Source organism: Scyliorhinus canicula, chromosome 13 (genome assembly GCF_902713615.1).
Source record: "Scyliorhinus canicula chromosome 13, sScyCan1.1, whole genome shotgun sequence".
Lineage (NCBI taxonomy): Eukaryota > Metazoa > Chordata > Chondrichthyes > Carcharhiniformes > Scyliorhinidae > Scyliorhinus > Scyliorhinus canicula.
Genome location: NC_052158.1, coordinates 51,070,966 through 51,215,144, shown reverse-complemented (window position 1 = coordinate 51,215,144; position 144,179 = coordinate 51,070,966). Strand labels below are relative to the sequence as shown.

The window sequence follows — 144,179 nt, the reverse complement described above, 5'->3', positions numbered from 1 at the left end:
GACAAATGTGAGGTTATCCATTTTGGTAGGAATAACAGCAAAATGGATTATTATTGAAATTATAAAATATTAAAACATGCTGCTGTGCAGAGAGACCTGCGTGTGCTAGTCCATGAGTCGCAAAAAGTTGGTTCACAGGTGCAACAGGTGATTAAGAAGGCGAATAGAATTGTGTCCTTCATTGCTAGAGGGATGGAGTTTAAGACTAGGGAGGTTATGCTGCAATTGTATCAGATGTTAGTGAGGCCACACCTGAAGTATTGTGTTCAGTTTTGGTCTCCTTACCTGAGTAAGGACGTACTGGCGCTGGAGGGTGTGCAGAGGAGATTCACTAGGTTAACCCCAGAGCTGAAGGGTTTGGATTACGAGGAGAGGTTGAGTAGACTGGGACTGTACTCATTGGAATTTAGAAGGATGAGGGCGGATCTTATAGAAACATATACAATTATGAAGGGAATAGATAAGATAGATGCGGGCAGGTTGTTTCCACTGATGGGTGAAAGCAGAACTACGGGGCATAGCCTCAAAATAAAGGGAAGTAGATTTAGGATTGAGTTCAGGAGGAACTTCTTCACCCAAAGGGTTGTGAATTGAACGCGCAATCAAGAGGGCTAAAAGGGGTCATGAAATATCTTTGGCTAACAGGGTTAAGGGAAATCCCAACACCTTTTATTCGTATGTAAGGAGCAAGAGGGTAACTAGAGAAAGGATTGGCCCACTCCAAGACAAAAGAGGGAATTTATGCGTGGACTCAGAGGAATTGGCTGAGATTCTTAATGAGTACTTTGCATCGGTATTCAGAAAGGAGAGGGACAAGACGGATGTTGAGGCTAGGGATGGATGTTTAAATACTCTAGGTCAAGTTGTCATACGGAAGGGGGAAATTTTGGATATTCTAAAAGACATTAAGGTGGACATGTCCCCAGGACCGGAATGGATCTATCCCAGGTTACGGAGGGAAGCGAGGGTCGAAATAGCTGGGGCCTTAACAGAGATCTTTGTAGCAACCTTGAGCATGGGTGAGGTCCCGGAGGACTGGAGAATTGCCAATGTTGTCCATTTGTTTAAGAAAGATAGCAGGGAAAATCCAGGGAATTATAGACCTGTGAGCTTGACGTCAGTGGCAGGCAAACTGTTGGAGAAGATACTGAGGGATAGGATCTAGTCACATATGGAAGAAAATAGACTTATCAGTGATAGGCAACATGGTTTTATGCAGGGAAGGTCATGCCTTACAAATCTAATAGAATTCGTTGAGGAAGTGACAAAGTTAATTGATGAGGGAAGGGCTGTAGATGTCATATGCATGGACTTTAGTAAGACTTATGATAAAGTTTCCCATGTCAGTTTGATGGAAAAAGTGAATTCGTATGCGGTTCAGGGTGTACTAGATGGATAAAGATCTGGCTGGGTAACAGGAGACAGAGAATAGTGCTGGAAGGGAAGGTCTCAAAATGGAGAAGGGTGACTAGTGGTGTTCCACGGGGATCCGTGCTCGGACCACTGTTGTTTGTGATCTACATAAATGACCGGGAGGAAGGTATAGGTAGTCTGATTAGCAAGTTTGAAGATGGTACAAAGATTTGTGGAGTTGCAGATAGCGAGGATGACTGTCGGAGAATACAACAAAATATAGATAGATTGGAGAGTTGGGCAGAGAAATGGAAGATGGAGTTCAATCCATGCAAATGCGAGGTGATGCATTTTGAAATATCAAATTCAAGAGCGGACTATATGGTCAATGGAAGGGTCCTGGGGAAAATTGCTGTACAGAGAGATCTGGGAGTTCAGGTCCATTGTACCCTGAAGGTGGCAAGGCAGCTGGATACGGTGGTCAAGAATGCATACAGCATGCTTGCCTTCATCGGACAGGGTATTGAGTACAAGCGTCGGCAATCATGTTGCAGTTGTATATGACTTTGGTTCGGTCACATTTAGAATACTGCGTGCAGTTCTTGTCTCCACATTACCAGAAGGATGTGGATGCTTTGGAGAGGGTGCAGAGGAGGTTCACCAGGATGTTGCCTGGCATGGAGGGCGCTAGCTATGAAGAAAGGTTGAGTAGATTAGGATTGTTTTCGTTGGAAAGACGGAGGTTGAGGGGGGAACCTGATTGAGGTCTACAACATTATGAGAGTTATGGACAGGGTGGACAGCAACAAGCTATTCCCAAGAGTGATTGTGTCAGTTACAAGGGGTCACTATTTCAAGGTGAGAGGGGGAAAGTTTAAGGGAGATGTTCGTGGAAAGTTTTTTACGCAGAGGGTGATAGGTGCCTGGAACGCTTTATCAGCGGAGGTGGTAGAGGCGGGCACGATAGCATCATTTAAGGTGCATCTGGACAGGTATATGAACGGGCGGGAACAGAGGGAAGTAGACCTTGGAAAATAGGAGACAGGTTTAGATAAAGGATCTGGATCGGCGCACGCTGGGAGGGCCGAATGGCCTGTTCCTGTGCTGTAATGTTCTTTGTTATTTGTTCTTGTTCAGTGAGGCAGTTGAGGCTCCTTCATTAAATGTTTTAAAGATAAAGACAGATAGTTTTTTTGAAGAATAAAGGGATTAAGTTGTTCGGGCCGGAAAGTGGAGATGAGTCTACAAAAGATCAGCCAAAATCTCATTGAATGGAGCAGGCTCGAGGGGCCAGATGACCTACTTCTGCTCGTAGCTCTGATGTTCTTATGTCCCTTGGAGCTAAACCACCTGATACCCCAATCATGAGAAACATCCTTCTTCAATCTACCCTGTCGCAGTCTCTGTGAATTTTACATTGTTGAATGAACTCACGGCGCGAATACTCCCGTCGTATAGACTGATTGTCCCGCGAGCAGCACACCCCCATCTGCAGGTTGTGCGAGGGTGTGTAGGGGCTGAGGGTCAATGGGCATTCCAATGGACAGGCGACGGGAGGATATAAACCCGCTGCCAGCGCACGGCACAGGTGGCTGGGGGACAAGAGACCCCCGATCCACGTCTAATTTGTTCATGCAGCTAGAATGAAATGAGTGATTATTGATGACAGTTTGTCCCAGAAGGGGAGTTGGATGAAGGTGTGGAAGAGAGATTACTTTTGAAAGCGGCCATCTCACTGGAGAGGAGATAAAATTAGGCATTGTGCGGCGCTGATGGACGGAAGGGTGGCAAGAGTTCATATCGGGGAGAAGGCTATATTTCTGATTGAGTTCAGACATATGTCGGTGAGATAATTATGTTCCTGCAACCAGTGACTGATACACTAACTCTAAAAATGACTGTTTCCATGACCCTGCTCAGAGACCAATGAATTGCACCCGGTATATTCTACATGCGACTAATTACGAACACATTTTGAAGCAATGTTGGAAATAATTTGTTTAGTTGATAGTAAGCACGGAACGGCTGGTTCATTAATGTCACTTGGGAGAGGATACCTCTTGCCTTTATATGGGCATGACACAAGACAGTTAACGTGTTAGACTCTGAACTGACCCTCAAAATGCCCTGCCATCAATGTTGTTCGGCACCCACCTGCAAGGATTGGACAGAAACGTATAATTCCCACGAAGGTCAGATAATTTGTGTGTGTTTACTTGGCTGTGAATATCTGTTCTTCTCATTAAACAACAGCAGACAGAGGCATCATTATCTATCGAAGTAATCTGATGATCTTTGCACATTAAGATTCAAGAGTTTGCCACAGACAATGAGCTGTTAGCTCATAGCTTACACTTGGCGAACACCAAAACGACCACAGCTCTGATGGCCAGGTTGACAGCTGCAGGGTGTGGAGGTATAAACAAGTTTAGGGAGTTAGGCTGGAAGTTAAAGGCCAGGATATACAGAGTTGACATCTCTGGTTTGTTGCCGGTGCCGTGATAGCGAGGCTAGGAATATGGAGAGAGTGCAGCTGAACACGTGGCTGCAGGAATGGTGTAAGAGGGAGGGCTTCAGGTATTTGGATACTTGGAGCGCATTCTGGGGAAGGTGGGACCTGTACAAGCAGGACGGGTTGCATCTGAACCAGAGGGGCACCAATATCCTGGCTGGGAGGTTTTCTAGTACTCTTCGGGAGGGTTTAAACTAATTTGGCAGGGAAATTGGAACTGGATTTGTAGTCCAGCAATTAAGGACACCGATATTCAGGACGCCAAAGCGTGTAGTGACGCAGTGGGGAATGTAACACTGAAAAAGGAGAGTAGTTGCAGGCAAGGAGATGGATTGAAGTGTGTATACTTCAACGCAAGAAGCATCAGGAATAGGATGGGTGAACTTAAGGCATGGATCGGTACTTGAGACTACGATGTGGTGGCCATTAAGGAAACTCGGATAGAAGAGGGGCAGAAATGGTTGTTGGAGGTCCCTGGTTATCGATGTTTCAACAAGATTAGGGAGGATGGTAAAACAGGTGGGGGTGGCATTGTTAAGTAGATATAGTATAAGAGCTGCAGAAAGGCAGTTCGAGGAGGATCTGCCTCCTGAGGTAGTATGGGTTGAAGTCACAAATAGGAAAGGAGCAGTCACCTTGTTGGGAGTTTTCCATAGGTCCCCCAATAGCAGCAGAGATGGGGAGGAACAGATTGGGAAACAGATTTTGGAAAGGTGCAGAAGTCACAGGGTAGTAGTCATGGGTGACTTCAACTTCCCAAACATTGAGTGGAAACTCTTCAGATCAAATTATTTGGATGGGGTGGTGTTTGTGCAATGTATCCAGGAAGCTTTTCTAACAGTATGTAGATTGTCCGACCAAAGGGGAGGCCATATTGGATTTGGTACTTGGTAATGAACGAGGGCAGGTGATAGCTTTGTTAGTGGGGGAGCATTTTGGAGCTAGTGACCACAATTCTGTGACTTCCACTTTAGTAATGGAGAGGGATAGGTGCGTGCAACAGGGTAAGGTTTAAAATTGGGGGAAGGGTAAATACATTGCTGTCAGAGAGGGATTGAATTGCATAAGCTGGGAACATAGGCTGCCAGAGAAGGACAGAAGTGAAATGTGGGGCAGCACGGTGGCCTAGTGGTTAGCACAACCGCCTCACGGCTTTGAGGTCCCAGGTTCGATCCCGGCTCTGGGTCACTGTCCGTGTGGAGTTTGCATGTTCTCCCCGTGTCTGCGTGGGTTTCGCCCCCACAACCCAAAAATGTGCAGAGTAGGTGGATTGGCCACGCTAAATTGCCCCTTAATTGGAAAAAATAATTGGCTAATCTAAATTAAAAAAAAAAAGAAGTGAAATGTGGAACTTGTTCAAGGAACAGGTACTACGTGTCTTTGATATGTATGTCCCTGTCAGGCAGAAAAGTGATGGTTAAGTGAGCGAACCATGGTTGACAAGAGAGGTTGACTGTCCTGTTAAGAGGAAGAAGGAGACTTATGTAAGGCTGAGGAAAAAAGGACCAGACAGGGCGCGGGAGGGATACAAGATAGCCAGGAGAGAACTGAAGAAATGGATTAGGAGAGCTAAGAGAGGGCATGAAAAATCTTTGGCAGGTAGGATCAAGGAAAACTCCAAGGCTTTTTACACATATGTGAGAAATATGAGAATGACTGGAGCGAGGGTAGGTCCGATCAAGGACAGTAGCGGGAGATTCTGTATTGAGTCTGAAGAGATAGGAGAGGTCTTTAACGAGTACGTTTCTTCAGTATTTACAAACGAGAGGGGCCATATATTTGGAGTGGACAGTGTGAAACAGACTGGTAAGCTCGACGAGATACTTATTGGGACGGAAGATGTGTTGGGCATTTTGAAAACCTTGAGGATAGACAAGTCCCCCGGGCCTGACGGGATATATCCAAGGATTTTATGGGAAGCAAGAGATGAAATTGCAGAACCATTGGCAATTATCTTTTCGTCCTCACTGACAACAGGGGTGGTACCAGGGGGTTGGAGAGTGGCGAATGTCGTGCCCCTGTTCAAAAAAGGGAATAGGGATAACTCTGGGAATTACAAGCCAGTTAGTCTTACTTCGGTGTCAGGCAAAGTAATGGAAAGGGTACTGAGGGATAGGATTTCTTGAGCATCTGGAAAGACATTGCTTGATTGGGGATAGTCAGCACGGATTTGTGAGGGATAGGCCTTTGCTTAGAAGTCTTATTGAATTCTTTGAGTAGGTGACCAAGCATGTGGATGAAGGGAAAGCAGTGGATGTAGTGTACATGGATTTAAGTAAGGCATTTGATACGATTGCCCATGGTTGGATCATGCAGAAAGTAAGGAGGCATGGGATAGGGGAAATTTGGCCACGGATAACGATCTGGCTAACCAATAGAAGTCAGAGAGTGGTGGTGGAAGGCAAATATTCAGCCTGGCGCCCAGTTACCAATGGTGTACCGCAGGGATCAGTTCTGGGTCTTCTGCTGTTTGTGATTTTCATTAATGACTTGGATGATTGAGTTGAAGGGTGGGTCAGTACATTTGCAGACGATACGAAGATTAGTGGAGTTCTGGAGAGTGAGGAGGGCTGGTGTCGGCTGCAGGGAGACATAGATAGGATGCAGAGCTGGGCTGAGAATTGACAGATGGAGTTTAACCCTGAAAAGTGTGAGGTTGTCCATTTTGGAAGGGCAAATATGAATGCGGAATACAGGGTTAACGGTAGTGTCCTTGGCAATGTGGAGGAGCAGAGAGATCTTGGGGTCGATGTTCATAGATCTTTGAAAGTTGCCACTCAAGTGGACAGAGCTATGAAGAAGGCCTATGGTGTGCTAGCGTTCATTAGCAGAGGGATTGAATTTATGAGCCGTGAGGTGATGATGCAGCTGTACAAAACCTTGGTTTGGCCACATTTGGAGTACTGTGTGCAGTTCTGGTCGCCTCATTTTAGGAACGATGAGGAAGCTTTGGAAAAGGTGCAAAGGAGATTTACCAGGATGTTGCCTGGAATGGAGAGTAGGTCTTACGAGGAAAGGTTGAGGGTGGTGGGCCTTTTCTCATTAGAATGGAGAAGGATGAGGGGCGACTTGATAGAGATTTATAAGATGATCAGGGAAACAGACAGAGTAGACAGTCACTGGGTGGAACAAACCATTACAAGGGGACATAAATTTAAGGGAAATGGTGGAAGATATAGGAGGGATGTCAGAGGTAGGTTCTTTACCCAGAGAGTAGTGGGGGTATGGAATGCACTGCCTCTGGAAGTAGATGAGTCGGAAATGTTAGGAACCTTCAAGCGGCTATTGGATAGGTACATGGCATATGTTAGAATAATGGAGTGTAGATTAATTTGTTCTTAAGGGCAGCACGGTAGCATTGTGGACAGCACAATTGCTTCCCAGCTCCAGGTTCCCGGGTTCGATTTTGGCTTGGGTCATTGTCTGTGTGGAGTCTGCACATCCTCCCTGTGTGTGCGTTGGTTACCTCCGGGTGCTCCGGTTTCCTTCCAAAGTCCAAAGATGTGCAGGTTGGGTGGATTGGCTATGATTAATTGCCCTCAGTGTCCAAAACTCTATGATCAATGATTAATCTAGGACAAAAGTTCGGCACAACATCGTGGGCCGAAGGGCCTGTTCTGTTCTGTATTTCTCTATAGTATATACTGTATACTGAGTGGGGAGGGTGTATTGTTCCAACGTGCCCAGTGGCTCCGTGACATTGGTCAGCCGTTCCTCCAAGTGTTGCACGTAGACCTTTGAGAGCACATCCGTTATATGGCCGTCTGGCAAGCAACCAGAGGCTTGTTCCTGGTCCATGATAGTTAGACAGATATTCATCCCTCTAACTTGTGCATAGGAATTCATATCATTAACTGTTCTGTCGAAGGGCAATTTAGATCCGAAACGTTAATTCTGTTTCTGTCCGCAGATGTTGCCAAAAGTTCTGAATTTATCAAGCATGTGCAGCTTTTTAACACAGGCTGAAATTAACCAAACCACCCTGCCGCCATTTCCTCTCCATTCTACACCCCAAGCCCCGTCACCTTCACCCCCACAAGGAAGCATATTTCCATAGATATATCTGTAAAATTCCCCAGGTGGTATTATTCGAACTCTACACAATTATGAACTGTGTTATTTCAGTGCCAATGTATCACTCACTGCACCCACTGTGATCTTTATCTGTCGCTGGTTTGATTATCATTCGCAGACATGTTTCTACTTCCTGTTCTTCAACCAGAAGGAGATCATTCTGTTCTCATATCCCCGTTGCTTCCCACTCAGTTGCATCCTGCCTTTTGAATAATTCCTCCAAATGTCTTCCCTCCTCAAAACTGCTCTCAGTTCCCGCATCTCTGGAGTCCCGTCATCAGTATTAACAACGCCCTAAGATCGTAATAACTGGGTGGCCGAAAGGCTTCCAAAGCCACCATGACTTCGGCTATTGCCCCGATGTTTATCATAGATTTATCATAGAATTTAGAGTGCAGAAGGAGGCCATTCAGCCCATCGAGTCTGTACAGGCTCTTGGAAAGAGCCTCCTCCCTATCCCCATAATCCAGTAACCCCACCCAACACTAAGGGCAATTTTGGACGCTAAGGGCAATTTATCACGGCTAATCCACCCAACCTGCACATCTTTGTGATGTGGGAGGAAACCGGAGCACCAGGAGGAAACCCACGCACACACAGGGAGGATGTGCAGACTCCGCACAGACAGTGACACAAGCCGGAATCGAACCTAGGACCCTGGAGCTGTGAAGCCATTGTACTATCCACAATGCTACCGTTTTGGATGCTAAATCGAGTCTTAACTATATCTACCAGTACGGTAGCGGGGAAAATTGTTGGCAACATCCGGAATGCAAGGTGTGTTAAAATCCCTATGCCGGCCATCTGCGTTGGAAGAATTGTGAGCTGTTTCCCAGTCTGTTAAATATTTATCTGATCATCAGTTGCCTGTCCTACGGCCTCAAATAATGTGTGATGATCTTGCAGTGATGAATCATTACAGGACAGGATGTAAACAGTCCCTGACAGTCCCTGCCCACAATACTGAAGCTGCAATTCAAAACACTTGTGCACAGCTGATCTGAATCTAAACACCCATTGTGGCCTTGTAAGTTTACTTGCTTGGCCAATATAAGCATTTCAATTTCAGCGGTAAGTTAACAATTGAACAATCACCAACTATTGTTTTCAGAAAAGAACCCCAAAGATTAACGAACATTTCTCAGCAGAACCCTTTCCAAAATTTACGATTTAAATCTTTCCTGGTATCACTTCTGGTGAATCTGCATCGCAACCCCATCACGACTGATACTTTATTTGAGACAACTTGACGATAATTGGTTAGTTTGTCTCTCTTACCATTCACAAATAGCAGAGGAACGCGGGTATTTCCAACATTTAGAAATGGTTGCTGTATAAAAATAAGTTTATATGTTTATAGTTTCGGCACTTGCCAATTTCTCAGCCAGTGCATTCAATCATTGGAATGGAAACAATCTTGCACTGCGGATTTCAAATTCATACCTCACGTGAAGTTTATGATTGACTATATTTTACTACAGCTGAGAAGTCCTGGGGCACAGAACCTAACCTTTGAAGCAGCAAAGCCTGCAGGTAGCAGACCCTATAACTGCATCCTCACTGTTTCGAGAGCCAGTATACTTTTCCCCAAACCCCGCAAAACACAGGGACGAAAATCCGAATATTCCAGGAGCTCTTTCTCGAGTATAGCTGTCAGCAGCTTGAAATTTAATGACTTTTCTCTTAACCTTAGTTCCTCTAAGGAGAGCAGTCCCCACTTTTCCAATTAATCAACTTTACTGAAGTCCCTCATCTCTGGAACCATTCTCATGAATCATTTCTGGGCCACTTTCATGCTTTTGTACCCTTCGTACAGTGTGAATCCCAGAACTACATGCCATATTTCGGTTCAGACAATACCCGTATTATCCACCACTTACTTCAACTTCCTTTCTTTTCCAACTCCATATCCCTATTGTACATCCCACATATTTCGTACAAAGCTTTTTTCAAACTGTTCTCCCACTTTCAATCCCTTTTGCACATGTAGATACATGACCCCTTCGCCCATTCCTTAACGACCCCACATTGGTCTGTTGCAGTTTTCCTTTTCAGTCTTTGTTTGCACACTACCCTGGTAAGGTCGCATGTCATCCTGTTGCCACTATCCCTCTTCCAATTCCAATTTGTTCCTTCCTGTTCTGCATTAGTACTCGAAACCTTATGAAACTAAAATCACTCCGACCCAAGTATGCCCCACAGATAAATGTACCATTTAAACCTTTAAATTTCTCAGCATCAGAGTATGGAATTCTCCATTACAGTTCGACAAACAACACACGTCAAGGAATATTCCTGATAAGATTTCAAACAATTACCCCCATCCATATCCTGTATTCTAGTATCATCCCACTTTATATTCGACTATTTCAAATTCCCCAATATATCCTAAATCCATGTCATGCTTATCTCTATTATATTCCTGCAGGTTTTCTTCTGTATTGACCACTTATATGTATGCTGAAAGGGGGACAGCACGGTGGTGCAGTGGTGTAGCCCTGCAGCCTCAGTGAGCCGAGTTCCCAGGTTCGATCCCGGATCTGGGTCACTGTCCATGTAGAGTTTGCACATTCTCCCCGTGTTTGCGTGGGTTTCGGCCCCACAGATGTGCAGATTGGCGTGGATTGGCCACGCTAAATTGCGCCTTAATTGGGAGAAATGAATTGGGTACTCTAAATATAAAAACAAAATATGTCTGCCGAAAGGATACCCAGTCACGTGAAAAAATGCACAACTCTTCCCAGACATAACAAAAGTGAATAAATTACGGAGCCTCTAAGGACATTGGCAATGATGCTCACATAAATGAAACCATTTAAAATAGTTAAGCAGATGGATGCGTGACCAGGTATTGGTATTGGTTTGGACAAGAATTCGGTATAATATGTAAATTTCGAATTGGCATCCGGGCTCCACGTTTTGAATACGCATTGATCATTTCTAGTTGGTTTTCAGTCTGTTAAATCTTTTCCACCTCGGCGTTGGTCTGACATCATTTGCCACCCACCAAGGGCCAGATGCGAGAATCTGACATTCATGAATTACCACAGGTTATGATCTGTAATTTCACTGTCGTCTTTATGGAAAATACACAGATTGTCTTCTGTGAAGATAAAACTATAAACATTTTCAATGGATATATACTATGTTCTGCTATTCGCCGAAAGGGAGAAATCGGTCAATAAACTCCTGTTTGCCCTTTAAGAAACGAAGTTTTCGATTTTCGGAATGAACACGCAATACAGCTTAACAGAACAAAGAACAAAGAAAATTACAGCACAGGAAAAGGCCCTTCCGCCCTCCCAGCCTGCGCCGATCCAGATCATTTATCTAATGGTTCTTAATAATTATTCATTTGCTCATCTAACATCCGGAACTGGGAGATCAGTGAATGCTTCCTTTCTCAACGAAGAGTGAAGGCATTGCCTCCACTCCACGCAATCAACGCCCTTCCCTAACTATTGACTGCCATCTTCTACAGTGAGCACAGAGACTAAATTGAATACGGCCCTTGCGCTGAACACAGACACTTTGTTTCACAGAGCCACCAAAAGGAACACTAGACTTAAGTGACTGTCGCCACTGAACACAGACTTCACACTGGTGAAATCTATTGAATTTGCCTTAACCAGAGAACCGTAATACCATAAAATTAGTACAGACCAGAATGAGGCCATGCGGCCCATCAAATATGAACCGGGTCTGAACCCATCAAATCTGAAGGAGCATCCTAACTGGGCTCACTCCTCTGCTCGAAAACCGACCTAACCTACACGTCTTTGATGTCTTCACGAATCATTCATGTGTGCTTATGAATGAGTGGGTGAGTGGGTTTGGATGCATGATAATGCTCAGCTCACACGCAGTTAAAAAGGGACACAGTGTTCCATCCATTGAACTGTTGAAATCTGAACACACCGCAATGCGGTGTGGTGTTCACGCTGACAGGAATTGAACTGTTCGTTCCTATTCTTGAGTTATTCATTTACGACAGGTTATTATCGCTTGTTCCAATTTTCCTGAGAGGATGGAAGGAGGAGGCTGATCTGTTCCGTTTTACGAGCAAATAATATTCTGAAAACTGCGACTGAGGAACAAATTAATCAGCATTCAGAAGCAAACCGATGACATGAAAATTGATTGGCTGCAAACAGAAGGAAATTCAAAACCTTTTCTTCATTGAATTTCTGCAGTGTCAAAGGAGATAATTGGCCCCATCGAGTCTGCACTGGCCCTGTGAAACTCAGAACCATACCCCGCCAGAGCACCAATGCGGCGAACATACAAACTCCACACAGAGACCCAGGACAGGAAATGAACCTGGATCCCTGGCGCTGTGAGAAAACAGTGCTAACCACTGCACCATTGGGCCAGCCAGCATTTTCATGGTAAAAGAGACTGGAAAAACATTTTATTTTCCTTTTCGGGAGGGCTCAGATCTTCGGACTCTCCAGCCCATAGTTTCAGAAAGCATCGAGGCAAGATGGGAAACGGAAGGCAGAAAATCAGCGAATTTGGATGACAGAGGAACTGAAGAATTGAGCATGCATTAAAAATTAATTGCCCAGTGATTGATTTGAGTTTCTTAAATGCAAAGAGTGTGTTGAATAGGTAAGATAAGATCAAGGCACCGAAACATTCTTGGACCGATACGATCACTGTTTTTTGAGTATTAGATTTAATACCGGCAGGATCTTGGGACTGGGGTTCGAATCCCACCACGGCAGGTGGTGGAATTTAAACACAATAAATTACCTGGAATTAAAAGTCAAATGATGACCAACGAACCGTCGTCGATTGTATTAAAATCCCATTCGGTTTGCTAAATACAACGTTCAAGATGGCGCCGGAAGGAGGCGACTCTCTGCAAGCTCTCCCCAATAGATCGACTTTTTACATAACTTACACTCGTTCTAATCTTTTAAAAATTAATTCTAAAGCTAACATTATTACTAACTTCTCTTGTATTTTCTTGAATTTTGCTTCATTCCCTTTTCTTCAAATGTACTTAATGATCTGTTGTGCTGCTTGCAGAAAAATACGTTTCACTGTACCTCGGTACATGTGACAATAAACAAATCCAATCCAATCCAATCCTATTATCCTCTATGAAATGAACTCTACCAACTTTACCTGGTCTGGCAAATGCGTGACTCCAGATCCCCGGCAATGTAGTTGACTCATATGCCCTATTAAATAGCCTCTGAAGGCACTCAGTTGTCTTCCAGTCCGACTCATACACCAAAAGGAATGAAACCAGACCAACCACCCAACATCGAACCGCGCACAAACAACAACTGCAGACCGAGCCCTGTTGACCCTGAAAAGTCCTCCTTACTCAAAACTGGGGGGTTGTGCCAACGTTGGGAGAGCTGTCTCACATACTAGTCAAACAAAAGCCTCACACAGTCATACTCACAGAATCGTATCTTGCAGACTATGTCCCAGGCATCACTATCATCATTCTTGTGTATGTCCTGTCTCACCAGCAAGACAACCCCAGCAAAAGAGGTGGCACAGTGGTATTCTATCGGGAGGGGCCTGGAGTGGGAGTGCGCAACATCATCTCTGAAACCTATGAATTCTCGTGGCTTCAGGTTAAACATGGACAAGTAAACTCCAATTATCACATATTGTCCACCATCGGCTGATTAACCAGTACGCCTTGGCGTTGAACAAAATGTTGATGAAGCACTTAGGGTGGCAAGGGCACATGATATACTCTGGTGGGGAGGTCAATGTCCATCACGAAGAGTGGCAGGATAGTACCACCACATACCGTGTTACTTGTGGAGGAGCAGCACTGTGATGCAGTGAGCACTGCTGCCTCACACCCCAAGATCCGATTTTCCATTCTGTGTGGAGTTTGCACTAATATGTGCGACAGCTCTCCCAACGTTGGCCCAACCCCCCAGGTTTTCGTAAGGAGGACTTTTCAGCGTCAACAGCGCTCGGTCTTCAGTCATCGTTTGTGCCCGGTTCAGTGTTCGGCGGTCAGTCTGATTTTGTTCCTTTTGGTGTATGGTCCTAAAGGACATGGCCGCTAAACGGGGACTGCAGTATGTGGTGAGTTAACCAACACAAGGGGAAAATATACTTAAATTCATCCTCACCAACCTGCCTGCTGATGCATCTATTCATGACTATATCAGTAGAAGTGACCACCACACAGTCCATGAAGACTAAGTCCCGTCTTCATATTGAGGATGCTCGCCATCTTGTTGTGTGGCACTACCACAGTGCTAAATAGGAGAACAGATGTAGCAGCTCAAGACGAGCCATCCAGGAGGCGCTGTTGGTCATCTGCAGCAAATTAATTGGAATTTGCCAAAATATAAAGCCTCATGGCCCAGCATATCTCCCACTTTACCATTAGCACGAAGCCAGGAGACAAACCATGGTTCGTTGAAGAGTTCAGGAGAGCATGCCAGAAGCAGCATAAGGCATAACTAAAGATGATCGGTCAACTGGTAAAGCTATAGCACAAGACGACTTGTGTACCAAACGTCATAAGCAGAAAATAATAGTCACATCAACTTGACTCCACAACAACATCAGCATATCTAAGCTCTGCAGTCCTGCCGCATCCAGCCAGCAATGGTGATGGACAATTAAACAATCATCGAAGTTACAGTGCTAAAGGAGGTCATTCGGCCCATCCAGTCTCCACCCCCGGAACACACACACACAAACACTAGTACAGCTACAAAACTGGCATCTACACAGAATGTCCCCAATATGTCCTGTACAACAGAAACAGGACAAAAGCTACCAGCAAATTATCTCCTTGTCGGTCTACTCTTTTTCATCGGCACAATAACAGATGGAGTCATCAACAGAGCACTGAAGCGGCACTTACTTATGTATAACCGGGCATATATACCGGACAGCACGGTAGCACAAGTGGCTAGCACTGTGGCTTCACAGCGCCAGGGTCCAAGGTTCAATTCCCTGCTGGGTCACTGTCTGTGGGGAGTCTGTCTGTTGTCCCTGTGTCTGCGTGGGTTTCCTCTGGGTGCTCCGGTCTCCTCCCACAGTTCAAGGATGTGCAGGGTAGGTGGATTGGCCATGCTAAATTGCCCTTAGTGTCCAAAAAGATTAGGAGGTGTTGTTGGGTTACGGGGATGGGGTGGAAGTGACGGCTTAAGTGTGTCGGTGCTGACTCGATGGGCCAAATGGCCTCCTTCTGCACTGTCTGTTCTATGTTTTTTGTTTCTATGTTCTATGTTCTATGTTTTTCAACAGTAGTGAACTCGCCAACATTGAGGGCATTTAAAAGTTTATTGGATAAGCATATGGATGATAAGGGCATAGTGTAGGTTAGATGGCCTTTAGTTTTTTTTCCATGTCGGTGCAACATCGAGGGCCGAAGGGCCTGTACTGCGCTGTATCGTTCTATGTTCTATGTTCTATAACCTGCTCGCACAAGCTCAGTTTGGGCTTAATCAGCTGCTGACCTCATTGATACATGGACACAAGAGATGAATGGAAGTGGTGAGTTGAGCGTGTTTTCCCTTGACATCAAGGAAACCTTGACTAGTGAGTCTCATGTCAGTTGTTGAGAAACTACTTCAGACGATTCTGAAGGATAGAATCTATCGCCACTTGGAGAGGTAAGGTATGATCAGGGATAGTGAGCATGGTTTTATCAGAGGGAGGTCATGTCTAACAAATTTGATTGAATTTTTTGAGCATGGAACCAAGTGCATAAATGCAGTTGATGTGCACTGTATGGAGTTTAGCAAAGCCTTTGTCAACTTCCCACATGGGAGACTGATAAAGAAGGAAAATGCACATGGGATGCATGGTGATTTGATAAGGTGAATTCATAACTGACTTACCGGTACGAGGCAGAGGGTGATGTGAGAAGGCTGACAAAGTGTCTGGAAGCCAGTGACTTACCACAGGGACCCGTGCTGGGCCTATTATTGTTTTTCATTTATGTAAATGATATGGATGACTCTGTGGGAGGTAGGATCATAGGTTTGTGGATGACACAAAGATTGGCCTAGGGGTTTACAGTATAGTTGAGTGCCTTGGGTTAAGGAAGATATTGACGGCTTGGTCAAACGGGAGGATAGGTGGCAGATGGAATTTCACCCTGAAAAGCATGAGGTTTTGGAAGGAGTAATTTGACAAGGAAGTATACTATGAAAGGTTGGCACTGGGATGTTCTGAAGAAGAAAGTCACCTTGGCTTGTGTGTCCATCGATCTCTTTAGACAGAAAGGCAGGTTAATAGGGTGGTGAAAAAAAGTTTATGGCTCACTCGTTTTTTTCTATCGAAGCATAGATTACAGAATCAGTGAGGTCATGATGGAACTGTGTAAAACGTTGCTGAGGCCACAGCTGTAATACTGTGTGCAATTCTGTTTGCCACATTATAAGAAGGGTGTAATTGCACTGGAGGAGGTGCAGAGAAGATTCAATAGAATGTTGCCTGTGATGGAACATTTAAGTTACTAACATAGGTTGGATACACTTGGGTTATTTTCTCCGGCGCAGAGAAGACTGAGGGGTGACCTGATTGAGGTGTACAAGATTAGGTGTGACATGAACATGTCGTTAAGGAGCAACTGTTCCCCTTACTTTCAGGGTAATTTCGAAGGAATACACATTTAAAGATAGGACTGGGACGTTTAAGGGGGATTTGAGGAAAACTCCTTTAACCCACAGTGGTGACGGTCTGGAATCATCAAAGAATTTACAGTGCAAAAGCAGGCCATTCGATCATCGAGTCTGCACTGGCTCTTGGTAAGAACACCGTGCCTAAGCCCGCACCTCCACCGTATCCCCGTAACACAGAAACCCCACCTAACCTTTTTGGACACGAAAGGGCAATCCACCTAACCTGTATACCTTTGGACTGTTGGCGCAAACCCACGCACACACGGGGAGAAAGTGCAAACTCCGCACAGATAGATTCCCTGCACTACCTGGGAGGATAGCAGAGGCGGGATGCCTCACACCCTTTTAAAAAATATCTGGATAAATACTTGCACGCCATAACAGTCAAGGTGTTGGGACAAATTCTGCCCCGTGGGATTAAATGGGCAGATCAGGACCTGTCATACGTGGTGCAAATACGATGTGCCGAAGGGCCTCGTCAAAACTGTATTATTTGAGTAATCTGTAATTCTAATTGGATGTTTCGCCTTGTGAAGTGTATAAGACTAGGCGTCAAATCTCTAAATAATGATACGCGATTTTAGGCGGAGATGTGATTATTTATTTCAGACAGAGGGTTGTGAATTACTGTAATTCACTTCTCCAGAAATGCGTGGAGGCAGTGTGAGATATATTATTGATTCATAAGACAGTCAAATTTTATCGTGCGCATGCAGAATGTGGAGCTGAATCACAATCAGATAAATGATAACATTATGTCATGATTAATCAAGCTCGAGATAACTAATGGCCTGTTCCTGCTCCGAAGAACAGTGTTGGTATATTGGTCATGTTCCAGTTGAATCAAAAGATTGGCATACAGAGATCTAAACAATAGATGGAATGGTTGAATTGCAGTTTTTATTTGGCTCTGAGTTTTTGTTATTCAGATAAACAAATACGATTGGGAATTTCGTAATTCAGAAACGTCAGCCATATTCTGGGAGCATTTGCTTAAAACACCCACTGGCAGGTGGGGAATCTTAAACGTAATCTACAAATTGAATTGAGTCTCTTTAAAACCTAATGGAACTAATCAATGTTGCGGAAGTTCTTGTGTTGTGAAGCTTTTCATTCGGACTATCCCCGGGGAACGTCTTACAGTTCGGGGAACAGCACCTTCAAATGCTGGTGCCCACCTTTCTGGCAAGTAAGACGGGTCGAACATGCTCGGGGTTTGATGACAGGTTCCAGAACAGTTCAAGGATCAGACAAAACAGTCATGCTGTAGTCAGTCAGTTTTTACCCACGGACACGTGAGGCGGCTGGAGAAGTTGCAAGCAGTTGCCACAGAAAGGGAGAACCGAAGGGGATAAGGTGAATCGCACATACGTCCCAGAGAGAAAATCAAGGGAGGGGACAGGTGGATACAGGACGACTGTCCCAGAGTGAGGAAGCAGCGAGGGGACAGGCCGGTGTTTCAATTACAGTCACAGGTACGGGAGAGTTAATCCTAGTTCATTTAAGAAGCAGAAGAAACATGGAGTTATCCCAACTGAAGGAATAGTCTTTGACGGATGCCTCGTTGAAACTCAATTAATCCAATCTTGAACTCTGGGTGTTGTGAGTGTAATAGCTACACGTGTGTCTGTAAGGGCTGCCAGGACAAATAGATTATTGTGCGTTTGACTAATTTTCGGTCGTCTATCATCATATGTTGAATTATCTCACAAACCCCTTCTAGCATCTCTATTGGATATACTTCCTCCTGTTTGTAATTGGAGCCGCTCTTCGGATACCCACAGTACAGTCGAGGTGACTGAGTTGATTTCACCCAGAATCATCTTCTGCCGCCTCTACTGGATGAACTTCCACCTTTCTGTAACTGGACGGGTTCTTCGGCTACCCTCAGCACAGGGGAGAGACCGAGTTGACCTCTTCCAGCATCGTCTTCCATTGCCTCGACTGGCTGAATGTCGTCCTGTTTGTCACGGGAGTAGTTTTTCGACTACAAACAGTACATTCGTGGTGAACGAGTGGACGAATCCAAGACTACGCTCCTGCCACCTTCACTGCATGAAGTTTCTCGTATTGTCACTGGAGGGATTCTTCGGTTACCCACAGTACAGTCGAGGTGACTGAGTTGATTCCATCCAGAATTATCTTCTGCGCCTCTACTGGATGAATTTCTACTGTTTGTCACTGGAAGGGTTCTTCGGCTACCCTCAGTTCAGTCGAGGGGACCGAGATGACTTCTCCCAGAATCGTCTGCTGCTGGAATAACTCCTCCTGTTTTGCACTGGAGAAGTTGTTCGGCTGCCCACAGGGCAGGTGAGTTGACAAATATGATTTGTCCCAGAATCCTTTCTGCCGCCTTTGCTGCATGATTTTCCTCTTGTTTGTCAGTGACCCTCAGTACAGTGAGGTGACTGAGCTGACCTCCCAAAATCCTCATTCCCACCTCGGCTGGGAGAGTACTCGCCTGTTTGTCACTGGAGGGATTCTTCGATTGCCCACAGTACCGTCGAGGTGACTTAGTTGACTTCTCCCGGAATTCTCCTCTGCTGTCTCTATTGAATGATTATACTCCTGTTTCCCACTGGCGGGATTTCCTCAGCAACCCACAATAGAGTCGTGGTGACTTCTTCAGAATCCGGCACTGCCGTCTCTACTGGATGAACTTACTCATGTTTGTCACTGGAGAAGTTCTTCGGCTACTCTCAGCGCAGTCGAGGAGACGGCAATTTTTTTTTTCAAAATATACTTTATTCATAAAATTTATAATAAACATTACAGAACATTTCAAGTTGTCTTGACTGTACATTTCCATCAAAGTTACACATTCACTTGTCTTTCTTCAATTCAATTGGGATGACATTACACACATATCCTTCTTTGTGTTACAGTCCTTTCTTAAATATTTACATTGTCATGTTTCTTTTATACATTGGAGTGTTGAAAATCTGGACCGAGGGGTTTTACACTGTTACACACCCCTCTGTATACATTTGCTGGTAAGACCTTACACAGTGGTCTTTCCCCTTTGCGCATGGTGGCAGGAGCCACTAGCTTGAGTGCGTCCCTCAGCACATAGTCCTGGACCTTGCAATGTGCCAGTCTGCAACACTCGGTCGAGGACAATTCTTTGCACTGGAAGATCAGCAAGTTTCGGGCAGAGCAAAGAGCGTCTTTCACCGAGTTGATGACCTTCCAGCAGTAGTTGATGTTTGTCTCGGTGTGTGTCCCTGGAAACAGTCCGCATAGCACAGAGTCCTGTGTCATAGAGCAGCTCGGGATGAGCCTGGACAAATACCACCGCATCTCTCTCCAGACCTTCTTTGCAATGGCACATTCCACAAGGAGGTGGGTGATTGTCTCATTTCCACCACAGCCACTCCAAGGGCAGCATGCAACGGCGCTGAGCCTTCGGGTGTACATGAAGAATCTGACCGGGAGGGCCCTTCTCACCACCAGCTAAGCTAGGTCTTGGTGCTTGTTTGTAAGTTCTGGCGATGAGGCGTTCTGCCAGATGAATCTGACAGTCTGCTCAGGGAACCAACCAACGTCCTCCACAGTCTCCTTTTCGCTGAGGGCCTCGAGGACATTGCGTGCTGACCACTGCTTCATTGCCTTGTGGTCAAAGGTGTTTTTCTTCAAACAATTTTCCACGAGGGACAGGTGCTACGCCACGGTCCAGCTACTTGGAGTGTTCCGTGGCAATGCGGCTGGCCCATCCTTCGTAACACCGGGGACAGGTAGAACCTCAGTATGTAGTGATACTTGGTGTTTGCATACCGGGGGTCCACGCACCGCTTGATGCAGCTGCACACAAAGCTGGCCATCAGGATGAGGGAGACGTTGGGTACGTTCCTCCCTCCTTTATCCAGAGATTTGTACATGGTGTCCCTTCGGACACAGTCCATCTTGGATCACCAGATTAATTTAATGATTGCCCTGGTGACTGCTGCGGCGCAAGGTCTGTTAATGGGCCAGACCTGCGCTACGTGCAGTAACACCAAGATAACCTCACACCTGATGACCAGGGTTTTGCCTGTAATGGAGAGGGAGCGTTTCTCCCACCAGCCCAGTTTTTGTCTTACCTTGACAATGTGCTCCTCCCAGTCTTTGGTGCACGCCCCAGCCGCTCCGAACCATATTCCCAGCATCTTCAGGTGATATGACCTGACAGTGAAGGGGTCAAAGGACCGGTCGGCCCAGTTCCCAAAGAACATGGCCTCGCTCTTGCCGCGGTTTACCTTGGCTCCGGAGGCCAGTTCAAACTGGCCGCAGGCATTCAACAGCCTGCGTTCAGATGCGAGATCCGAGCAGAAAACGGCAACATCGTCCATGTACAGGGAGGCCTTGACTTGCACGCCTCCACTGCCTGGGATCGTCACGCCTCTTATAACCGGATCCTTCCTGATGGACTCGGCAAAGGGTGCAATGCAGCACACAAACAGGGCCGAGGAGAGTGGGCAGCCCTGCCTGACTCCAGATTTGATCTGGAACTTTTCTGATTCCCACCCATTGATTGAGACTGTGCTATAGATGTTTGTGTGGAGCAGTTTGATCCAATTGCGAATTCCCTCCGCAAACCCCATTTTGGAAAGCACATCCATCATGTAGGTGTGCGATATTCTGTCAAAAGTCTTCTCCTGGTCAAGGCTGATGAGTCAGGTGTCCACCTTCCTGTCCTGCACGTAGGCGATCGCATCCCTGAGTAGCTCGAGGCTATCAGAGATATTCCTGCCGGTTACAGCACAAGTCTGGTCAGGGTGGATTACAGACTCCAGAGCAGACCTGACCCGATTGGCGATGACCTTGGCTCGAATTTTATAATTCACATTCAACAGTGAAATGGGTCACCAATTTCGAATTTCATCCCTTTCCCCCTTTTGCTTGTAGATGAGGGCGATGATGCCTTTCGTCATGGATTCTGACATACTGCCGTCCAGAAGCATACTCACGTACACTTCCAGCAGGTCTGGGCCCATCCAGTCCCACAGTGTCGAATACAACGCAGCCGGTAAGCAGTCATTTCCTGGAGTTTTACTCGTCTCAGAGGACCTGACTGCCTCTGTTAGCTCTTCCAGAGTTAGCGGTTTGTCCAGAGTTTCCCGCTCGCTGTTGTCTAAGACCTCCATGACAGACGACAGGAAGGTCTGGGAAACAATGATATCTGTTGGCTTCAGATCATACAGTCCGGCATAAAAGGATTTACTGATCTTCAGAATGTCAGACTGCGATGACTTTACAGAGCCATCTTCTTCCTTCAGGCTGCTGATCACAAAGGTCTCTCTGTTCACCTTTTGGAAGAAGAAGCTTGAGCACTTTTCACCCAGCTCCACGGAGCGGACTCTGGAATGGAAGATAACCTTGCAGGCCTCCGAGGTGAAGAGCGAGACTTGCTGGCTCTTCACCTCTTGGAGATCCTCCTTGACATCAACCTCCATCGACTGCAGCTGGTCAAATTTTCCATACATTCCTGGAGGTTGGACATGGCCCCTCGTCTCTCTCTCATCTTTTGAACGCCTTTGAGGATGAAAAAGCTTTTGATGTTCCCCTTGATCGCTTCCCACCAGATATGTGGAGACTCAAAGAGGGGTTTCACGGTCCTCCAACCTTTGTAATCCCTTTTCAGTTCCTCGAGGTTCTCTGGAGTCAACAATTTTACATTCAGCTTCCTTGTCCCCCTGCCCGCTCCCTGGTTTTCCTGCAGGTGGCAGTCGGCCAGTAGCATGCAGTGGTCAGAGAAGAACACCAGCTTAACGTCAGTGAACTTGACCGTGAATGCACGGGACACAAAGAAGAAGTCTATCCTGGAGCGGACAGCTCCGTCTGGCCGTGACCATGTGTATCTACGCTGCGCCCGTCTGCAGGGTTGCTGAAGACGTCGTGCAGCTTGGCGTCATTTACCATTTCCATCAGGAGTCTGGACGTAGCATCTAGTTTGCTGTCGGCACTGCTATATCGTCCAGCCGCATCGATGATGCAGTTGAAGTCACCGCCAAGAATGACTGACTTGGAGGTGGCCAACAGCAGTGGGTGTTGCTGAAGGACTGCCAGCTGCTCACTCTTCATGGCCAGGGCAGACACATTATTATGTCTGAGAGGGGCGTTTTTGTATTTGACGTCTGCTACGAGGAGGCATCAGCCCGCCACCTCTTTAACGTCGGAGATGGTGAAGTTGCCTCCCCGTAGGAGAATACCCAAGCCAGAGGAACGACAGTCGTTTCCTCCTGACCAGATGGATGGCCCGTGGGACCACCAGCTCGACCAGCGGCTGTAGTTGCTGAAGTGCGGAATTCCGCACTCCTCCAGGAACAGTAGGTCGGCTTTCATGTTTGCTAAGTAGCCGAGTGTGGCTACACACCGCGAAGTATCGTTAATGCTTCCCACATTAATAGAGGCAATTTTTAACCCCATTTTAAAAAAGTAGATTTACCAGTCTCAGAGTCCAGAGTCTATGTAGTTGGGTGTTCCAGCTGTCGAATGTTTCCCAGCATGCTGGTGGTGCTCGCAAACAGTTGCATAGTTGCAGGGCTAGGAAAGCTGTCCTGGTCCGCACTGGGCCCGTGAACTTGTCGGATATGCATTGGGGCGTTAGTGTGGCCCTGGCGTCCGTCGTGGCAGTCAGTGGGTGTTGGGATTGCAGGCCGGTTTTGGCCTGGTTTGTTGCTGCTTCTTAGTTTCTGGGGCTGGTCTGTGATCTTGTTTTCAATTTCCGGCGTTTGGTGGCCGTTGGTCACATTGCTGTTCCCATTGACCAGAGGTTGGTGATCTCGGCTTGTTTTATTTTCGTTCCTGTCTGTGGTCTGGGGGGTCTATGCATCCCGTTCCCCATTGGTACTTTGCATCTTTAATTGAGGCCGATTCTTAGCTTGTTCTTCCTCACCGGAGGAGGTGTAGACACTAAGGCTGGAAATTGCTGCTTTTTGCCATTCACCATCAGGGGTTTCTTCGGTTTATTTTTCTGATTCCTCTTTCGTTTGTCCCTGTTCGGCGTTTCCCAGGACCCTTCATTCTTCGCTCCATCCTCTTCCATTGAATCTTCCTTGTCAGATGAGGTAGGGGTTGAGTTGTCAGGCTGTGCTTGGGCCTCTACTTTCTATTGAGGGCCCTTCTGTTGATTTTCAGCATCCTGTGCCATGGTGTCTTTGTCGATGGAGGGTGCATGAACCTGCTCTTTGGTTCCCTTTATGACTCCGCCGCTGATGGTTTGTGCATACGTTGCCCCACGTTTTGGGCAGGCCCTGTAAAGATGGCAGGCCTCCCCACACAGGTTGCAGCACTTCTCTTCCTTTCAGTTCTTTGTCATGTGTCCCTCCTGCCTGCAGTTTCTGCAAAGGGTGACATTGCAGTTGGCGGCAACATGCCCCATTTTGCCACAGGTGCGACACACTCGTGGCTGCACCACGAAGTAGACATAGCCGCTATTTCCTCCAATGGCAAAACTGGAGGGGGAATGCAGGATGGTTTCGTCACCGTCTGTTCTCAGGGACACCTTGTCCAGATGCCAAAGGCGTCCTTCAGTTGCACTCTGTCACTTTTCAGCTCGACGTACCTGGCGAGGAACATAGGCGCATCAGACACGGGGACGTGGGGGTTGTATGTGTGCCGTGTAACAACCCGGTTTTTCTGCGGCGGCAGTGTGAACAGAGGCTCCGCAGTCAGGATAGACAGGTGGCGCTGGTTGCCTTTTTCCTTAAACACGTTCAAGAACTTGATGTAAGCTGCAGCACTCTTGAAAGTGACGTCTAAATATCCATTGTTGGGGAGGTCTTGCAAGTAGAAGATGTCTGTTGCTTGAAACCCGCAGCACTTGAGCAGCACTCGCTTCACGAAGAAATTGCGATCCACAGGCGACTCCCATTTCGACTTTTTCACTCTCACTCGGACTGTGTTTCGCACTCCCCATCCTAGTGGTCAGGATGCAGCTGCAGCCATAGCTCAAACGTTGAGTCTTAACTGTACCAGCATTAGGCCTAAACCAGAGGCTTAGACCAGCATAAAGATCCACCAACAGCAGCAGAGCTCAACACTTTTCTTCTTCAATGTCTCCAATCCCTCCGTGTTGTCCAATCCACGATTGACATCGTAACCCTCAGCTTCCCTTGATCAAGTGCACGACACGTGATCTTAGCCAAAAGGCTGAGAAGCGAGGTAGCTTCTCCCAGAAACACCTTCTGCAGCCTCGGCTGAATGAAGATCCACCTGTTTGTCACTGCAGACAAAGATTGGCTACTCACAGGCAGGCGAGTTGACTGAGATGATGTCTCCCAGAATACTTTTCTTCCACCTCTGCTGGATGATTTTCCTTTTGCTTGCCACTAGGGAGGTTCTTCGGTAACATTCAGTACAGTGAGGTGACTGAGCTGACCACCCATAATCCTCATTGCCACCTCTGCTGGGGGATTATCCTCCGCCTTGTCACTGGAGGGATTCTTTGGTTACGCACAGTACTGCCAAGGTGATGTTGATAACACCCAGAATCATCCTCTGCCGCCTCTCCTGGATAAAGTTCCCCCTGTTTAGCACTGGAGGGGTACTTCGGCTGCCCAGAGTACAGTTGAGGTGACTGAGTTGACTTCTCGCAGAGTTCTTTCATGCCGCATATATTGTATTGTATGAACCTCCTCCTATTTGTCACAGGAGGGCTTAATCGGCTGCATACACTGCATCGAGGTGACTGAGTTTACATCTCTGAGCATCCTCTTCCACCGCCTCTACTGGATGAACTTCCTCCTGTCTGTCACAGGAGGATTTCTTGAACTACCCACAGTACATTCGAGGTGACGGAGTTGACTTCTCCGAGAATGCTATCCTGCCGCATGAAGTTCCTCCTATTTGTCATCGGACGGATTCTTAGGTTACCCACAGAACAGTCGAGGTGACAGTTAATTGTACCCAGAATCATCTTCTACCGCCTCTACTGGATGAGCATCCTCCTGTTTGTCATTGGAGGGCTTCTTCGACTGCTCTCAGTGCAGACGAGGTGACCGAGATAACTACTCCCAGAATTCTATGCTGCTGTCTTTACTGGAATAACTGCCTTCTGTTTTGCTCTGGAGTTGTTCGGCTGCCCACATTACAGTCCAGTTTAATGAGTTGACTTCACCCATAATTCTCCTTTGTTGCCTCTATTGAATAAATAACCTCCTGTTTCTCACTGCCGGAATTTCTCAGCAACCGTACATTCGAGGTTACTTCTCCAGTATCTGGCTCTGTCCCCTCTACTGGATGAACTTCATTCTGTTTGTCACTGGTGATGGTCTTCGGCTATCCTGTGCAGACGAGGTGACGGATATGGCTTTTCCCAGAATCCCCTGCTGCTGTCTCCAATGGAATAATTTCCTCCCATTCGTCACTGGTGATGTTCTTCGCTTACCCTCAGTACATTAATGGTGACTGTTGACTTATCACAGAATTCTGTTCTTTCGCCTCTGGATAAACTCCCTCCTCTTTGTCATTGGCGGGGTCTTCAGGAGGGGCGGGGGGAATGCTCGGATCCCAAAGAAGGTCCTACAAAAAGCAAAATCCAGGGGGGGGGGAGGCTAGCCCTCCCAAACCTACAATTCTACCACTGGGCGGCAATGGTCGAGCAAATAAGGGGATGGATCAAGGAGCCAGAAGCCGAGTGGGTGCGCACCAAAGAGGCCTCCTGAATGGAGACCTCCCTCCGGGCCCTCGCCATGGCCATCCCCACCCAAAAAACACTCTAGCAGCCCGGTGGTGATCGCCATCCTCCAGTCCTGGAACAAACTGCGGCAACAATTTGGTCTGACCAAAATGTCGGACAAAGCACCCATCTGCAACAACCATTGGTTCACACGAGCACTGACTGACGCCACCTTGAAAAGGGGTGGGTAGGACGGAGGGACACTGACAGTCAGGGACCTATACACGGACGTCAGGATCGCAACACTGGACGAACTGACAGAGAAATTCCAGCTAGCCAGGGAGAACGAGCTCAGGTATCTACAGCCTAGAATCTTCCTACGAAAGGAGACAAGGACGTACCCACAACCGCCACGGCAGACACTACTAGAAGAACTATTGGAAGCAAACATACTAGACAAAGGAAACTGTAGTGACATGTATGACCGACTGGTAGAAAGGGCTGACACCGTACTGGACGCACCAAGAAAGAAATGGGAGGAAGACCTGGGGATTGAGATAGGATGGGGACTCTGGAGTGAAGCACTGCATAGGGTTAACTCCACTGCCACGTGCGCAAGGCTCATCCTGACGCAGTTAAAAGTGGTACATAGAGCCCACTTAACAAGAACCCGTCTGAGTAGATTCTTCCCGGAGGTGGATGATAGATGTGAACGGTGCTAAGGAGGCCTGGCCAACCACGCCCGCATGTTCTGGTCTTGCCCCAGACTTGTGGAGTACTGGACTGCCTTCTTTGAGGCAATGTCCAAAGTGAGGGTGGAGCCATGCCCGAAAGTGGGGGTCTTCGGGGTTTCAGACCAGCCAGATCTATTCCTGGTGAGGAGGGCGGCCGCCCTTGCCTTTGCCTCCCTGTTTGGCTGGAGGTCAGCAGCACCACCCAAAGCTGCAGACTGGCTGTTCAGCCTCGAAGAATCTCTCCAAATGGAGAAAATCAAATTCGCCATCCGCGGGTCAGGCGACAGTACGTGGGAGCCATTGACGCGACTGTTCCGGGACCGGTTTGTGGCCAACGAACAAGAGGAAGAATAGCCAGGTAGCGAAGAATAAGGGGAAAGTAGCCAAAGCATGAAAGGGAGAGATAGACTGGGAGTTGCTCCTGTTTGTCACTGGAGACGAACTTCGGCTAGTCACAGGGCTGTAGAGTTGACTGTGATATCTCCCAGAAGCCTTCTCTACCCACTCTGCTGGATGATATTCCTCTTGTTTCTCACTAGGGAGGTTCTTCGGTTACCTTCAGTACAGTGAGGTGACTGAGCTGACCTCCCAAAATCCTCTTTGCCACCTCTGCTTATGAATTTTCCTCCTGTTTGACACTGGAGGGACTCTTCCGTTACCCATAGTACTGCCGCGGTGACTAAGTTGATTTCACCCAGAATCACCTTCTGTGCTGGATGAACGTACTCCTGTTTTTCACTGGAGTAAATCATCGGCTATCCACAGTACAGTGGAGTTGACTGAGTTGACTTCTCCCAGCATCCTCCTCCATTGCCTCTACTGGATGAATGTCCTCCTGTTTCTCACGTGAGAGTTTCTGCGACTACCCACAGTCTATACGAGGTAACTGTGTGGACGTCTCCCAGAATCCCCTTATGCTGCCGCTACAGGATAAACTTCATCCTGTTTGTCACTGGTGGTGTTCTTTGGCTTCCCTCAGTGCAGGCGAGGTGACGGAGGTAACTTCTCCCAGAATCTGTTGTTGCTGTTTCTATTGGATAGCTTCAATCTGTTTTGCACTAGAGATGTTGTTCGGCTGCTCACAGTACATTCGAGGAAACTGAGTAGAATTCTCTCAGAATTCTCCTCTGCCATCTCTATCGAATAAATAACCTCCTGTTTCTCAGTGGCCGGATTTCTGGGCTACCCACAGTACAGTCGAGGTGACTTCTCCAGAATTCGGTTCTGTCGCCTTTACTGGAGGCAGTGCATTCAGTATGTCACTGGTGGGGTTCTTCTTCTTCCCATAGTTTTTTTGTTTGTTTTTAAAGGAAACAAATTTCGAATACAAAATTCATTTTTTTCAAATTAAGGGGCAATTTAGCGTGGCCAAATCCACCTACCCTGCACATCTTTGGATTGTGGGGACGAAATCCACCCCAACACGGGGAGAATGTGCAAACTCCACACAGACCCAGAATCGAACCTGGTCCTCGGCTCCGTGAGGCAGCAATACTACCACTGCGCCACCGTGCTGCCGTGGCTTCCCACCGTTGAGTTGATGTGACTGAGTTGACTTCTCCCAGAGACATCTGCTGCCGCTGCTCCAGGGTGCACTTACTCCTGTCTGTCACTGGTGCATGTCTTCAGATACCAGCTGTACAGTCGAGGTGACAGAGTTGACTTTTTCCAGAATCCTCTTCTGCAGCTCTAATGGATGAACCTCCCCCTGTTTGTCACTGGAGTGGTTCTTCTGTAACCCACAGTACAGTCGAGGTGATTGAGTAGACTTATTCAAGAATGCTTCGTACTCTGTCTCCTGACTGAATTTCCTCCTGTTTTTAACTTGAGAGGTTCTCCGGCTACAAACGAGACAGTCGAGGTGATTGAGTTGACTTCCCTCAGACTCTTGTTCTTTTGTCTCTACAGGATTAACGTCCTCCTCTTTTTTCATGGGCGGGGTCTTTAGCTTCCCACAGTACAGTAGAACTGACTTAGTTGACTTCTGCCAGAATGATCTTCTGCAGCCTCCACTGGATGAAGTGCCTCCTGTTTGTTACTGGAAAAGACCTTCGAATACTCACTGGGCAGTCGAGTTGTCTGAGATGATTTCTACCAGAATCGATTTCTGTCGCCAGTGCTGAATGAGTTTCCTCTTGTTTGCCACGAGTGATGTTCTTCGGCTACACACAGTACAGTTGAGGTGATAGCGTAGACTTCGCCCACAAACATCTCTTGCCACCTTTGCTGGATGATCTTCCTGCTTGTCATGGGGATGTTCTTCAGCTACCCACAGTGCAGTATCGGTTACTGAGCTGAACTCTGCCAGAAACCTCTTCTGCCGCCTTTGCTGGATAACCTTCTTCCTGTTGCTCATTGGAGTGTTTCTTCGGCTGCCCGCTGTGTAGTCAAGGTGACTGAGTTGACTTCGACCAGAATCCCCTTCTGCCGCCTCTGCTAGATGAATATCCTCCTGCTTGTCACTGGAGTAGTTCTTCGACTGCCCATTGTACAGTCGAGGTGACGGGGATGACTTTCGCAGAACCCTCTTCTGCGCCGCTGCGAGATAATCTTAGTGGAAGATGCAAGGAAACACTAATGGACTGTTTTGGGATAAAGCGCTCCATGACACAAGTTTTTTGTCTACCCACATTGCAGACAAGGTGACTGAGTTGACTTCTCCCAGAATCCTTTTCCTGCGACTCTCCTGGATAAACTTGGAGATGGAGGGAGGAAAACACAATTGGAGTTTCGGTCTCAATGGCTTCTTGAAAAGTCTTCTCCTGCTACCGACAGTGCAGTCGAGGAGACTATTGTTATCTCCCAGAATCTTTTTCTGCCACCTTGCTGGATGGACTTCGGCTTGCTTTTCAGCAGAGAGGTTGTTCGGTTACCCATAGTACAGTCGAGGCGAGTGAGTTGACGTATTCCAGTATCCTCTGTTGCCACCTCCGGTCGATGATCTTTCTCTTGTTTGTCACTGAAGAGTTTCTTCAGCTACCCACAGTGCAGTCGAGGTAACTAAGTTGACTCATCACAGAATCCTCTGTGCTGCATGTGCTGGATGACCTTCCTCATGTTTATCACTGAAGAGGATCTTCGGTTACCCAGGGGTCAGTCGGTGTCCAGAAGTTGACTTCCCCGAATCGTTTTCTGCCGCCTCTTCTGGATGATCTTCCTTCTGTTTGTCACTGCAAAGGTTCTTTGGCGACACATGGTACAATCGAGATGATTGAGTTTGCTTCTCTCGAATCTTCTTCTGCCACCTCTGCTCGACGATCTTCCTCCTGTTTTTCACTGGACAGGCTTTTCGATGGCCCACAGGACAGCCGAGGCGACTGAGTTGACTTCTCAAAGAATCCACTTCTGCGGCTGGACTTGATGATCTTCGATGAGGAGGGAACAAAACATGAATGTACTGCTTCGGGCTGAACCGCTCCTTGACACCAGTTCTTCTGCTATGCGCAGTATAGTCGAGGTGACTGTGTTGACTTCTCTCAGCATCCCCTTCTTGCAAACTTCGTCCTGTGCGTCACTGGAGTAGATCTTCGGCTACTCACAGGGCAGTCGAGTTGACTGAGATGATTTGTCCCAGAATCATTTTCTGACGCCTCTGCTGCATGATTTTCCTTTTGCTTGTCACGAGGGACATTCTTCGGTTACCCACAGTACAGTCGAGGTGACTGAGTTGATCTTCCAAGATCCTCTCCTGCCACATCGTTAGAGGATCTTTCTCCTTTTTGCCACTGGAGGGACTCTTCGGATACCCACAGTACAGTCGAGGCGACTAAGTTGACTTTCCACAGAATCATCTTAATCACTTGTTAGGTACACACTGTATACTTTTTGATTCAGTGACACAAATTCTGGGAGGAGGATGTATATATTTTCGGATACAGGGAGACTTTCATGCAATGCCACTAGGCAGGTATGTATTCAAGTAATTGGGATAATTAAAGATGTTAGTGTTGTTCTGCCTGGAGCAGAGGGACGAAAAGGATTTTTCATTGTCTGGAACCACGCTGATTGTATCTGCCAGGGTATCTCAACTTGGAGCATCGGTTAATGGGGATGCATGGTTTTATCTTTGGAATGTTGTAGGTAGTCAAGTAAAATCCCAATGAGAATAAGCAGTCTTGTCATCCTGTAGCAACCCTTAAAGCCTAATAACTAATTTAAAGAAAATACTAATACCCTTAAACGTAAGTTCCCTATGTGAAAACACTTCGGCATTTGAATTACCAAACACACACGCGCACACACATACACATACTTTACCCAGAACATATCAATTGTTGCAAATATATATCCACGATCCCTGAACTCATTGAGACTTCAATTTTCTCCACACAACATGCAAATTATATAGGTGTGTGTGTCAAGACCAGGTCACCACATAATTCAGAAACTTGTTCAATTCTGGGAAACAATTTAATTATGCGGCGGGCATAAAAATAGGAGCGCGAAGAAGGACAAGAAACAAAAAATGGGCTCGCATTCTAAAGCGACGTCTCATGATATTTAACATTATGCAGCATTCTACCGTGCTGCATTTTCATATGCAGCACGGTAGCATTGTGGATAGCACAATGGCTTCACAGCTCCAGGGTCCCAGGTTCGATCCTGGCTTGGGTTACTGTCTGTGCAGAGTCTGCACATCCTCCCCGTGTGTACATGGGTTTCCTCCGGGTGCTCCGGTTTCCTCCCACAGTCCAATGATGTGCAGTTTAGGTGGATTGGCCATGATAAATTGCCCTTAGTGTCTAAAATTGCCCTTAGTGTTGGGTGGGGTTACTGAGTTATTGGGATAGGGGGAGGTGTTGACCTTGGGTGGGGTGCTCTTTCCAAGAGCCGGTGCAGACTCGATGGGCTGAATGGCCTCCTTCTGCACTGTAAATTCTATGATAATCTATGATTATATTAAGTGCAAGGACGATGTAGGTGCAGCGCTACTATCTGCGTTCAGTGTGGAGAAGGACAATATAGGTATAGAAATCAGGAATTGGTGTCCGTCATATAATTGAAGCAGTTAGCATTATGGTTGATTAGTTGTTCATGGTTTTAGCGGGCTAGATAATGGGGAAATCTCTAGACCCATATGAGATTCATCCTCGGCTTTTGTGTGAGGCCAGGAACGAGATGGTGGTTGGGGGGGGGGGGGGGGGGGTGGTACAACCATGATTTTCAAATCCTCTGTGTCTACAGGAAAGGCGCCAGGATAATTCAGGAGAACTCATATGGCACTGTTGTTCATGAAGGAATTTCGGGATGAACCAGCCAATCACAAGCCATTGGTTTAAAATGATTTGTAGGGAAATGATTGGAACTAATTCTGAGCGACATAATTAATCTTCATTTGGAGAGGTAACAATTAATCCCGGATAGTCACCCATGACTTTGTTAGGGGGAGACCATGTCTCAAAACTAGACAGAAAATTTCGAGGCGGTGAATCGTTGTGCAGAAGAGGATAGGACAATTAATGTGATGTACTGGGTGTTCAGTATGGCAGTGAACAATGCCCGTTTTTGCAGACTGATTAAGCATCTTAGCCAAGCAAGGGATTCAGGACAGTTTTCCAAATTGGGTCCAAAACGGTCTTAACGACAGGAGGCAGAAGGTTATGATGCATGGATGTATTGTGTGCTTGGAAGCCTGTGTCAGTGGTTTTCCACAGAAACCGGTGCCGGACCATATTGTGTCGAGTACATTAGTGATCTAGACGTCAATGTAAGAGGTATGATGACTAAGTTGGGAAGTGACACGAAAACTAATGGGATGGTAAATTGTGAGAAGTAAAGCCTCAGTTAATGGATTATATAAATGTGCTGGTCAGATCAATAGACCAGAGAAAAAAATCAGTGTAACCCTGAAAAGTGTGAGGTTATACATTTTGGGAATGCTAACAAGCCATCGGATTACAATTAAATGGTCAGGGACTGGATAGAAGAGAGAGCTAGTGGGACTTCGGGTGCATGTCCAAATATCCCTTTTGGCAGTAGGACAGGTAGATAAGCTGGATAAGAATCACATACGACAATTGCCTTTCTTAGTAGACACATAGATAATAGATACATGAAATGATCATGAAATTAGATGAAATGCTCGCTCAGCAACAACTGGAGCATTGAGTGCAGATCAACACACTACAGGAGGGATGACACTGGAATAGTGAGAGTGCAGCGGAGATTCACCAGAATCATAGAATTATAGAATTTTCAGTGCAGAAGGAGGCAATTGGTCCCATCGAGTCTACACCGGCCCTTGAAATAGGACACTACTTCAACCCACACCTCCAGCCTATCACCTAACCCAGTAACCGCCGCTAAACTTTGGACAGTACGGGGCAATTTTGCATGGCCAATGTTGCCTATGCTGGAGAGTTTCATCTCTAAATAGAGACTGGGTAGGCTGTTTTCTTTGGAGAAGATAAATTGGGGAGGGGGGTGGTGGGGTCTGGGCACGCGTCCAGGTGTACGGAATTTTGAAATGAGTAGATACGGTATAAAGGAAGGAACCCTTCCAATATTGGTCAATAATCGGGTGACGGTGAAAAAGGTAAGGGGCAGGAAATCTGGAGGGGATTTAAGGAACAATTTACATCCAGCGGGTGGTGTAAACGCACTGCCTGACAGGGTGTTAAAAGAGCAAACCCTCACAATATTTAAGAATTATTGATTTGTGCAATTGAAACGACATAGCACAGAAGACTGTTGACTACGTACAGGAAAATGGGATTAGAATAAATAGATGCTTGATGGCTTGCGAGCACGATGGGCCGAAAGTAATCTTTCTGAGCTGGAAATACTGATTTTCTGACTCTAATATTCTGTCAAACTTCATCTCTTCGGCCAGACTAATGAACAAGTGTCGACACAGCCCTTTCCCACAGTAGCGGGAGGCTACCAGTAATCTTCTTGATGAATACAGTACAGGTTGCGTGAATCAGTAAATCCAGAGGACAATCGACCCACTTAACGTTGCCCTGGATGCCCTCGTGAGATTCTCAGTTCAAGTAGCCATAGGGCTTCTCAAAACAGCACTCAGAGGAAATCAGGAACTCTCTCCTTGAATGAATCAGTTCAAGACTGATATTGAGAATTATTTGCTAGGTCAGTGTATTAAGAGATAGGAGGCAAAGGCGGATAAATGGAGCAACAATTTTAATGCATCGTGAACGATTTCAATTTTTCACCAATTTTGATGGGGTTGCATCACCTATTCCCATTCCCAAACTTTCTAATCTTTCAATAAAATCCCAAGAAAGAGATGAATTGGCTTACATGTACATATTGACCAGAACACATTGGACTAGCAATAGTTATTGTGATGATTGGTCAGACCTTCCACTTAGAGTAATAGACTTTCTGGCAGCATCCCTGTTCAATCGGTTAACATTCCCTGAGCATAAATCGCATGATTTGAATATCCATTTGGTTGAATAATTCCACCAAAATCAAGAAAATATTGAAATGTTCATTTCCTGCATTGAGCAGAAATATCAAGCAATAACGCACAAGCAGACAACCTCAGGATTTCATTGAAATTCAATTTATTTTGTTAATTTGTTCATTGATTCATCTTGGTTACATAATGAATATTCAATAATGACCATTAGGGAAGGAAATCTGTCATCGTTACCTTGTCTGGTCTACATGTCACACCAGACCACGCTATGTGGTTGACTCTTACACTCCCCTCGGAATGGGTAATAAATGCTGCCCAGACACCGCTGCCCACATCCCATGAATGAATAATCTACCAAAGCAAGCGATTTGCTTAACGGCTTTATGTTGATTCTGTTAAATTAATTTGAATAATCACCCCTACGGAAATCTCCATTCAAGTGACGAATAATAATGAAACGTACCGAATGAGAAACCTTTAATGAAATATGCTTGTTAAAGCAGCCGATGAGTTAACCCTGAAACTGGAATCAAGTGGAGAGTCGGTATTATAACATCCGTCCAGTGGCAGCTATTAAAAATGCGATATTAATTCACGATTTAAGAAAAAATAAACAAAGTATTAATGCTCGAAGCCCTTGCTGTCGAAAGATGAATCAATAGCGCTATAACATTAACATGCCATGAAGTAAAGATGAACCATCTACTAGTAATTGTCAGGTCCAGGTTGCTTGTTACGCAGTCTATTTCCATCAGGGTCCACATCTGAACATTGGACGTCCACTTGGTTCAAATCAATCGACTTCCCTGGACATTGTTCTTTTGTCATCTGCTGCAGCTACACAAAAGAGAACGCATTTGTGTTACATCAGAAAAAGGAGAGAGCAAGGCAGAAGCACAGCAAGAATGGCAGAGAACATAGAACAGTACAGAACAGGCCCTTCCGCCCTCAATGTTGTGCCGAGCCATGATCACCCTACTCAAACCCACGTATCCACCCTATACCCGTAACCCAACAACCCCCCCCCCCCCACCAACCTTACTTTTTTTATTAGGGCACTACGTGCAATTTAGCATGGCCAATCCACCTAACCCGTACATCTTTGGACTGTGGGAGGAAACCGGAGCACCCGGAGGAAACCCACGCACACAGGGGGAGGACGTGCAGACTCCACACAGACAGAGAGGGTGGAGGCAGTGGTTCACAGGGCCACAGAGATAGACAGAGAAAGTGAGAGATCGACAGAGATATCGGCAGCGAAAGAGGAACGGGAAGAGATTGGATAGGTTGGGGTTAATTTCCTTGAAATAAAGAAGGCAGAAGTGACTTAATTGGGGTGCACAAGATTTTTCGTGGAGAGGTAGGCTGGACAGAATAAAAATCTCTCAGAGGACATAAATTGAAGATAGTTGGGAGAAGGTGTATAGGGGTCATGGTGAATAGTTTCTTTGTATGGAGGGTAGTGAGAGTGTGGAATTCGCTGTTCTTGTTGGTGAAGGACGTCGAGAACATAAACGCTATTAAGAAGCCTCTGAATATGCACCTTAACTTCTGGAAGATGAAAAAATTCAAAGTCCCGCGAAACCAGTGGCAGGGGAACTGGGCCCTCGGGAGCTGAGCGATCGGCGGCAGCAGCAGCAGCGTCAACAACCCCCCCCCCCCCCCCCCCCCCCACCCCGCCCCGCCCGCGCACGGCACAAGAGCGCAGGGCAGTATCGAAGTGGGGCCGAACCTGCATAGAGGAAGGAACGGAGGAGCGACCAACGAATCCCCCCCCACCCCCAGCAGGAGAGCGCAGGGTGCGACGAGCGGCTACCCAGGCCAAGCAGCGTTGACAGAAAGGGACCGACCGACTGCCCCCCCCTCTCAAACCGGCGGTGACCACCATGAAGCAAGAACAAAGAGGCCTTTCTCTCACTCTCTCCCTCGACCCTGGGTGAGTGAGGGAAAAAGAAGGAAAAAAGAACTTTTGCAAAAACAAAACTCTGAAATGAAAACATTTAAAGAGAGGGTGGGGAGTGGGGGGCGGGGGAAGATTTTTTAAATTTTTGAACTTCTTTTTCTCACCCAAAATAAGTTCACCTGAGAAGAGTTTTCTAAAAGAGGAAAAATGAAGTGGTAAAGGAGAGAATGGAGGAGAGAAGAAAAAGGAAAGAAAAAAAATAGGGGGCGGAAAAGTTTTGTAAAAGAAAACCGATGGGAAAAAAAGAAGAAAGGGAAGGGGGAGAAAAAAACGCCAGATGGGAGCCCAAGCTGAGGGAGAAGGGGCACCAAAGGCAGACGGGGCAATGGGCGAGCCAGTTCAGATGAGCTAATCAGCGCACAAAGCGGCAGAACAGAAGTATCGCCGCATCAAAAAGAGCAGGCCAGAGAGGTGCCCTCTCCCCCGGGGCCAGGGGGGAGCTGAAACTGGAAGGCAGTCTTTACCGAGGCGCTGAGGGAGCATCAGCAGGTAAACAAGGCAGAGGCTAGGGCAGACATCGAGGCCGCAGTGTAGGCAGCAATGGCCAAGGCCCTGACGGATCTGCAGCATGCTCTGTCCAGAGCAGAGGAAAAATTGGACGCCCAAGGGGAGAAATTGGAAGCCCAAGAGGCGACCATTGAGGAGCTGGAAAAAGCAGCGACTGACATGAGCGACCAGATCAGGGCCCTGGAGAGGGAGGTGGCAAGACTGGGCACAATACAGGGGAGCCTGAAGGGCAGAGTAGACGACCAGGAAAACCGCTCGAGAAGGCAAAATGTCAGGTTTGTGGGCCTACCAGAGGGGATCAAGGGTAGAAACCCCACGACATACGTGGCCGAGATGCTGGGCACCTTAGTGGGGAGGAAAACCTTTCCCAACCCACCAGAAATGGACAGAGCACACCGGTCGCTGTGCCCGAAGCCCAAGGCAGGGGGCCACCCGAGAGCAGTTATAGCTAAACTGCACCAGTAGCAAGATAGGGAAACAATCCTACGCTGGGCGAGGACAAATAGAGCCTGAAAATGGGAAGGACACGCCATTAGAATTTATGAGGACATTGGGGCAGATCTAGCCAGGAGACGGGAAGAGTTCAATAGAGCGAAAGCAGCTCTTCAGAAGAGCAACGTACATTTTGGTATGCTGTATGCAGCAAAACTCTGGGTCACATACCAAGAAAGAGAATACTTCTTTACAGCCCCCACTGAAGCAAACAGGTTTGTCGAGGAACACGGGCTGGAAAACCACCAGCAAAGGTAGAAAAGAGGGGCCCCTGGTAAGGGGCAACAACACGCCGACGGGGTATGGGGAGGGGTGAGGCAATGCCAGGCCACCCCCGCCGCTGCCAGGGTGAGAGCACCCTGAACAAAGAGCAAACCACTGCCTGAGCTACCGCTCCAGGAGAGAGGCTAGGCCCCAGCACGAGGGAACGAGTGTAGCGGAGAAGGGAGAGCAAGCAAAAGGAGTGCTATGTAAGATAGGGGAAGAGCAGGCAGAAAACCGCAGAGGTCAGGAAGGGGAGAAGCGAGACAGTAACTCCCGAGAGAGGGGCCACCGTACTAGCAGGAAAGCTAGCGCGGGGGGCATGCAACAAAGCAGGGCTGCAGTGCGCCCCCAGCAGTGGGAAATCGCCAGGCAGGGGGGACCACCCAACAGAGTCGGGAGAGCAAATGGGGACAGGAACAGGGGAAAGAGGGACAAAGGAGGAGTATACGGGAGAGGGCGGGAAAGGGTGAAATCGGGGGAGGAAGGATGCAGGGAAGGACAAACAAGGCTAGAAAAGGGATAGGGCTACAAAGTGCCACAACCAAGGACTCGAAACAAGGAATCGCTGCAAGCACCCACCCAGTACGGTCTATGGGCAAAGGGAGACCCCAGAGTGCAGGGGACTACCCACATGGCGGGAGCACAGTGGGCTGCCATGCGATCCCCTGGACCAAGCAAACCCCGGAGCACAAGGAACCGACCGCATGGAGAGAGCAGCGATAGCGGTCATCCTGGACTGCCCTCTAACAAAGAGAAACCCCGGAGTGCAGGGGCGCGTCCACCAGATAAGTATGGTTAATCCCACAGGAGCGAGGGGACAGAAGCCCCCCATCAGGATTGTCACCTGGAGCGTAAGGGGGCTCAATGGCCCAGTGAAGAGATCCAGAGTCCTCACCCACGTAAACAATATGAGGGCCGACATAGTCTTCCTCCAAGAGACTCAGCTGGGAGAGCTGGACCGACTGCAGGTAAGAAAGGGCTGTGTGGGACAAACCTACCATTCCTACTATGGGGCAAGGGCGGCGATATTGATCGGCAAGAGGATGATGTTTAGGGTGACAAAAGGGTTACGGACCCAGGGGGATGGTACGCCATGGTCAGCCCTGGATGGGCCCTGGATGGGTCACCGATAGTACTAGTTAACGTGGATGCACCCAACTGGGACGACACAAGCTTTATCAAGAAGACCATAGCAGAAATCCCAGACATAGTGATGCACCGACTAGTCATGAAGTGGGGGGGGGGGACTTCAACTGTGTATAGGATCCAAAGACAGACAGATCAGACCCCAAAACGGGGAAAACCTCAAACATGGCAAGGGAACTCAGTCACTTTATGGAGCAGATGGGAGCTGTGGACCCCTGGAGGTTTGCCAAGCTGGGGGAGAAAGAATTCTCCTTCTTCTCCCCAGTGCACAACGTTTACAGCAGAATTGACTTCTTTGTGGTGGGGAAAACCGTGCTTCCAGGGCTAGACAAAGTGGAATTATCCACAATTGTGATATCAGACCACGCTCCACATTACATGGACGTGCGGCTAGAGATGGACAGGGCCCAATGCCCCAAATGGATGTTGGACAGTGCCTTACTAGCTGACAACACCTTCAACGAAATGATAGCGTGGGCCATATCAGAGTACACAGAGAACAACCAGAACTGGGAGGTCTCACCCTCCACGTTCTGGGAAGCGCTCAAGGCCATACCTAGAGGGGAAATCATTGCTTTCAAAGCGCGAAGAGGTAGGGAGGAAAGCGTGACTAGCCAGCAGCTGGTCGACTCATACTGGAGGTAGACCGTAAATACTCCGACGCTCCGACCGTAGAGCTTCTTGCAAAGAGGAAATAGCTACAAAGGAACTTTGACCTGCTCTCCACTAGGAAAGCAGTGCACCAACTCCGCCAGGCACGTGGGACCCTGTACGAACACCATGACAAAGCCAGCCGCCTGTTGGCACACCAGCTGAGAAAGCAGGCAGCCACCAGAGAAATTGCACAAATCAGGGATACCAGAGGCACATTAGAAACAGAACAAGAAAAGATTAACAAAATCTTCAAGGCCTTCTACCAAGGGCTGTACACATCAGAGATCCCAAGGGGGAGTCTCGGATGAAACGGTTCCTAGATGGTCCAGACATTCCAGTCGTGGGGGAGGGCAGACATCGGGGCCTGGAAGCACCACTTGCACTGGGAGAGATCATGGACAACATTAGCTCCATGCAGGCGGGGGAGGCGCCGGGACCAGACAGATTCCCGGCAGAATTCTACAAAACATTTGCGACAGCACTGGCCACGCACCTGCGGGAGCTGTTCACAGACTGACTCATGAGGGGCACACTGCCACCCACACTGATACCTAAGAAAGACAAAGACCCAACGGAATTTGGTCATACAGACCCACCTCACTGCTGAACACAGGCGCCAAAATACTGGCCAGAATTCTAGCCAAAAGGCTAGAAGACTGTGTACCTGAAGTGGTCACAGAGGACCAGACGGACTTCGTCAAAGGTAGACAGCTTACCTCGAGCATCAGGCGCCTGCTGAATGTGATAATGACTCCCTCCGGGGAGAGAACACAAGAGGTGATTGTCTCCCTAGATGCAGAAAAGGCCTTCGATAGAGTCGAATGGAAATACCTCATAGAGGTACTGGAGTGGTTTGGACTTGGAACAGCGATCACCTCCTGGGTACAGCTCCTATACAACACTCTCATGGTGAGCGTATGGACCAACAATACCAACTCCCGATACCCCCAGCTACACAGGGGCACCAGACAAGGATGCCCACTGTCCGCGCTGCTGTTTGCCCTAGCGATCGAATCACTAGCAACCGCGCTCAGAGCAGCAAAATGCTGTAGGGGGATCTGAAGGGGAGGCAGAGAGCACAGAGTCTCACTCTGTGCAGATGACCTGCTCCTCTACATTACAGACCCACAGAGCAGCATGGAAGGAATCACTGCCCCCTGAAAGAGGTTGGAGCCTTCTCCGGCTACAAACTCAACTTGAGCAAAAGCAAGATCTTCCCAGTACAGCCACAAGGAGGGGGGCAGCACGAAAGGGGCTGCCGTTTAAACAAGCCCAAGACAAATTCCGCTACCTGGGGATCCAAATAGCCCATGACTGGAAAGAGATCCACAAATGGAACCTCACCAGTCTGATGGGGGAGAGGGGAGGGGCGGGGGGAATGCTCGGATCCCAAAGAAGGTCCTACAAAAAGCAAAATCCAGGGGGGGGGGGGGGGGAAGGCTAGCCCACCCAAACCTACAATTCTACCACTGGGCAGCAACGGTCGAGCAAATAAGGGGATGGATCAAGGGGCCAGAAGCCGAGTGGGTGCGCACCAAAGAGGCCTCCTGAATGGAGACCTCCCTCCGGGCCCTCGCCATGGCTGCACTCCCATCCCCACCCAAAAAACACTCTAGCAGCCCGGTGGTGATCGCCATCCTCCAGTCCTGGAACAAACTGCGGCAACAATTTGGTCTGACCAAAATGTCGGACAAAGCACCCATCTGCAACAACCATTGGTTCACACGAGCACTGACTGACGCCACCTTGAAAAGGGGTGGGTAGGACGGAGGGACACTGACAGTCAGGGACCTATACACGGACGTCAGGATCGCAACACTGGACGAACTGACAGAGAAATTCCAGCTAGCCAGGGAGAACGAGCTCAGGTATCTACAGCCTAGAATCTTCCTACGAAAGGAGACAAGGACGTACCCACAACCGCCACGGCAGACACTACTAGAAGAACTATTGGAAGCAAACCTACTAGACAAAGGAAACTGTAGTGACATGTATGACCGACTGGTAGAAAGGGCTGACACCGTACTGGACGCACCAAGAAAGAAATGGGAGGAAGACCTGGGGATTGAGATAGGATGGGGACTCTGGAGCGAAGCACTGCATAGGGTTAACTCCACTGCCACGTGCGCAAGGCTCATCCTGACGCAGTTAAAAGTGGTACATAGAGCCCACTTAACAAGAACCCGTCTGAGTAGATTCTTCCCGGAGGTGGATGATAGATGTGAACGGTGCTAAGGAGGCCTGGCCAACCACGCCCGCATGTTCTGGTCTTGCCCCAGACTTGTGGAGTACTGGACTGCCTTCTTTGAGGCAATGTCCAAAGTGAGGGTGGAGCCATGCCCGAAAGTGGGGGTCTTCGGGGTTTCAGACCAGCCAGATCTATTCCTGGTGAGGAGGGCGGCCGCCCTTGCCTTTGCCTCCCTGTTTGGCTGGAGGTCAGCAGCACCACCCAAAGCTGCAGACTGGCTGTCCAGCCTCGAAGAATCTCTCCAAATGGAGAAAATCAAATTCGCCATCCGCGGGTCAGGCGACAGTACGTGGGAGCCATTGACGCGACTGTTCCGGGACCGGTTTGTGGCCAACGAACAAGAGGAAGAATAGCCAGGTAGCGAAGAATAAGGGGAAAGTAGCCAAAGCATGAAAGGGAGAGATAGACTGGGAGTGCGGGGGTGGGGGGGGGGGGGGGACGGGGGAGACAGCTAAACCTGAGGAAGAGAGGCGAACCACGGGGGGGGAAGAGATAGGGAACAAGCGGGGAGAACGAGGGAGGTTGGGGGAGGCAGGGAAATGAAAGCTGGAAGGAAGGCACGGGATACAAAAACGAGCATGGCATCTCCAGGAGCAGGGAACGAGGAGAATAAAGTCAGAAGATGGACTGAATGGCAGAAGCAGAGGCAAGCACGTGACGGCAGCGAGATCCGTCTGGGAGAAGCAAGCGAGAACAATCAACCAAACACATCCGAGCATCGCCCACTGTAATAACTTCTCCAATGGCCCCAATGTATATTTGCCTCCCCAAACCGCCCCCCGCCCCCCCCGCAAACAGTCGCCTACTTATGTGTTGTAAATAATTTTGCCGGGTGTACAGTTTTGCTGCTGTTGAGCCGGTGCACAATACCCTACCAGTTATTCTATTTTTTTTTTTACTATGTACTATTTTCTTTTCTTTGGTATGTTTGGGTGTGCCCTTCTCTTCTATATATGTGTATGTATGAGTGTTTCGTATCCTGTGTACGGTTAATATTCGTTGTTCAAAATACCAATAAAAAACATTTATAGAAAAAACTTCTGGACGATACAGGGCTATGAACCGAATGCAGGAAGGGGCTTCGGGAAACCATAGCCAACATGGACCGAATAACCTCCTCTTGCTCCGCAACTTTTCTATCATTATATGATATGACGGCACACATTGAGAGGGAGCAGAGGAAGAGGGAAATGGAGGGCGAGGGAGACAGATATAGCGAGAGGGAGGGCGAGCAAGAGAGACTGAGACAGAGGGAGACCGAGCGGGAGAGGCAGAGAGAACAAGTGACAAACACAGACAAAGAGATGCAGAGACAGTGAGAACAAAGCGAGAAGGGGAGAGAGAGAAAGAGAGAGAGAACTAGAGAGGGAATTATGCCACTTACTTTTGTTGGGGAAAGTTAAACAGGAGGAAATAGGAGGTTATTAAGCCCTCTGAAGCTCGTTATAGGGCAGGTTCTGGAATGGGCAGAGGGCTACATATGGGAATTGTATGTGACTTTGAGCTGGAGCCATTAGTCAGTGAAACAGGACAGTGAGAGGGATGGTGTGGGGTCTCCGCTCTTTTCCCTCAGTGCAGTGCCGTCTCTCACCCTCTTCAAAACGATCCCTTTAGCGGTTTCATCATCAACCTTCCTCTTTGAATGGACTTCCATATGAATCATCTTGTACTGAGTATCTACACACAATAATAAAAATAATAACAGGTTAAACACACACATAGATTAATGAAGGACACCGGATCGATATAGAAATATCTCTCCCCCTTAACCCACAAGCTCTTTCTTCCATTTTAACATTCCAACCCATTTTCTACTGTGTATCATGCCATTAGCCCTTAATCTCACCATCCCTTGTTACCAGTCAATACTCACTCTATGCTGCTTCTTTATTCTGCTTCATTTTCACTTTTCACCCTTTTTGTTTCTTCTAAAATACTTTTCTTTCATAGAACAGTAAAAACACAGAAAACAGGGGCAGGAGTAAGCCATTCAGCCTTTCGGACTTGCTCCACCATTTATTATGATTATGGCTGATCTTCCAATTCCGTAACCTGGTTCTACTTCTCTGACATATCCGATTATACCTTTAGCACAACAGCTAAAAGAACAAGGAACAATACAGTGCAGGAACAGTCCCTTCAACCATCCAAGCCTGGACCGTTCATGATGCCAACCTTTGCCAAGAGCTTGAGCACTTCTTTGTGCCGTATCCCTCTATATCTATCCTATCCATGTGCTTGTCAAGATGCCTTTTGAACACCGTTACTGTATCTGCTTCTGCAACCTACCCTGGTAATGCGTTATAGGCACTCACCACCCTCTGCATAAAAACCTGCCTCGCATGTCTCCTCTATCTGTTGCTCCACAGACCTTAAACCTATGCCTCCTGGTGACTGACCCTTCCACACTGAGAAAGTGCCTGTCAATCCATTCTTTCCATGCCCCTCATAATCTTGTAAACCTCTATCAGGTCACCCCTCAACCTCCGTCTTTCTAATAAAAACAGTCCTCGTTTATTCAGCCGCTCTACATAGCTAACACCCTCCAGACCAGGCAACATTCTGGTAAACTCCCTCTGTACCCTCAAAAACCCTCCACATACGTCTGGTAGTGTGGGAACCAGAATCATGCACAATATCCCAAGTGTGGCCTCACCAATGTTTTACACAATTGTAGCATGACGTGCCAGTTATTATACTAGATGACTCATCCAATGAAGGCAATCATTCCGTTTGCTTTCTTTACTAATTTGTCCACTTGTGTTGCCACCTTCAGAGATATCTGGCAATGCACGTCGAGATCTCTCTGACTTTCTATATTTCTGAGGGTTTTGCCAATGTCTAGCATCTTGTTCAAAATATGCAACGTTTTGGCCTCAGCTAATTTCTGTGGCAGTTAATTCTACAGGTCACCACTGTCTGGTTGGAGATATTTCTCCTCATCTATGTCCTAAAAGATCTACTCAGTATCCTCAGATTATAACCTCTGGTTCTGAATCTCCACCATTTGGGATGTCTATTGTCCTGTTGGAATTTCATTGGTTGCTACGAGATCCACTGTAATTCTTCTGAACTCCAACTAAAATAATACAAAACCGAGAGGACCTCTCCTCCTATGTCAATCCCGCCATCCCAGGAATCAGTCTGCTAAACCTTGCTGCCCTCCTTCTATAGCAAACCATCTATCCTCAGATAAATGGACCAAAACTGCACACAATATTCCAGGTGTGATTTCACCAATGTATAATTGCAGGAAGACATCACTGCTACTGCGCTCGAATCTTCAAAACCATTTGCCTTCTTGAACACCGAGTGCATCTGCATGCTTACCTTCTGCGACCGGTGCACAAAACCACCCAGGTCTCGTAGCACACACCCCTCTCTCAATTTATAAGCAATGAGATAACAACATAACTTACGATTTTGCTACCAATGTGGATAACATCACATTTATTCACGTTGCATTGCAACAGCTGTGCATTTGCCCAAGGAGTTAACTTGTCTAAATCGCAGTAAAGTATATTCCTCGCAGAGCACCAGCACCCCACCTCCTCTTCCCAGGTAGATATGTTTAATCTCCAAATGGGGAGTTATTCATTTTCATTCCCTCAACTAAACCAATAATATATATTGTGAATAGCAGGGGTCCTAGCACCAATCACTTCGCTACCACTTTAGTGACTGCCTTCAGTTTGGAAAATGACTCATTTATTCCTACTCTTTGTTTCCTGTGTACCAACAAGTTTATTTATGTCCAAATGAATGTCCAAATAAACCATGGGCTGCCGCTCATCAGTTCAAGTAGATTTGTCAAGCATTAGTTCCCCTTTGTAAATCTCTCTTGACACTGTTCGGTTTGGCCATTCGTTTACAAGTTGTTTGCTGTTAAATATTTTCTAATGAGCAATGGAATTTTCCTCTCGAGGGATGTTAGACTTCCTGGTGTAGGGTTACACGTTGTCACATCACCTCCACTTTGAAATGATAGGGTTGCATTACCTTCAAAGAACAATATTGGGAGAGACAATTCATATTACAAAATACAAGCCTTATCGGCTGATTCACTTACATTGACAATAAAGTGGATGAATTAATCGTGCAATTAGATGTAGGTACAGGGGGAGGCGGTGGTGTAGTGTTGTTGTGGCTGGACCAGTAATCTAGTGGCCGAAAGCAATAATCTGGGGACCAGCGTTCAAATCCTGCGACGGCAGATGGTGAATCTTGAATTCAGTAAAAATCTGGCATTAAAAGTATTCAAGTTGTCGATTCTTGTAAGACGCATCTGGTTCTCTAATGTTTACGGAAGGACATCTGTCGTACTTCAGGTTGACAGCAATGTGGCTGATTCTTGAATGCACACATTGATGGGCAATAAATGCTGGCCCAACCGACCATGAGTGGATTAAAAATTAATGTTCTGTATTTAAGAAGAACAGGCAAAAACAAAAAGGCAGTGCAATGGGGAGGACAAAGATGAGCTCATTCCAATGTGGAATATGTATGAGAAACATCAAGGAGCAAAGAAAACATTGGTGGGGAGAGGGGGGGGGGGGGGGGGTTGGTGAAGGTGTACATAGACCACAGACAGTAGTGGTTATGGTGGCATTGCCTTAAATAGGAAATTAGAGAAACACGTCATTAAGGAAAATTTGTAATTAGAACATAGAACATTACAGGCCCTTCGGCCCTCGATGTTGTGCCGAACAATGATCACCCTACTTAAACCCACGTAACCCGTATACCCATAACCCAACAATCCCCCCATTAACCTTACACTACGGGCAATTTAGCATGGCCAATCCACCTAACCCGCACATCTTTGGACTGTGGGAGGAAACCGGAGCACCCGGAGGAAACCCACGCACACACGGGGAGGATGTGCAGACTCCACACAGACAGTGACCCAGCCGGGAATCGAACCTGGGACCCTGGAGCTGTGAAGCATTGATGCTAACCACCATGCTACCGTGAGGCCCCTTAATTATGACTGAATTTACTCTGCAGAGTGATTGAGCAAATATAATTACTTAAATACATAAGAGGAGGAATTCCTGTAATGTATACGGGATTGATTTCGGTACTAGGTAGAGAACGGGCCTTTCTCAACTGGGTATTGTGCATTGAGAAATCAATCATTGGAATCTAGTTGTGCGAGCCCCGTGCGGATGGAGAGACCATAACATAAGATTTTTCACCATGATGCCGACCACGTCATTGATTTTGACACGAGGGCCCTGAATCTTAATTCAGGAAACTATGACAATATGAGGCGCGTCGGCTATGATGGATTCGAAAATGTTTTTTGAAGAGATGACTATGGCAACATTTAATGAGCGCAATGATGAATTGAAACAATTGTTTACTCCTGTCTGATGCAAATGTAAATGTCGACCAAACCATGACTTACAAGGAAAGTTAGCGCTATAATTAGTTCCAAGGAAAAATAGAACATACATATTGGTCAGAAGAAAGAACAACAGACGGAGCAGTATTCAACTCCACGTAATTTTTGGACACTTTGCGGCATAACCCACACATCTTTGGACTGTGGGAGGAAACCAGAGGACCCGGAGGAAACCCGGAGAAAATGTGCAGTCTCCACACGTGACAGTGTGCAAAACTGGGAATCGAACCCAGGTCCCTGGCAATGTGAAGCAACAGTGGTAACCACTGTACTACCGTGCCGCTGCTGGGACTTTCAAAAGGCTTTAGACAAATCTTACACAAGAGATGAGTGTGCAAAATAAAGTGCATGCAATCAGGTGTGATGCATAAAGATGGATAGAACACTGGTTTTCCAACAGGAAACAAAGGGATTATTATTTAAATGATAAAATATTAAAACATGGTGCTGTGCACAGAGACCTGGATGTGCTCGTATATGAGTTGCGAAACGTTGGTTTACAGGTGCAACAGGTGATTAAGTAAGCGAATGGAATTTTGCCCTTCATTGTTAGAGGGATGGAGTTTAAGACTAGGGAGGTTATGCTGGAATTGTTTAAGGTGTTAGTTAGGCCAAACCTCGAGTATTGCGTTCAGTTTTTGTCTCCTTATCTGAGAAAGGACATACTGGCGCTGGAGGGTGTGCAAAGGAGATTCACTAGGTTAGTCCCAGAGCTGAAGTGGTTGGATTACGTGGAGAGGTTGAGTAGACTGGGGCTGTACTCGTTGGAATTTAGAAGGATGAGGGGGTAATCTTATAGAAACATATAAAATTATGAAGGGAATAGATAGGATAGATGCAGGGAGGTTGTTTCCACTGGCGGGTGAAAGCAGAACTAGGGGGCATAGCCTCAAAATAAGGGGAAGTAGATTTTGGACTGAGTTTAGGAGGAACGTCTTCACCCAAAGGATTGTACATCAATGGAATTCCTTAACCCAGTGAAGCAGTTGAGGCTCCTTCATTAAATGTTTTTGAGGTAAAGATAGATAATTTTTTGAAGAATAAAGGGATTAAGGGTTATGGTGTTCAGGCTGGAAAGTGGAGCTGAGTCCACAAAAGATCAGCCACGATCTTATTGAATGGCGGATCAGGCACGAGGGGCCATGTTGCCTTCTCCTGCTCCTAGTTCTTATGTTCTTATGTAGGAATAGACCGGTATTTTCTTGATCCAAATGGCAGACTTTGACTAATGTGGTACCGCAGTGATCACTGCTGGGACATGGCGATTCACAATATGTATTAATGATTGAGAGGAGGGAGCAAAGTGTAACACCACAAATTTGAAAGGTGACAGAACATAGAACAGTACAGCACCGAACAGGCCCTTCGGCGCTCGATGTTGTGCCAAGCAATGATCACCCTACTCAAACCCACGTATCCACCCTATGCCCGTAACCCAACAACCCCCCACACCCAACCTTACTTTTAGGACACTACGGCCAATTTATCATGGCCAATTCACCTAACCCGCACATCTTTGGACTGTGGGAGAAAACCGGAACACCCGGAGGAAACCCACGCAGGGAGGACGTGCAGACTCCGCACAGACAGTGACCCAGCCGGGAACCGAACCTGGGACCATGGAGCTGTGAAGCATTTATGCTAACCACTATGCTACCGTGCTGCCCCACGGTGGGTAGGTGCCTGAGCTCATCAGAGGATGCAGATGCACACTAAGGGGTACTTTAGCATGGCCAATCTACCTAATCTGCACATCTTTGAACTTTGGTACGAAACCGGAGCACCCGGACAAAACGCAAGCAGATAAGGAAAGAAATTGCAAACTCACCCAAGTCCGGAATCAAATCCGGGTCCCTGGCGCTGTGAGGCAGCAGTGCAGATAACTGTGCCATCGTTTGCCAAATAGGATTCGAGTCCAAGAGCAGGGATTTATTGCTGCAATTATACATGGTCTTGTTTGTAGGCAGACCTAGAATATTCTGTGCAGCTATGGTCCCCTTATCTCTGGATGTTTACGCCATCGTGATTATAGGAAGCCATCAGCCATTATCATAAAGACCTCTGTTTCTATGGTTTTAAATCCCACTTCCTCAGTTATTACATCCTTATCCCTGCAATTACTACATTCTACTCTTGATAGTCGCCAGATGCTAATTCCCCTCAGTCGATATTACCCTGTCACTATATCACACTCGCCTCAATTACAAAACCCAATTCACCTCAGTCATTTCACCCTACGCCTCTCAATCACTGCATCTCACTCCCCTCAGCACTACATCCTATACCCCGCAGTCACAGGATGTAAATACCCTGAGTAACAGCATCAGACTTCGCTCAGTCACTGCATCAGACCTATCCCAGGAATTAGTGCATTTTCTTTTTGTAAATTTGATCCAGCAGAATGATACCTGATAAAAGAAAATTACTGTGGATGGTGGAATCAGAAACCAAAGAGAAAATGCTGGAAAATCTCAGCAGTTCTGGCAGCATCTGCAGGAAGAGAAAATACCTAACATTTTGAATCCAGATGACCCTTTGTCGAAGCTAAAGACAGAGAAAGTGAAACATATTTATACTGCAAAGTGAGAATGAAAGATGAGTCAGGGCCACAGAAACCCCCAATGGAACGTGGTGCTAAGAGCCACAGAAAGCAAGGGAAAGAGTACGAATGGCAGTCCCCAGAGAGAACAAAAGTTGTGAAAGGCCAAACAGCAGCAAATCCAGCAGAGGGCAGCAGAGCAGAGCTTCTGATTGGCTATTCTGGGGAGATTTGCATACGTGCAGTGCGGTCAGCGTAAGTTGAAGGTGCACCTGTACAAGTGACCCGAGGCGTTCGACAGAAGGCAAGTATCCAGCAGAGGGCAGCAGAGCAGAGCTTCTGATTGGCTGTTCCGGGGAGATTTGCATACGTGCAGTGCGGTCAGCGTAAGTTGAAGGTGTACCTGCACAAGTGACCCAAGGAGTTCGACGGAAGGCAAGCATCCAGCAGAGGGCAGCAGAGCAGAGCCTCTGATTGGCTGTTCCGGGGAGATTTGCCAACGTGCAGTGCGGTCAGTGTAAGTTGAAGGTGCACCTGCACAAGTGAACCGAGGAGTTCGACGGAAGGCAAGCATCCAGCAGAGGGCAGCAGAGCAGAGCTTCTGATTGGCTGTTCCGAGGAGATTTGCATACGTGCAGTGCGATCAGCGTAAGTTGAAGGTGGTTTGTGAAGGGGCTGTTCTCGAGTGACAGCTTTACACGAAACTCTGCTTATGTAGTGTCTCCCACTCATCCTCCTCCTCTAACCATAAAAAAGTTATGTCCGTTGGATTGCTAAACTAACAAGTTTTTTATTTTAATTTTTCAGTAGTTGGGAAGTTGGCTCAATGGGAATGGAGGCTAGGGCAGTTGAATGTTCCTCCTGCAGAATGTGGGAGGAAAGGATCACCTCTAGTGTCCCTGCTGACTACATCTGCTGGAAGTGCACCCAACTCCAGCTCCTCGAGAGCCGTGTTAGGGACCTGGAGCTGGAGCTGGATGAACTTCGGATCATTCGGGAGGCGGAGGAGGTTATTGGGAGGAGTTATAGGGAGGTAGTCACACCTCAGGTAAAAGAAGAAGGTAGATGGGTTACTGTCAGGGGAGGGAGAGGGAACCGGCAGGCAGTGCAGGGATCCCCTGTGGTCGTTCCCGTCTATAACAAGTAAACCGTTTTGGATACTGTTGCGGGGGACGACTTCCCAGGAGTAAGCAATAGGGCACAGGTCTCTGGCACAGAGACTGTCCCAATTGCTCAGAAGGGAAGGGAGAAGAGAAACAGAGCACTTGTCATTGGGGACTCCATAGTTCGAGGAACAGACAGAAGGTTCTGTCGGAACGAAAGAGACTCACGGTTGGTGTGTTGCCTCGCAGGTGCCAGGGTTCTTGATGTCTCTGATCGTGTTTTTGGGATCATAAAGGGGGAGGGATAGCAGCCCCAAGTCGTGGTCCACATAGGTACCAACGGCATAAGTAGGAAGAGAGATGGGGATTTGAGACAGAAATTCAGGGAGCTCGGGTGGAAGCTGAGAGCTAGAACAAACAGAGTTGTTATCTCTGGGTTGTTACCCGTGCCACGTGCTAGCGAAGTGAGAAATAAGGAGAGAGAGGAGTTGAACACGTGGCTACAGGGATGGTGCAGGAGGGAGGGTTTTGGTTTCCTGGATAATTGGGGCTTATTCTGAGGTAGGTGGGACCTCTGCAAACAGGATGGTCTTCACCTGAACCAGAGTGGTACCAATATCCTGGGGGGAGATTTGCTAAATCTCTTCGGGGGGGTTTAAACTAATTCAGCAGGGGGATGGGAACCTAAATTGTAGTCCCGGTGTACAGGATGTTGAGAGTAGTGAGGTCAGGGATAGAGTTAAAAGTTCGAAAGAGGGCACCGGCAAGCAAGGCGCTGGTTTGGTGTGTCTACTTCAACGCCAGGAGCATCCGGAATAAGGTGTTTGAGCTTGCAGCATGGGTTGGTACCTGGGATCTCGACGTTGTGGCGATTTCGGAGACATGGGTAGAGCAGGGACAGGAATGGTTGTTGCAGGTGAAGATGGTAAAAGAGGGGGTGTGTGGCATTGTTAATCAAGGAAAGTATTACGGCGGTAGAAAGGACGTTTGAGGACTCGTCTACTGAGGTAGTATGGGCCGAGGTTAGGAACAGGAGAGGGGGGGTCACCCTGTTGGGAGTTGTCTATAGACCTACGAATAGTTCCAGAGATGTAGAGGAAAGGATTGCAAAGATGATTCTCGACAGGAGCGAGAGTAACAGGGTAGTTGTTATGGGGGACTTTAACTTCCCAAATATTGACTGGAAATACTATAGTTCGAGTACTATAGATGGGTCAGTATTTGTACAGTGTGTGCAGGAGAGTTTTCTGACATAGTATGTAGACAGGCCAACAAGGGGCGAGGCCACATTGGATTTGGTACTGGGTAATGAACCCGGCCAGGTGTTGGATTTAGATGTAGGTGAGCACTTTGGTGATAGTGATCACAACTCGGTTATGTTTACTTTAGCGATGGGCAGGGATAGGTATATACCGCAAGGCAAGAATTATAGCTGGGGGAAAGGCAATTACGATTGTATTCGGCAAGATTTACGATGTATAGGATGGGGAAGGAAACTGCAGGGGATGGGTACAATCGAAATGTGGAGCTTTTTCAAGGAACAGCTACTGCGTGTCCTTGATAAGAATGTACCTGTCAGGCAGGGAGGATGTTGTCGAGCAAGGGAACCGTGGTTTACTAAGGAAGTTGAAGCACTTGTCAAGATGAAGAAGAAGGCGTATGTTAGGATGAGACATGAAGGCTCAGTTAGGGCACTTGAGAGTTACAGGTTAGCCAGGAAAGACCTAAAGGGAGAGTTAAGAAGAGCGAGGAGAGGACACGAAAAGTCGTTGGCGGATATGATCAAGGAAACCCCTAAGGCTTTCTATAGGTATATCAGGAACAAAAGAATGACTAGAGTAAGATTAGGGCCAATCAAGGATAGTAGTGGAAAGTTGTGTGTGGAATCAGAGGAGATAGGGGAAGCGTTAAATGGATATTTTTCGTCAGTGTTTACACTGGAGAAAGACAATGTTTTCGAGGAGAACACTCAGGTTCAGTCGAACAGTCTAGATGGAATTGAGGTTCAAAAGGAGGAGGTGATAGCAATTTTGGAAAATGTCAAAATAGATAAGTCCCCTGGGCCAGATGGGATTTATCCTAGGATTCTCTGGGAAGTCAGGGAGGAGATTGCAGAGCCTTTGTCCTTGATCTTTATGTCGTCTTTGTCGACAGGAATAGTGCCAGAAGACTGGAGGATAGCAAATGTTGTCCCCTTGTTCAAGAAGGGGAGCTGAGACAACCCTGGTAATTATAGACCTGTGAGCCTTACTTCGGTTGTGGGTAAAATGTTGGAAAAGGTTATAAGGGATAGGGTTTATAATCATTTTGAAAAGAACAAGTTGATTAGCGATAGTCAACACGGATTTGTGAAGTGTAGGTCATGGCTCACAAACCTTATTGAGTTTTTTGAGAAGGTGACCAAACAGGTGGATTAGGGTAAAGCGGTTGATGTGGTGTATATGGATTTCAGTAAGGCGTTTCATAAGGTTCCTAACGGTAGGCTATTGCAGAAAATAAGGAAGTATGGGATTGAAGGTGATTTAGCGGTTTAGATCAGTAATTGGCTAGCTGAAAGAAGACAGAGGGTGGTGGTTGATGGCAAATGTTCATCCTGGAGTTCAGTTACTAGTGGTGTGCCACAAGGATCTGTTTTGGGGCCACTGCTGTTTGTAATTTTTATAAATGACCTGGAAGAGGGTGTAGAAGGATGGGTTAGTAAGTTTGCAGATGACACGAAGGTCGGTGGAGTTTGTGGATAGTGCTGAAGGATGTTATCGGATACAGAGGGACATAGATAAGCTGCAGAGCTGGGCTGAGATGTGGCAGATGGAGTTTAGTGCGGAAAAGTGTGAGGTGGTTCACTTTGGAAGGAGTAACAGGAATGCAGAGTACTGGGCTAATGGCAAGATTCTTGGCAGTGTAGATTAACAGAGAGATCTCAGCATCCAGGTACATTAATCCCTGAAAGTTGCCACCCAAGTTAATAGGTATGTTAAGAAGGCATATGGTGTGCTAGCCTTTATCAGCAGGGGGATTGAGCCACAAGGTCATGCTGCAGCTGTACATAACACTGGTTGCAGCCGCACCTGGAGTACTGCGTGCAGTTCTGGTCACCACATTATAGGAAGGATGTGGAAGCTTTGGAAACGGTTCAGAGGAGATTTACTCGGATGTTGCCTGGTATGGAGGGAAGGTCTTACGAGGAAAGGCTCAGGGACTTGAGGTTGTTTTCGTTAGAGAGGAGAAGGCTGAGAGGTGACTTAATAGAGACATATAAGATAATCAGAGGGTTAGATAGGGTGGACAGTGAGATTCTTTTTCCTCGGATGGTGATGACCAACACGAGGGGACATAGCTTTAAATTGAGGGGTGATAGATAAAGGACAGATGTCAGAGGCAGTTTCTTTACTCAGAGAGTAGTAGGGGTGTGGAACGCCCTGCCTGCAACTGTAGTAGACTCGTCAACTTTAAGGGCATTTAAGTGGTCTCTGGATAGACATATGGATGAAAATGGAATCGTGTAGGTCAGATAGGCTTCAGATGGTTTCACAGGGCGGCGCAACATCGAGGGCCGAAGGGCCCGTACTGCGCTGTAGTGTTCTATTCTATTTTAAACTAACATCAGATGGTAAACTGTGGCACATGTAGATGTGGGGAGGGGAAGGGGGAAGCAAAGAGGAGGAAGAGTAAGGAAACGTGGATAAGATGGGGGGAGGGCGTTAAATATATGTAAGGAAAGGCAAGAGAGAAATAAATGGTGAAAGGCAGTTGAAATTAAATGGGATAAAACAACTGGGTCGAGGTGGGGTAGAGTTGAAGTTGTTGAATTCGATGTTGAGACCAGAAGGCCGTAGCAAGCCTAACCGGAGGTTGAGATGTTGTTCCTCCAGTTTGCGTGGAGCTTCACTGGAACATTGCAGCAGGCCAAGGACAGACACAGAATCATAGAATTTGCAGTTCAGAAGTAGGCCTTTCGGCCCACCGTGTCCGCACCGGCCCTTGGAAAGCTTACCCTACCCAAGTCCACACCTCCACCCAGTGCCAGTAACCACACCCCACATTTCTGGTCAATAAGGGCAATTTAGCATGGCCAGTCCACCTAACCTGCACATCATTGGGCAGTGGGAGGAAACCGGAGCAAGCGGAGGAAACCCACGTAGACATGCAGACTCCAGGAATCGAATCTGGGACCCTGGAGCTGTGAAGCAACTCTGCCATTCACTGTTCTACCGTGCTGCCCCTGGGTGTGGGCATGGGAACAGGGTCTTGTGTTAAAATGACAAACAACGGGAAGGTCAGGGTCCTGAATGCACAGGGACCGAAGGTGCTCAGCAAAGTGATCACCCAGCCTGCGTTTGGTCTCTCCGACATAGAGAAGACAATATTGGGAGCAGCAAATGCAATAGACCAAATTGGAAGAGATGCAAGTGAAACGTTGCTTAACCTGGAATGAGTGTTTTGGGCCTGAGATGTTAAGCATGGAAGAGGTAAAGGGGCAGGTGTACGGGAAGATCCCATGGGTGATGGGAGAGGTGTTGCGTATGGTGGAGGAGTGGACTAGATTAACTTGGAGGGAATGGCCTCTGCGAAATGCTGACAGAGGAAGTGAAGGGAAGCTGTGTTTGGTGGTGGCATCACGCTGGTGTTGGCGAAAAAGACGGAGAATATGGTTTGCATTCGGAGGCTTCTGGGGTGAAATGTGAGAACGAGGGGGACTCTATCCTTGTTCTGGGAGGGAGGGGAAGGAGCGAGTGTAGTGGCGTGTGAGATGGACCGCACACTGTTCTGGTCCCTATCAACAACCGTTGGTGGGAAATCAAGGTTGAGGAAGAAGGAACACATTTTCGAAGTGCCATTTTGGAAAGTGGCATCAGAACATAGAACATAGAACAGTACAGCACAGAACAAGCCCTTCGTCCCTCGATGTTGTGCCGAGCAAAGATCACCCTACTCAACCCCACGTATCCACCCTATACCCGTAACCCAACAACCCCCCCCCCCCCAACCTTACTTTTAAGGACACTACGGGCAATTTAGCATGGCCAATCCACCTTACCCGCACATCTTTGTACTATGGGAGGAAACCGGAGCACCCGGAGGAAACCCACGCACACACGGGGAGGACGTGCAGACTCCGCACAGGCAGTGACCCAGCCGGGAACCGAACCTGGGACCCTGGAGCTGTGAAGCACTTATGCTAACCACCATGCTACCGTGCTGCCCACAATGAATATCACGTTTGCCGCAGAATTTGTTTTGTAATAAGGCAACAGAATTAAATACTACCAGTATTTTAATTCAAAATAGAATAAAACCACTTCAGATAAAGTTTGTCCAGAAGTCACCATTTTAAGGGAGAAATTACTAGCTGGCTTCAAGGATCATTAATACGTTCCAAACAAATAGAGGATAAGGAAAACCTTGCTTTGATGCACCGTAAATTCTTCAGATCAATCCCCTGCACATATAATTATTCAAACCATGAGGATAGGAAATGCTTCAGTTAAATAATGCACAAATCCTTCCTATATAACTCTTGACATTTAGAATAACACTCTCAAAGAAGTGTTTGTTTGACAATCTATATATCTAAGAAACATGGCAACACTGAACAGAGACAGATCTCTATACGTGTCCCTCTTTGCCAATATATCTTAAGACACCTGACATTCACGCAGACACAAAGATCATTAAAACATATATTGATGGTAATACATCAAATTAGCCATTTGATGTAGGAATTGGCTATAGGCAATTAACCAATAAAAAGTGATAAGACAGCAGAAGCAGTCCTTGACCGATTAGAAGTTTTCATGTATAAAAAGAGGGCAGTCTTAGCAGAGAGATACTTTGTCACTCCCCTGCAGGTGTGTGGGTCAAAGCTCTGTTCTTTAACCTTGCCTCGTCAAACAAAGACCATCATGGTTTTGTTAGTATGTTTCTGTTAAACGTCTTCGAAATGTATTAGAAATTGATATGAGGTACTTGAGGATTTCCCATGTTTTGTATATGTAATTCTCTTAAGACAAGTTAGTGTGTTAGCAGATAACAAAGGGCTGTTAGCGGTGTTGAATTATTAACAGATGACTAAAGACTGTTAGGCAACTTACATTGTTAACTCTTGAATTCTGTACGTATCAATTGGGAGTATTTTACAATAAAAATACTTTTATTAAAAATTACTGTGTAGACTTACTCTCAAAGTTTAAAATCCTATACATTGTGGAAGTCGCAAATGACTAGAACCCACGACGACAGAGGTAAAGATTTACTTATAAGTACTGCATCTGTGCTTTTTCCGTAAAAAGTAACCGAGATCCTGTGTAACTGTCTGAGACCCGGAAAAGCATTCTCCCTTCGTGAGATCCATTTTGAGTCTTAGGAGAGAAATGGATTTCCCGCATTTGGTGGGTTAGCCTAGAGCATAGGTTATTAATAAAGAATTATCATGTCTGGAATAACCTAATTCCTTCACAGCATCATCGCAACAAATGCGACAGAGGCGAAGGAGCTGAAGGAAAGGGATGGAGTCCTTACAGGGTGAAGGGTGCGAAAAGCTGAAGTCCAGGTACCTGTGGGAGTCAGTGGGCTTGCTGTGGGTATCAGTAGATCGTCTATTACCGGAAATGGAGACCGAAAGGTCAAGGCAGGGAAGGGAAATGTCTGAGAATGATACCAGGGTTTGGAGATCCGGGTAGTATGGGCAAACCTGGGCCAATGGAATCCCGAGTTGATTGATTCTTGGGTTCCCAAGTTGGTGCTGTTCCTGGACGTGAAACAAGTGAGCAGATATTGGAGATCAGAGGAGCATGGTAGCGCAGTGGTTATAACAGTTGCTTCACAGCTCCAGGGTCCCAGGTTGGATTCTCAACTTGGGTCACTGTCTGTGCAGTTGGCTGCAGGTTCTCCTTCTGTCTGCGTGGGTTTCTTCCTGGTGCTCCGGTCTCCACCCGCATTCCAAAGATGTGCAGATTACGTGGAATGGACATGCTAAATTTCCCTCAGTGTCCAAAAAGCCTGGGTGGGGTTACTGGCTTATGGGGATAGGGTGGAGGCCTGAACTTAAGAAGGGTGCTCTTTCCAAGGGCCGCTTCAGACTATGGACTCCTTCTGCAGTATAAATTTTATGATTCTATGAGTCGAAATCAGCTCGGTAAATAATCTGGTTAGTGCTTTAAGTTCAAATAAAGATGCACCTCTGTATTTAGACGACTCAAAATGAGGAAGTGCAGACAAACTGTGTCACGTCGAGATATTAAATAACAAATGTGTTTTTCACGAAATAAACAAACTCCGTTCATGGGCATCCCTACCAGCTCATTCCGTGCATCCCACGCCTCTTGGTCACCCTCCCTCAATTCACTCAGGCATCACCTCCCATTGCCCTGAGTCACCATGTTCCATCCCCTCGATCAACAGGTCCCAATCCTCTCAGTTATCACGTCCCACTCCCTTCAGTTACTAAATCCCACTCCCCTCATTCATCAGATCCCATTCCCCTCATTCACCATACGCCTGTCTGCTCAGACATCACGTCCCAGTGCCCTCGGTCAGCACGTTTCTTCCGCTAGGTCAACCAGTGGCCCTCCCCTTAGTCACCACAGCACACTCCCCTGAGTCGCCATGTCCTACTCCCCTTCGTCACTGCATCCCGACTCCCCTCACTCTCTGCATCCGACATCTCTGACACACCACATCTCATGCCCTTCAGTTTCGATTTCCCAGCCACTTTCGTCATTACTTCTCAGTTCCCTGAGCTGTTAATTCCCAGTCCCTGCAGTCACATAATCACAGCCCCAACGGGCGCTACTACTTCCCAGTCCCGTCAGTCACTACTTCCCTGTCCGCTCAGTTGCTACTTCCCGTTCCCTCAGGCGCCATGACCCTCTCACCTTATTGAATGCTTTCCAAACCCTGGGGACGGCATCCCAGTCACGTCAGTCACTAGTTCCCAATTCTCAGTCGCTACTTTCCAGATCCCTAAATTCCTTCATTCCAGTCCTCACAGTGTCCAATTTCAGTCTATCGCTTCTTCACAGTCCCCTCAGTCACTCCTTCTCAATCCCTTCAGTCGCTGCACTCATTCCACTCAACCACTGCATCCCATTCCCTTCAGCCATTACATCGCACTTTACTCAGTAATCAGATGCCAACATCGGACTCCGCTCAGTCACTGGATCCCATTTGGCTGTGTCAGGATTACCAGCAGTGTACTTTTGCAAATCGAATCCACAATAACTCAGAGCAGGTTCTTACCTGTCTTTGGAGATGGAGTTGGGCTCCGTGAATCTGCGTCAGTGGATTCTCGAGTTGAATGATCGTTTGCTGTCCCTGGATCTGCAACAACGGAGGATATATGGGAGATCACCGTATAGAAATCATTCAATTGTTAATCAATGGCATGCAAGGAACAAAGAACAAAAAATGTCCAAAGATGTGCGGGTTAGGTGGATTGGCCATGCTAAAAAATTGCCCGTAGTGTAGGGTTAATGGGGGGATTGTTGGGTTACGGGTATACGGGTTACGTGGGTTTAAGTGGGGTGATCATTGTTCGGCACAACATCGAGGGCCGAAGGGCCTGTTCTGTGCTGTACTGTTCTATGTCTAAGTACAGCACAGGAAACGGCCATTCGGTCCTCCAAACCTGCACCCACCATGCTGCCGGCCTAACGTGAAACCTTCTACACGTCCGAGGTCGGTATCCCTCTATTTCCATCCTATTTATGTATTTGTCAAGACGTCTCTTAAACGTGGCAATCGTTGTTGATTCCACCACCTCCTCCCGCAGCGAGTTGCAGGCACCCACTATCCCTTGTGCATATAACATTGTGCAGATAACCGGTATTATGGGTGGCATGGTAACAGAGTGGTTAGCACTGTTGCTTCATCGCGCCAGGGACCAGGGATCAATTCCCGGCTTGGGTCACTGTCTGTGCGAAGTCTGCATGTTTTCCCTCTGTCAGTGTGGGTTTCCTCCAAGCACTCTGGTTTCCTCTCAGAAGTCCGGAAAGACGTGCTTCTTTGGACATTCTGAATTCTCCCTCTGGGGCAACAGAGTAGCACAGTGGATAGCATTGTGGCGTCACAGCGCCAGCACCAGGGTCCCAGTTTCGATTCCCTGCTGAGTCACTGTCTCTGCGGAGTTTGCACGTTCTCCCTGTGTCTGCGTGGGTTTCCTCCGGGTGCTCCGGTTTCCTCCCACAGTCGAAAAACGTGAAGATTAGGTCGCTTGGCCATTAAAAAGTGCCCTTAGTATCCAAAACATTATGTGGATACGATGGAAGTGAGGGCTTAAGTGGGTCGGTGCAGACTCGATGAGCCGATTGGCCTCCTTCTGCACTGTTGTATGTTTTATTTTCTATGTCTACCCGAACAAAAGCGGGAGTGTGGTGACGAGGGGATTTTCACGTTAACTTCATTGCAGTATGAACGTCAGCCTATTTGTGACAATAATAAAATATTCAGATTAGATTAATTGAATTTTCCATCCAGGAAAAAGCTTCTGACTATCCATTCTGTCCAGGTCATCATAATTGTGTACACGTCTATCAGGTCGCCCCTCAAACTGCATCCTTACAGTGAGAAGAAACCGAGTTTATCCAATCTCTCCTGACAGCTAATGCACTCCATATGGGGCAACATCCTGGTAAAGCACTTCTGTATCCTCTCCAATTCTCCACATCCTTCTGTTAGCGTGGCGACCAGAGTTGAACACTAGAGGCCAAGTGTAGCCGAACTATGTTTCTAGTCAGATGCAGCACGCCTTGCCAAGTTTTACACTCAATGCCTTTGCCGATGTATGCCTTCTTGACTGTCTTCTCCATCTGCAATGCCACTTTAAAGTTCCAACTAAGGGGCAATTTAGCATGGCCAATGCACCTAACCAGCACATCTTTGGATTGTGGGGGTGAAACACACACAGACATGGAGAATGTGCATATTCAACACGGACATTGACAGAGGGCTGGGATTCGAACTCGCCCAATGCATTGCCACTTTCAGTGACCTTTGTACCTGTCAACGCAGAGCCCTCTGCCTATCAATACTCCGAAGTGTTCTGTCATTTACTGTACATTTCCCTCCTGTATTAGACCTTTCAATATTCATCACATCACATTTGAGAACGTTAAGTTCAATTGAAGTTGTGCTTCCGTATATATAACATCTAAAATCAGGCAGTACACATATTATCTGTAAAAACTCGAAATTACATCATGCACGTTGGACACAAGCTCCGATTAGTACATCGCAGCGCGCGCACACTTCAACCCTACTCCCCTCAATTCCTACACCAAACCTCTATCACTCCCTGCATCCCAATTGCCTCACTCACCACACCCTACCCCCCTCAGTCACTACTTCCCGCACCCGAAAGCCGTCACATCCCACTCCCCCCAATCGTCCATATATCTCACTCTCTCCGGATTTGTCTGCCTCTGTATCTCTCTTTCTGCGTATATCCATCCGTGTACTTCTCTCCACGTTTGTCTATCCAATATCTACGTGTCTTTTCACCGCATCTGTCTTTCTGTCCGTAAATCTATCATGCTTGCTTCAGGTCTGGTAGAGGTACAATATGGATCGCACTGCAGAAGCCTCAGTCCTGGTCCATGTCCAATACGTACGACAATTTTGTACTTCTACCACGAGAAAAGGGGCTTCAGGGAGAATTAGCAAACTGACCATGATACCTTGATTTAGGGAACCATTGAACTGGGGGAGGGGAGAAAAGACAAATGTAATTGTACTTGGAAACAGTATAGAACGAGGAACACACTCTTCTCTGTACCCAGGATTGAAAGTCACGAAGGCTGTGTTGCCTCCCCATTCGTCATGGTTCGGGACATCAGCTGTGGGCTTGCGGTGGGAGGGGAAGAATATAATTTTCGTGATCAACGTAGCCAGAAAGTACATATGTAGAACGAGTAAGGACGTTCTGTGTAGGCAGCTTGAGTATTAGGCACTGGATTAAAGAAAACAACCTTCAAGTTTATAATCTCAGAATTCTTACTCGAACCACGTGCAAATTGGGTTCTGGTGTGTAAAATTAGTGGGATGAATACATGGCTCAAAGGCTGGTATGGGAGAAGGGGATATCGGTTCATGGGCATTAGCATCAGTTCAGGAGAAAGTGGAGAGCTCTATCGTTGGGACAGCTTACATCTGAACCAGGCTGGCACCAGTGTCCTTGCAGACCATATGACTGGGGAAGTAGCAAGAGCTTTAAACTAACGAGTGTGGGTGAGGTCTTTGTTTCTTGGAAAAGTAGGAATTCAAAGTTAAAGGTAGGATTGCAGTGAGTGTGAACATAAACCAACAGGAGGGAGCGATTATACGAACATGATATTGCACAAAGGACTCCTACAACAGCACGAACGAAGAGGGAGAGAATTTCAAGAACGGAAGATGTAAAATTCAGGGGAATATGTGACAGCAGTGACACAGGATCGTAAGGGGATCATGACTGCCATACTGTGACAGGCCGAGCCAGGAAAGATTAAAAAAATATGCGACACAAAGCAAATACCGTGTTGTAAACATCTGTAAAAATGAAAGCTGAATGTGCAGAATATTGACGACAAGATAGGTGAGTTGATAGCATAGACTTCTATACAATGGTATAATGCATCAGGTTTACAGAAATGTAGTTGCAGGGGGACCAGGGCGGGATGCTCAACATTCCAGGGTATACAATGTTCCCAAAGAATAGACCAAAGCGGAAGGGAGATGGGGAACGTTGTTTACCAGCGAAGCCTTTCAGATTAGTGCTGAGTCCTGAAATAAAGGCAGAGGCTAGTGATGCAAGAACGGCTTGGGTTGAAATTATTACGAGCAGGTGGAGGAAGAGAAGGGTCGGAGTTCCCAAAAACCTGACTTATTTAGATGTCAGATCATAAGTAGGGAAATATTTGAAGAGAACGCAATTAACATGGAAGATTTAAATCTGCATATTGCTTGGAAAAACCAAACCGGCAAGGGAAACACAAATGAAGAATTTGTTGAGTGCACGAGGGATTGCTTTTACGAGCAGCATGTCGCAGAAAATACCCAGGAACCGGCTATTTTAGATTTGATTTTGTGAAATGGGGAAGGATTAATAAGGTGTTAAAACAAATTACTAGGGAAGCTGAATTCTGAAACCGAAAGAGAAAATGCTGGAAACTCTCAGCAGGCCTGGCAGTATCTGCGGATGGAAAAGAGCCTAAAATAAAATCAGAGGCTAATCTACGACAGACGTAGATGTGTGTGTGTGTGGGGGTGGGGGGGGGGGGGGAGTGGGGGGGGGGGGAGAGAATGGACATATGACGGACGGAGTTAAAAGGAGAAAATGGGGGGGGGGGGGGGAAGGGGGAGCAAAGGGGAGAAAGGAGGGATTAGATAGGGGGTACATATATAAAGAAAGAAAATAAATAAATAAAAGATAACAGACAGTTAAAATGTAATAGAATGAAAACAAAGGGGTTGAGGTGGGGTAGAGATAATCATCTGAAGTTCTTTCATTCAATGTTGTAGCGTGCCTAACCAGAAGATGAGATGCTGTTCCAAAGTTTGCATTGAGCTTCACTGTAACATTGCAGCAGACCAAGAACAGACATGTGGGCATGGGAGCAGTGTCTTGGGCAAATAACGGGAAGGCCAGGATCTGGAATGTGCAAAGACTGAAGGTGCTCAGCAAAGGGTACCCAGTCTACTTTTGGTCACTCCGATTTTAAGGGGACCACATTGGGAGCAGCGAATGCAGTAGTCAAAATTGAAAGAGGTGCCATTGAAACACTGCTTAACAAGGAATGCGTGTTTTGGGCCTGAGATGTTAAACACGGGGCAAGTGTTACACCTTCAGTGATTGCATGGGGAGGTGGCATAGGTGATGGGGGAGGTGCTGAGTAATGTGGAGGAGTGGATCAGATTATATCGGAGGGAACGGTCTCTGTGGAATGCTGACAGAGGGAGCGAACGGAAGATGTGTTTGGTGGTAGATCACGCTGGAGTTTGCGAAAATGGCAGAAGATTATGCTTTGCATAAGGAGGTTGGTGGTGTCATGTGAGAGTATCTTTAAGACATGGGTGTCTAAGAAAAGTACCTTTAAGAAATGGGTGTTTATCAGTGTTGTCAGAGTGTGGGCGGAGCTGGGCTGTCTGTCAGCGTTTTAGTTTAGTTTTAGGCTATTTGCTTCAGACTGTGTTTTTGTTTCGTTTTCAGAGCTGGTCAGCTGCAGTCACAGCCAGAAGGTGTATAAGTCTCTCTCTGTGTAATCTAACGACTGTAAATCGATCCTTTGATTATTTAAAACTAATAACTGCTCTCAGTAGTGACTTTTACCTGATGTGCTTCTGTTAAAAGTTTTGTTTTAAGTCTTATGGATGTTAAAATGACAGCTTAAGGATTACTTAGTGTTGTATTCTTTGGGGGTTATATTTCAATTGATGGTTGCTAAGATGTTCACTTTAAAAAAAAAGGTTAACTTGAGTTCACAGAATACACAGTGTTCTGATTTAAATTGTTTTTTCCGTTTCTGCTGTACCACCCCCGTAGAGTGGGACGTGAGCTTCCCATACCACAATGTCTTAAAAGTTGTGGGTCAATTGAACTCCAAGAAATACTTTCAGGTTCTCAAAACTCTGGCCCATAACAAATTATGGGCTCGAGGTGGATAAAAGTCTATCTATTGGATTGGCTGAGTGAACTTAAAGACAGTGAGGGGTGAGCATTTTGTGGTTGATTTTCAGGTGTGGTATTCCAGTTTAAGTGGGGAATGTGTTGTGGACAATGGCTCTTTCAGAGACTCTGAAGTATTTGGGGGTGGAGACGGTCACACGCAGTACCTTACGGACAGGGACTAAAAGCAGACTGTTAGATTTGGCAAAACATTGTAGTTAACTTTACCTGACAAAATACGAAATGATGAGGTAATTATCGCGGTGGCTAAGCATTTAAAGTTGCCTGAGATACAGTTTGACTCATCGGAATTGGCAAAAAATAAGTTACAAATTAAAACAAATGGAACACGAGAAAGAATTAAAGCAGCTTGAATACGAAAGAGAGGAAAAAGAAAGAGAGACAGTGGAAAATGAAAGAGAAAGAGATAGAGAGGAAAAAGAAAGAGCGAGAGGGGAGAAAGGAAAGGAGAGAGAAGAAAGGAGAAAATAAAGAATAACCCTAGCAGAACAAAAAGAAAAACAAAGTGAGATACAGATCAGGGAAAAAGATAAAGGGATTTTGAACTTCAGAAAATGGCCATGGAACATGCCATTCAGTTAAAATTGGCAGATGTAAAGGGAAACGGACAGTTGGATGATAGTGATGAGGATGGTGAGAAAGAGCGTCAAAGTCGAAGGCTTGGTGGTGATGTGTTTAAATATGTCCAAGCATTGCCAAGTTTTGACGAGAAGGAGATAGGAGCCTTTTTCATTTCATTTGAGAAGGTAGCTAAACAAATGAAATGGCCACAGGACATGTGGATATTACTGATTCAAACAAAGCTGATAGGTAGGGCTAGTGAAGCGTTTACATCACTGCCTGAGGATGTATCTGGAACGTATGAGGAGTTTAAAAAATCCATGTTAGGTGCATATGGACTAGTGCTTAAAGCTTACAGATAAAGGTTTCAAAATTTAAAGAAAGCATTTGGTCAAACATACATGGAGTTTGAAAGGCTCAACCAGAGTAATTTTGACAGGAGGATAAGGGCTTTGAAAATATACCAAACGTATGAGGCTCTCAAAGAAATTATACTTCTGGCGGAGTTTAAAAATTCAATTCCTGATGTAGTGAGAACTCGTGGAAGAGCAGAGGGATTTGCAGCAGAAATGGCAGATGATTATCAATTAGTTCGTAAATCAAAGCTTGCTTTCCGGCATCTGTTTCAGCCTGTGAGGGATAGAAACTGGGGACATGAGAAATACTCAAGTGGTGAAGGTAAAGGTGATTTGATGGGAGATAATAGGCGAGTGTACTTCAGATTAACAAAAGAAATCCAGGAGGGTGGAAAAGAAATTAAGCGTTTCAAATGTTTTCACTGTAAGAAACTAGGCCATGTAAAGTCACATTGTTGGTGGTTGAAGAAAAGCACTGGGAAGGCTGATGTGGTAAACCAGGATAAGAAAGTGCGGTTTGTTAAAGTGTTAAAGGAAAGCCCAAATGAAGCGAAGGAGGTGCAAATGACTGTACAGCCTGATCAAGAGGCGATTGATAAGAAGGTGCCAGATATCTTTAAAAATTAACTTGTGTGTGTAAAGTTTACTCAATTCATAGTATGTATAGAATTTACAGTGCAGAAGGAGGCCATCCGGCCCACCGAGTTTGCACCGGCTCTTAGAAAGAGCACCCTATCCAGCCCCACACCTCCACCCTATCGCCATAACTCAATAATCCCACCCAACACTAAGAGCAATTTTTGACACTAAGGGCAATTTATCATGGCTCAGGGACTTGAGGTTGTTTTCGATAGAGAGGAGAAGGCTGAGAGGTGACTTAATAGAGACATATAAGATAGTCAGAGGGTTAGATAGGGTGCACAGTGAGAGTCTTTTTCCTCGGATGGTGATGACCAACACGAGGGGACAAAGCTTTAAATTGAGGGGTGATAGATAAAGGACAGATGTCAGAGGCAGTTTCTTTACTCAGAGAGTAGTAGGGGTGTGGAACGCCCTGCCTGCAACAGTAGTAGACTCGTCAACTTTAAGGGCATTTAAGTTGTCACTGGATAGACATATGGATGAAAATGGAATAGTGTAGGTCAGATAGGCTTCAGATGGTTTCACAGGTCGGCGCAACATCGAGGGCCGAAGGGCCCGTACTGCGCTGTAGTGTTCTATTCTATTCTAAACTAACATCAGATGGTAAACTGTGGCACATGTAGATGTGGGGGAGGGGAAGGGGGAAGCAAAGAGGAGGAAGAGTATGGAAACGTGGATAAGATGGGGGGAGGGGGTTAAATATATGTAAGGAAAGGCAAGAGAGAAATAAATGGTGAAAGGCCGTTGAAATTAAATGGGATAAAACAACTGGGTCGAGGTGGGGTAGAGTTGAAGTTGTTGAATTCGATGTTGAGACCAGAAGGCCGTAGCAAGCCTAACCGGAAGTTGAGATGTTGTTCCTCCAGTTTGCGTGGAGCTTCACTGGAACATTGCAGCAGGCCAAGGACAGACACAGAATCATAGAATTTGCAGTTCAAAAGTAGGCCTTTCGGCCCATCGTGTCCGCACCGGCCCTTGGAAAGCTTACCCTACCCAAGTCCACACCTCCACCCAGTGCCAGTAACCACACCCCACATTTCTGGACAATAAAGGCAATTTAGCATGGCCAGTCCACCTAACCTGCACATCATTGGGCAGTGGGAGGAAACCGGAGCAAGCGGAGGAAACCCACGTAGACATGCAGACTCCACACAAACAGTGACCCACGCCAGGAATCGAATCTGGGACCCTGCAGCTGTGAAGCAACTCTGCTAATCACTGTTCTACCGTGCTGCCCCTGGGTGTGGGCATGGGAACAGGGTCTTGTGTTAAAATGACAAACAACGGGAAGGTCAGGGTCCTGAATGCACAGGGACCGAAGGTGCTCAGCAAAGTGATCACCCAGCCTGCGTTTGGTCTCTCCGACATAGAGAAGACAACATTGGGAGCAGCAAATGCAATAGACCAAATTGGAAGAGATGCAAGTGAAATGTTGCTTAACTTGGAATGAGTGTTTTGGGCCTGAGATGTTAAGCATGGAAGAGGTAAAGGGGCAGGTGTACGGGAAGATCCCATGGGTGATGGGAGAGATGTTGCGTATGGTGGAGGAGTGGACTAGATTAACTTGGAGGGAATGGCCTCTGCGAAATGCTGACAGAGGAAGTGAAGGGAAGCTGTGTTTGGTGGTGGCATCACGCTGGTGTTGGCGAAAAAGACGGAGAATATGGTTTGCATTCGGAGGCTTCTGGGGTGAAATGTGAGAACGAGGGGGACTCTATCCTTGTTCTGGGAGGGAGGGGAAGGAGCGAGTGTAGTGGCGTGTGAGATGGACCGCACACTGTTCTGGTCCCTATCAACAACCGTTGGTGGGAAATCAAGGTTGAGGAAGAAGGAACACATTTTTGAAGCGCCATTTTGGAAAGTGGCATCAGAACATAGAACATAGAACAGTACAGCACAGAACAGGCCCTTCGTCCCTCGATGTTGTGCCGAGCAAAGATCACCCTACTCAACCCCACGTATCCACCCTATACCCGTAACCCAACAACCCCCCCCCCCCCAACCTTACTTTTAAGGACACTACGGGCAATTTAGCATGGCCAATCCACCTTACCCGCACATCTTTGTACTATGGGAGGAAACCGGAGCACCCGGAGGAAACCCACGCACACACGGGGAGGACGTGCAGACTCCGCACAGGCAGTGACCCAGCCGGGAACCGAACCTGGGACCCTGGAGCTGTGAAGCACTTATGCTAACCACCATGCTACCGTGCTGCCCACAATGAATATCACGTTTGCCGCAGAATTTGTTTTGTAATAAGGCAACAGAATTAAATACTACCAGTATTTTAATTCAAAATAGAATAAAACCACTTCAGATAAAGTTTGTCCAGAAGTCACCATTTTAAGGGAGAAATTACTAGCTGGCTTCAAGGATCATTAATACGTTCCAAACAAATAGAGGATAAGGAAAACCTTGCTTTGATGCACCGTAAATTCTTCAGATCAATCCCCTGCACATATAATTATTCAAACCATGAGGATAGGAAATGCTTCAGTTAAATAATGCACAAATCCTTCCTATATAACTCTTGACATTTAGAATAACACTCTCAAAGAAGTGTTTGTTTGACAATCTATATATCTAAGAAACATGGCAACACTGAACAGAGACAGATCTCTATACGTGTCCCTCTTTGCCAATATATCTTAAGACACCTGACATTCACGCAGACACAAAGATCATTAAAACATATATTGATGGTAATACATCAAATTAGCCATTTGGCTATAGGCAATTAACCAATAAAAAGTGATAAGACAGCAGAAGCAGTCCTTGACCGATTAGAAGATTTCATGTATAAAAAGAGGGCAGTCTTAGCAGAGAGATACTTTGTCACTCCCCTGCAGGTGTGTGGGTCAAATCTCTGTTCTTTAACCTTGCCTCGTCAAACAAAGACCATCATGGTTTTGTTAGTATGTTTCTGTTAAACGTCTTCGAAATGTATTAGAAATTGATATGAGGTACTTGAGGATTTCCCATGTTTTGTATATGTAATTCTCTTAAGACAAGTTAGTGTGTTAGCAGATAACAAAGGGCTGTTCGCGGTGTTGAATTATTAACAGATGACTAAAGACTGTTAGGCAACTTACATTGTTAACTCTTGAATTCTGTACGTATCAATTGGGAGTATTTTACAATAAAAATACTTTTATTAAAAATTACTGTGTAGACTTACTCTCAAAGTTAAAAATCCTAGACATTGTGGAAGTCGCAATGACTAGAACCCACGACGACAGAGGTAAAGATTTACTTATAAGTACTGCATCTGTGCTTTTTCCGTAAAAAGTAACCGAGATCCTGTGTAACTGTCTGAGACCCGGAAAAGCATTCTCCCTTCGTGAGATCCATTTTGAGTCTTAGGAGAGAAATGGATTTCCCGCATTTGGTGGGTTAGCCTAGAGCATAGGTTATTAATAAAGAATTATCATGTCTGGAATAACCTAATTCCTTCACAGCATCATCGCAACAAATGCGACAGAGGCGAAGGAGCTGAAGGAAAGGGATGGAGTCCTTACAGGGTGAAGGGTGTGAAAAGCTGAAGTCCAGGTAGCTGTGGGAGTCAGTGGGCTTGCTGTGGGTATCAGTAGATCGTCTATTACCGGAAATGGAGACCGAAAGGTCAAGGCAGGGAAGGGAAATGTCTGAAAATGATACCAGGGTTTGGAGATCCGGGTAGTATGGGCAAACCTGGGCCAATGGAATCCCGAGTTGATTGATTCGTGGGTTCCCAAGTTGGTGCTGTTCCTGGACGTGAAACAAGTGAGCAGATATTGGAGATCAGAGGAGCATGGTAGCGCAGTGGTTATAACAGTTGCTTCACAGCTCCAGGGTCCCAGGTTGGATTCTCAACTTGGGTCACTGTCTGTGCAGTTGGCTGCAGGTTCTCCTTGTGTCTGCCTGGGTTTCTTCCTGGTGCTCCGGTCTCCACCCGCATTCCAAAGATGTGCAGATTACGTGAATTGGACATGCTAAATTTCCCTCAGTGTCCAAAAAGCCTGGGTGGGGTTACTTGCTAATGGGGATAGGGTGGAGGCCTGAACTTAAGAAGGGTGCTCTTTCCAAGGGCCGCTTCAGACTATGGACTCCTTCTGCAGTATAAATTTTATGATTCTATGAGTCGAAATCAGCTCGGTAAATAATCTGGTTAGTGCTTTAAGTTCAAATAAAGATGCACCTCTGTATTTACACGACTCAAAATGAGGAAGTGCAGACAAACTGTGTCACGTCGAGATATTAAATAACAAATGTGTTTTTCACGAAATAAACAAACTCCGATCATGGGCATCCCTACCAGCTCATTCCGTGCATCCCACGCCTCTTGGTCACCCTCCCTCAATTCACTCAGGCATCACGTCCCATTGCCCTGAGTCACCATGTTCCATCCCCTCGATCAACAGGTCCCAATCCTCTCAGTTATCACGTCCCACTCCCTTCAGTTACTAAATCCCACTCCCCTCATTCATCAGATCCCATTCCCCTCATTCACCATACGCCTGTCTGCTCAGACATCACGTCCCAGTGCCGTCGGTCAGCACGTTTCTTCCGCTAGGTCAACCAGTGGCCCTCCCCTCAGTCACCACAGCACACTCCCCTGAGTCGCCATGTCCTACTCCCCTTCGTCACTGCATCCCGACTCCCCTCACTCTCTGCATCCGACATCTCTGACACACCACATCTCATGCCCTTCAGTTTCGATTTCCCAGCCACTTTAGTCATTACTTCTCAGTTCCCTGAGCTGTTAATTCCCAGTCCCCGCAGTCACATAATCACAGCCCCAACGGGCGCTACTACTTCCCAGTCCCGTCAGTCACTACTTCCCTGTCCGCTCAGTTGCTACTTCCCGTTCCCTCAGGCGCCATGACCCTCTCACCTTATTGACTGCTTTCCAAACCCTGGGGACGGCATCCCAGTCACGTCAGTCACTAGTTCCCAATTCTCAGTCGCTACTTTCCAGATCCCTAAATTCCTTCATTCCAGTCCTCACAGTGTCCAATTTCAGTCTATCGCTTCTTCACAGTCCCCTCAGTCACTACTTCTCAATCCCTTCAGTCGCTGCACTCATTCTGAACCTGAGGGGCACCAATATCCTGGGGGGGAGATTTGTTAGTGCTCTTTGGGGGGGTTTAAACTAATTCAGCAGGGGCATGGGAACCTGGATTGTAGTTTTGGGGTACGGGAGATTGAGAGTTTGGAGGTCAGGAGCACAGATTTGACTTCGCAGGAGGGTGCCAGTGTTCAGGTAGGTGGTTTGAAGTGTGTCTACTTCAATGCCAGGAGTATACGAAATAAGGTAGGGGAACTGGCAGCATGGGTTGGTACCTGGGACTTAGACGTTGTGGCCATTTCAGAGACATGGATAGAGCAGGGACAGGAATGGTTGTTGCAGGTTCCGGGGTTTAGGTGTTTTAGTAAGCTCAGAGAAGGGGGCAAAAGAGGGGGAGGTGTGGCGCTGCTAGTCAAGGACAGTATTACGGTGGCGGAAAGGATGCTAGATGGGGACTCTTCTTCTGAAGTAGTATGGGCTGAGGTTAGAAACAGGAAAGGAGAGGTCACCCTGTTGGGAGTTTTCTATAGGCCACCTAATAGTTCTAGGGATGTAGAGGAAAGGATGGCGAAGATGATTCTGGAAAAGAGCGAAAGTAACAGGGTAGTTGTTATGGGAGACTTTAACTTTCCAAATATTGACTGGAAAAGATATAGTTCGAGTACATTAGATGGGTCGTTCTTTGTACAATGTGTGCAGGAGGGTTTCCTGACACAATATGTTGACAGGCCAACAAGAGGCGAGGCCACATTGGATTTGGTTTTGGGTAATGAACCAGGCCAGGTGTTAGATCTGGAGGTAGGTGAGCACTTTGGAAACAGTGACCACAATTCGGTGACCTTTACGTTAGTGATGGAAAGGGATAAGTATACCCCGCAGGGCAAGAGTTATAGCTGGGGGAAGGGCAATTATGATGCCATTAGACATGACTTAGGATGTGTTGGTTGGAGAAGTAGGCTGCAAGGGTTGGGCATGTAATATGTGGAGCTTGTTCAAGGAACAGCTATTGCATGTTCTTGATAAGTACGTACCAGTCAGGCAGGGAGGAAGGGATCGAGCGAGGGAACCGTGGTTTACCAAAGAAGTGGAATCTCTTGTTAAGAGGAAGAAGGAGGCCTATGTGAAGATGAGGCATGAAGTTTCAGTTGGGGCGCTTGATAGTTACAAGGAAGCGAGGAAGGATCTAAAGAGAGAGCTGAGACGAGCAAGGAGGGGACATGAGAAGTCTTTGGCAGGTAGGATCAAGGAAAACCCAAAAGCTTTCTATAGGTATGTCAGGAATAAAAGAATAACTAGGGTAAGAGTAGGGCCAGTCAAGGACAGTGGTGGGAAGTTGTGTGTGGAGGCTGAGGAGATAAGCGAGATACTAAATGAATACTTTTCGTCAGCATTCACTCAAGAAAAAGATAATATTGTGGAGGAGAATGCTGAGACCCAGGCTATTAGAATAGATGGCATTGAGGTGCGTAGGGAAGAAGTGTTGGCAATTCTGGACAAGGTGAAAATAGATAAGTCCCCGGGGCCGGATGGGATTTATCCTAGGATTCTCTGGGAAGCCAGGGAAGAGATTGCTGAGCCTTTGGCTTTGATTTTTAGGTCATCATTGGCTACAGGAATAGTGCCAGAGGACTGGAGGATAGCAAATGTGGTCCCTTTGTTCAAGAAGAGGAGTAGAGATAACCCCGGAAACTATAGGCCGGTGAGCCTAACGTCTGTGGTGGGTAAGGTCTTGGAGAGGATTATAAAAGATACGATTGATAATCATCTAGATAGGAATAATATGATTAGGGATAGTCAGCATGGTTTTGTGAAGGGTAGGTCATGCCTCACAAACCTTATCGAGTTCTTTGAGAAGGTGACTGAACAGGTAGACGAGGGTAGAGCAGTTGATGTGGTGTATATGGATTTCAGTAAAGCGTTTGATAAGGTTCCCCACGGTCGGCTATTGCAGAAAATACGGAGGCTGGGGATTGAGGGTGATTTAGAGATGTGGATCAGAAATTGGCTAGTTGAAAGAAGACAGAGAGTGGTAGTTGATGGGAAATGTTCAGAATGGAGTTCAGTTACGAGTGGCGTACCACAAGGATCTGTTCTGGGGCCGTTGCTGTTTGTCATTTTTATAAATGACCTAGAGGAGGGCGCAGAAGGATGGGTTAGTAAATTTGCAGACGACACTAAAGTCGGTGGAGTTGTAGACAGTGCGGAAGGATGTTGCAGGTGACAGAGGGACATAGATAAGCTGCAGAGCTGGACTGAGAGGTGGCAAATGGAGTTTAATGTGGAGAAGTGTGAGGTGATTCACTTTGGAAAGAATAACAGGAATGCGGAATATGTGGCTAATGGCAAAATTCTTGGTAGTGTGGATGAGCAGAGGGATCTCGGTGTCCATGTACATAGATCCCTGAAAGTTCCCAACCAGGTTGATAGGGTTGTGAAGAAGGCCTATGGTGTGTTGGCCTTTATTGGTAGAGGGATTGAGTTCCAGAGCCATGAGGTCATGTTGCAGTTGTACAAAACTCTAGTACGGCCGCATTTGGAGTATTGCGTACAGTTCTGGTCGCCTCATTATAGGAAGGACGTGGAAGCTTTGGAAAGGGTGCAGAGGAGATTTACCAGGATGTTGCCTGGTATGGAGGGAAAATCTTATGAGGAAAGGCTGATGGACTTGAGGTTGTTTTCGTTAGAGAGAAGAAGGTTAAGAGGTGACTGCATAGAGGCATACAAAATGATCAGAGGGTTAGATAGGGTGGACAGCGAGAGACTTCTCCCGCGGATGGAGGTGGCTAGCACGAGGGGACATAGCCTTAAATTGAGGGGTAATAGATATAGGACAGAGGTCAGAGGTGGGTTTTTTACGCAAAGAGTGGGGAGGCCGTGGAATGCCCTACCTGCAACAGTAGTGAACTCGCCAACATTGAGGGCATTTAAAAATTTATTGGATAAGCATATGGATGATAAGGGCATAGTGTAGGTTAGATGGCCTTTGGTTTTTTTTTTCCATGTCGGTGCAACATCGAGGGCCGAAGGGCCTGTACTGCGCTGCATCGTTCTATGTTCTATGTTCTATTCCACTCAACCACTTCATCCCATTCCCTTCAGCCATTACATCGCACTTTACTCAGTAATCAGATGCCAACATCGGACTCCGCTCAGTCACTGGATCCCATTTGGCTGTGTCAGGATTACCAGCAGTGTACTTTTGCAAATCGAATCCACAATAACTCAGAGCAGGTTCTTACCTGTCTTTGGAGATGGAGTTGGGCTCTGTGAATCTGCGTCAGTGGATTCTCGAGTTGAATGATCGTTTGCTGTCCCTGGATCTGCAACAACGGAGGATATATGGGAGATCACCGTATAGAAATCATTCAATTGTTAATCAATGGCATGCAAGGAACAAAGAACAAAAAAAGTACAGCACAGGAAACGGCCATTCGGTCCTCCAAACCTGCACCCACCATGCTGCCGGCCTAACGTGAAACCTTCTACACGTCCGAGGTCGGTATCCCTCTATTTCCATCCTATTTATGTATTTGTCAAGACGTCTCTTAAACGTGGCAATCGTTGTTGATTCCACCACCTCCTCCCGCAGCGAGTTGCAGGCACCCACTATCCCTTGTGCATATAACATTGTGGAGATAACCGGTATTATGGGTGGCATGGTAACAGAGTGGTTAGCACTGTTGCTTCATCGCGCCAGGGACCAGGGATCAATTCCCGGCTTGGGTCACTGTCTGTGCGAAGTCTGAACGTTTTCCCTCTGTCAGTGTGGGTTTCCTCCAAGCAGTCTGGTTTCCTCTCAGAAGTCCGGAAAGACGTGCTTCTTTGGACATTCTGAATTCTCCCTCTGGGGCAACAGAGTAGCACAGTGGATAGCATTGTGGCGTCACAGCGCCAGCACCAGGGTCCCAGTTTCGATTCCCTGCTGAGTCACTGTCTCTGCGGAGTTTGCACGTTCTCCCTGTGTCTGCGTGGGTTTCCTCCGGGTGCTCCGGTTTCCTCCCACAGTCGAAAAACGTGAAGATTAGGTCGCTTGGCCATTAAAAAGTGCCCTTAGTATCCAAAACATTATGTGGATAGGATGGAAGTGAGGGCTTAAGTGGGGCGGTGCAGACTCGATGAGCCGAGTGGCCTCCTTCTGCACTGTTGTATGTTTTATTTTCTATGTCTACCCGAACAAAAGCGGGAGTGTGGTGACGAGGGGATTTTCACGTTAACTTCATTGCAGTATGAACGTCAGCCTAATTGTGACAATAATAAAATATTCAGATTAGATTAATTGAATTTTCCATCCAGGAAAAAGCTTCTGACTATCCATTCTGTCCAGGTCATCATAATTGTGTACACGTCTATCAGGTCGCCCCTCAAACTGCATCCTTACAGTGAGAAGAAACCGAGTTTATCCAATCTCTCCTGACAGCTAATGCACTCCATATGGGGCAACATCCTGGTAAAGCACTTCTGTATCCTCTCCAATTCTCCACATCCTTCTGTTAGCGTGGCGACCAGAGTTGAACACTAGAGGCCAAGTGTAGCCGAACTATGTTTCTAGTCAGATGCAGCACGCCTTGCCAAGTTTTACACTCAATGCCTTTGCCGATGTATGCCTTCTTGACTGTCTTCTCCATCTGCATTGCCACTTTAAAGTTCCAACTAAGGGGCAATTTAGCATGGCCAATGCACCTAACCAGCACATCTTTGGATTGTGGGGGTGAAACACACACAGACATGGAGAATGTGCATATTCAACACGGACATTGACAGAGGGCTGGGATTCGAACTCGCCCAATGCATTGCCACTTTCAGTGACCTTTGAACCTGTCAACGCAGAGCCCTCTGCCTATCAATACTCCGAAGTGTTCTGTCATTTACTGTACATTTCCCTCCTGTATTAGACCTTTCAATATTCATCACATCACATTTGAGAACGTTAAGTTCAATTGAAGTTGTGCTTCCGTATATATAACATCTAAAATCAGGCAGTACACATATTATCTGTAAAAACTCGAAATTACATCATGCACGTTGGACACAAGCTCCGATTAGTACATCGCAGCGCGCACACACTTCAACCCTACTCCCCTCAATTCCTACACCAAACCTCTATCACTCCCTGCATCCCAATTGCCTCACTCACCACACCCTACCCCCCTCAGTCACTACTTCCCGCACCCGAAAGCCGTCACATCCCACTCCCCCCAATCGTCCATATATCTCACTCTCTCCGGATTTGTCTGCCTCTGTATCTCTCTTTCTGCGTATATCCATCCGTGTACTTCTCTCCACGTTTGTCTATCCAATATCTACGTGTCTTTTCACCGCATCTGTCTTTCTGTCCGTAAATCTATCATGCTTGCTTCAGGTCTGGTAGAGGTACAATATGGATCGCACTGCAGAAGCCTCAGTCCTGGTCCATGTCTAATACGTACGACAATTTTGTACTTCTACCACGAGAAAAGGGGCTTCAGGGAGAATTAGCAAACTGACCATGATACCTTGATTTAGGGAACCATTGAACTGGGGGAGGGGAGAAAAGACAAATGTAATTGTACTTGGAAACAGTATAGAACGAGGAACACACTCTTCTCTGTACCCAGGATTGAAAGTCACGAAGGCTGTGTTGCCTCCCCATTCGTCATGGTTCGGGACATCAGCTGTGGGCTTGCGGTGGGAGGGGAAGAATATAATTTTCGTGATCAACGTAGCCAGAAAGTACATATGTAGAACGAGTAAGGACGTTCTGTGTAGGCAGCTTGAGTATTAGGCACTGGATTAAAGAAAACAACCTTCAAGTTTATAATCTCAGAATTCTTACTCGAACCACGTGCAAATTGGGTTCTGGTGTGTAAAATTAGTGGGATGAATACATGGCTCAAAGGCTGGTATGGGAGAAGGGGATATCGGTTCATGGGCATTAGCATCAGTTCAGGAGAAAGTGGAGAGCTCTATCGTTGGGACAGCTTACATCTGAACCAGGCTGGCACCAGTGTCCTTGCAGACCATATGACTGGGGAAGTAGCAAGAGCTTTAAACTAACGAGTGTGGGTGAGGTCTTTGTTTCTTGGAAAAGTAGGAATTCAAAGTTAAAGGTAGGATTGCAGTGAGTGTGAACATAAACCAACAGGAGGGAGCGATTATACGAACATGATATTGCACAAAGGACTCCTACAACAGCACGAACGAAGAGGGAGAGAATTTCAAGAACGGAAGATGTAAAATTCAGGGGAATATGTGACAGCAGTGACACAGGATCGTAAGGGGATCATGACTGCCATACTGTGACAGGCCGAGCCAGGAAAGATTAAAAAAATATGCGACACAAAGCAAATACCGCGTTGTAAACATCTGTAAAATGAAAGCTGAATGTGCAGAATATTGACGACAAGATAGGTGAGTTGATAGCATAGACTTCTATACAATGGTATAATGCATCAGGTTTACAGAAATGTAGTTGCAGGGGGACCAGGGCGGGATGCTCAACATTCCAGGGTATACAATGTTCCCAAAGAATAGACCAAAGCGGAAGGGAGATGGGGAACGTTGTTTACCAGCGAAGCCTTTCAGATTAGTGCTGAGTCCTGAAATAAAGGCAGAGGCTAGTGATGCAAGAACGGCTTGGGTTGAAATTATTACGAGCAGGTGGAGGAAGAGAAGGGTCGGAGTTCCCAAAAACCTGACTTATTCAGATGTCAGATCATAAGTAGGGAAATATTTGAAGAGAACGCAATTAACATGGAAGATTTAAATCTGCATATTGCTTGGAAAAACCAAACCGGCAAGGGAAACACAAATGAAGAATTTGTTGAGTGCACGAGGGATTGCTTTTACGAGCAGCATGTCGCAGAAAATACCCAGGAACCGGCTATTTTAGATTTGATTTTGTGAAATGGGGAAGGATTAATAAGGTGTTAAAACAAATTACTAGGGAAGCTGAATTCTGAAACCGAAAGAGAAAATGCTGGAAACTCTCAGCAGGCCTGGCAGTATCTGCGGATGGAAAAGAGCCTAAAATAAAATCAGAGGCTAATCTACGACAGACGTAGATGTGTGTGTGTGTGGGGGTGGGGGGGGGGGGGGGGGGCGGGGAGTGGGGGGGAGAGAATGGACATATGAAGGACGGAGTTAAAATGAGAAAATGGGGGGGGGGGAAGGGGGAGCAAAGGGGAGAAAGGAGGGATTAGATAGGGGGTACATATATAAAGAAAGAAAATAAATAAATAAAAGATAACAGACAGTTAAAATGTAATAGAATGAAAACAAAGGGGTTGAGGTGGGGTAGAGATAATCATCTGAAGTTCTTTCATTCAATGTTGTAGCGTGCCTAACCAGAAGATGAGATGCTGTTCCAAAGTTTGCATTGAGCTTCACTGTAACATTGCAGCAGACCAAGAACAGACATGTGGGCATGGGAGCAGTGTCTTGGGCAAATAACGGGAAGGCCAGGATCTGGAATGTGCAAAGACTGAAGGTGCTCAGCAAAGGGTACCCAGTCTACTTTTGGTCACTCCGATTTTAAGGGGACCACATTGGGAGCAGCGAATGCAGTAGTCAAAATTGAAAGAGGTGCCATTGAAACACTGCTTAACAAGGAATGCGTGTTTTGGGCCTGAGATGTTAAACACGGGGCAAGTGTTACACCTTCAGTGATTGCATGGGGAGGTGGCATAGGTGATGGGGGAGGTGCTGAGTAATGTGGAGGAGTGGATCAGATTATATCGGAGGGAACGGTCTCTGTGGAATGCTGACAGAGGGAGTGAACGGAAGATGTGTTTGGTGGTAGATCACGCTGGAGTTTGCGAAAATGGCAGAAGATTATGCTTTGCATAAGGAGGTTGGTGGTGTCATGTGAGAGTATCTTTAAGACATGGGTGTCTAAGAAAAGTACCTTTAAGAAATGGGTGTTTATCAGTGTTGTCAGAGTGTGGGCGGAGCTGGGCTGTCTGTCAGCGTTTTAGTTTAGTTTTAGGCTATTTGCTTCAGACTGTGTTTTTGTTTCGTTTTCAGAGCTGGTCAGCTGCAGTCACAGCCAGAAGGTGTATAAGTCTCTCTCTGTGTAATCTAACGACTGTAAATCGATCCTTTGATTATTTAAAACTAATAACTGCTCTCAGTAGTGACTTTTACCTGATGTGCTTCTGTTAAAAGTTTTGTTTTAAGTCTTATGGATGTTAAAATGACAGCTTAAGGATTACTTAGTGTTGTATTCTTTGGGGGTTATATTTCAATTGATGGTTGCTAAGATGTTCACTTTAAAAAAAAAAGGTTAACTTGAGTTCACAGAATACACAGTGTTCTGATTTAAATTGTTTTTCCGTTTCTGCTGTACCACCCCCGTAGAGTGGGACGTGAGCTTCCCATACCACAATGTCTTAAAAGTTGTGGGTCAATTGAACTCCAAGAAATACTTTCAGGTTCTCAAAACTCTGGCCCATAACAAATTATGGGCTCGAGGTGGATACAAGTCTATCTATTGGATTGGCTGAGTGAACTTAAAGACAGTGAGGGGTGAGCATTTTGTGGTTGATTTTCAGGTGTGGTATTCCAGTTTAAGTGGGGAATGTGTTGTGGACAATGGCTCTTTCAGAGACTCTGAAGTATTTGGGGGTGGAGACGGTCAGACGCAGTACCTTACGGACAGGGACTAAAAGCAGACTGTTAGATTTGGCAAAACATTGCAGTTAACTTTACCTGACAAAATACGAAATGATGAGGTAATTATCGCGGTGGCTAAACATTTAAAGTTGCCTGAGATACAGTTTGACTCATCGGAATTGGCAAAAAATAAGTTACAAATTAAAACAAATGGAACACGAGAAAGAATTAAAGCAGCTTGAATACGAAAGAGAGGAAAAAGAAAGAGAGACAGTGGAAAATGAAAGAGAAAGAGATAGAGAGGAAAAAGAAAGAGCGAGAGGGGAGAAAGGAAAGGAGAGAGAAGAAAGGAGAAAATAAAGAATAACCCTAGCAGAACAAAAAGAAAAACAAAGTGAGATACAGATCAGGGAAAAAGATAAAGGGATTTTGAACTTCAGAAAATGGCCATGGAACATGCCATTCAGTTAAAATTGGCAGATGTAAAGGGAAACGGACAGTTGGATGATAGTGATGAGGATGGTGAGAAAGAGCGTCAAAGTCGAAGGCTTGGTGGTGATGTGTTTAAATATGTCCAAGCATTGCCAAGTTTTGACGAGAAGGAGATAGGAGCCTTTTTCATTTCATTTGAGAAGGTAGCTAAACAAATGAAATGGCCACAGGACATGTGGATATTACTGATTCAAACAAAGCTGATAGGTAGGGCTAGAGAAGCGTTTACATCACTGCCTGAGGATGTATCTGGAACGTATGAGGAGTTTAAAAAATCCATGTTAGGTGCATATGGACTAGTGCTTAAAGCTTACAGATAAAGGTTTCAAAATTTAAAGAAAGCATTTGGTCAAACATACATGGAGTTTGAAAGGCTCAACCAGAGTAATTTTGACAGGTGGATAAGGGCTTTGAAAATATACCAAACGTATGAGGCTCTCAAAGAAATTATACTTCTGGCGGAGTTTAAAAATTCAATTCCTGATGTAGTGAGAACTCGTGGAAGAGCAGAGGGATTTGCAGCAGAAATGGCAGATGATTATGAATTAGTTCGTAAATCAAAGCTTGCTTTCCGGCATCTGTTTCAGCCTGTGAGGGATAGAAACTGGGGACATGAGAAATACTCAAGTGGTGAAGGTAAAGGTGATTTGATGGGAGATAATAGGCGAGTGTACTTCAGATTAACAAAAGAAATCCAGGAGGGTGGAAAATAAATTAAGCGTTTCAAATGTTTTCACTGTAAGAAACTAGGCCATGTAAAGTCACATTGTTGGTGGTTGAAGAAAAGCACTGGGAAGGCTGATGTGGTAAACCAGGATAAGAAAGTGCGGTTTGTTAAAGTGGTAAAGGAAAGCCCAAATGAAGCGAAGGAGGTGCAAATGACTGTACAGCCTGATCAAGAGGCGATTGATAAGAAGGTGCCAGATATCTTTAAAAATTTACTTGTGTGGGTAAAGTTTACTCAATTCATAGTATGTATAGAATTTACAGTGCAGAAGGAGGCCATCCGGCCCACCGAGTCTGCACCGGCTCTTAGAAAGAGCACCCTATCCAGCCCCACACCTCCACCCTATCGCCATAACTCAATAATCCCACCCAACACTAAGAGCAATTTTTGACACTAACGGCAATTTATCATGGCCAATCCACCTAACCAGCACATATTTGGACTGTGGGAGGAAACCGGTGCACCGGAGGAAACCCACGCACACACGGGAGGATGTGCAGACATTGGGTCACAGACAGTGACCCAAGCCGGGAATCGAACATGGGACCCTGGAGCGGTGAGCAATTGTGCTAACCACTATGCTACTGTGCTGCTCATGTGTACCAGAAGGAGCAGGTAAATAAGTCACAATATTAAGAGGTACGGAATCTCTTTAATGGTAAGAGATGAGTATGTAGTTTGGGAAGAATGTTGCCAGAAAAGGTGGGAATATGTGGAATTCAGGATGTGAAGAGCAGCGCTCCAGTATGTAAGGTAAGGTTGGAAAGTCCAGTGAAGAGTGGTGAAGTGGCAGTAGGAGTAATAGAGAAGCTACCTTGTCCAGGAATACAGTTTATATAGCTGAATCGCAGGTGGGACTAATGCCTACTGTGGTAGATAAGCCAGTGGAAAATCATACAACTGAAGTGTTGAAGGACGAATATCCTCAGATTTTTCCGGATTGTGTAGTAACAAGGTCGCAAAGTCACAGGTTAAGACAAGATGAGAAAGCAAAGAGTGAAGATGAAGTTGAAGTGCAATTGTCAGAAATGACTTTAGATCAGCTGGTTGAAAAAGAACAAGAACATGTGGAGGATGAGGCGGATACTTTTAGTTCTGGAAAATTGGCAGTTGCAAAAGAAAGGTGGAGAAATATAACGATGTATCAGAATGCATACACGGAAGAAGAATCTAAGTGTATACCCAGAGTGTTATTACCGTAAAAGTAAGGTCTTGATGAGAAAGTGGAGACTATTACATATGCAGGCGGATGAAAAGTGGACAGAAGTTTATCAAGAAGTATTGCTGGTAGGGTACAGAAAGTAGGTGTTGTGAGTTGCAGATGAGGTATCAGTGGGAGGTCATTTGGGAATAAGGAAAACTCAAGCTAAAATACAGAAACATTTTTATTGGCCTGGACTACATAAAGATGTAGTTAAATTATTTCAATCATGTCACACATGTCAAGTGATAGGGAAACCTCAAGCAGCGATAAAACCAGGGCCCGTGATACCCATTCCAGCATTTGAGGAACCTTTTACAAGGGTATTAATTGATTGCATTGGACCGCTTCCTAAAATGAAAAGTGGGAATCAACACCTTTTTACTATAATGTATGTGTCGACTAGGTTTTCAGAGGCCATTCCAGTACGTAATATTACAGCTAAAAAAGATGGTGGAGGAGTGACTTCAATTCTTTACCAGATACGGACTACCCACAGAAATGCAATCGGATCAAGGATCAAATTTTACCTCAAGGTTATTCAAAGAAGTTATGGTTAGCTTCGGAAAAAAACAATTTAAATCAACTACCATCCAGAATTGCAGGGAGCGTTAGAAAAGTGGCATCAGACATTAACGACAATGTTGAGGGCTTATTGTCGCGATTATCCAGAGAATTGGGATAAAGGAATTCCATTCGTACTGTTTGCAATTAGGGATGCACCAAATTATTCAACCAAATTTAGACCTTTTGAATTAATTTTTGGTCATGAGGTAAGAGGACCACTTAAATTGGTGAAGGAAAAATTGGTGAGTGAGAAATCAGAATTTACATTATTGGATTACATGTCAAATTTTAGGCAACAATTAAATAGAGCAGGTGAATTGGCTCGACAACATTTGAAAGTTGCACAAAATGTGATGAAACTGGTCGTGGAAAATAAATCCAATGTTCATAGTTTTGCCAGTGGAGATAAAGTTTTAGTGTTGTTACCAGTGGTAGGTGAGACTTTAAAAGCTAGGTTTTGTGGACCTTATTAGATTGAAAGGAAATTCAGTGTGGTGAATTATATGGTTAAAAACACCAGATAGAAGGAAGACTCACCGAGTGTGTCATGTGAAGATGCTTAAAAGGTACTTTGAAAGGGAAGGAGAGAAAAAGGAGAAGACTTTAATGATTCTAATTCAAAGTGATGAACCAAATCCAGATGACTGTGATGACCTCAAATTAAATTGGAAAACGCGGATGTTCTTAAAAATTGGGATAAATTGTGGAGTTACCCTACCAGAGGAAAAAAAGAACTGACCTGAGAGAGGTATTGATATCATCTGGGCAAGTTTGTGGAGATAAATTGGGAAGTACAAAAATGGCTATACATGATGTAGATGTAGAAAAGGCTGCTCCAATCAAACAATATCCATACAGACTTAACCCTTTAATATTGGCACAGGTTAATAAAGAGATTGAGAGTATGTTTAAAAATGGTATTGTTGAATTGGATTTCAGCCAATGGAGCTCACCCACAGTGATAGTCCCTAAACCAGACGGTACCCAACAGTTGTGTGTGAACTATAGAAAGGTTAATGCAGTTACAAGAACGGACTCTGATCCTATCCCACGTTTGGTGGATTACATTGAGAAAGTGGGACAATCAACTTTTATTTCCAAATTGGATTTACTTAATGGTTACTGGCAGGTACCTTTATCCGAAAGGGCGAAGGGGATTTCAGCTTTTGTGACACCAGATGGTATACCAATTCAAAGTTATGCTATTTGGCATGAAAAACCCCCCCGCCACATTTCAACGGTTAACTAACGAAGTCATTTCAGGATTACCCAATTGTGCGGTATACATCGACGATCTGGAAATTTTCACCCAGACATGGAAAGAACATTTAAAACATCTGATGGAGTTATTCGATCGACTTCAGGAGGTGGGTTTGGTGATAAACCTAGCCAAAAGTGAATTTGGAAAAGCCCGTCACTTTCCTTGGCCATGCAACAAACAGGGCCGAATGGTCCCACGGGATGTGAAAACAAAGTTATTGGGGTTTCTGATACCTTCGACATGAAGGGAAATAATGCGATTTTTTGGTATGAGTAGAGTTTGCCGGAAATTTGTGCCGAATTTTGGCAGTGTGGTTGCTCCACTGATGGACTTGCTGAAGAACCGTCGAAAATTTCAGTGGACAGCATACTTTCAACAGGCATTTGACTGCCTGAAAGCTAAGATAACCAATACTCATGTGTTGAAGAATTACTCGGTGATCAGATTGAACTAAAGTATCTGACTTTAAAGAGAAATGCCGAGGCGTAGAGAAACGGATGGATCGTGCAGAGACCTTCTTGTCCAAAGAGCCTGTCAATCGAGAAGGATTCCAGTTTGAGGAAGAAGAACAAAAATGGACAATATTATTGTACCTGTTTGCGTATGTTGTTTTTGTTTTAAACAAAAAAAATATTTAATGTGTGCATTTCTTAAAGGATCGTGAAAAGGTGAAACATGAAACAATCTTGAAGTTGATGGTTTATTTTTTTTCTTGGGGGAGGTGTCATCTGAGAGTACCTTTAAGACATGGGTGTTTAAGAAATGTACCTTTAAGAAATGTGTGTTTATCAGTGACGTCAGCTTTTTACTTTCGTTTTAGGCTGTTTGCTGCAGGGTGTGTTTCAGTTTCTTTTTCAGAGCTGGATAGCTGCAGTCACAGGTGTATGAGTCTCTGTCTCTGTAATCTAACGACTGTAAATCGATCCGTTGGTGATTTTAAACTAATAACTGCTCTCAGTAGTGACTTTCACCTAATGTGCTTCTGTTAAAAGCTTTGTTTTTAAGGCTTAAGGATGTTAAAAGGACAGCTTAAGGAAAGGTTAACTTGAGTTCACAGAATAAACATTGTTTTGGTTGAAAAAAATACTTTTTCATTTCTGCTGTACCACACCTGTAGAGTGGGCCATGTGCTCCCCATACCCGATTCTATTAAAAGTTCAGTGTCAGGTGAACGTCATGATACACTTTGGCCCATAATAGTGGGATGACATTTAAGAATGAAGGGGACTCTCTCCTTGTTTTGAGAGGGTGCGGAGGATGTACACCATGCTGTTGAGAGCCATGCCGACGACTGTAGTTGGGAAATCATGGTTGAGGAAGAAGGAACACATTATTGAAGCACGACTTTGGATAGTGGCACCATCAAACAAATGCGATAGAGGCGAAGGAGCTGGGAGAAAGGAATATACTTCTTAAAGGATGTGTGGTGCGAAGAGCTGTTGACCAGACAGCTGTGGGAATCGGTAGACTTGTAATGGATATTAGTAGATAGTCTATCACCGGAAATAGAGACCGAAAGGTCATGGAAGGTAAGGAAAGTAGTCTGAGATGGACCAGGTGAATGTTATGGAATGGTGGAAATTGAAAGCGAAGTTGATGACTTTTTCCAGATCCGGGCGAGAGCATGAAATGGCACCAAAATATTCATCGATGTACCGGTAAAAATATTGTGTGAGGGGACCCGGGTAGGCCTGAAACAAGGAAAGTTCCACTTATCCTATAAAAATGCAAGCATAGCTAGGTCCCATGCAGTACCCATTGCTACACCTTTTATTTGGAGAAAGCGTGATGGGTCAAAGGAGAAGTTGCTGAGACATTAATAATGGACCTGTGTGGTTGGCGCCACTCCCCTACTCCGGGACTCTCCGCCACGCCGGGTAGGGGAGAATGCCGCCCAGATGTGTCATTGTCTGCGCCTGTCTATGGGTATTCATCCTTCTGTACAAATTCTTCCATCCGTTTTCTGTGCCTCAGTCCATAGAGTTATTCTGCTCTTGTTTATAATGTAGATTCGAAAGGCACATTTCAGTATTATGCTGTACCGATAATCTACCTGTGCAATAAGCAGCCTGGCAGTGAGGTGGTGGCTTCAGTTCATAAACGATGTATTCGGTACAGTTTTTGATATTAATCTCCAGCGGTTGGACACATTCTGTGTTTGCGTGGATGCAAATTGTTTTGGTTACCTCTCCTTCACCAACTGTGGGATGCGAACCTGAAATTAGATGTATTAACATTGAAAATTGACACCGATATAAACAATATGACAGCGCATACAATGTGAATGTGGTATGCAAGAGACTGACAATACCATTTAACCACATTGGGTAGTCTGTGGAGCAGCGACGCCTTGGCACAACATTCTCTGGAATCTTCCATCCACCAGAACTGAAAAAGAAATCATGCAGTGAGCTACTGAAATAATGTCATTCATCAACTTTCGAAAGACCAGATCCATCCGAGAGGATGGGTAATCTGTGTCTATCCCTTACTCACCCTGACACTGTTTTCCAATCCCGTCAATGCTGGGCATTGTCCATTTATACTCCATTTATATACCTTCGCTATCCTGAATATTTTCTCCACTCCACCTGTTACTCTCAGCTCAGTCTAATTGTATTTACTTTCCTTGTACCAGGTTCACTCTCGATCCTCTCACTGAATGTCGCTTTCTGTTTTTTTCAATAAGTTTAGAGTACCCAATTCATTGTTTTTCCAATTAAGGGGCAATTTAGCGTGGCCAATCCACCTAGCCTGCACATCTTTGGGTTGTGGGGGCGAAACTCACGCAAACACAGGGAGAATGTGCAAAATCCACATGGACAGTGACCCAGAGCTGGGATTAAACCTGGGACCTCGGCGCCACGAGGCATCAGGGCTAACCCACTGCGCCACCGTTCTGCCCTGAATGTCGCTGTCTTAATGCAGTTCCCGTGACTAATCTCCTACTTTCCTTCTCTTGATATATGTAAGAACGCGAGCGATCATAAGGGGTTGAATGAGGAGCAAGTTTCATCTTGTGAAAGTTCTTGACACTATTGGGGCCACTGCTGCTGAAGTATGAGTAGTCCCTGGTCTAAGACACATACCAGGCCTTTTTGTTTATTGAGTGTCACGAATCCATGGAACTCTCTTCCTGAACCAATAGTGGAGGCAAATTGTTTGAATATTTTTCAGTGTGAGCTAGACAGATTCTTGGTGAGCAAGTGGCTGATCGGTTAGAATGATACACCATGGCTCAACGTAAAGATTTTGGTGCAGGGTCCGAAGGCAGAATGTCACCTCCAGGATGCAAAGGCACATCAACGCCTGGCCGCCCTACATAAACGGGGCATTAAGAACCTCAGCAGCCAACCAGTGCTGCGCCTTGTACCAAAAGGACTCTACAAATATTTTTCGGAGGTTTGTGACAAAATCAGGGAAAGGTATGAAAATGACCAGCCAGTACCACAACATGGAGGCTATCAGCTGGTTTATGCGAGAACGTACAGCAGTCCTGCCCAGCGTCTCAAGCGAACTGTGATCTTTGCCTCCAGCGTTGCCCGTTAGCCATCAGCATTCATCAGCCTGGCAAAGATGGACTCCAAAGTATACAAGGCTGGTCCTGCTCCAAGTGAAAGGCGTGATGTCCTCTGGGATGTGGTCTGTCTGCCACGACTGACTGTCTGGAACAATTGGTCCATTGATCTTCGCAGAGGTCGCAGCCGAGTAGACAGTCTGGCACTATTGCATCCTCCGCAGGTCAGCAGCGCTGGTCAACATGAGGAGCAGGTCTTCGGCAGAAGCCGAAAGGAGCACCCCAAATTCCGGCCCGCGCAGAACCTGTCCACACAACTTCACCGCAGGAGGAAAGACTCCAGGCAAAGAGTTCGCCAGTTAAGGGCCATTCCTACCATACTCTCCCAAAATGCAGGGGCGCCATCAGGTCCCCGCTAACCTTAACAGGACACTCTGTGGCAGTCTACAGATGTCAGATATGTGTGACGGTATGTGTCCCAATCACGTATGCTTGCAGAATCCCAAATAAATATTTGTGCTCCACCCTGTCCAATGGCTTCTCTAGCTCCAGGGACAGAGAGGCGCTCGGCAGAGCAGATCTCTGGGAAAGGTGGAACAGATCCCGGGGCAGATTGATGTTATCGTGGATCGTTTGCCCGGGACTGTGTAAGTGTGGATCATGTGGTCGAGCATGGTTCCAAGGAGGAAACATCGCCTTGGCGAAGACCTTGTATTCCATGCTGAAAAGGGAGATAGATCACCATTCTTATTTCTTTTTTATGAATTTAGAATGGCCAATTCTTTTTTCCAATTAACGGGCAATTTTAACGTAGCCAATTCACCTACCCTGCACATCTTTGGGTTGTGGGGGTGAAACCCACGGAAACACGGTGAGGATGTGCAAACTCCACACAGATAGTGACCTAGAGACGGGATCGAAACTGCGACCTCGGTGCCATGAGGCAGCAATGCTAACCACTGTGCCACCGTGCTGCCCAACCGGGGGCATCTCCCTGGTCACGAAATTTACTCTTCAGGGTGGATAGTAAGACAGACATCCACGAAGTCAAATAACCCGATCATGTTCCTCAACTTCTCCACCACACGAGAGACACAATGGGTACCCAGACGCCCTTTCCCCGAGGGTGCAATTCAAATCCCCAGCCAGGATGATGCACTGTCCCACGGGGATGTTGGAAAGATGAGGGAACACTTTTTCAAAAAATGTCGTCTGCTGTCGTCCAGCCAGGGTAGCGTATACATTCAAAACGTGAAGAACCTCGCCCGCCCCCTCGTGGACCGTCAGGTGCAGCACAACCGTCAGGGGCTGGTTTAGCATACTGTGCTAAATCGCTGGCTTTGAAAGCAGACTAAGCAGGCCAGCAGCACGGTTCAATTCCCATACCAGCCTCCCCGGACAGGCGCCGGAATGTGGCTACTAGGGGCTTTTCACAGTAACTTCATTGAAGCCTACTCGTGACAATAAGCAATTTTCATTTTTTTCATTTTTTCAATCGATCTTTCAGTGGCTCTTTGACCCCCTCACCTCCACACCCCCACCATGATCTCCGGCTGGAACTGTTAGGACAACAAGATAGCCACCCCGCCTAAAGATGAGGTCAGGTGACTCAAGTAGAACGCGCCCTCCTCGCCATTGCAGGAGCCATGTGGCTTTGTCTCCTGGAGCGGTTTGCATTTCTTGCAGGAATCCACCACATACTTTCCGTGACGGAGGACCGGAATGTTCAAGAATTTGCGGAGCACGTCCCTGTTGCCATTGATGTTGAGTTTAGCTATGGTAACGTCCATATCAGAAGTAAAGTGCCACCTTCACTGCCACCTTTTTACTTCTCAGTGGGACCAGAGAAGCCTGAGCCCATCCACTCCCTCAGAATCCATTGAGGAAAGGTTAAAGACACTGCCGCTTAGTGTCTAATGTATGCGCGGGAAGAATTTACGAGCAGTGCCATGTTCGACCATCAGTCGAGTGCACACTGCTATCTTTTTCAGGAACCGCAGTTGGTGTGTATAAAATCCAGGCATTCCCCCCCGGATGTGATGGGCAACTCGGTGTCGGGAACAAGGGAGTTCACCACATCACTGCATATGGACTCAAATCAACACCCGTGCCTACCATTTCGCAGATTTCCTTCTCCGGTCAGTCGTTATCTGGGGCCGAGTCTTCCACCACATCGGCAGATGGGCTCCTCGCGGGATTCTGTGCATGTACTGGGCCAGAGGGAGTTGGAGGCTCAGATTTCGCTCCGCTTGCGGCACTGGGTTACCGGACAGATCCAGGAAGAATACCGGAAAGAGCTCTGGCACTGAGATGGAAGCACCCGTTATCGGAGATTGTAACAGAGAATGTTGGCCTCCACACTACCAACGCCCAATGATCCTGAAGTTAGAGAGCTGTCGAAGGCCTGTGGCGTCGTGTAAACGAACGCCTAAGAGGTGGAAAATTGCACCAGGTGGAATGAGCCGTCGGGGCTCCCACTCACAACCGGCCACAATGCGTCCTGTTATGCGGCGGGCTGTGATGGCTCAAAATTAGAGATAGAACATAGAACATAGAACGATACAGCGCAGTACAGGCCCTTCGGCCCACGATGTTGCACCGACATGGGAAGTCAAAAACTAAAGGCCATCTAACCTACACTATGCCATTATCATCCATATGCTTATCCAATAAACTTTTAAATGCCCTCAATGTTGGCGAGTTCACTTCTGTTGCAGGTAGGGCATTCCACGGCCTCACCACTCTTTGCATAAAAAACCTACCTCTGACCTCTGTCCTATATCTATTACCCCTCAATTTAAGGCTATGTCCCCTCGTGCTAGCCACCTCTATCCGTGGGAAAAGGCTCTCACTGTCCACCCTATCTAACCCTCTGATCATTTTGTATGCCTCTATTAAGTCACCTCTTAACCTTCTTCTCTCTAACGAAAACAACCTCAAGTCCATCAGCCTTTCCTCATAAGATTTTCCCTCCATACCAGGCAACATCCTGGTAAATCTCCTCTGCAACCGTTCCAAAGCTTCCACGTCCTTCCTATAATGAGGCGACCAGAACTGTACGCAATACTCCAAATGCGGCCGTACCAGAGTTATGTACAGCTGCAACATGACCTCATGGCTCAGGAACTCAATCCCTCTACCAATAAAGGCCAACACACCATAGGCCTTCTTCACAACCCTATCAACCTGGGTGGCAACTTTCAGGGATCTATGACCTTCGACACCGAGATCCCTCTGCTCATCCACGCTACCAAGAATTTTACCATTAGCCAAATATTCTGCATTCCTGTTATTCTTTCCAAAGTGAATCACCTCACACTTCTCTACATTAAACTCCATTTGCCACCTCTCAGCCCAGCTGTGCAGCTTATCTATGTCCCTCTGTAACCTGCAACATCCTTCCACACTGTCTACAACTCCACAGACTTTAGTGTCGTCTGCAAATTTACTCACCCAACCTTATGTGCCCTCCTCTAGGTCATTTATAAAAATGACAAACAGCAACGGCCCCAGAACAGATCCTTGTGGTACGCCACTCGTAACTGAACTTCATTCTGAGCATTTCCCATCAACCACCACCCTCTGTCTTCTTTCAACCAGCCAATTTCTGATCCACATCTCTAAATCACCCCAGCCTCCGTATTTTCTGCAATAGCCGAACGTGGGGAACCTTATCAAACGCTTTACTGAAATCCATATACACCACATCAACTGCTCTACCCTCGTCTACATGTTCAGTCACCTTCTCAAAGAACTCGATAAGATTTGTGAGGCATGACCTACCCTTCACAAAACGATGCTGACTATCCCTAATCATATTATTCCTATCTAGATGATTATAATTATATTATTCCTATCTAGATGTGCTTCGCCTTTTCCAATTTCTTTCAGTGGTGTTGTTTGATGTGTGATGTTGAGGGGGCAGGAGTCGTGGCGACTTTAACTTCGCAATGCGGGGGGGGGGGGGGCGTGTCATGATGCGTTTCTCCCCACCTCCAAAGGGTGGCGCTAATTACAGCAGTCGCCTCCACTGAGGAATGTCCATCCTCGCACCAGCCCCTCTTCCTTCGATATTCTGCCCCTGGGGTCATGACTGTTGATCTATGCGGCGGCTCGGACCTGCGCGCATCGCCGGCCCCCTTGTGATGTGTGCCGAAACACTGCTGGGCCCAGTGCCCAAAGGTGAGGTACCAATGGGAACCAGATAAGGAGACGTTTCTGCGGAGTGAGTGTATCAGTGGCTCCCGAGCCGGAGTTGAAGGGTGAGGGGTTCTCTAGGCCGATTGGGAGAGGACTATCTCTGCCTCGCTCTCTTGTGACCCTTCACCTCCATCCTCCATGCTGACAGAAGATTGGTTGGCAGCCGTAGACGGAGTGTCCCCTCGTGTGAGTGGGCTGGTAATGTCAGTGGGCCGGGAGGTGGCACCAGTACCATGTACGGCAGCCTTGGTGTCTGTTGTGGCCTTGGTGGTGGGGCAAAACATTTGTACTTGCCCCACCTTCTTGTAGTCATGGCACCGCACGCCATCTGCAGACCAAAATATACGGAAAGTCTGGCATTGATGGGAAACATCAAAATCTCCCACTAATAACTGGTAAACAAAAGCGTTGCACCGGAAGGAGCAGATGTGCGTGTGTGTGTGGGGGGGGGGGGGGGGGGGGGGGGGGGGGGGGGGGGCATCCTTTTGGCCAAGAGGTAGCGGCACCATCTCGAAACGCACCTCCTCCAATAGATGGTGGGGGAGGAGGGGCTCCGCAGGTGGCACAATGGAGATTTAGACACTCTGGATGGTGTTTGCAAGTGGCTACACCGCCAGTTATATGCCACTCACCTTGAGCGCCTTTTCAAGGGCAAGGTGAACCACCCTCTCAGGAAAAACACGATAGCCATAGGTTGATGACCCTGGCCATTGAACGAACTCACACCTCGCTGTTCACAGTCCGGTGAGATTAACTCTTAACCCCAGTTTCCAGGCGAGCAACCAGAATGGGGCAACCGCTGGGCCCAGTGCCCAATGGTGTTGTGCAATGGGCCCCAGATAAGCAGGACTGTCCGCGGAGTGTGTATTAGTGGCTGCTGAGCCGGAGTTCCAGGGTGCGGAGTTCACTTGGCCGCCGGGAACTTGGGCCATCCTTGCACTGCCTTCGTCTGGGCCTTGCAAACTTGTGGACACCCTCCTTCCTCCATGGTGGCAGCCGAGATTGGTTGGCAGCCGCAGACTCAGTATCTCCCCTTGTAAGTGTGGTGGTAATGTCAGTGGAGCGGGAGGGGGCGTCGGTACCAAACACGGCAGCCTTAGTGTCTGTATTGGCCTTTGGTGGTGCAATTCTTTCGCACTTTCCCCATCTTCTTGCACCTTGAAGTCATGGCACCGCACGCCATCTGCAGCCCAAAATATACATGCCTTTATGGAAACTTAAAAAAAAACATGAAATAAACGGTATGGCGCCGAAAGATGTGCCTGTGGGGGACATCCTTTTGGCCAAGAGGGAGTGGCGTACTTCGGAACGTACTTCCTCCAGTAGTTGGCGTTGAGGGAGGAGGGGTTCCACAGGTGGTACATTGGAGAGTATGACCCTCTCGGCGATTGCTGCAAGTGTGCCCACCGCTAGGTGAGTGTTTTTTCAAGGGCAAGGTGAACCACCTCCTCTTCACCTGAAGAAGGAGCCGTGCTCCGAAAGCTCGTGTTTGAAACAAACCTGTTGGACTTTAACCTGGTGTTGTAAGACTTCTTACTGTGCTCACCCCAGTCCAACGCCGGCATCTCCACATCATCACCTCCTCGGGAACAACACAACATTCCCGTCCATATGAGAAGAGGCCATATGTTAATGACCATGGCCATTAAGCGAACACATACCTCGCTGGCCACAGTCCGGTGAGAGTAACACTTAATCCCAGGTTTCCAGGCAAGCAACTAGAAAGGTGGCGGAGCCGTGCATGTACTGGAGGCCAAAGAGGTCAACATCCCTGCATAGATGACTCTGGACTTCCCTGCCACCGATTTAGGTGGAGTAGCCATCAGTGCATGTGCCACGCCCACCCAAAGGTGGGATTTGTCCTGTTGGTTATTCATGAAAATAGACAGGGGTGGTTAGGGGTAGAGCGAGGTGGAACAATGTAATCTTCCCCATGAAAGGTATCTGGAGAAACGAGGAAATGAAGGGAAAATAGAGCAGAGGACACAGCGGGATGAGGAGGAGCGTGGCACAGGAGAGCGGGCACCGTGCATGGATTTGTGCCTGAGGTGAGAGACTCCTGTGAAGCTGAGGGAAACAGGCTACGGGAGCACAAGCTGATGTTCAGACCGCGAGGGGACCGAGAGAAAACACTGTCCAAGCTCACACCTTAGAGCGTCCACACTGATATATTGTAGGTGCTGGCTTCAGCCTGACAATGGTGCAGCAAATCACAGCCCGTGCTCCAACCTGGAACGCCAACAGCGATGTATTTCGAAGTCTTCCCTGCGACAACCAGCTGCTTATGTTCGACGTCTTCGTCCCAGGAGGGGCTGCTGCAACTCCCTGCTCTGAACAGGCATAACAGTTAGAAGAGGAAGGCTTCGTCTTTGCTAAAGGCAGGTATTGATGGTTGGGAGAACCGGACCAGAGAGCTCTCAATCCGGGAGGGATCCAGAAAAGAAGCAATCCAAAGGTCTCCACTCCATCATGATGTTGAATTCACCCTCTTCTTGTCCTTCCCTCCTCTGTCCTCCCTTCCCTCACTTATCCTTCTGCCAGTCAACTCAATAGCAAACAGCACTGGGAACAGGCAGCGAACTCAGCAGAAATAACAACAGCAGCAGCAGCAGAGAGGGAGAGAGAGCGCAGCAGCAGCCGCAATACACGGCAGCAAGCATTTCCAACTCCAGGAGCGCTGCAATGGGAGTACCTGCTTTTGCTGAGTGAGAGTGTTTTTGGAGTTGCTTGGTCACAGTGAGTTGAAGTGGTGATTTGTAAGTAGTAAATACAATTATTTTCAGGTTTAATTGAAGCTAAAATAGTTATTTAATCGGTTAATTAAAACCTGCTCTTTAAGTTAGTTGGACTCCTGTAGCAGGAGTCAGCGAAGTCACACTTGAATCATACTTAACTGCAGCTCCAGCTGATTAATTATGCAATTATGCAGTTATGTTGCAGTTGTACAGGGCGTTTCTGAGGCCGCACCTGGAGCATTGTTTTCAGTTCTGATCGCCATGCTATATGACAGGTGTTATCATAGATTATCATAGAATTTACAGTGCAGAAGGAGGCCATTCGGCCCATCGAGTTTGCGCCGGCTCTTGGACCGGCTCAACACCTCCACCCTATCCCCATAATCCAGTACCCCACCCAACACTAAGGGCAATTTTGGACACTAAGGGCAATTTATCATGGCCAATCCACCTAACCTGCACATTTTTGGACTGTGGGAGGAAACCGGAGCACCCAGAGGAAACCCACGCATACACGGGGAGGATGTGCAGACTCCACACAGACAATGACCCAAGCCGGAATCGAACCTGGGGTCCCTGGACCTGTGAAGCGATTGTGCAATCCACAATGCTACCGTGCTGCCACTCACCAATGACCATTTGAATGTGTTTAGTGTTGGCGAGTCCACTACTGTTGCAGGCAGTTGGGTATTTGGCCTGTTGGGCCAAATACAGGCAAATGGGAAGAGCTTCGTTGGGCTTTTTGATTGGCGTGGGCCAGTACGAGCCAACGAGCCTGTTGCCATGCCGTAGGTTCTATGCTGCTGCGAATTGGTTGAAACCAATTTCCAGAACATTGTAATTTGAGGCCTATAGAAATAGAGGCTAAACAGTGCCTGTTTGTCTGAATTGCGAGTGCCTGCTTTCGCTGAGTGAGAGTGCTTTTGGAGTTGAATGAACACAGGTAGTTAGGTGTATCTGTGAGAAGGTGAAACTGACAAGTTTGAGTATAGAGCTCTGTATGGGCAGGAGTGGAGGACAGCCGAGTTTCATAAAAAACAAGACCGGATTCCTGTCCTGATTGATTTCGCCGTCAGCGTCACAGTGAAACAGCCGTGAGTACAGACAGTGTTTTCTTCGTTTGCTGTTTATTTGAAGGAGCGGAATAACTGAGAAACAGCAAAAATAAGTGTATGGCAGGTGTAATTATAATAAAGTAATATAAGTAAACAATGTAGGAAGAGGGAAGTACAGCTAGCGTTTAAGTGAGGTAAGTAAATAGTACAAAAAACAAAGGTAAAGCGAACAAAGAGGAAAAGGAGAACAAATAACAAACAGCACAGGAACAGGCCCTTCGGCCCTCAAAGCCTGTACCGGTCATGGCACCAACCTTTGTCACAACCCTCAGCATTCCCTTATGCAGTACCCCTCTATACACATCCAATCCATGTATTTGTCAAGGTGCCTTTTAAACGCCATTAATGTATCTGCTTCCACAACCTCCCCTGGCAACGCGTTCCAGGCACTCAGCACCTTCTGCGTCAAAGACCTGACTCGCACATCTGCTCTAAACTTTGCCCCATGGACGTTAAACCTATGACCCCTGGTGACTGACCCCACCACTCTGGACAAGAGTACCTGCCGATCCTCTCTGTCCATGCCCCTCATAATCCTGTAGACCACTATCAGGTCACCCCTCAACCTCCGACTTTCTAATGAAAACAGCCTGAGTGTATTCAGCCTCTCCACATAGCTAACACCATGCTTACCAGACAATATCTTGGTAAACTCCTCTGCACACTCTGCGAAGCCTCCACATCCTTCTGGTAGTGTGGCGACCCATTCTGGTATTGAGTGCAATATTCCAAGTGCGGCCTTACAAAGGTTCTATACAATTGTAGCATGACTTGCCAGTTTTCATACTCGATGTCCAATGAAGGCAAACATTCCATATGCTTTCTTGACTACCTTGCCCACTTGTGTTGCCAGCTTCAAAGATCTCTGGACCTGCACGCCCAGATCTCTCTGCGTTCTATATTCCTAAGAGTGTTGCAATTTACGGTATATATGCCCTCTATGTTAGACCTACCAAAATACATTTCCTCACATTTGTCCGGATTAAACTCCACTTGACATTTCTCTGCCAAAGTCTCCAACCTATCTATGTCCAGGGCCTGGGATCTTGAAAGAAGGTTTAACAGGGATAGATGCACTGCCAAAATTAGGTAAGACACCAAGTGGGTCAGGAATGCATAGAATATCCAGACCAGTTAAGTCACGAGGGAGTTTGGCAAGATTGGATTATATTTATTTTAATGCGAGGAGTATGATGAACAAGATAGATTAATTGATGGCAGAAATTTAAACATCAGGGTATGATGCCGTTATTCTCATTGAGACATGGTTGAGAGAGACAGGAATGGCAGCTCAATATTCCAGGATACAGAATCTTCAGGCGAGATAGGGAAGGACGTAGAACAGAAGGGAGTGTCGCAATTTTGATCATGGAATCAGTTAAAGCAGTAAGGTGGGATGAAATATTTGAACGCTCTTGAACAGAGGCCATAAGAGTACAAGTTTAAAAACAAAAAGAAACAATCACATTGGTGGATGTGTTCTATCAGCCCCTAAACAGTCCGAGAGAAATAGAAGAGCAGGTATCTAGTCAAATTTCAAAGACGTTTAATGGCTATTGGATAGTGTTAGTGCCGGATTTCAACTTCCCCAGTATTAACTGAGGAAGCCATAGTGCGAAAGTTTAGAGGGAGCAAAATTTTAAAATGCAGGGACGAGAAATGTTTGAAGCCAGGATGTAGAAGGACCGACAAGAGAGGGCAGTCCTGGACTTAATTTTCGGTAACGAAGCTCGGAGCTGGGCAGGTGGTTGTAACATCAGTAGGAAAACATTTTACAGACAATAAATACTAACTCTGCTCGATACAGGATTATTATGGAACAGGATAAAGATTTGCCGGAGATCAAAGTTCTTCTCTGGTTAAGACTGATTTCAATTCGACTATGTATGATTTGACCAGAGTTGACTGGGAGCTGATACGTACAGGAATATCTGTGACAGAGCAGTAAGAAGGAAATAGGGAGAGTGCAGAGCTAATATGTCAAAATAAAAAAAAGGGTTGGACCCTGTGAACCCTGAATATCTCGGGATATACAGAATTAGAGATGGAGAAAAAGGGAGGCTTGTGTCAGATATCTAGGGCTCGCAACAACAGACACCAGAGAGGCATATACAATCTGCTAGAAAGAACTTAAAAGGGAAATCAGGAGAGCATAAACGGGACATGGAAGGACACTGCCAGGCAAAATATTGGGAAATCCGAAATTGTGTTGGAAGTACACGAAGGGTTAAAGGATAATTAGGGAAAGAGTCAGACCAATTAAGGACACTGTGGGGATTTGTGCCTTGAACTGCAAGATGTAGACGTGTTTCGAAACGAATACTGTATCAATGTTCACTTATGAGAGGGAAAATCTTTGGATGGAAATCAGAGACAAGGACTGTAATAAATTAAAAGGATTATCATAGACAGAGTGGATGTTCCAATTGGTCTGTCAGGCTTTAAGGTAGGCAACTGAGGGCCAGATGAAATGTATCCCAGGCTGCTGAATGAAGCCATAGATGAAATAGCAGGGGCTTGTGCTATAATTTTCAATTTCCCTGTGGTCACATGAGAGGTGCTGGAGGACTGGAGAATTGATAAGGTGGTACTAATACAAGAAGGGAGGAAGGGATCTGCCAAAACACTTCAAAACATTTGGTAACATTTCTGTGGTGGGCAAACTATGGAAAGAAATTCTGACAGTGAGAATGAATTTGCATGTGGAGAGCGAGCGATTAATGAAGAATAGTCAGCGTAGGTTTGTAAAGGGGAGGGTATGTCTGATCAACGTGATCGAGATTTTCGAAGATGTGACAAGGTGTGTAGATGAGGGAAATGGGTTTGGCGTAGTCTATTTGGACCTTCGGAAAACTTTTGATAAGGTCCCACAACGGAGATGATAGCGAAGTTAAGAGCCCATGGGATTCAATGAAATTTGGCAAATTGGATCCAAAATTGGCAAAGTGGTAGGAAGTGGTGAGTAATGGTCTAGGGGTGTTTTTCTGAATGGAAGTTTGTGACCTGTGGGGTCCTGCAGGCCCTTTCTGCTTGTGGCTCATATAAATGATTTAGTTATGAATCTGGGAGGGTTACTCAGTAAGTTTGCGGATGATACTGAAATCGGTGGGGTGGTAAATAGTGAGGAAGATAGCCTTCGAGTACAGGAGGATATAGATAGGCTGGTCAGATGAGCTGATAAGTGGCAAATGGAATTCAATTTGGATAAGTCGGCGGTAATGCGACAAATAAGCCAAGGACATACATGATAAACGGCAGGGCCCTGGGAAGCACCGAGGGTCAGAGGGAACTCTGTGTGCATTAACACTGGTTCCTTAAGGTAGCAGAGCAAGTGCATACAGTGGTTACGAAGACATATGCTACACTTGCCTTTATTAGCCGAGGCTAATATTGTTAGAGTTTAAGAGCAGGGAGTTTATTCTGGAACTGTATAAAACGTTGGTATGGTGAATCACAGTAGCGCAATTCACACTGTATTACTATGGCTCCGTAAGCTCGACATAAAAGCAGTTGCGCTGCTCTGCCACTAGGGGGAGATGCACTGGGAGTGTACGGGAGTTTGTACTGGGCTCCACCCTTGGCTACACCCACGGCTCCTCCTCCCTAACCAAAAGTATAAAGGTTGATGCTGAGAACCTGCCTGCCAGTTCATCTGGAGTTCATCTTGTCACAGGCATGCTCTGTTGTAAGACCATTAAAACCACTGTTCACTTCTAACCACGTGTCGCGTGAATTGATGGTCTCATCAATTTAATCGTCTTAAGAAACAGTAAGGAATGACCATGAAATCAGCCCTGAAGCCTAACCGACTGGAATCCGACCCGCAGGATGCAGAGGCGAAATAAATCTTTTCGCATTGGCTCCGATGTTTTAATGCCTACCTGAAGCACCCCAGAAACGACGGAGGAGCAGAAACTCAGTCTACTGCACGTGAGGGTGTGCCAACATATATCTACTCAGCTCAACTATATTGGCTCATATACAGAGGCCCTAGCCCTACTCGATAGAATGTATGTGAGGCCTATGAATGAGGTCTACACGCGCCACGTTTTTACTACTTGCCGCCAGTGCCCAAGAGAATCATTAGAAGAATTCCTCAGAGACTTAAAAGCCTTATCCTGGGACTGTAATTATCAGGCTGTAACTGCTACAGAGCATAGAGAACTTGCTGTCCGCGATGTTTTTGTTGCAGGCCTTAGATCGAATTACGTGCGCCAGCGACTGCTGGAGAAGGGGCCCCTAAATTTAGAAGGTACTGTTGAACTCGCTACAACTATGGAGGTCTCATTTAGCAGCCTCACCTGGTTTCCTGCCGACTGCGCGAACCCGACATGGGCACCTGACCAGCGACTCCCCCAGTCCTGAACCGCGCGGCCACCCAGCCACCATGCTGCCCCAGCCTGCCACTTTTGTGGCCAGCCCCAGCACCCGCGGCAGCACTGCCCGGCCCGCAACGCGACCTGCAGCAGCTGTGGGCGAAAAGGCCAGTATGTCAGAGTGTGCCTGGCAAGGAAGGCCCCTGCCCTAAAACACCAGCGGCACAAAGTAATCGCTCTCCACACTCACAGGGCCGCAGGCCCCGGAACGCTGCGGCCTGTGCCCCGACCCCACCCCCACCCGCCACGCGCGATCCATAGGGGCCGCCATCTTGGCGGACCCCCACTACGCGGTCCACCACGGGCAACTCATGGGGTCGCCATCTTGGACGCCATCTTCCTCGCTTCGACAAACTATCTCCCTCGCTTCGGGTTCCCACTCTGTCCATATCCAAGGGCGCACCGTCACAACTCTAACAATCCAAGGCGCTAGCTATTCTAAATTCCAACTCTACGTCCTGCCCGAACTCTGTGCCCCACACTTATTGGGATTCGACTTTCAATGCAATCTCAAGAGTCTCACCCTCAGCTTCGGCGGACACCTACCCCATTCACTATCTGCAACCTAGCCACACTGCGAGTCTCCCCCCTCCTCTCTTTGCCAACCTCACTCCAGACTGTAAACCCATAGCCACTCGCAGCAGGCGGTATGGCCTACAGGACAGGGTGTTCATTCGATCCGAGGTTCGGAGGCTTTTACGTGAGGGGATCAGAGAGGCCAGTAACAGTCCCTGGAGAGCCCAGGTGGTGGTCGTCAAGACCGGGCAAAAATTCCGCATGGTCATAGACTATAGTCAGACTATTAATCGGTTTACGCTTATCGACGCATACCCCCTCCTCAGGATTGCAGACATGGTGAACCAGATCGCCCAGTATCGGATTTTTTCCACGGTGGATCTGAAGTCTGCATACCACCAACTCCCAATACTCCCGGAAGACAGCCACTTCACGGCGTTTGAGGCCGATGGCCGCCTCTTCCACTTCCTCCGGGTCCCCTTTGGTGTCACGAATGGAGTTTCGGTGTTCCAACGAGCAATGGACCGAATGGTGGACCAGTACGGGCTGCGGGCCACGTTTCCGTACTTGGATAACGTCACCATCTGTGGCAATGACCAGCAGGCCCACGATGCCAAAGTCAACCGATTTCTCCAGATGGCCCAGAAGCTTAACCACACATACAACAAGGAGAAATGCGTTTTCCGCATGACCAGACTAGCCATCCTCGGCTATGTCGTGGAAAACGGAGTCCTGGGTCCAGACCCGGACCGCCCCCTCTTAGAACTCCCTCTCCCATATTGTCCCAAGGCCCTCAAACGGTGCTTGGGATTCTTTTCGTATTATGCCCAGTGGGACCCTCAATATGCGGACAAAGCTCGCCCACTCTTTAAGGCCACACTTTTTCCCCTGTCAGCTGAGGCTCGCCAGGCCTTCAACTGCATGAAGGAGGACATCGCCAAGGCTGCCATGAGGGCGGTGGATGAATCCGTCCCTTTCCAAGTTGAGAGAGATGCCTCAGAGGAGGCTCTTGCAGCCACACTAAATCAGGCAGGGAGGCCAGTCGCATTTTTCTCCCGAACCCTCTCCGCTTCACAACTTCGACACACCTTAGTCGAAAAGGAAGCACAAGCCATTGTGGAGGCTATTCGTCACTGAAGGCACTACCTCGCAGGTAGAAGGTTCACCCTCATCACCGACCAAACATCAGTACCTGCTCGGCAAGGGCATCACCTCCAACAGGACCACCAGCTATAACCCCAGGAGGAACAGGCAGGTGGAGAGGGAGAATGCGACGGTCTGGAAGACCGTCCTACTGACCCTCCGGTCCAGGAATCTCCCAATATCGCATTGGCAAGAAGTCCTCCCCGACGCGCTCCACGCTATTAGGTCCCCCTTATATACCGCTACCAACCAGAACCCTCAAGAGTGGCTCTTTATTTTTTCCAGGGGCACTAACACAGAGATTTCGCTCCCGGCATGGTTGAAGACACCGGACATAGTACTGCTCCGGAAGCATGTCAGGGTGCACAAAGCTGACCCACTCGTAGAGAAAGTGCTCCGACTACATTCGAACCCCCAGTACGCCTTTGTAGAGTTCCCTGACTGCTGTCACAGGATACTGTATCCCTCCGGGACCTAGCACCTGCAGGATCAAACACCCCCTCTACCACGGCTGTGGTACCCCTCACACTACATCCCACCCAACTCGCCCACCACGCCCCCGAACCTACCAGTTTGCTACAATTTTTTCGCGCGCCCGAGCCAGCTAGCTCCCAGCACGCCCAGTCCCCAGTCGAACCAGACGGGTGTCAAGCTCGGGCGGAATCGCCCCCGAAATCTGCCATCGTACCCCAACCGACGGTGCTCATCCAGTCACCAGAAGGGGCTGCAACCCCGGCGCTCCGCCGATCACAGCGGACACCTCGGCCACCAAACAGCCTCAATCTGCAAGCCACCACCCCCGCCGGACTTGATTTTTTTTACAAGGGGTGAATGTGGTGAATCACAGTAGCGCAATTCACACTGTATTACTATGTCTCTGTAAGCTCGGCACACGAACAGTTGCCCTGCCCTGCCACTAGGGCGAAATGCACTGGGTATGTACGGGAGTTTGTACTGAGCTCCACCTTTGGCTCCACCCACGGCTCCTCCCCCTTGCCGGAAGTATAAAGGTTGAAGCTGAGATTCCAGTTCATCTGGAGCTCTTTGTGTCACTGGCAGGCTCTGTTGTAAGGCGATTAAAACCACTGTTCACTTCTAACCACGTGTCGCGTGAATTGATGGTCGAATCAGTTGGTTAGGGCACAACCAGATTATTTTGTGCAGTTCCGGAATCCAGAATACTGGAGGGATGTGACAACACTGCAATGGGTGTAGAGGAGATTTACCACGATATTGCCTTGGCTGGAGAGAATTAGTTATGAGGAGAGATTGGATAGGCTTGAATTATTTTCCATGTAGCAGAGAAGGCAGAGCGGGACATAACTGAGATGTATACAATTACGAGAGGCATAGATGGAGTTGACAGAAACAAACTTTTCCCCTTGGTGGAGGGGTCAATGTCCAGAGGTTATAGATTCAAGGTATGGGGCAGAGGGTAGTGGGAGTTTGTTTTTCACCGCCGGGGAGGATGTGAAGGCAGAGACCCTCATAACATTTAAACATTATTTAGATGTTTGATTGTGATCCAAGGGTGTACACGGATATGTACCAAGTGCTGGAAAATATGATTTGAATGGTTAAGTGGTTTGTTTTTCACCGGCGCAGATGAAGTAAGCCGAAGGAACCTTTCTGTGTTAGATGATTCTTTGACTCAATTACTCGATGACTCTATGGTTACGTGTATATGCTAATGTTATTGTGTACAATTCTGGTCACCGCACTACCAGAAGAATGTGGATGCATTGGAGAGGGTACAAAAGCGGTTTACGAAGATAGTGCTTGGCATGGTGGGCATTGGCTATGAGGAGACGTTAGATAAACTTGGTCTGTTCTCACTTGAACGGCGCAGGTTGGCAGGCAACCTGAAAGAGGTCTACAAGATTATGAGTGGCATGGACAAAGTGGGTAGTCAGATGCTCTTTCCTCGGGTAGGAGAGTCAAGTACTAGGGGACATAGGTTTAAAGTGCATAGGGAAAAGTTTAGAACAGATGAGCGAGGCAGGTTGCTTAAACAGAAGGTGGTAACTATATGGAGCACGGTGCCTGGGGAGGTGGTGGGAGCAGGTACGATAGCGGCATTTCAGGGGCATCTAGACAAATAAATGAATAGGATGGGAATGGAAGGATACGGACACCGTAAGTGCGTACAGTTTTAGTTTAGGCAGGTACCATGGTCGGAGCAGGCTTGGAGGGCCGAAAGGCCTGTTCCTGTGCTGTATTGTTCTTTGTTCTTATTTTCCCCTCTATTAGGGGGAAATATGCCTTGCTCTCTATCATATCTATGTCTCGAAAAATTGTGAACATCATCCAAAATAATTTTGACATTTGGGAGTGAAAGGTATTCAGATTTAATGTTGCCATATGTTCAGTCGTGTGATTATTATACAGGGTTGCAGCCTCAAAGGCGCCAAATGGCCTAACCTGATCCTTTTTTTTTTTCCTCAGCTGTGCACTGTGCTCGTCCCTCATCCACCAATTTACATGACATTTCTCCTTTCTATTACCTTTTCAGTCTGTACCATGCTTTTCCAAGGTCAGTGTCGCACATCCACTGGCCCGAACAACCTTGTTCTATGCAATCCGTGCTCCTCCATGGCTGCTCCAGCACCGTGTAATTTCCACAGGGGTCAGTGAGCGTGGACTCCATGACTAAGGAGCAGACAAAGTTTAATGTTAGTATTAGTGTAACGGACAATTGTACCTGCAAAGACGCTTGTACCTTATGAAGCGTCAATGACCTCAGTCTCAGTCTCCAGCCAGGCATCCATTTACCCAGGAAAATATTGGGAATGCTTTGCTGCTTGAGATGGGAAGGGAACATGAATACATATCTATGTAAACTTTGTAAACGAGAGAATCGGCAATGCCTTCTGTGCCTGCTCTCACATTGTTTGTTGTTCTCTCACGCCCATGAACTATCCTTTTTCCCAAATTCCTCAAATTGTTCGATCAAGGAGCTGCAGATGAGCTGCTGGGCGAACCACATAACTTATTCCAAAACGAATAATTCAATTTTCATAATTTTGGTTTCCCAATGTAACTTTTTACCTCATGGCCAGCCTTGCCAAATCTCTCCTCATCTTCCAATCCCAACCCATCCAGCTCGTATGTGTTTGGTATCCCAACTGCCAGCTTACAGAAACCGTACCATATTCAGCATCCTGCTACCTGTAACTAACTGTCATTCAGTCACTAACATTGTCCTGGCTCACGTACATTGCTCACTGTGCAATCAGCGTCTCAGATATACATTTTTCATTCTGCATTTCAAATGATTTGACGTCATGGTCAATCTCAGCACCTCTTTCACCACCTCACATTCCTACATTATATAATTTTTTTACGGTCCACATTCTAATTATCTTCGCGCTCCTCAGATTGGGCTTCTTTGAGACACTTGGCAGCACTTTTCAAATTGGAATCTTCAAAGAACTGGAATGCGATCTAAATTTACAGAGGGGGAAATTGTATCAAAAAAGCAATGTACTTACCCAGGCAACCCAGCAGCAGAATCAGCGATCTCATCTCATTGGCACTATTCTTGAGAGGAAAACACAGAATTATTATCACAGTGACTAAATGGGATAGGCTCGGGGCGATGTGTATAAAGGAACTAGACAAAGCATTACTTAGAATATGTATTTGTAATGGGGAAACATACACTTCCTTCACCGTGACGCCTACGGACAGAGGTGAGCATTATTGGTGTACGTCATTGACACTGGAGAGTCAGACAACAACGAACAAAGAACAAAGAACAATGCAGCACAGCAACAGGATCTTAGGCCCACCAAGCCTGTACCGGTCATGATACCAACCTTTGCTAAAACCATTCATTGTGCCAAATGCCTCTATATCCTTTCCATCCTATTTTTCAAGATGTCTTTAGAATGCCGTTAATGTATCTGCTTCCACAACCTTCCTTGGCAATGCGTTTGAGGCACTCACCACCCTCTGTGTAAATAAACCTGCCTCGCACATCTCCGCCAAACATTTCCCCACGGAACTTAAACATATGGCTGAGCCCTCCAACCTGGAAAACGTGTCTGCCGATCGACACTGCCACTCAGAAACTTGCAGACCTATATCAGGTCACCCCTCAACCTCCGTCGTTCTAATCAAAACAGTCCTAGTCTATTCAGCCTCTCCGCATCGCTAACACCCTCGAGGCCAGCCAACATCCTGCCAAACCTCCTCTGCACCCTGTCCAAAGCGTCTACATCCTTCTGATTGTGCGGCGACCAGAATTGTGCGTAATATTCCAAGTGCGGCCTTTCCATGATTCTGCACAAGTGTAGCATGACTTACCAATCTTTGTACTCGATGCCCCGTCCAATGAAGGTGAACTCTATACGCCACCCTCATCTATCTGCTGTAATCTGAGTTCGGCTCTGCTTCTCCTCCCTCTGGAACATGTATCCACAGTTGAAATTAGTCCGCCCTTCTCAATTGAACTATCAGGACAGAAGTCTCGCCCTTACCGACATGCTGCCCTTGAAAGGAGTCCTGAATCTGAGTAATAATCTATTCCAACAGCTAATCTGGCATTAGTAAACCACAATGTCCAAATGCCGTCTCCAGTGTCTGCAGGAGGCACCATTCTAATGTCCTAATAATCTACTTTTACTGAGCCCTCTCTTTGCATAGGATAATATTTCTCCCTGACAAAGTTAAAAAAAGTGAAAAAGCATCGGAGCTTGTGATAACAAAGTTATTGACGCCCGACTGCTCACCCAAGCCCCCAAAGAAGATGCCACCGTGTGAGAATCTCTTCTTTCAGCTTTACTGGTTCGCCCCTTTCTCAGGCCGAGTCTACTCTTAGCAGTGTCACTCCTAATCTCAGAAAATCCTCCAACAGTTCAATATCCCGTGTGGCTGATGGTCGTGCTGGTTGGCTGAAGGACACAAATTTCATTATATTGCTTAAACAATGCAAATTAAAGAATTTCACTGATACGTAACCATGATTTCGAGCGCCGCTCTCCCCTTAGCAGCCAGCTAGACTTGTTTTTTTCAAAAGGAAAGATTATACAGATTGGGGCTATTTCCATTAGGGTCTGTGCGAAGTCTGCACAGTCTTCCCGTGACTGCGTGGGCTTCCTCTGGGTGCTCCGGTTTCCTCCCACAGACCAAAGATGTGCAGGTTAGGTGGATATGACATGCTTAAATGCTCTTAGTTTAGGTGGGGTTACTGGGTTATGAGAAAGTGTGGAGGTGTGTACAGAAGAGCTGGTTCAAACTCGATGGGATTAATGGTCACCTTCTGCCCTGTTGATTCTAAGATTCTATGCTTCAATAGAAACAGAGGAGAACAAACAAAGAACAAAGAAAAGTACAGCACAGGATCAGGCCCTTCGGTCCTCCAAGCCTGCGCCGACCATGCTGCCCATCGAAACAAAACTGTTCCACACTTCCGGGGTCCGTGTCCCTCTATTCCCATCCTTTTCATGTATTTATCAAGATGCCCTTAAATGTCACGATCGTCCCTGCTTCCACGACCTCCTCCGGCAGCGAGTTCCAGGCACCCGCTACACTCTGTGTAAAAAAATATGCCTCGTACATCTCCTCTAAACCTTGCCCCTCGCACCTTCAACCTATGCCCCCTAGTAATTGACCCCCGTACTCTGGGAAAAAGTCCCTGATTATCCACTCTGTCTATGTCCCTCATAATTTTGTAGACCATTATCAGGTCGCCCCTCAACCTCCTTCGTTCCAGTGAGAACAAACAATGTTTTTTCAACGTCTCATAGCTAATGCCCTCCATCCCAGGCATCATCCTGGAAAATCTCTTCTGCACCCTCTCTAATGCCTCCACATCCTTCTGGTAGTGTGGTGGCCAGAATTGAATGCTATACTCAAAGTGTGGTCTAATTAAGATCCTATACAGGTGCAACATAACTGGCCAATTTTTATACTCAATGCACAGGCCAATGAAGGCAAGCATGCCGTATTCCTTCTTGACTAACTTCACCACCTGTGTTGCCCGTTCAGTGATCTGTGGGCCTGTACACCATGATCTCTCTGAATGTTAATACTCTTGAGGGTTCTACCATTCACTGCATATTCCCCACCTGTATTAAACCTTTCAAAATGCATTACTTCACATTTGTCCGGATTAAACTCCATCTGTCACCTCCCGGCAAATTCTCTAAATGATCTAAATATTGCTGTATCCTCTGACAGTCCTCATTGCTGTCCGCAATTCCACCAACCTTTGTGTCATCCGCAACTAGAGCAACATAGGAACAGGAGCCCTCCATACAGCCGGTCGAGGCGGCTTCTCCATTAATTACGCCCAAAGTGGACTGGATACCTCAATTCATTTTACACAACCTTTCGCCATAACCATTTACCTTATTGTGAATCAGAAATCTATCAATATCCGGTTTAGGCATACTCAGTGATGGAGCTTCCATTGTTCTCAGGGAAGAAAATTCCAAAGATACACAACCCAGTCTGAAAATAATTTTTTCATCATTTGTTTCTCAACAGGCATTTCTAATTTTGCAATTGTCCCACCTGTTTCTAGACTTAGCCCTTACCTGATTAGATCCTGTCCATTTCTTTCAGTATTTTGAAGGCTTCAGTGATATCCCTTCGCATTCCTTGATGTTCAAATTAATCCAGCCGCAGTTTCCCAAACTCTCTTCACAGGGCTGCCCCACCATCCCCTGAACACGTCTGCTGAACTTTCCATATAATCCTAATATGACGATGATATAATTTTGAACGAAAGGTGACAAACTTGCACTCAGTACACCAGGTGCTGTCTAAATATGTCCCTATACAAATGAAGCAAGACATCACTACGCGTATTGTCAAATAACCTTGCGATAAAATCGAACATGCTTTATGCCTCTCTGAGTTTGTTACAGCTGTTAGGCTTCAGTGACTTATGGATATGCGCGTGGGCGTTTCGAGCACCTACACTTTAATTTCTTGCTTTTCTTGCCATGCCACATTCTGAGGTGGGTTGAAAGCATTTATGCTGAAAATATGTTTGACCTTGAAGGAAGTCCTCGAAATAAGAAAAACGTTAACAATAAAAGTGCAGATGACAATGGTTGCTGGAGTAACGCCTACTATCACAGGGTCAATCTCCGTCCCTAATTTTCTTCCCCAGCGGACAGTAGAGGCTGGTTCATTTCACATATTCGAGGCATATTTAAACAGAGTTTTATTGACAAGGGTGATAGGGGTCAATGTGAGCGGAAAAATTGAGAATAGCCAGGCCGGGGGAGGAGAGATTGGCAGTGGCCCTACTCTTATTGCTGATGATTGTTATTCCCTTATAGTTTTTTTTTACTGACAACATACATAAGAACATAAGATCCAGAAGCAGCAGTAGGACATCTGGTCCTTCGAGCCTGCCCCGCCATTCTGCCGCCCGAACACCATAATCTACATAGATAGATAGAAAGATAGAACAAATATACAATTTCGGGTCGGAGTGTGCACGACACGCCTTAAACGTTTTCTGCCATTCAAAGCGTTTATGGTTGAACAGAATGTAACCTCAACAACACATTCCTTGCTGCACAATAGCCTTTTGCACTGGGTGGGACGGTTCCACTGTGGTTAGCACTGCTAGCTCACAGTATCATGGACCCAGGTTTGATTATGACCTCAGGTGACTGTCTGAGTGGAGTTTTCACATTCCCCCCGTGTCTGCTTTGGTTTCATCCGGGTGCTACGATTTCTTCCCACAGTTGTCCAAGGTAATTGGCCGTTAGATTCCAATGGTCAGGTTGGGTTACCTTAATCGGACGCGCGAGTGGACTTGGGTAGAGTGTTCTATCAGAGGCCCAGTGCATACTCGACAGATGGAATGGCCTTCTTTTGCACTGCAGATATTCTACAATTATATGCCTTGGAAATCAATAATCTGTCGAGCATTGCCTTAAAATATTCAAAGATGCTGCTTCCTCTGCTTTTGAGAGACATATTTCCAAAGAAAGACCGCATTCTGAGAGAACCAAATTCTCCTGATCTCTATCTTAAATAAGAGAGCACTTATTTTTCTACAGCTGACATAGTTACAGATTATTCGACAAAGGGAAACATCCCCTCAACACCCACCCTGTTAATGCCCATCAGGACCTTTGTGATTTGTACCAAAGCGTCTCTTTCTCTTCAACATTCGAACACCTACAAAGCTAACCACTCAAGCCTTTCTTCATAAGTTACCCGCCCATCCCTCGTATTAGCACAGCAATATTTTTGCAACTGCTTCTCATATATTTACAGAATTCGTTTGTACAGTAGGCCAGATGTGATGTCAGCAATGCCATGTAGAATTTCATAGAATTTACAGTGTAGAAGGAGGCCATTCAGTCCATGGAGTCTTCACCGGTTCTTACAAAGAGAACCCTACTGAAGTCCACGTATCTACCATTTCCCCGTAACCTCCACTTAACATTTTTTGCAAACCAAGGGCAATTTAGCATTGCCAATCCACCTAACCCGCACATCTTTCGACTGTGAGAGGAGACCAGAGCACCCGGAGGAGACCCATGCTGACACGGGGAAGATGTTCAGACTCCGTAAAGACAGTGAGATCAGTGGGATCCTGGAGCTGTGAAGCAACTGTGCTAACCACTATGGTACCGTGCTGCCCACCTGATGTACACCTGATGCATAACCTCTCTACTTTTGTGTTCAATTCCCTTGACATTAAATGACAACATCTTTTTAGCTTTCCTAATTATTTGCTGAACCTGGAGACTGGCTTTTGCTGATCCCTGCACCAGGACACCCAGATCCATCTACATCTCAGAGATCCTCAATTCCTCACCCTTTTCTATTGGGTTCTAACCTTCGGTTGCGGTTCTGAAGAGGTTGAGTATGCACGTCATCGTCAAATTTAGCTGAAAATATTCCCAATGGTGTGAGACTGGACTGAAAGCGAGGGAGTTTATGGTAGAGAAAACAGATGCTTCCCCTCAAGGACATTGTTGAATTCCGGAAAATTTCTAAAACAATCCACCAGGTTTCTGGTCAGTATTACTAATGCCAGATTAGTATTTCATTACTTTTAAAGCATCTCTATTTTCAAATTGATTGTGGAATTTGAACACAGATGCGATGAACAAGGATCGGCATTAATAATCCGGTGACGTAAATAAAAAGCCGCAACCATCTCAGTGATCAAAACGTTTTTGCAGTAATATACTGCCCAATGTTACTTCGTTGATGGAGGAATTCCTGACTGTTAAAAAAAATCTCACTCCCTAGTTCTTCATCTTCAAAGCTAGGTCTCTGATTTGTTTCAGCCTTAATTTTCCCGAAAGTTATTGTTTCTGCCCATCCTCGTGTGTGAACAGTATGGTACAAGCTGCTTACTCAGTTCTACACTGGATCCATTGTTACTTACCAGCTTGACTGATATTTGAATTTGCTATGAATAGAAGATTGAAATATTACACCTTGTGCCGAGTATTATAAAAGGCTCCATACAGTGAAAAGAATAACATCAGGAAGTTGTCTTGTTTGTCTTTTCAACACTGTGGCCAGTAGCTCTTCAGATTAGAAGATAAGGTATGGTCATTAAATGGAAAAAGCAAATGATTAACAGCATATACAAAAAAGTAAAGATAGAGAGGAAGAGCTTTGACAAAAGGTCACCAAGACACGAAACTTCAGTTCCATTCTGACTCCACAATGTTCTAAAACCTGTTGATGTTGTCCTGCATTTTCTCTTTTCTGTGTGAGTGGGTGATGGGGTTGTTTGTGTTTTATTTTTTAAAAATATGTATTATTTCTTGCAGTGCAGGCGTCACTGGCTCGTCCCATAGCATCTGACGGTGACCAGCTCCCTGAACTAGGAACTAAAATGTTTGCATCTCGAGTAGAACACTCCTACCGATCCTAATCATGATATCTTTTACCTTTTCTAAGTACAACTCGATAAGGTCACTTCAGCAAGACGCAACACTGAGCGGACCAAAGGTCCTCCAGCCAAAGAGAACTTGCCTTCTTACTTAGGCAAAGGCAAGACCATCCGCCGTCTATAACTCTGGCATGTCCGAGACCCTAAAGATATGAGCGGAAGAGCAAGGCTCCAGCACAATCTGACAAAGCTGACATGTTTACTACAAGACCAGAACATATGCATTGATTCGCTCATCACCATGAACACAATTCGTAACTATTGTTCTTTGTTATTTATGGTTATGGCTAAGATATAGGCTTGGAGGGCCGTAGGGCTGAACGGCCGATTCCTGGGTTGTATTGTTCTTTGATCTTTTTTCTCTCCTCTACTTCCCGAAAGAAAAACACTCATCCATGCCCTGGTCAGATGTGCTGTAGCAATGACTTGAAGTGAGTCAACCTGAGCACAGAACATGAGGAGATGGATTTGATCCTAAGTACAGCCTCACTCCACACACCCGATGAACAACCTGTAACAGCCCCTTTTGCATGTCCTTTTGACCTCATCCAGTGGAGTTTGCTCCATCGACACAAATGACTATCCGACGTCTTTCCCTCCACTAGTGAAACTGCCACTGGAACCATAAATATGGACGAGCGTGCTAAGGGGGAGGAAGGAAGGTCCTTCTACAAAGAGGTACACACCTAATAATCGCGCAACAGATTATTCTCGAAAGAAAATCACTCCTCAAAACCAACGAACTCCTGTGACATGAACAGATCCCTGAACTGCTCCAACAGCTCCTCCCCATGTCTAAAACGACAAGTCCAAACCCGCGAGAACAAAGCAATCGTCCCCGAGATTGTATATAACGACATGCCATCCAGCTTGAAATATTGCCTAAACTGGCTCCATAATCACAAAGTGCCCACCGCCATAGAACTTGAAGTCCACGTTGCAGGCGAACAACGGAAACTGACCCACAACCAAGGCTCTCAAATTGGTACAGCCATAGACACTCATCTCCATCCACCCCCATATGAACTTAGTACCCTTAAACGACCCCCGTACATTTGAAATGGTTGCTGCCCACTGCTGCCCTCAGTGTGGGCAAACCGAGACTACCAATTGCCTGTCCCTTTGCAAAAACACGCAACGAATCCGTGGGGACCGGCCCAGCAAAATACTGTGGTAGTATGACTGGGGACATTACAGTACCTTAGATCCGAGCTGCTATTGGTGCAGAAGACTCGCTGCCCATTGGCCCAGGCAAGTCATGTGCCTCTCTGCCGATTGGCTGAGGAAGTCATGTGCCTCTCAGCCGATTGGCTGAGAGGTAGGTAGCTCCGCCTACGAGGCGGAGTATAAGAACCCGTACTGTCCGGCAGTCGGACTTTCTTTCTATACGTCTGCTGCCGGGCACACATCTTGTGCATTAAAGCCTGTCATTTGGAACTCATGCTCGTCACATGTCCAATTGATGGTGCATCAATTTAATACACAAGTCTTTTTGAAATGGAGCTTCCTATCAAGCCGGAGTGCCTCCAAATCAGCCCGCATGCCACAAATGCGTCAGCAACATTTTAACACTGGCTGGCGTGTTTTAACATCTACCTGAACACAGCAGAAAACTGCCCGACGAGGTAACACAAACTACACATCCTCCACTCGTGCGTGGGCACAGCTGTTTATACTCTCATAGAGGATGAACCAGACTATGATGCAGCCACGGACCTGCTGAAGGGACATTTAATTCGACCGGTGAACCAGGTCTGCGCAAGGCACCTCCTGGCTACGAGACAGCAATTCCCCGGTGAGTCCCTAGACGAATTCTACCGGGCCCTCCTTGAACTCGGGAGAAATTGCGCCTGCCCACAAATCTCTGCGGCTGAGCATACCGAACTTTTAATCAGAGACGCTTTTCATTGCGGGTATGCAATCATCTCAAATACGCCACAGACTCAAGGAAAAAGAAACTTTAAGCCTCGCCGAGGCACGGACCCTCGCATCCTCCTTAGATGTTGATGACCGCAACGCACGCGCATACGCTCCCGACCGCGCGGCGGCCCCCTGGGCAGCATGGAATATGACCACCCTCACCTCCGCAGACTCGGACCCTCCCCAGGCCTGCACCGCGGGATGCCCCGATGGACCCACAGGGCCCCGCTATTACTTTTGCTGCCAGACCAAGCACCCCCGCACGCGTTGCCCGGCCCGCACTGCAACCTGCAAAAGCTGTGGCACGAAGGGCCACTTTGCGGCCGTCAGTTAACCAAAATATGTCGCTGCCGACTCGAGCAGCGACCGCGGCACCCCCACCCGCCCTCCCCGTGCTCCTCTAGGACCCCGTACGGCCTGCGGACCTCGCTGCTCCCACCCCCCAACGCCACGAGTGGTCCACGGACGTCGCCATTTTGGGCCCCCGATGCCACGTGTGATCACCACGCGCCACCATTTTGGACCCCCGACTCCACGTGCAGGGTGCACTGGAACAGATAGGCGCCCCTAGAAACTTGGCTGTTAGGTTCCACGAGGGTGCAGCGGATGACGGGGTGCTGCAACAAGAACTGGCAATGCAGTGACGAATGTTCTTAGATCAGGGGCCATAGCTACGGATTGGACCGATAGGTTATCATGAAATAATAAAAGGATGAAATGAGGAATTGAACAAACGAATGTGATATAAAATAGGATTATGAGTTCGAATAACGTTGATGTGAACCAGTCTGATGGTAGTGAGCTCACAGACAAAAAACAAAGGGATTCAGCAAAGCATGGCTAGTGGGGGGGGGGGGGGGGAGAGCCTCATGAGGTGTGGTGAAAAGGATGCTGGGTAACAAGAAGCCTAGGATTGAAGAATGCGAAGTGAGCCAATCAGGATATATGGCCAGGTCAGGAGGTGTATAGGATGACCTATGGGATCTTGCATGTGAAACTTGATGCCATTTAAATGATATGCGCAGAGTTCTCTTTGTCTCCGACTACACTTGTTTTTGGGGCTTCAGAAGACTGCATGTGTTCTGAATCTCCATAGAGCGGGTCAGTCTTGCAAGTTGTTTAAAAAAATAATACCATACCTACAAATCCCTCTCTAGTTTTATTGAGGCCAGACTGACGGGTAAAGAACTTAATTTGTCACAGGGACTGGAGAAGGGGACAGAATAATCTTAAGCGATGTCTGAATGTTGGCCGTCTGCTGCCTGCCACTAACAAACCCAGTCTGTTGCTCTGATAGAACCCCTGAAAGGCAGGGCACTAAATGCATTGCCAAACTCCAACTCTCCCTTCCCTCTCGCTCCACAGCTGGGATAGACGAGCTATTCAAAAAGTCCGCCATGGACAACCAATCATCCGGGGGCTCAGACTTTTAAATGCTATGAAAAAAACATCGAAAATCCCCTTGACTTTACCTGCGGCGGAGACCAACCTGATGCTGGAGTCCTTCACCTGCACTATTTCCTGAGAGACTGCCTGCCGCATCTGCTGTTGGGCTAACAGGCGATTGGCCTGCTCCCAATTCTGATTTTAAAAATCCCCAGGAGATTCCTAAGTGGCATTCCGCCCTACCCTTTATAAGCACCCCAAGTCCCAACTGCAATTCGTGCCTTATTGCCAACAACTGCGATGCGAGGCAGGCTAATATTTGTGATGCACCATAAGGATGACATCCACCAACCTTTGTCTCTCTACCCTTGCGCTATTCTCTTTATCAGCCTTAAAAATAATTACCTGCCCTTAATGTCTGCCTTCAGTGCCTCCCACAACGTGGACAGCGGAATATTCGCAATCCTAATCAATTTAATCTCCAATGATGTAGGAAATGCTCTCACATAATTCGTAATCCGCCAACAATGTCGGGTCCAACCTCGACAGGAAAAACTGAATGGGACCCGACCTCAACGCCATATCCACAATATATGAACATGATCCGAAATCACTATTGATGAATTCCCAGCCCTACAACTCCTGCAAGCAGGGACTTAGCCACCGCAAAAATATAGATCCACAAATAGACCTGATGCAGGTGCGAGAAAGAAAAAAACCCTTCTCATTTGCATGGAAAAATCTCCAGAGGCCTGTGCCAACTATCGACCACAAGGCCAAAAGTGTCTTTGCCTCGGCTGAAGGGTTCAAATCCTGAGGCCTCGATCTATCCAACCCAGGCTCCAAGACACAGTTAATGTTCTCTCCACCCAACTCTAACCCCGTTCTTTTTTAATTCATTGTGGTCCTATCAGCTGCTATGGTCGGAAGTAAAATCATGTTTCCAGATCATGAGCCTGGGCAGTTCGACTACTTACCCATCGACATTCCCACCATGTCACCTTCGCCCCACGTGAATACAATTCACCGATAACAGAGCAAAATTCCTCTAATTGAAATGAAATGAAATGAAAATCGCTTATTGTCACGAGTAGGCTTCAATGTAGTTACTGTGAAAAGACCCTAGACGCCACATTCCGGCGCCTGTCCGTGGAGGCTGGTACGGGAATCGAACAGTGCTGCTGGCATGCTTGGTCTGCTTTAAAAGCTAGCTATTTAGCCCAGTGAGCTAACCCAGCCCCTGCTGAGGCAAATGCCACCCATATCTGAGGCTTCATTTAAGAATTATAATGGCTAAATTATTATGGATTAACTTAAATGGATTTTGGCAAATAGTGCAGATAATCTATTAAGCAGCCAGGGATAGACGGTCCTTTCGAACAACTTCTAGATGCCTAGTGCTAGATGTGGCGCCGGCAATTATGTCACCTATTCTATCCCGACCAAAGACACAGTAACGATCTGTGCGGCACAGTAGCACATTGGTTAGCACAGTTGCTTCACAGCTCCATGGCCCCAGGTTTGATTCCCGGCTTCGGTCGCTGTGTTTGTGGAGTCTGTACATTCTCTTCGTTTCTGCGTGGATTTCTTTCGGGTGCTCGGTTTCCTCCCACTATCCAAAGATGTAAAGGTTAGGTGGATTGGCTATGCTAAACTGCCCTTTGTGTCCAAAACCGTTAAGTGGGGTTACTGGGTTACGGGGATAGGGTTTCCTTATGAACTGCAAATTCTATGATTCTATGTGTTTGAATGTTAGAACGAGCATTGAGAAACAGGAAATAGACCTGCAATAACTGTGCATGTAAGGACCAGATTAAACGTTGTAGATGAACATGACAGAGATAGATGATTGGCGTAAACGTATTAGTGATGACCAGCAAGGTGTAAAAAATCCTGTTGTCTGCTGGGTTCAAGTCAGTTGAAGCTCAATTCTGTCTGTAATATTCCACTGGAAGAATGAGTGAGAGACTGAATGATATTCGGAGAGATCGGAAGAGAGAGAGTAAAATAAAGAGTTTGTCTCTATTTCTTGTATCCAGCTGGGAGATAAAAGAGAAAGAGCTATTGAAATGTCACCACTATGTACGTTATCTCGTGGATTGGGAGAGGCAGAAAGAGAGATGGGGAGGGTATTCTGGGAGTGTTGCTTTCAGAAATGTTTTTGTCTTATCACATGGCTTCACTGATATCATTGTGTGGGTGGAGCTGGGCTTTGGCTATGTGAGCTTTTACTTTTGTTTAGAGTTTGGACTAGTTTCAACTGCACAGTGTGAAGGAAGACTTTCTCCATCTTCATTGCAAAAGCTGTTTCCAGACTGCTTGGTAACTTAAAGGAGGTAATTGCTTCCTGAAAAGAATTCAAACCTGCTGTTTAAAAATGGAAACAGAGTATCAATAACACGTCTTATAACAGTAAGAATGTCGTGTTCTGGGCCACACCTTAGAAAAAGGGTTTCTGAATTTACTTGGAATTTGTTATTGAATTGGAACAGTTAAGAGGGAATTCATTAAGGGTTATACATAGATTACTGTAGTTGCATGGGGTCTTTATGTTAGTATTTCTTTAAACATCTTGCTGTGTGTGTTTATACAAATGTTAACTTAGTTCTTAAACAATGTTATTTTGATTATAAGCGGCTAAGAAATCTGTTGAATAACACCTGAAAGTTTAGAAGCAGAGGACATAATGCCAGACTGAAGGGACGATCCTTTAAAACAGAGATAAGAAGGGTTTTTTTTAGCAGAGGGTGGTGAATCTGTGGAACACTTTGCCGCAGAAGGCTGTGGAGGCCAAATCACTGAGTGTCTTTAAGACACAGATAGATCGATTCTTGATTAATAATGGGATCTGTGGTTAAGGGGAAAAGGCAGGAGAATGTGGATGAGAAATATATCAGCCATGATTGAATGACGGAGCAGACTCGATGGGCCGAGTGGCCTTGTTCCGCTCCTATGTCTTATGGTCTTATGGCCTTATGGCAGACCCTTGTGCTCATCACAGCCAAAATAAAAAAAAAGTTACAGGCCAGGTGAACTCCATAATATACTTTGGAGTATTAAAAATCTGGCCCATGAAAAGATAGATAATCTTCACATCGATTCATAAAATTCCATTGAGCTGCTGGGAGGCATGGACAGGCAAGAGTGTCACAGTGACATTGCAGCAAGAATTGCTGAAAAAACAGCGCCAGGAACCGAGGTTGAACTCCAGCCTTGGATCACTAACTCTGCGGAGTTTGTTCATTCTCACCATGTCTGCGTTGGCTTTCTCCGGGAGTCTGGTTTCATTCCACAGTCCAGAGATGTGCAGGTCAGATGGATTGCCATGCTAAATTGCCCTTGTCCAAAAGGTTATGTGGGGTTACTGGGTTACGGGCACAGGATGGAGGTGGGAACAACTGCCGACGTAGCGTGCTCTTTCAGAGCATTGGTACAGGCCCGATGGGATGAATGCATTCTTTCTGCACTGTAAAAAATCTATAAGAGTGAGGGATGAATTGAGAAAGAAAGAAGCAATGTTCACCTCACTTTATAAACAACATGTAGACAGAGCAAAAGTCAGAGAGAGATACAGAGAGTTAATCTACAACATTCCATTCAACGGCTAGTAGACGAGAGTACAGAGAGAGCCCACGTGACAGGCAACATTCACCACTATGCATACTATTGCATTGTGTGGCAGGAAGATAGGGGGAATTAGAGAGGGGGGAGGGTAATATTCACCTTGATCGAAACTATTGCATTGAACGGCTTAAAGAAAGGGAGCAAAGGAGAGAGACATGAAGATTGAGTAAGAACACGAGAGTTTACATAGAAGATAGAAGGTCTTTTGGACCTTCGAGCCTGCTCTGCAATTTATCACGATTATGACTAATCTGCCAACTCAATAGCCGAATTGTGCTTTCTCCCCATAACCTTTGATCCCATTCGCCCAAAGTATTATACATAGCCACCTCTTAAATATATTCAGTGTTTTAGCACCAACTAATTCCTGAGGTAATGAATTCAACAGGTGCACCACTCTTTAAGTTAGGAAATGTCTCTTTATCTCTGTCCGGAATGGGTTACCATGAATCCTCAGACTGTGACACCTGGGGCTGGAATCTCGAACCCCTCGCTGGCCGCTGAATTCTCCGGAATGGGATATTCTGCGGGGGTGGGAATCACGCCACACCTGTCGGCGGGCCACCCCGGTGATTCCCCCGTCCGCGATGGGCCGAAGTCCCGCTGCTGTTATGCCAGTCCCGCCGGTGTGAATTAAACCAGGTATTTACCGGCGGGACTAGGCGACGCGGGCAGGCACCGTGGTCCTGGGTGGGGTGGGCACGGGCGATATGGCTCCGGCGGTACCCCCACTGTGGCCTGGCCCGCAATCGGGGCCCACCGATCCGCGGGCGGGCCTGTGCTGCGGGGGCACTCGTTTCCTTCCACGTCGGGCATCGGCTTCCGCGATGGCCGACGCCGAGGTGACTCCCTGCGCATGCGTGGGGATGACGTCAGCAGCCGCTGATGCTCCTGCGTATGCGCAGACTTCCACCGGCTGGTGTGGCGCCAAAGGTCTTTCTCACCGGCCGGCGGCGCGGCAACTACTCCGGCGCTGGCCCAGCCCCGAAAGGTGAGGAGGACTCTGCACCTTTGGGGCTGCCCGATGCTGGAGTGGTTTACTCCAATCCATCCCTCCGGGACCCACCGTCCCGACGGGACCCCCACCCTGCCGGGTATTGTAGAATCCAGCCCCAGGTACTGGACACACCCCCAGCAGGAACATCTTCCCTGCATCTACTCTGTCTGCTGTTTGAGTTTTATAAGTCTCTATGAAATCATTTGTCTAAACTCCAGCGAGAATAATCCTAACCTAGACAATCTCTCCTCGTGCGACAGACCCGCCATTCCAGGAATATGTCTCTAAAACCTTTGCTGCACTCCCTCGAGAGCAAGGACATCCGTCCTGAGAAACGGAGAGCAAAACTGCACACAATACTCCAGGTGTGGCCTTACCTAGGCCCTGTATAATTGTAACAACACATCACTGCTCCTGTAATCAAATCCTTTCGCAATGAAGGCCAACACATCATTAGCCTTCTTTACCGCCTGCTGCATGTGCATGCTTACCTGCAGCGACTTCTGCAGAAGGACACCCAGTTCCCGCTGCACACTCCCCTGTCCTAATTTACAACCGTTCAGGTAGTAATCTGCCTTCCTGTTTTTGCTTCCAAAGTAAATAACCTCACACTTATGCAAATTATACTGCATTTGCCATTGATTTGCCCACTCGCCAAACATTACCAGATCATGCTGTAGGATTTATTCATCCTCGACACTGGTCATCCTCCCGCCCAATTTGGTGTCATGTGCAAACTTTGAGAGGTTACGTTATGTTCCCTCATGCAAAACATTAATATGAATAGTTGCATCCCATCACCGATCCCCGTGGCACCCCACTAGTTACTGCCAGTCAATTTGAAAAGGACCCATTAGTTCCTAATCTTTGTTTCCTCTCTGCCAACCAGTTTTCTATACACTTCAATACATAGACACATTCTGCTCGATTTTCGTAGGAATCTTCCGGGTGATCGAATTTCCTCGTACAATCCAAAAATGCAGATTGCCTATGGTGAATTTCCAATTAGTGCCAAAGGTCAGGTTGGGTTATGGGGATAGTGCGAGTGTGTGGGTCTGGGTAGGGTGCTCTTTCAGAGAATAGAGTCAGACTAAATGGGCCAATGGTCCTCCTTCTGCACTGTAGGTATGATATGATCAATCCCTTGGTAATCAGGAATATGATGACCTATGCCTTAAAATTAATGAAAACTTTTGTTTCCACTGCCATATGAAGGAGAGATTTCCAAAGGAAGACGACTCTCTGAGAAAACCTGATGGAAGAAAAAGCACAGGAAGTACTTCGGTCCTTCAAGCCTCTTGCGGTCATGATACCACCCTTGTCCAAAACACTCATCAATTCCTAGTGTCGTATCCCTCCATACCCATCCTAGCAATATATTTGTCGAGATGGCTTTTGAATGGCGTTAATGCAGTTGGTTCCACCACCTCCCCTGGCAGCGAGATCCAGACACACAACTTCTTTGTAAAAAACCTGCCATGCACATCTCCTCTAATCTTTGCCACACAGGCCTTAAATCTATGCACCCTGTTGAATGACCCCTCCAACCTGGTAAAGAGTGACTGCCCATCCAAATTATCCATGTTATTCGTAATCTTGTAGACCTCTATCAGGTCGCCTCTGAACCTCTGTCGTTCTAATGAATATAGTAAGCCTCTCCGTTTAGATAAAACCCGCCAGACCAGACAAAATACTGGGAAACCTCCTCTGCACCCTCTCTAAAGCCTCCACATTCAGTGCTGGTGTAGCGCCCAGAATTGTGCACAGTATTCTAAGTGTGGCCTTTCCAATGTTCTATACAACTGTGGCATGGCTTGCTTGTTTTGATACTTGATGCTTCGTCTAAAGAAGGCAAGCATTCCATATGCCTTCGTGACTACCTTGTCCAATTGTATTGCCAGTTTTAAAGTTCTGTGGACCTTTACGCCCTGATCTTCCTGACTTCCTATATTCCTATGAGTTTTGCCATTTACAGTATATGTTTCCTCTATGCTATACGAACCAAAATGCATTACCTCATATTAGTCCGGATTAAGCTACATTGCCATTTCTCTGTCAAAACTATCTATGGCCTGATGGAGGGAGGGAGTGGCGGTAGGAAGGGGAGAGTGAGGGAGTGGAGGTCGGAAGGGGTGAGGGAGGGAGTGCAGGTGGGAGGGGGGAGAGGGAGGGAGGGGAGGTGGGAGAGGGGAGAGGGAGGGAGTGGAGGTGGGGGGGGGAGACGGAGGGAGTTGAGGTGGGAGAGCGAGGGAGTGGAGGGTGTCGTCCATCTGCGGATGCCACATGTCAGCCGCCCTGCCATGGAAGGACGGTGACGAGGACACGACCGCAGGTTGTTGTGTGGCTGATGGGCAGATCCCACTGACGCACCAGTGAGGAGGACGTTGTTAACTGACCGTTGGACCCAGACAGTGACCAAGGGTTAGGCTGTCTGCGTGTCAGCAGCGCGACCAGGCCATCGGGGCACACAGTAATCCCATGGCAGCCGGCTGCCGAAGGGTCGAAGAACCTCCGTGTGACATGTCATCTCTCTGCCCCCCACCACCCTTCTATAGGTCAGCATATATGCCAACCAGACAGCGATGTTCACCACAGTGGTTGGAGCCGCTGCACTGCAGTTGGCCATCCAGCATCGTCGGCAGCGACCGCACACAGTAGATGCAGGGGCTGCTGCTGCAGCAGAGGGGATGGCCGCAGAATGGCCCATCGTCGCCGCGCAGGCCGCAGGTGCTCATGGTTGACTATCTATATATTGCATCAAGAAGCCTTCCTGTATACAGCTTACAAAATCTTCCCGATGCAAGCCCCTAGACTATGTGAGCCCCAATAAATAGAGGAGACGTTAAAATCCTCTACCATCACAATCCTGCGCCCATGTAAAGTCTCACTACCTACCTGCAAATCTATCTCTCGCTGACAGTTGGGGGCTTGTAATTAACCCCCAACATTGTGACAGCCCTATTCCTATTCCTGAGCTCTACCCAAATTGCCTGATTTTATGATCCATCCGAGGTGTCCTCCCGCACCACAGCTATTACATTTTCCTTAACCAGTAATGCTACATTCCCACCCATTTTACATTCCTCTCTATCTCTCCTGAAGCATCTGTATCCCCAACATTCAGCTGCCAACCCTCCCTTCCTTTAACCAAGTTTCTGTTATAGCCACAACATTATAGATCCATGTACTAATCAGTGTGTTTATCTGCTTTAATTGTTATACTTCTGGATTGAAACAAATACACCACATCACTGTGTTTGAACAGACAGGGTGATGTTGTAATTCTCTTACTTTTGTTCCCTACTTCCCCTTGAGTCATCACCTTCTAAGCTAATGCGTTGCCCCCCCCCCCTCCCTCCCTCGCTCCATACTAGCTTGAATCCTCCCGAGGTATTCGAGCCTATCTCGCAGCTGGGATATAGGTGCCCCTCAAGTTTAGGTGCAACCCGTCCTTCTTGTCTGTATTGTAAACAAGATAACTCTCACCATTCATTTGGTTCCAGATCTCGGAGAATAGGAAGCATCTCTTAGAATCAGTGAATTTACAGTGCAGAAGGAGACCATTCAGCCCAACGAGTCTGCACCGCCCTTGGAAAGATCACCCCACATAAGCACACACCTCCGCCATATCACAGGCACCCAGTAACCCCAACGAACCTTTTGGACACTAAGGGGCAATTTAGCATGGTCACTCCAACTAAACTGCACATGCTTGGAATTCAGGTGTAAACCGGAGCACCCGGAAGAACCTCAACATAAACATTGCGAAAGCCCCTCAGGATCTTAATGTTTTCGCCAGGTCGCTTCTTCCTCTTCAATAGTCTGGCCGATAGAACGTTAACTACTCCAGCCTTTCACTGACAAAATAACCCACCCATTCCTGTTAATCTTTGATAAGTTCTCTGAACTGGTTTTAGCCTTATTTCCTCCTAAGTTACTGTTTTAGTCCATCCTCGTGTGTAAATACTGCGGTACAAGCTGATTCACCGTTTCTACACTGGATCTATTGTTACAACTTAGTTTTACGGATATTTGCATTTGCTGTGGTTAACAGATTAAATCTTACACCTGGTTCCAAGGATTATAAAATGCTCATTATGTTGAAGAAATAGCAGGAAGCTGGTTTGTTCATCTTATTAAATCTACGGAAAATAAACTATTCAGATTGGAGACAAAGGGAAGGTTATCTAGATGGAAAATGTGAATGATTAACAACATGTGCTAAAAGTAAAGGTATATATCGAGAGAGCTTTGTCGAAGAGTCATACAGACTCGAAACGTCAGTTCCATTATCTCTCCACAGGTGCAATAAACCTGCTGAAATTGTCTAACATGTTCTGTTTTTTGGTGAGAGAGCTATGGGCTCCCTGCGCTTAAAAAATGTTTATTTCATGAGATGTGGTCGTCATTAGCTGGACAAGCAATATCTTTCCATTCACAATTCTCCCTTGTGCTCGGTTGGACAGTTCACAAGGCTATTAAAAGTAAACCATATTGCAATGCGGTTGGAGGCAAATGAAGGCCATACCAGGAATGTTACCTACTGTAACGTTTGCGAATTTTGACTGTCTAAATTCCCGTTGCATTTTAAAAATATTTTAAATTGAGAATTGCTTTCAATGTAACACGGTAAAACCATACCACACTACACCTTTCCAGACTGAACCAGGTCCGGTACACCTCACCATAAAAAAACACAACCGAGGCAAAAACCAAAACAATACTGACACTGTCCCTTGCCTCCCCCATGCTCCGCGTCCCCTAACATCTGACGGTTACTAGTTCCCTCAAAAACGAAATAAAATGCTGCCATCTCGGGTAGAACCCCCATGGCGATAGAGACATGATATATTTTATCGTTTGTCAGTGCTAAAACTCCATATGGGGCCTAACCAAGCTGAAGCGGCCCTCGCCTTCTGGTTATTAGAGTGCCGAAGGCCACCCACCTTTGCCTCATCTGTAGCTCCCGCAAGACCGAGATCCCCAATATAGCTTAAAGATAATGGTTGATTAGCTGATTATGTCTCTTCAATTCACAGTCAGACAGAATGTTTGGGTCTAAGGTAACGTGTAAGTTAGATCTGGTACAAATGTCAGTTCTCCTTCCCTCAGGGACAGTAGTGAATCCAAGATGGATGCTAAAAAGAATCCCAGAATCATAGAATCAGAAAATCATACAGCCATAGAATCCATGGCACAGAGGCTGGCCCTCCGGTCCCAACTGGTCCATGCAACCAAAAAGCCCATCTAAGCTAACTCAATGTGTTTGCATTTGACCAATATCGCTCTAAACATTTCCTATCCACGTATCTGTCCAAATACCTTAGCAACGTTGACAATGTCGCCTCCTAAACCACTTCTTCCAGTACCTGATTTACCATCCGTACCACTCTCAGTCTTAAAATGTTGCTCCTCAGCTTCCCATTAATTGTTTCCCCTCTTAACGTAAACCTAAGGCCTCTAGTTCTCGATTACCCAACACTCGGTAAACGGCTGAGTGCAACCACCCTATCTATGCCGCTCGTGGTGGCACAGTGGTTAGCACTATTTGTCTGTTGGTTCACAGCGCCCGTGACCCCGGTTCAATTCCTAGCGTGGGCCGCTGTCTGTACGGAGTCGGCAAGTTCTCCCCGTGTCTGCGTGGGTTTCCTCAGGGTGCTCCGGTTTCCTCGCACAAGTCCCGAAGACATGCTTGTTAGGTGAATTGTACATTCTGAATCCTCCCTCAGTGTACCCGAACAGGTGCTGGAGTGTGGCGACGAGGTGATTTTCACTGTAATCTCATTGCAGTGGCAATGGAAGCCTACTTGTGACACTAATAAAGATTATTATTATTAATATAAGTTCACCCCTCAATCTCCTTTGCCCCAAAGTAAAATGTTCTAGCCTGTTCAAATATCTCCCTCTAACCCCGTCCCTTGAGACCTGGCAATATTCTTGTAAATCTCTTCTGAACTCTCTCCATTTTAATTACATATTTCCTATAGCAAGCCGACCAAAAGTGAATGCAATTATCCAGGTGCGGCCTCACCAACGTCCTGCACAACTGCAACATATCTTCCCAACTTCTATACTCAATGCCCTGACTGAAGGAGGCCAGCAAGGCAATAGCTGTTCTTAGAGACGTAATTTTTTCGGTTGTCAATTCAGAAAAGACCAACAGTCTGCTGAAATGGTTAATGTTTCCTGCAGAATCTAAGGAGCGGAGAACTTGGCGTGATGCCATTTACGTCTTTTCACGCAATCTAAAAACTTATTCATATTTCAATTACTCTTATTCGTAAAGTTACTTTCTTTTAAACTGATATAGTGTGAACTGAACAACTTTGAAAACATTTGCAAGAGGAATTATGAATGTTTTGCCATTAGTTTAAAAACAATTCGAGTACGCGTTTTGTTGTCCTTCAGAAGAACCACTTGTTATCATAATAAGGCCAGTACAACATTCCAAGCAGTAGTTAGTTAACATCATCTGATCATCTAAATTTCATGCAAAAGAAATGTTAAAATCCAGTCATTATTCCCAGCATGTTTCTAAGTTGGTAACTCATTAACTTCACTTCTAAAATTTCCTTATTGTGGATCTTTTAATCAATACCTTTTAGTTAATTATCATGTTTTCCGTAGAGAAGGGTTGTTCGATATTTACGGCTTGCGTCTGTGACCGAGTGCGTGTCGCTAAGGGGGATACATTAGCAGGAGTTTCATTGGTAATGGGACCAGAAGTGGGAGTCAGGACTTAGGACAGAGGAATTATAAAATCGGGGAGCGCAAAATGAGGGTGGGGTCCAGGGTTCAAATTCTCCTCGTCTTCCGTATCGCTTGAATAGGGGAACATCGGCATGCCAGAGCAACTGGGAGTATCCTCCTTTCCTATAATCTGATTGGCCAGTCTTACTTTTCTGCCGGCAGGAGATTTGTTATTGCCGAATTGCTTTTTATCATCTTGATTGTCTTTATCCCAAAGCTCACATTACAATTTTAAAGTCTCCCAATTTTTCAATTTACCGTTCACACACTCATTAATATCTCTTTTGCGGGCTTTATCTCTCCAACTCATTGTGATTGTTCGTTGCGTTAAGTGGACTGTTTCTTTCCACTGTAAAATTAAACAATTTGAAAGCGACAGTTTTTTTCCAGATTGCTTTTTTTTCTGCATCAATGCTATTGTCAAAGTTCCAAGTTCCCTGTGTTACCTACTGGCCAGATATCGTTACCTAATTTATTGTTTAAAGCAGCGCTGCAGCCAATCTTCGAATATTACGTTCTTGAGAAGGGGTTTCTAAACACAAAAAATAGAGGGGAGTTGCCGTTAGTTTTGTCTAAAGTTGGTTGCATAATGTCAGTAAAATGTGCCCCAGGCAAAAAAACGCTCAAACAAAATTTCTGGTACCAAATCAAATTGGAGGGTCCTTGACCCCAAAACATTACTGACAGGTCCCTGACCCGAAAAATTTATTGACAGGGTCCCTGACCCCAAAACTTATTGACAGGGTCCCTGACCCCAAAACTTAAATCAAAGGGTCCCTGACCCAAATTTATTGACAGCCTGTATAAATCTGATGCGGATGAAAAACGAGATCAACAAGGTCCCTGACCTGCGGCTCATTACACAAAAAAAATTTACTCACAGTCAAATTTAGATTCGAGAACCGTCACCTGTTTAGTTACTTCCGTCAGGGATGAGGGGTCGCAGCACAGATCCGAGAGAGAGAGAGACCAAGGTCAATCTTACCTTGTGCCGGCGTCTGTCTCTTTACTCCGGTCATGGCTTTGATCACTTTTTCTCAGTCCCTCATGGAAGCTCACTTCAGGATATTGGATTTTTTCTCGCAGCGCCAAATGTTGTATTTTATATTTTCCCCGCGTCTTGACTGTGATAGAGAAATTCAAACAGCATTCATTAGGTAAGCAAAACTGAACTTTATTCACTAATTAGAACTGCTAGCAGAAATGGCAGAAACTTGGAAAGTCGGAAGGCAGTCAATTACAAACTGCGGGTCCGTCCCAAGTCTGCGATAGTACAAAAAAGAAGGCGATTCTTATACATTATAGGATCAAGATAACATGAATACAACTCGGTTTGGAATTTGATCGAAAGTAAAACATAAGTAATAATCGTTACAATGGCGTCACCTTGCGGACCTTTAGGGGACTTGAGTTTCATATCATTATCTTGTCTTTGTTTTAAGAAAGGGAAGAAGTTGTTTAGGAACAGGAAGAAATAGTTGTTCAGCTTGTTATGTATTAAGACTACTTCTAGCTCCAAGCCTTATCTAGACTCTCAGAGTCACCCAGTTCCCAAGACATGCTGACCTCGGCTGTCTCTGTATTCTGGGCCTTAGGTTATATGAAAATCAGTTTAAATTCACTTGTACCAAGAAGACTTGACTAGTTTTCCGATCATGCCATTATTTGCTTCACACAATACCACACTACCTTGATTTGACTTTCCAAAATGGAACACCTCACCCTTATTTACATTGATATCCATTTGCCATTTCTGTGCCCACTTCTGCAGCTGATCAAGGCCCTGCTGCAATCTTTGATTACCTTCCTCGCTGTCTGCGATTCCCATATTTCAGTGTCATCCGCAAATTTAATGAGCATGCATTGTGTATTCTCATCCAAATCGTTGATACAGAAAACAAACAGCAATGGGTCCAGTTCGACAAGCATTCTTCCACCATTATCCTCTGCTTCCTACCAATTAAGCCAATTGTACTTCCAGTTACCAGCTGTCCCTGGATTTCATGTGATCTAGCATCCCTCTCAAACTGCAGGGTAAATTCTATCATGTTGTGGTCATTGCTCCCTAAGGGTTCCTTCACCTTAAGTTCCATAATCAAGTCTGCCTCATTACACGTCACTAAGTCTAGAATTGCCTTGTAGGCTCTGTCAGAAGCTGCTCCAAAGAAGCACCTCTTAGAAATACCACAAATTCCTTTTCTTCGTATCCACTACCAACCTAATTTTCCCAATCCATCTGCATGTTGTAATATGCCTTTTTTCATTCCTGTTCTATCTCCTAATTTATTTTCTGTCCCACCTCCTGACTACTGCTAAGGGCCTATACATAACTCCCGTCAGATTCGTTTTACCTGTGTGATTCTTCAACTCTCCCCACAGTTTCTATGCCTTCTGATCCTATTATTATGGGCCAGTGTTTTGAAAACTCCAAAGCGTATCATGGAGTTCACCTGACTCACAACTTTTAATAGATTTTGGTTATGGGGAGCACAAGGGTCCACTCTCAGTGTGTTATGCAACAGAGACTTGAAGTATTTTAAAAACAAAACAATGTTTATTCTTTGAACCCAATTTAAAAATTTTAAACGCACAGTAAGCATCTTATCAACTACCAACACACTTAACGCCATAGATGCAATACTCTGTCGCTAACCCTCAGTACCTTTCAGCAACATCCATCAGTTAAACCTTTTTCAAACAAAGACAGCAGGATTATGTTCTTTCAGAAACAGGTATTACTTTGGAATTATCAAGTGAGCTGGAGACATTATTTAGATTGCAGAGAGAGACATTACACATCTGCTTGCTTTGAATTTAGCTCTCCAACTCTGAAAACAAAACCAAAAACAGATCCACAAAGCAGCTTTACAGCTGAAAACGAAAGTGAAAGATAGAAAGACAGCCCAGTTCCACCCATACACTGACATCATTGCAGCTAGTTGATAAACACCCATTTCTTAAAGGTGCATCCACGTGAAACTATATCGCTCCTTGCTATCGATTTAACTTCATTCCTTACTAACAATGCAAACGTACCCCTTTGCCTATCTGCTTATTCTTTCGCTAGGACACATATCCTTGTATATTTAGATTCCAGCACTGATTCCCTTGTAGCCACATCTCTGCGATGCCCACAACATCGTACTGGCCAATTTCAATGTGAGCAACAAGCTAATTTACCTTGTTTCGTGTACTGCGTACATTTCGGCACAATACCGTCAATCCTGCATTGACAACCTCCCTTTGCTCACTTATCACTGTTTTCGCTCTGCCTCAGGGTGATCTTGTTATTTTATTTTGATTCTCTATTTCCCCTTCAGTTACTACACCTGCTAAGCTAACATTCTGGTCGTGTCCCCCCCCCCCCCCCCCACCCCCGTCATACTAGTTTAAGTTCTCCCTAGTGAAGTTTGCAAACTTCCCAGCCAGGCCCATCCAGTTTAGATGTAACCCGTCCTTCTTGTACAGGTCCCACCAGCCCCAGAAGAGATCCCAATAGTTAAGACATCTGACACCCCCCCCCTTCTACACCAAGAGTTTAGCCACATGTTTCGCTGCACTATCCGCCTATTCCTAGCCTCACTGGCACGTCGCACAGGGAGTAATCCTGAGATTACAACCATAAAGGTCCTGCTTTCAGTTTACTGCCTAACTTCCTGAACCCCTGCTGCAGGACCTCATCACTCTTCCTGCCTATGTCGTCAGTACCTATGCGTACTACGACCTCTGGCTGTTTACCCTCCCCCTTCAAGATTTCCTTTGTTGGTTCAGGGACATCCTTGACCCTGGCACCAGACAGACAACATATCACCCTGGAGTGTCTTTCCCGTCCAGAGAAGTACTTATCGGTGCCCCTTATTATAGAGTCCCCTATAACTATTGCTCGTCTGCACATTGCCCTCCTCTGCTGAGCAATAGAGCCAATTGTGGTGCCACTGTTCTGGCTGCTGTTGTTTTCCCCTGATTAACTATCCAACAGCATCCAAAACTGTATACCTGTTAGAGAGAGGAACAAGCGGAGGGGATTCCTGCCCTGACCGCCTGCCCTTTCTAGCGGTCACTCATCTGTTTGTCTGCACATTGTGCTCCAAGCAACTAGGTAAATACTTTTAACACAACCGTTCTGCCTTCTTGATAAATATCTTGACTAATGAAGTGAAGGAACTCATCTTCTTTGCTGATCCCAATGCCGGAATGTTGTCTTGTTTTCAGAGATCTGTGTGCATTACCATTTAGGCCTCACTGCCGGAAATCCTCGTTTGAGTTGTGCCACTTAATCTAATTTGCCTCTCCATAAACATTCTGCCTAAATTCCGATAGACAAATTGGGAACAATAGTAGGCCATTCAGCCTTTCGAGTCTTCTTTCCCATTTAATAAGATCATGACTGATCTGGATTCCACTTTTCTGCACACACTGTCTGTAACCTTTGACTTCCTTGCTAGTCAAGAATCAAGCAAATTAAATACATTTTTCCCTCTGCCGCTCTCTAGCGACGATAAGTTCACAAATGAACAGCACTGATAGGAAAAACATCTTCATCGTATTTCCAAATAGTTACCCCTGTTTTAGTCATTTCCACAAGGGGAAATATCCTTCGAATGTTTTACATGTTTCAGGAACATCACCTCCCAATGTTTGACCAAACTTGCCTCTCAAAACAGCAGCTCTATCTCAGTGACCAGATGAATAAACCTTTTCTGAACTGGTTTTGATGTAAGGACGTCCTATTTTAAAATAATTAGTTCGACACTGTACACTATACTCGATATGTGGCCTCAACAACAACCACTACAAATACATTAAGTATCCACACCCTTAGATTCGATTACTCGTTAATTAACGCCAACATTTCCCTTGCCTTCTTTATCACTTCCTGCACTTGCATGATAACGTTTTGTGATTAACGTCCCACAAAATAAAACACGTCAGATAGGGTAGTACACAGCAGTCTACTTAATTAGGTTACCCCCCCCCCACATTGTGTTTGGTGTAATTTAGTAGCACGAATAGAGGACAGGCTAGCTGATAGAAGATAGAATTTGCTGGAAAAGATATAGTTTGAGTACATTAGAAGGGTCGTTCTTTGTACAATGTGTGCAGGAGGGTTTCCTGACACAATATGTTGACAGGCCAACAAGAGGCGAGGCCACATTGGATTTGGTTTTGGGTAATGAACCAGGCCAGGTGTTAGACCTGGAGGTAGGTGAGCACTTTGGAAACAGTGACCACAATTCGGTGACCTTTACGTTAGTGATGGAAAGGGATAAGTATACCCCGCAGGGCAAGAGTTATAGCTGGGGGAAGGGCAATTATGATGCCATTAGACATGACTTAGGATGTGTTGGTTGGAGAAGTAGGCTGCAAGGGTTGGGCACACTGGATATGTGGAGCTTGTTCAAGGAACAACTATTGCATGTTCTTGATAAGTACGTACCAGTCAGGCAGGGAGGAAGGGGTCGAGCGAGGGAACCGTGGTTTACCAAAGAAGTGGAATCTCTTGTTAAGAGGAAGAAGGAGGCCTATGTGAAGATGAGGCATGAAGTTTCAGTTGGGGCGCTTGATAGTTACAAGGAAGCGAGGAAGGATCGAAAGAGAGAGCTGAGACGAGCAAGGAGGGGACATGAGAAGTATTTGGCAGGTAGGATCAAGGAAAACCCAAAAGCTTTCTATAGGTATGTCAGGAATAAAAGAATGACTAGGGTAAGAGTAGGGCCAGTCAAGGACAGTGGTGGGAAGTTGTGTGTGGACGCTGAGGAGATAAGCGAGATACTAAATGAATACTTTTCGTCAGTATTCACTCAAGAAAAAGATAATATTGTGGAGGAGAATGCTGATACCCAGGCTATTAGAATAGATGGCATTGAGGTGCGTAGGGAAGAAATGTTTGCAATTCTGGACAAGGTGAAAATAGATAAGTCCCCGGGGCCGGATGGGATTTATCCTAGGATTCTCTGGGAAGCCAGGGAAGAGATTGCTGAGCCTTTGGCTTTGATTGTTAGGTCATCATTGGCTACAGGAATAGTGCCAGTGGACGGGAGGATAGCAAATGTGGTCCCTTTGTTCAAGAAGGGGAGTAGAGATAACCCCGGTAACTATAGGCCGGTGAGCCTAACGTCTGTGGTGGGTAAGGTCTTGGAGAGGATTATAAAAGATACGTTTTATAATCATCTAGATAGGAATAATATGATTAGGGATAGTCAGCATGGTTTTGTGAAGGGTAGGTCATGCCTCACAAACCTTATCGAGTTCTTTGAGAAGGTGACTGAACAGGTAGACGAGGGGAGAGCAGTTGATGTGGTGTATATGGAATTCATTGCCCAGTGAAGCAGTTGAGGCTCCTTCATTACATGTTTTTAAGGTAAAGATAGATAGTTTTTTGAAGAATAAAGGGATTAAGGGTTATGGTATTCGGGCCGGAAAGTGGAGCTGAGTCTACAAAAGATCAGCCATGATCTAATTGAATGGCGGAGCAGGCTCGAGGGGCCAGATGGCCTACTCCTGCTCCTAGTTCTTATGTTCTTATGTATATGGATTTCAGTAAAGCGTTTGATAAGGTTCCCCACGGTCGGCTATTGCAGAAAATACGGAGGCTGGGGATTGAGGGTGATTTAGAGATGTGGATCAGACATTGGCTAGTTGAAAGAAGACAGAGAGTGGTAGCTGATGGGAAATGTTCAGAATGGAGTTCAGTTACGAGTGGCGTACCATAAGGATCTGTTCTGGGGCCGTTGCTGTTTGTCATTTTTATAAATGACCTAGAGGAGGGCGCAAAAGGATGGGTGAGTAAATTTGCAGACGACACTAAAGTCGGTGGAGTTGTAGACAGTGCGGAAGGATGTTGCAGGTTCCAGAGGGACATAGATAAGCTGCAGAGCTGGACTGAGAGGTGGCAAATGGAGTTTAATGTGGAGAAGTGTGAGGTGATTCACTTTGGAAAGAATAACAGGAATGCGGAATATTTGGCTAATGGTAAAATTCTTGGTAGTGTGGATGAGCAGAGTGATCTCGGTGTCCATGTACATAGATCCCTGAAAGTTGCCACCCAGGTTGATAGGGTTGTGAAGAAGGCCTATGGTGTGTTGGCCTTTATTGGTAGAGGGATTGAGTTCCGGAGCCATGAGGTCATGTTGCAGTTGTACAAAACTCTAGTACGGCCGCATTTGGAGTATTGCGTACAGTTCTGGTCGCCTCATTATAGGAAGGACGTGGAAGGCTTGGAACGGGTGCAGAGGAGATTTACCAGGATGTTGCCTGGTATGGAGGGAAAATCTTATGAGGAAAGGCTGATGGACTTGAGGTTGTTTTCGTTAGGGAGAAGAAGGTTAAGAGGTGACTTAATAGAGGCATACAAAATAATCAGAGGGTTAGATAGGGTGGACAGCGAGAGCCTTCTCCCGCGGATGGAGGTGGCTAGCACGAGGGGACATAGCCTTAAATTGAGGGGTAATAGATATAGGACAGAGGTCAGAGGTGGGTTTTTTACGCAAAGAGTGGTGAGGCCGTGGAATGCCCTACCTGCAACAGTAGTGAACTCGCCAACATTGAAGGCATTTAAAAATTTATTGGATAAGCATATGGATGATAAGGGCATCGTGTAGGTTAGATAGCCTTTAGTATTTTTCCATGTCGGTGCAACATCGAGGGCCGAAGGGCCTGTACTGCGCTGTCGTTCTATGTTCTATGTTCTATAGTCAATCAGATTGCACAGTACCTAGTCTCCTCAACGGTAGACCTCAAATCCGCCTACCACCAGCTCCCCATTCATAAATCGGTCCGCCCATACACTGCCTTCGAGGCACACTGTCGCCTCTATCACTTTGGTTCACAGGGTTCCCTTCGGCGTCACTAATGGGTTTCGGTCTTCCAAAGGGAGATGGACCGAATGGTCGACCCGTACGGTTTGTGGGCCACCTTCCTGTACCTAGACAATGTTACCTTCTGCGGCCATGACCAGCAGGAACACGATGCCAACCTTGCCAAATTTCTTCACACCACCACTCTCCTAAAGCTCACTTACAGCAAGGAGATGTGCGTGTCAAGCACTACCCACTAAGCCATCCTCGGCTATGTGGTCCAGAACGGCGTTCTGGGGCCCGACCTCGACAGCATGCACCCCCTCATGGAGCTCCCCCTTCCCCACTGCCCCAAGGCTCTCAAACGCTGCCTGGGGATCTTCTCATACTATGCCCAGTGGGTCCTGAACTATGCGGACATGGCCCGCCCACTCATGGAGTCCACCCACTTTCCCCTGATGGCCGATGCACCACAGGCCTTCGCCCATATCAGAGCCGATATCGCCAAGGCCGGGATGCACGCAGTAGACGAGACACTGCCATTTCAAGTAGAGAGCGGCACATCAGACGTCGCCCGAGCCGCCACCCTCAATCAGGAAGGCAGACCCGTGGCATTCTTCTCCCGCACATTTCATGCCTCTGAAGTGCAGCACTCATCCGTCGAAAAGGAAGCCCAAGCTATTGTTGAAGCAGTGCGGCATTGGGGGCATTACCTGGCCGGCAGGAGATTCACTCTCCTCACTGACCAACGGTCAGTAGCCTTCATGTTTAATAACATACAGCGGTGCAAGATCAAGAATGATAAGATCTTGAGGTGGAGGATCAAGCTCTCCACCTGCAATTACGAGAATTTGTATCACTCCGGTAAGCTCAACGAGCACCCAGATGCCCTATCCCGAGGTACATGTGCCAGCGCACAAGTAGACCGACTCCGGACCCTTCACAACAGCCTTTGTCAGCCGGGAGTCACACGGTTGTACCATTTCATAAAGTCCCGCAACCTCCCCAACTCCGTCGAGGAAGTAAGGACAATCACCAGGAACTGCTATATCTGTGCGGAGTGCAAGCCACACTTCTAAGGGCTGGACCGTGCGTGCCTAGAGAAGGCCTCCCACCCCTTTGAACGCCTCAGCGTGAATTGCAAAGGGACCTTCCCCTCCACCAACCATAAGACGTATTTTCTCAGGGTGATCGATGAGTACTCCAGATTTCCCCGGACTGGTTCAACGTCTAACTGGTCCACTTTACTTCAAAAGACATTTTTTTTGCTCTCAAATATTGTAAATATAAATTCATTGCTGTATATAGTTCTCCACCACCCCCGCCGTTCTCAATTTTAACAGGGGGTGTATGTGGTAAAACACTGTACACCTTCATTAGGTAATGTGTGTTAGGACCTGTATTACAGGTTCACCAGTAATCCCTGAATACTGGCTCCGCCCAGTAGGCGGAATATAAATATGTGTCCCCCCCATGCAGCAGCCATTTCGCCAGCTGCTATTTGAGGCCAGACTCCTAGAACAATAACGCCTCAGTTGTATCCAACTCAAGTCTTTATATAACTGCTATCTATGATGCGTTCCACCACCTGCATGCTCCTAAATGCATCCAACTGCTGCTATAACAGAACCAAGGGTCTGTGAGGAGCCCCAGTTGGGTGCACTTTCTGCAGATGTAGCCAACCGGGAAGCCTCCCGGGCCTGCCACATCTCACAGTCAGAGCACTGAATCCCTGTAATTGACATTGCGTTAACCAATTAATAAATTAAATTTAAAAATAATTTTTTAAAAGTTACTGTTAACTATATGTTTCCTAGCACCAGATTTGTTCAATTGATCGTGCATCATATTTCTACTATAAATGTAAATGCTTAATACAGTACTCTCCGGTCTCTGACTCCTCTAAATTATGATTAAGTAATTAATTAATTCTGTTTAATTAGTTTAACAATGTTTATCTACCAGCCAATCAGGTCATGGCTTTCCTGTGATGTCACGTATCAGTTACCTCCACCACTACGGCCCCCACTCGGATCACTAAGCATGGCAGAATATCTATCACGTGTTCCCAAACTGCTCCCGGCTCTCTCTCTTGCTCTGTCCCACTCCTTAAAATGAAGACCGCTGGAACCTGAAGATACGATTTTATGTCACCTACCTTCCCAGGGTGCTCCCTGGTTATCTCCTTGCTTACCGAAATGCACTGTGGATCTATCTCTGCAGATTACCATTTACAAATTCAAACAAAGAAAACAAAACAAAAAGGGAAACAGCACCTCCTCCCATTCCACGCAGAATTACCAGACTGCCCCAAATTACCAAGTTCCAAAGCCCACTCAGGCTATGTCTCACTCAGCATGTGTCTCTTTCACACTGAGTGTGCGCTTGATGCCTGTCTCTTATGTAGAGCTCAGCTCAACCAAGGTGACTGACACTACTCAAGCTTCAAACAGAATAATACAATGTACATCCTTGTGCCACTAACCAGTCTTCATGTGACTGACAGATAACTGCCGCTCAGCAGTTAGGGTGGGGCAGCTTCAGCCAATCAGACACTTTAGCTAGACACTGAACTTTTAACTGAAAAACCGAAAGTTTTAAATTCAACATTTATCCCTTTAATTACCACACTGTCCCAAATTACCACGTCCAATTCCCACTCTGGCTGTATATCTCTCCTGTTCCCTCATTTGCACAAAATTCGCTCCAAAGGGTCAATCCTTTCCCTTTTAGATTTTTCCTAATTACCTCTTCCCATATTGGACATTGCTCTGATCTATTGGTCGCTGCGATCTAAAATTCCTGGGGGTTCATAAGGTGTTCCATTGCCTTCATTGCTATCTCTATTGTTATCACTTAGTTTCTACTATAAATTTGGAACTGGGGGAATAAAGCAGTGATGCAAACATGCGTACGGTTTAAGCTATTTTCCGGGAGCTACAAAACTCCCGACAGTTTTATGCAACAAAATCTATCAAGGTCACCTTATATCCCTTGTTAGTATGAATGCAAATAACACACTTCCGAATCTTAGACGTTTGATCGATACTGGTCTTACGCTTGAGGTTTTTACTTTTTCCAATTGGGTTTCTAATTCAAATTTGGGTTCTCTCAAAGAGACAAAACAACTTGTTGGTCGAATCCCACCAGTGTCACCAGTAATGTTGCTCTGTTTACTTGCTATAAATATGGTGGTTAGCAAGGTCGGCTTCCTTAATCCTAATTATGAGTATACTTTCAGAGTCGCCAGGTATCTCTCGATACCGCCATAATGATTTAACCGAATACCGATCAAAGAGCCAATACACCAGTTAGTTAGTTCAAAGTCAATACTACTTTATTTACACATAGTGCACTTTACTCATGCACAATAACACTTCAAGCTAAGCTATGTCTATCACTAACACAAATACTTAACTTCGGGTGCCCACTTAGGTCAGAGGAACAATGGCCGTTGTTCGGATATGAGGTTGTTGGGTTCGAAGAGGTAACAGGAGTACAGCAAAGGCCGTCCGTCTGGTAGCGAGCGTTGAAACTTGAACTTACTTGCTTCTGGTGGTGCAGGTGGAAGGGTCTCTCTGAGAGCCAAATCCAAGAGACAAAACCTTTTGTGGGGGTTCCTTCTTATACTTGGAGGGGTTTTGCGTGCTTTTCGGTGGGCCTTAAACTTGGTCCCAATTAATTGGGCAGCTTCTCAATCACTGCCATCGATGTCAGCCAATAAAGGGGCGGATGCCTTGGTGGCTGGGCGTGTCCTGAGTGGCCGTTGGCCTTGATTCTTTTATGTTTTCTTGTTGGAGTAGCGGCGCCAGACTGTCTGGGACAGTATCGGCTACCTGAGCACTAGTTCTTTGTTCCTCGGAGATGGGCCATCAATATATAAATTGACCCAATTTTGGTTCCGTCTGCAGACTGCCTTCCAAAAATACATTCAGGCTCTGTGCCTGCTTGTTGCTTTTCATTGTCCGTTTTTCCCTGTATGCTCTGCGAGTGTCCATTTTACATACTGAAAGTGGCTATCCCAGATGGCTACATCTGCTACCCTCTGGCTTATATTACTGAGCCAGTTCTGTATCCATCTTGCTAGCTCACCTCTGATCTCGTGTGACTTCACTTTCGGCACCAGTCAACCACGAAGAACATTGATGTGGAGATGCAAGCGTTGGACTGTGGTGAGCACAGTATGAAGTCTTACAACACCAGGTTAAAGTCCAACAGGTTTGTTTCGAATCACTAGCTTTCGCAGCACTGCTCCTTCCTCAGTGGAACGAAGAGGTAGTTTCCATAAACATATATATAGACAAGTGTGAAGTTATGCATTCTGCTGGGAAAAATAAAGGCACATATCATTTTCCAAATAGAGACAGGCATCGCAAATGTAAAGCACATAGGGAGTTAGGAGTCCTAGTTCAGGATTCTCTTAAGGTTAAGATGTAAGTTTAGTTGGCAGTTAGGGGGACAAATGCAATGTTAACATTCATTTCGAGAGGGCTAGAATAAAAGAGTAGGCATGTACTGCGAAGGATTTCTAAGGGTTTGGTCAGATCCTAGTTGGAATAATATGAGCAGTTTGGGCTCCGCATCTAAGCAAGGATGCACTGGTATTGGAGGGGGGACTCAGAGGTTCAAAAATTATCTTGGGAATGAAGGGCTTGTCATATCTAGAGCAGTTGAGGTCTCTGGGTCTGCACTCAATGGAGAAGGATGGTGGATCTCATTTAAACGTACAGAATGCGAGGAGACTTCGATAGAGTGGACGAACGTGTTTCCACCGGTACTCAACACTAGAACCAAAGGAAACAGCCTCCGGCTGAAGGGACGATCATTTTGCAACTGAGACGAGGAGGAAATTCGTCGGTCAGAGGGTGACAAATCTATGCAACGTATTACTGTGATTGGCTGTGGGCTTGACCTCAACAGTTGTCGTAAAGACAGAGATAGATAAGTTCTTGATTAATTGAAGGATTAGGAGTTATGGACAGAAGACCGAGAATTAAAAAAAATTCAGCTATGATTGTATGGTGGAGCAGATTCGATACGCCAAAGGGCCGAATTATGCTCCGATATCTTATAGACAACGGCTCGTTATTCCCAGTCAACCGCCCTGAATGTCATGTGCAGTGCCATCATTGCATCAACTGTCTCACAATCAACTATCATATCGGCCTTTAAACATCAACTGTCTTACTCTCCCCAAAAGCACACCCACAGATTTCACATTAATATTTCAATTATTATAGGTTCTTATTTTAAATATGTGAAATGACTGTAAGGCTAGCGACAATAATTCACATATATGCCTGGACTTGGACATGGCCAAGAAAATAATATGTGAATCTTTTAAGATAAAAGGGACTTTTGCGCCATGAGAGATGAAACATGTGGCCTTGCTCACAGTGATCTGCTTTTTCAAAATATTCTCAACTAACTGGAATTTATGTAATTATTTCCAAGATTTAACCTAGTGTTTTCCCATGAAACAGCATGTTCTTGATCCAGAAGAACATCATGTACTCTAGTTATCAATAAGCAACGCGGTAGAGTTAATTAATATTCTACCACAAACTGATTATCTAATAAAAGTCACTTTAACATAGTCGATGAAGATATTCAGTTCAAGGAGAAGAACACCACACTGCTGTAATCTTAACATCACTAAAACGCCTTTGACTGAAAGAGAATAACACGCTTTGCCAAACGAAATTAACGGATACAACTGGGGCAATATAAATTCAGGCTTGTTGGACTTTCCTGATGCTACCAGCAAACGGCAAATTATAACGTTCCCAGAATTGGCGGTGTGTGTGAGGGGAGATAAAGTACCCGGAGACGCTCCAACTCAAACCCGACCTGTGTTGTTCAACAACGGCAGCACTAACTATGAACAGTTAAAGGATTGCTCTGGAACAGTTTGGCTACGGAAAATGGCAAAAAAAAACCCAATAAGTGTAGGAGAGTGGGGTGCCCATTGTGCTCCTCAGATACTGAAGCTTCCCTGGAATTGACAGCGGACAAAATGGCGGCGGCGAGCGACCCATCCCCCTGACGGCCGCGTGGCTATCAGCCGAAAATATTCAGCGACATTGTGTCGATGGAGCTCAAAATGTCCCTACAGGAGCCCTAAAAGTGATAAGGTCAGTTGATAAATCCCTACCTCAAACCTGAAGCCAATTGGAAGGGATAACAAAAAATACTGAAGCTGCGGGCGAGATGAGGGGAAGGCGCACTGACTGTTGCCCAGAATCCAATGGAGTGAGGGTGAAACCCACTCCCATGTATAAGTAGCCACACGAGCCGCCGTGTCAGCCAACGACGCACTATGCACACCTTGCGTGATAACATCAACAGTGCTCTGCATTACCACAGAAAGGATGGCTGCTGTAACCGCCTCCAGTTCGAGCATATGGCCGTTCAGTTCCATACAAACATACATAGATGAGAAAAAAAAGGAGACCATTAGGCCCTTCCAACCTGCAATGCAATTTATTATGATCGCGCCGTCCCACCATACCGCTTGACCCCTTTAGCCCCGAGATCAATATCTAATGCCTTCTTGAAATCACACAAGGTTTGCGCCTCAACTACTTTTTGTGTCGAAGTGAACTCTACAGATTAATCACTCACTGTTTGAAGAAATTTCTCCGCACCTCTGTCCCACCCATTATCTTGAAACTTTGACCCCAAGTTCTGGATTACCCCACCATCAGGATCATTCGTTCTGAAGCTACCTGGTCTAACGGAATTAGAATTTTATAGGTTTGTATGAGATAGAATGACTACATTTCATAAGAATGCCACTCGGCCCATCGAGTCTGCACCGGCCCTCTAAAATAACACCCATGTCTCCAGTCTATCCCCACAACCCAGTAACCCCACGTAACTTTTAAACATAAGGGGAAATTTAGCAATGCCAATCTGCCTAACCTGCACATCTTTGAGACTGTGCAGTTTAGGCAGATTGGACAGAGATACCAGAGGAACCCACACAGTCACCTGGAAGAACATACATAATCCACACCGCCAGTGGCCCAATGCTGGAATTGTACTCGGATCATTTGCGTTGTAAGGCAGCACTGTTAACCACTGTGCCACAGTGCCGCCCGCTCACATATAAAACTTAAATAAATAAAAATCCTGACCAACTTAGTCTCTCCTCATAAAACAGTACCACCAACTTGCGGGTCAGTCTGGTATAGGGATCTGCACTCTCTCCATCTAAATAACATCCTTCCTCTGATAAGGACAGCAACACTGCACATAATGCTCCAGGTATGGCCTTCCCAATGCATAAACAATTGTTGTAAATCATCCATATTCCAATGCATCAATTCTGTCGCTACGCAGGCCAACAAACCCTTGTTTTTCCTTTATTGCATGCTGCATCTGTCTGTTTTCTTTTCGTGATCGATACGCGGAAACACCAAGGTCTCGATGAGTAGCCACCTTTCTCAATGTATACGGGTTCAAATAATAATCCGCCTTGCTATTTTGCTACAAAGTGGATAAACTCACATTTATCGACGTTATGCTGTACCTGACCTGCGTTTGCACACTCAGTCAGCCTATCCAAATCCCTCTGAATCTTCTGCATCCTGCGCACAGTTCACCCTACCACCCAACTTTGTGTCAGTGGAAATTCGATAATATTGTATTCAATTCCTTAGTCCAAATACTTAATGTAGAATGTGAACAGTTGAGGTCCAAGGATAGATCATTGCGGTACTCCAATAATCATTGGCTGCCAACCTGGAAAATACCTTTTTATTCCATCTTTTTGCTTCTTATATCCATTTCATCTTTCTATCTATTTTAGCACACAACCCATAGTGCCATGTGATTTAAATTTACATAATAATCTGCTTTGTGAGCCCTTGTTGGAAGCCTTCTGGAAGTCTAACTACATCAGATACATGGGTCTCCCTGGTTAACTCTACACGTTACATCTTCAAATGAATTACAGTAGATTGGTCAGTCATGATTTCCCTTTCATAAATGATGACTTTGTCTGATTATATCACTGCTCTCCAAATGCTCCGCTTTAAAATCTTTGATAATGGACTCGAGCTACTTCCCTACTACCGACGTTAGTCTCAATGGTCTACAGTTCACTGTTTTATTTCTACCTCCATTTTAAAATGGAGGGGTTATATTTGGTCCCCTCCAATCTGTTGAACTAGTCCAGAGTCCACATCATTTTGAAAAATTATAGTGGCTGTAGCTTAGATTTTGGGGATTTGGGAGCAGGAGGGTGGGGAGTAAGTGGACATGGATGCTCAACATTCATCAGGAATTGGCTGCATTGTTGCCAACGGTGGTAGGACATATGTTATATTCCTGCAATGTGTATAGACGGTAGAACATTAGCAAGCGTGAAGTCTATAAGTGAAGACAGTTGTTAAACACGTATCGAGACATCTGACAATTGGAATAACTGAATTTGCTCTACTTTGTTTGAAATATTTTAATTAAGTTTTACAGTTTTACTCTGTGCATCCGTTAAAGATAGATTACATGGTAACAGTTTACATGTTGTTTCTTTTTGGTACCCCCCCCCCTCATCCCCCTTGCCTCCCCTCCCATCATGCCTTTCACCCTTCCTCTCTTCATTCACAGTCTTATCCTAGGCCATTTCCTTCACCGTGGGTGATTATTCGGTGTTCGTATGTGGACAATGCCCTCCTTTTACCTGTCATTTGATCTCCCCTACCTTCTTTTCTCCTCTGCTCATTGAGTTATCTGCCTGCTTTGAGGATTAGTTTTCATGTGGACTTGCTTTGGGCCCTCGTCCCTGTGACGGTCGCTCTCTGGACTCCCATTTATTGGTTTCTCGGTCTCCACTACCTCACACACGTTTCTTTTTCTCATTTATGTTCTTTATCAGTGGTTCCAGTGAGTACTGCCAACCCCCCCCCCCCCCCCCCCCCCCGCCTCAACCCACCGCCACTCTATCAATCGTTGGCTTCGAACATTTCTTGGAACAGGTTAGTGTCTTTGATTACTCCAACGGTTATTTATGATTTAGACACAATGTAATAAAGAGAACAGCGACAGAATTCCTTCTGCTATACTTTATTAGCAAAAGTAATACAAATAAAATTATAAAGTAAGATTATGGAACAAGAATCCCACGTTTATTGGGGACCCCTGGGTTGACGATGGCTTCGAGATTCTTCTCCAAGCACCTGTCGCGACTCTAGTCCAAAGTGAAGACCCACAAATGAACAAAAGAGCATAATACTTATACCGTGAAGTAAATTCTAATAGATCAGCAGCTGGGAAAGTCAGCAAGATGTTGCAAAATGTTGGATAAATAAAGTATTCAACAAATATAGCGTGGCATGAGAACGCCTGAGTTAGAACATTTGGTACTTTATGCTCCAGTAAATATCCGAGCCATAGAGGCTGCCACGTATCCTTACAGTTAACATAATTAACCCATTCCTTACATTCCACCCTGAGGATACTTGGGAGCATTCACTGTTGTCTTTGATGGTGCGCCTTTGTTTCGGAACCACATTCGACTCAGGAATTGGTTACAAGCATTTAGAATATAGAATATAGAATATAGAACGATACAGCGCAGTACAGGCCCTTCGGCCCTCGATGTTGCACCGACATGGAAAAAAACTAAAGGCCACCTAACCTACAATATGCCCTTATCATCCATATGATTATCCAATAAATTTTTAAATGCCCTCAATGTTGGCGAGTTCACTACTGTTGCAGGTAGGGCATTCCACGGCCTCACCACTCTTTGCGTAAAAAACCCACCTCTGACCTCTGTCCTATATCTATTACCCCTCAATTTAAGGCTATGTCCCCTCGTGCTAGCCACCTCCATCCGCGGGAGAAGGCTCTCGCTGTCCACCCTATCTAACCCTCTGATCATTTTGTATGCCTCTATTAAGTCACTTGGTAAAAATAAAAGTTAGTGGTAAAGAGTTAGTAGTAAGAGCGTCTCTTATCCTGTTAAGGTACTGCTGTTTCTGAGCTTTTTGGCATCCTTTTTCAGATCCATGTGGTTGTCATAAATTCAAGATATATAGCAAAAATAAGTACAGAGAACTTGCACCATTGAGGCATGTTTGTCAATGAGTGTGCATGCATGGGGCCTGCTCTTCAGTGCACAATGACAAGCCTGCCTACCAGTCACTTCACAGTTAATTCACCTGTACACGTACGCACTGCCCCAATGTCATACCACACGTTCTTGAACGTTTTGTGATCTCATCAAAAGATCTCAAAGTTGTTTCTTATCTCTCCATGTCTAGGTGTTTCGGGTAGTAGCCAGAGAATCAGACTTTGTTCTCTTCAAGAAAAGCATATGCAAGGACACAAGCATTGTCAAGAATTCTCTGCTTGTTTGAAAAAGGGGTGGGGTGGAGTAAACGTTTTCAACCGGACACCATTAACAGGCCACTTCTCTTTGTCTTGCCATAGGAAAAAACAATGATCCGGCGACCAGTTTTTTTTAATAATCGCTGCTTTACACTCCAAACTCAGA

General features: G+C 46.3%; 1 protein-coding gene across 1 annotated transcript; it reads right to left on the bottom strand.

The window, feature by feature from the left end:
* Positions 1-34,410: 34,410 nt before the first annotated feature.
* LOC119976755 (uromodulin-like) lies at positions 34,411-106,146 on the bottom strand. Its single transcript, XM_038817494.1, has 9 exons — positions 106,047-106,146; positions 104,805-104,853; positions 103,818-103,962; positions 86,023-86,099; positions 85,765-85,926; positions 74,114-74,194; positions 58,844-58,924; positions 43,148-43,233; positions 34,411-35,119 (listed from the first exon to the last, which is right to left on the bottom strand). Exons 2-9 carry the CDS (start codon positions 104,836-104,838, stop codon positions 34,988-34,990), a joined length of 798 nt encoding a protein of 265 aa, XP_038673422.1. The 5' UTR covers positions 104,839-104,853; positions 106,047-106,146; the 3' UTR covers positions 34,411-34,987.
* Positions 106,147-144,179: the final 38,033 nt, after the last annotated feature.

Excerpts from the sequence above, each read along its gene's own strand:
- LOC119976755 (XM_038817494.1), bottom strand. The coding sequence starts at position 104,838 with ATGAGATCGCTGATTCTGCTGCTGGGTTGCCTGG. Across the intron at positions 58,925-74,113 it reads AACTCCATCTCCAAAGACAG|ATCCAGGGACAGCAAACGAT; the intron begins GTAAGAACCTGC and ends CCGTTGTTGCAG. Across the intron at positions 43,234-58,843 it reads AACTCCATCTCCAAAGACAG|ATACTCAGTACAAGATGATT; the intron begins GTAAGAACCTGC and ends TATTGTGTGTAG.